Genomic DNA, 144,179 nt, shown 5'->3' with positions numbered 1-144,179 from the left:
TGCAATAAAAATGAAATACAAGGAAGAAGAGATTAATCCAAGCACACAGTTTTTGTTACTAGATTCCACAAACAAAAACGATTCTAAATGTTTCCAAAAGCTTATTCTCAATTTCTTGACTTCACCTTATATAGTAACAGTATGCAGTTTAGTAACTGCAACACGTGATACTCTGGACCCACTGCTGTGTAGTCCAAGTTTCAAAATTATTTCTTCCATTTTCCCACTATCTTAAAAGATTACGTTGTATCACACACACACACACACACACACACACACACACACACACACACACACAAAGCTGGGGTATTCTAATATTAGTTCCTGTTACATTTCCATAAGCAGTTAGTTTGATAGAATGAAAAGGATGCAGGCTGGCATTCAGGTAGGACTGTGAGAGGCAAACTTAGCCACTTAGGACGTGACATTTCTAGAGCTTACTCTTAATCAGTAACAAGACCACGTAAAGTATTATTTCTGTTATTTGGTGTTGATATTACGAATTCAGGTTTTAGTTAGATTGAATTATACTGTGCTAATATATTGGTTTGTTTCATTTAGAAATCAAGAAGTCGTTATAGAAATTTCTTTTGAAACATCGCCAAAGTCTTCTGCCCTGCAGTGGCTCACTCCTGAACAGACTTCCGGGAAGGAGCACCCATATCTCTTTAGCCAGTGCCAGGTAAAAAGAATTCAGAATGAGTATTATTCCCAGTTCGTGAAGTTGAATGAAGCAAAGTAGACAGTGGTCTTATGGACACAAGGGTTTTACCTAAGATAGCAATTTAATTAATCTTATATTATAAAAATAACATACTATTTTCATTTATATCTCTCACTATTAATGGATTCACATGTTACTTTAAAAAAAAAAAAAAGAAACATTGTTTAATTTGAAAACGGCTACCTAGATTGGACTCTCTGAGTCATATTTATATTGGTATCCCAGCACCTAGCCTAAAATGTGGCATGCAGTTTACACTTAATAAATGGTCATAAAATGAAAGGAAAACATTAATAAAACAAAATCTGTATTGATTACAAACATTGCTAACAATAGAGAAGTAGAAAGTGAAAGATCAGGTTTTCTAATTCTCTCCAGACATTACCCACCATTGAGGTTGGTGCACAACCCCTCCAGTTTCCTTACACATGCACAAAGTATACATTAAATGTACCTTTAAAACAATATGATTTAAACATCTGTTTAAAATCTGAGAGTAGAGACAATCTATCATAAAACTAATAAATATCAAACGCTGTTCTGAAAGGGGAAAAAAACACACCTAATTCTGGCAATAATCAAGTAGTTGACATTAAAGGAACTCACTTCATTAACTGTTTATTATATTTCCAAGCATCATGTGAGGTACTTCGCATGTTTTAATCCTAATATTCCTGTGTGATTCAAATTTCAGTGCAAGTCTATAAAAAGAAAAGCAATGTTGGCACATGTTTACTTTCTATTGCCAATTGAAATATCTTTTTAATCTAAGAAACCTTTAGATTTAATCTGAAAGATAGAATGCTCTAGGCAAGAATGTGCAAGCTGTGCACTGTCTTAGTAAAACCTGATTCTAAGTAATTCTTGTGGAATGTCCATAAATTGAAGTTGGCAGGAAATGCAAGATTCATGAACCATAAGAATGTAAATTTTGAATATTATTCCATTTCTTATTGGCAACAGTTTTTGAAAGAGATTTCAGTTAAACTCAGAAATTATTGCAGTTGATAGGAAGCATGTAAATATGATTTTGTTTGAGAAATTTGTTTACAATGGTCCTCTATGCATGTTTGCCTGGGTTTGGTCTTATCTAGTGAAATGCATATAAAAACCCCTTGGCACTGCCGAGCCATCTAACCAGAGGCCATGAAAGAACTCTAACAGCATGGTCTTGGAGCCTCATTTTGGGAGCGAGAACCAGGTGGTTCTTCTGATTTTACTCAATCCATCTAGAAGTCAGTTGGGACCTCATATCTTTGGAGTATCTACAAGATTTGAAGTGAAAAGGGCAGGAATATGGGGTTTAAGGAAGTCTGTGGTGACATGAAGTCTGTCTATGAATTATAACAATCGCAGAGAGAGAACATTAGGATCAGCATTCCTTTAGGCTTAGTAGACCCTCAATAAGGCGGGGTTGCTTTGCTCACCAGCAACAGATACAGACTTAGCTGTAAGCAGGCCAAGATCTAAAACCGTAGGTGCTCTGCCATCCTTCTCCACGGAACCCATGTTGATGACAGACTGATGTGGAAGCAAAGGAACACTTTACATATTTGATGAATGAACTTGCCTGCATAGTATTGAAAGATACTATTCCTCCTTTTCTGCCTAGTTTTTACCTTCAGGGTTTATTGCAAGATTGGAAATGTCAAGACTCCAGCAGCTTTTTCCAAGCTGTGTTTCTCAGAACACTGGCATCCCATGAGCTGTTACTCACCAGAGAAAAATGGGTTTCATGTTCAAATAAGTGTGAGATCAGGCTTCTTTGTTGTAGGTCTCCTCAGAGCCTTCGGGACACAATGTTCCTAGCCACTCCCCAAGATCCCATGTGTATTTTCTCACCAAATAGCCCTTCTTCCCTAACAGCTCCTTGCTGGGCACTATGTTACTCCGAGCACAGAGTAGGAAACACTGCGTAGCACTGCTTCATCTTCCAGCCTGAAATGCGATCTCTGAGCAGGCATTACAATGGAAACTCAGATTTTTTAAATGGGCAAATACATTTTCGCTACTTTAAAAGATCCCAAGAATTGTGAGATGTGTTTTTATCTTTAAAAAGAATGTGTTTAAGGACAATGCTGCAATTCTAATGATTTTGTTTTGTGTGTGTGTGTGTGTGTGTGTGTGTGTGTGTGTGTGTGTGTAGTGATTTGGTTTATGAGAAAGGGAAATAGCTGTTTATTTTTCTCTCTCCCCCTCCCAGGCCATCCACTGCCGAGCAATTCTTCCTTGCCAGGACACGCCTTCTGTGAAATTAACCTACAGTGCGGAGGTAAATACCACAAGTTATTCACTGAATCGAGTGATTCATCTAAGTAAATGTAATATAAATGATATGCAGAGAGAAGCATTGAATTTTTGTTTAATTAAATTCTGCCTGAAATATGTACAAAAGAGGCTGTGGATCTCATTTTGAATTTCTCTTTTAAAGGCAATTTTGAACATAAGTGTAAAAAAAAAAGAAAATGAGTACCATTCTGAATTTAAGAAGAATTCAGAATGCTGCACCTAAAAATAAGATTATGGGAACAATTTTTTTTTAATTAAAAAAAATAGACATTTGCAGAATTAAAAGTTCTATGAATGTACTCTATACCCATATAAACATCTAACAGGCATATATTACAAATTTGTCTATACATTTCCAACTTACTCTTATCATGGGTACTGCTAATTCTTTTAGGAAAAGATGGATTATAATTAATAAATAAATACTATCCCAGAGGCCAGACCTACTTAGACTAAGCCAATAGAATTGAGGACTAACTTGTGTTTATGGGGCTTTCTTGATTCCCAGATCATCCTACAACCAAACTACACCTAGTAGAGCACTATAGAAAACCACACTTGAAGGCAAAGAATCTTAGGTTCTGGACTCTTCTCCACCTCTTAATAACTGCATGACCTGGGGCACGTCTTATGACCTCACAGCCTCAGTTGTTTTATCTGTGCAACATCTCACTGTGTAAATGAAGGGAGGAAACAGAGCCACATTATTTTCTGAATGCTTTTAGTTCTAGGATCCATGGTGATTATAGCACTTGGTTCTGGAGCTTTAAGTACCAGACCATGCAAGAAGAATAGAGTCTAGCTCTTCCTAGAATGGGTGCTTGCTGGACCATTAATATTCAGAAAATAGTCCTGATTCTGGCACTCACTAGAAATAAAACTTTCAGAAGCACGGAGCTGGGGTGCACATTTAAGTGACCGTACGGTTTGCGCCAGAAGGATGTTTTCCATACAAATTCCCAGAGAAAATTACTTTATAGTTCTTGGCAATAACTTTCAGTTTCTCATATGATGTCCATCAAAAAGTTCTTCTGTTTGTTAACTCCACGTGTAAGTTTTAAATGTGCAATTGTTCAAAATTGTATTCTCTGTCCTAAAGTGAATGTAGGAGCTTTTGAACCCGTAGAGGGGATCGGGGGGGGGGGGGGGGGGGGGGGAGTGTTTACTGTCATTGCCAGGCATGGTACTGGTTCTTCAGTATATTATTTATAGGAGCAGTCCTATGAAGTATTAGCCTCATTTGATGGAGAAACTGAGACTCAGGGAGGTTATTTGCCCAAGTCCAGGCAGTTAGTAAGTGGCAGAGCTGGAATTTTAATTTAGTTCCTACCAAGTGTTCTTAATATGGATGGATGAATGGATAGATAGTTCACATTTGCTTTTAAAGAAGCCAGTTTTTGTGATACATGTACACAATGGGATACTATGCTGCTGTGAAAAGGAGGAATTCTTACCATTTGCAACAGCATGGATGGATCTGGAGAGCATTATGCTATTGATAAGTGAAATAAGCCAGTCAGTGAAAGATAAATACCACATGTTCTCACTCATTTATGGATAATAAAGAATATTACAAACTGTTGAACAAAAATAGACAGAGGCAAAGAAACATTGAACAGGCTGTCAAATTACAGTGGGAAGGGGAGGTTTGGGGGTGGTGGTAAGAGATCAACTGAAGGACTGTATGCATGCATATAAGCACAACCAACAGACGCAAGACCGCAAGACACTGGGGGCGGGGGTATGAGGGTAAATGGGGGTGGGATGGGTAGGGGAGGCGAGGCGGGAGGGGGAAGGAGACATATGTACTACTATTGGTAATACCTTAAACAACAAAATTAAATTAAAGAAGCTAGTTTTACATATTGCTAATTCTATTTACAAAGCTGATACGTATGAACTTATTGGGTCAGGGTCTATTTATTGTGTAGTCAGTCACAAAGTACTATCTGGGCGGGGAAAGGTTATGTTACATAAGTAGTTCAAGATACATAGAACCTTTTACTTAAAACTGGAAATGATTTTTCTTGTCCGTGAGGTGTCTGTCCCTAAAGAACTGGTAGCACTCATGAGTGCCATTCGGGAAGGAGAAGCGCCTGACCCAAAAGATCCGAGCAGGAAAATATACAGATTCAGCCAAAAAGTAAGTTCTTAGGGTCTGGATTTTCCTAGTAGTTGGGGTTGGACTATAAATAGTTCTTACCTATCCAGGGAGCAAAATTGCTTTTGAAATATTTCGGAATTTAGAAACCAGCTTATTTTTCCTTTTTTTGCTATTTCTTTTCCTTATGTGCTTTTAAAATATTGTGTTCTACTTAGAGTGAAATGTTGAAGAAAGAGGTTGCTAGATAGGCATAGTAGAGGGCATCCCAGATCCCATTTTTCCTCATCCCACTTAGCAGCAGGTTTCCTATTCCTTTACGTTATTATATTTCTCCTGCCCTGGTACCAGAGTGTGGTCCTTTAGTGTTTACAAATGGAAGAGCTGTTTTAGGTAAAAAAAAAAAAAAAAAAAAGCATTCTGTTAAAGTTGTTTAAAATTTCTATGTAGCTGGTAATTTGACTTGTACCTTTGACCTTGAGTGAATAGTGTATGTGTGTGTGTGCTTTTTTAGTCAACCTCCTTAACATAACATTTATTTGAGTCCTAGTGGACAATTTTGCTCCCGTCCCAGCTTCTGAGATTCCAAGCTCCCAAACCTTCAGCATCTTCTTACTGCTAGGTTATTTTGTTTTTCTCTTAAATTACACCAGGAGTGGTTTAGAAAAATGAGTTGTGTGTGTGTGTTTTTAATTAAATCAAGAAGAATAAAACTTAAAAGAAGGGTACAGTTGTCTTAGAGGTAAATTTTTGAGAAATGCTAAAAATACACCTTGTAATACTATGTGCAATCATGTTTTCACATTTCAGAAGCTTTCCTTTCTAATGGAATAAAAGAGAAATAGATGTTTTGAATGTTGTACATCACAATTTTGATCTCTTAAAAATAAGAACTATTTGAGAAGTACAAAGGGAAAGTAATCCATCCTACTGTTTGGACATTCAAAAGGAAATTCACTTACTTTTAAATACAAATTGTCTTACTTTGTAACATTTTCAAACACTAATTCAAGCATTTATTTTCCCCCTTTAGGTCCCGATTCCCTGCTACTTGATTGCTTTAGTTGTTGGAGCTTTAGAAAGCAGGTGAGCTTTTAGACAAATTTTGAAGTTTATAGAAAGACTGAACCTTAGACACCTTGAACATTTGTTTGGGATAACCTAGTAGGCCATTTGTGTGTTTTTCAAGATATCAAGCTGACAGTTCTAGAAACATTAAAATCTAATTATAAAATACTAGAAGCCCGGTGCATGGATTCCCTCAGCCTGGCCTGCACCCTCTCACAATCTGCGGCCCCTCAGGGGATGTCAGAGAGCCGGTTTCAGTCTGGTCCCCGCAGTCCAGGCCGGGGGACCCCACTGGTGCACAAATCCATGCACCGGGCCTCTAGTATGCATATAAAATCTTTGGTTAATCTCTTCCCACCCTCCCTCCTTCCCCCTTCCCTCTGAGATTCATCAGTCTGTTCCATGTTTCTATGCCTGTGTGTTGAGCATCTGCCCCCTGGTGGTCAGTGCATCATAGCTACCAGTTGAACAGTCACTTAGGCTTCTATATATAGAGAGAGAGATAACAAATTAATTTTTAAATTGCTAAACCTTAACCAGCCACTAACTGCTTGGATTCTCCAAGTATGATAGACTGAGCATGCACTTACCTGTAGTTAGAGGTCTGGATTCTAATGGAAGCTTGAACCAGTCACTTCTCATAGCCTCCTTGTTGTCATTGCAGTGATACCTCCCTTCCCTGCCTCATATGGGTGTTTATGTGAAACAAATGAGATAAAAGATGAGAAAGCACTTGGAAGTCTATAAATATTCAAGACATATAAGATATTTTATTAAATTTTTACCAATATGCAGAGTGCACTCCCTTATTTTTTTTTTGTTATTTCTAAATAACTAAAAAATAAGAATATCTTTAGTAACTACATTCCCTAAATTTCCAGAGATAAGGACATGATAGAGAAGTCAGGCAAACACAGATTCTGATCCTAGCTCCAGTACTTACTAGCTATGTTCGTGGGTTTCATATTTTTCATCTAAAAGCTAGAAATAATAATATGGACTTCAAAGATTTTTTGTGAGATTAACAGACCTAACCATTGGGAAGCCATTCACTAAATGATAATTATAATGACTGTCACAGTAGCTGACAGTTTAAAAGATCTTATTATGAGCCATCTCCAACGCATTATCCCACTGAATTCTCCCATCTCTGTAAAGTAGAGATGGTTATTTTCCCCCCATTTACCAGTGGCTGGTGAGTTTTAGTATTTGGCTTAGAGTCATATAGCAAGGACATGGCAGAACCAGGACCCAAATAGATCTAGGTTTCTGTGAGCTCACAACATAGACCTGCACTCTAGTGAGGCAACTGCTGACCACATGAGGTTTGAAATGTGCTGTACATGTGAAATACACACCGGATTTCTAAGGGCTTAGTATGAAAAGAAATGTAAAACACTTCACTACTCATTTTTTGATGTTGATCACAGGTTGGAATAATATTTTGGAAATATTGGATTAAACAAAAGATACTAAAATTATTTTTGTCTATTTAATTTTGCTTTTTTAAAAAAAGTGTGGCCACTGGACAATTTGAAATTTCAAATGTTGCTCACATTCGTAGTTTTCATTAAATTTATGTTGGATCACATTGGTTACCGTTGCTACTTATTCTACAGTCCAAACCTGGGTGTTGGTTTAGAAAAGCAAATTCTTGAGCCCTGTCCCAGACTTACTCCATCAGAAACTGTATTTTTACAAGGTCCCAGGTTATTTGTATGCATATGAATGTTTGAGAAGCACTGTCATAGAGTTTACTTCCTGTCTGGGCCAATACCAAGGCAGGTCTTATTGCTTGGAGTTTTGTGTTACATAACACTTTTTAGATGAAATAAATATTTGTGGGTTTAAGTTCTATATACGTGATATATAGTTTTGTTTGTTTCTTCCTTTATTGCAGTTTACAAAGGACATGGAATTTAACATCTTAGCCATTTTTAAGTGTACAGTCCAGGAGCAATAACTACATTCACATTGTTGTGAAATAAATCTCCAGCACATTGTCGTCTTGCAAAAACTGAAACTCTATACCCTTTAAACAGCAATTCTCCCTCTTCCTGGCTCCTAGTAACCACCATTCTACTTTCTGTTTCTATAAATTTGACGGCTTTAAATATCTCATAAGTGGAATCATAGAGTATTTGTCCTTTTGTAACTGGTTTATTCCCCTTAGCATAACATCCTCAGGATTCACCCATGTTGTGGTATGTCACAGGATTTCCTTCCTTTTCTGTTTGTTTCCTTTATAGAAGAGGGTTCAGCTTTAAGTGCACAACGAAGTTTACATCCACCCTTGTTCTGGAATAGTCTCTTAGTGAGCTGCAAGTGGGTTTCTGCAGCTGTGAGACTGAGGGAAACTAGATCCCACATGTCTTACCAGACGCCAGTAAACTAACCTGTGTGTGTGTGGGGGGGGGGGGGGGGGGGGGGGACTTTGTCTCAGTTTTCATTTGGCCCACACTGTGGCTCCTTAGAGAGCTGTATATTCATTGCTGCTCACACAACAGCAAGCTTGTGTCTCAGAGGACATTTAACCTCAGCCCTGACCTGAGCACATGTAGGATTTGTATACAGTGCTTTAAATCTCTGCTAGAGCCAGGTGCATAATTCGCCTTGCATTCCTTTTTAATAGGCTTTTTTAATTTTGCAGGCAGATTGGCCCGAGAACATTGGTATGGTCTGAGAAGGAGCAGGTGGAAAAGTCAGCTTATGAATTTTCTGAGGTTAGTCACCCTTTTTAACAATTGTGATAGACAGTCATTTTAAGATTTTGAGCATGAAAGTGTTAGGTTATGTAAAAGAATCAAATACATCCCATTTTATGTGAATTTGCATCTGCTACATTTTTTTGTATTGTTTTCATTTAAAATAAGCGTCATTAACTTGTAAGATTCATAGAATATATATTTTAAGAATTTATTATGCTAATGAAGACATACAAATATATATGCATTAATTTTGCAGACTGAATCTATGCTTAAAATTGCAGAAGATCTGGGAGGCCCCTACGTTTGGGGGCAGTATGACCTATTGGTCCTGCCACCATCCTTCCCTTATGGCGGCATGGAGAATCCTTGCCTCACTTTTGTAACTCCTACTCTGCTGGTAAGTGTACATATTTTTCATCTGAAATTGAGTTCTCCTCAAATATAAACCTGGGAAGGGAGAAACTTAGATTCCCAATAATGTTTTGAAAATTTTAAATTATATTCTAATTTTATTGTTTATAGTGGTTATCATCATCTCATTTTTCAAAAGAAAATAATTGGCCATTTGGGAGAAAGAAATATTTTGTGTAAGCTGTTTGGGATTTTAAGGGGTGGGGTGCTATATAACAGCAAACCATTGGTGAATTATGTATCCAAACAAGGAAACTATACTATTTACACTTGGCATATAGATGCTGGTATAAAACAAACAAACAAAGATAAAACCCTCACTTTATTTTCCTATAACCCAGTAAGTAGGATTGGCAACTATATAAGGAAAATAAAACACATCATAGGAGAGAGTATAATTTTTTAAAAACGAACTGTGGATAATAAAGAGGAAGAAGGTAAATAAGAGCACATATAAAAAATGGAAGTAGGAGAAATGCCTCCCAGAAGTTAATTAGAGATAAGAATACTGGTCCTGCTGATATTGGAAAATTTCTCTGGGATTAGGAAAGAATTATGCTGTTTTTTAGTTCTGCATTTTCTGTTTTATTTTCTAAACACATATCTGTTTTGAACTTTTAGGCATGCCATGCAGAAATACAGTGCCAGGGAGTTAATGCCAGAATAGTACATATTGATATAGGCTGTAATTTAATTATTGAACTACTAAGGTCATTTCCCTCTTTTTTAGGCTGGTGACAAGTCACTCTCCAATGTAAGTGAAACATTTCTTACCATTGTCTTATCCTCATAAAGTATTAAGTCAACTGAATTTAAAACTACTCACTGTATTGTTATGTTAAAGATATAGTTATAAAAGAAAACTTGAGGATTCTTATTGTAAAACATTACATTAACTATTATTAATAGTTAAATACATTAACCATTCTTAAATCCTTAACAGATTTAAGAAAATTTTATCATTTTATCTCTTCATATGTTCATTAAATATTTTTTAATGAAGTGATGTATCCATTTAATTTAATATTTTCTAAATGAGTTTTTGTTCCTAATTTGGCTAAATTATATTTTTTTATGAACTGAGTAATAACGTGAACCTCAGCTAAATCTTTAAAAAAATAACTTAGAATGTAAGAACTAGAATGTTTACATTTCCATAATGAGTTATTTTAGAATAAGGTAATCACTTTTACTACTAATTGCATCCATTGTTTCCTTTAGGTTATTGCACATGAAATATCTCATAGTTGGACAGGAAATCTAGTGACCAACAAAACTTGGGATCACTTTTGGTAAGATTTATTTTTTATTGGTTCTTCTAACTAATTTTTTCCCCCGCCTCCCACCACTCTGAATTGTTTCGTGTGTATATCTTGTTTGTCTTTGATATCACCTCTTTGGTACACAGATTTATTTTTAGAGGTAGAGGTATTCAGTGTATGCTTGTTATTTAGTTCCTGGGCTAGTCCCAGTTCAGGACACACAAAACCGGAACCATGGCCTGATTTTCCCTGATGCAGGGAGGCACCCCAGGCAGCCTCCTAGGCAGGAGCGGTCACGCTTTACAATTGCTTTACTTCGTAGAAAAGCCAAAAAGAAAGTACCTTGTTGATTGTAATGTCATTTCCTCTCAGCTGTGTATTTTTATTTTTATTTTTATATTTTAAAAATTATTTATTTTCAGGTTAAATGAAGGACACACTGTGTACTTGGAACGCCACATTTGCGGACGGTTGTTTGGTGAAAAGTTCAGACATTTTCACGCTCTGGGAGGATGGGGAGAGCTACAGAATTCGGTAAATGAGTCATACTTTTAAAAGCAGTCATCCAAAACTGTATAAGTGTTCAAAAACTTAGGTTTGAGAAGCACCTTCCCTAAGTAGCAACAAGAAAATCATTTTCACGGGGCAGTAAATCTAGCGGATGCTGGTATAATATTCGGTTGGATTCCGCCCTAAATGTGTTCATGACCAGTAGGACCTCATTGGGTCTTTGCAAGTAAAATAGTCAGTTACTGTGTTTGAATTTTACTTGGTATATTTTTCATCTTAAAGTGCTCTCTGCCGAAAGCTGGATTTGCTGGCAAGGCATTGAAACACTTTTCTAGTCTTTTACAAAGAATAAATGTTATTATGGGGCAAGAATACCATAATAATGGAACATTACATAAGTAGCCATTCCATTAATAGACTTCCAAAAGTTTATGCTAACATATCCTCCAGTTTCCAGTCTCTGAGTTGTGTATGTTTTAGACTCCGCTAAAATGTGCCCCTGAGGGAAGTCATACTTTAGTTTGTTTGCATGATGGAAACTCGTCTTCATATTTGAACATTTATCCAACTCTGTGACTTGCAGATAAAGACTTTTGGGGATACACATCCTTTCACCAAACTTGTGGTTGATCTGGCGAATGTAGACCCTGATGTCGCATATTCTTCAGTTCCCTACGAGAAGGGCTTTGCTTTACTCTTCTACCTTGAGCAACTTCTTGGAGGACCAGGCAAGTCATTGGCATTTTCTGGGGGGGAAATTTTTTTTTTTTTTGGGGGGGGGGGATAACATGAAGAACAAGGAAGAATTTTGAGCTGTTGTTTTTGTTCCATTTTATTCTTGCAGTTCCTTCTGTATGTAGTTGCTGAAGAAACCTGTATCATTTTCTAATGTTCCCTCTCTACTTAAAACTTTGGATCACCAAGTTCAAAATTGTGCTGCTTGACTTAAGAAAAGCACACACACCAACTCATCAGTATTTTATAAATTAGGAAATTATACATATTCATTGAAAAAAATGTGTGTGGTATAGAAGTATATAGCAGTAAAAAGTGAGAGTTGCTCAGTGACCCTTCCCACTCCCCAGGGATAACCACTATTAGTGGTTTGGTGTGGATGGCTGCAGATGCTTTTCGAACTGTAAATGAACAAATAGGCAGATAAATATATATCATTGTTTTGATTACAGAAAAGGAATCCTACTACATACTTATTCTACATTTAACATTTCACATATACCCTTCCATGTCAGAACATACAAATCTATCTTACACTTTTTAATGCCATCCTATGATTACATGGTATGGATGTGCTGAGTGGATGTAACCTTCCCCATTGCTGGGTGTGTAGGTATTCTCCTTTGCTGGAGGACTTTAAAAGCCCTTCCTCCTGTGGGCCCATTCCGCCCGTCCGATATTTCTCTCCTCATTGAGTCATTGCCTTTAGAACTAGTGCTGTGTATTACTTTTCGGTGTCTTCATTGTGTGATCCCTTTACCTATAATTAGGATTTCTCTTCTCCCTTCAATCAAGTTACATACGTTTTTCAAGTCCCAACTTAAGTCCTATCACCTTTTTTGAACACTCACTCTTCTCTAAATGTTCTCTGTGGTTAACAGTACAATGCCAAGCACCAGAAAGAAATGTTAAATAATTACCTTTCCATTAATAGACTTTTTTTTTTTTTTTTAACTCTTAGAGGTTTTCCTAGGATTTCTGAAGGCTTATGTTAAGAAATATTCCTACCAGAGCATTACCACTGATGACTGGAAGAACTTCCTGTATTGTCACTTTAAAGATAAGGTTGGCTTTTAAGAGTACTCTTCCTTTTTATGCCCAATATGTCTTTAATAGCTGTTTGCTAGGCTGGCTTGAATTATTTAATAGTAGTATTGGTCTAAGATTTAAGGCTCAATATTTTATTGTATTTTTTTTCTATTTAAAATGTAATCTAATGTGAAAAATTATCCTATTTCAGAGACATCTGTGACAGTGTTTTATAATTTTTTGTATGTACTTTTCATATTTATTTAGCAGAGCATGATTAACATGAATTTATTTTAGAAAAGAGACTAGGAAATTATCTTGACATGGCAGTATAAATTATAGATTTGAGTACCTGAAAGCCTGTTTTAGATTATTTAGATTTAGAAAAAGTTGTTCTGTAGAAAACTGGGTGTTCTTACTGTTCACAGGTTGATATTCTCAATCAAGTCGACTGGAACACCTGGCTCTACTCTCCTGGGCTACCTCCTGTGAAACCCACGTCAGTGCTCTCCCTGCTCACGGTTTCCTTCTCCTTCTCCCAAATCCCGAAGCTCCTCAAACTCTCTGAAAGGATTTCTCGTACCTCCCTTAAGCTGTTACTAGTTAGTTATGAGACCAGAGCTCTTAGGTGTTTGAACCTTAACCCTGAGGTCAAAAGAACAATCTCCGTGGTATTTAAATCAGTTCAATTAATTGCATGTAATTATTTAGTGCTTCCCTTTTGCACAAGGATAGTGATATATAAAGATATTGCCCTTTCCTTGGAAACATCTACAATAAGAAAAATGACCTAAGTATTACGTTAATCATGATAACAGTGTTATAAGTTATCATTTCCAGAGGAGGCAAATGAAGTTTCGCTAGGGAAAGTGTCTTGCCCAGGGTTACACAACAAATAAGAAATAGGAGTTGAGAGTCGAACCCTGGTTGTCTGTATCTCCTCCAATACAGAGACTTTTAAACTAAGTACCTTCCCCAATCAGGAATCCGAATCCTGGTCTGCCACGAGGATGCAAACTCGTGCATGTTCTAGCCAGGAATGCTGTTCCTGTTGTCTGGAGTACTCCGTACCCAGTTAATTCCAATCTCAGTGCGAGGATTTCTTGTGCTGCCTCTTCATAGCTGTTGACACAGTAGTAATTCCGCTTTACTTGTGTGATTATTAACATCTTTCTTCTTTACTGCATGGAAGCACCGTGAGAGCAGGGCTCATACATACCTGGTTTTGCTCACTACTTTTCATAGGACCTTGCCATAAGTAAGGTTGCTTCCCTCCTTGAGCTAATCCCTACCTAGTTCTTTTCATTACAACGAGAAGGAAATTTCAGGGCACCAAGAAACAGACCAGCCAAAAGTTTTTCCTGTCCTGTCTATTGGTGTGTGTTTTTCTTAAATCAGTGCTAAGTAATATTCTAGTTGAAGGTGATTTACTTGCCTGAGCAATCCAGGGTCTCTGATCCCATTTGGTCTTGAGGACAGACCAAAGGGTTTGCCTAAAGTCCACAGCCTGATTGCTTCTTGAAGATAAACTGGCAGCTGACTCAAAGGTCACTGCCTTCACCCTAGAACACAAACTCTCCTGAAGCAGAGTTCACCTTCTAATCAAAACTTACTTTACGTGGGTCCTAAGGCAGGTACCTCTCTGTTCTCTAATAGAAACATTTCACAGCAAGCAAGCATGACTTACAAAGAAGGCAATGTTTTGCAAGAATTTTGCACACATTAGACGTTCTCTTCCATTGTTGTAAAACATGACTTGTTTTCTAAGGTGAGAACATACAAATCTTAGTTGGAGCATGCTTGGTTTAAAGGTCAGAGTTTGCTATTTCCACCTCTTTCTGAAAAGAGAGAAATGAAATTATCATCACATGATTTCAGAGTCTCCCAAGGGTCTCTTGTGACAACCAGTATTTCCCCAATGATTAGAACAGTGTCTGTCACGTAAGTGCCTGCAGATTTATTGGATGGTTCGGTGGTTGGAACAAGAGAATGTAAGATCCATGAGAGCAAGGACTCTGTTGTTTGTCTGCTGTCTCAGTGCCCAGAACTGCTCCTGCCATACAGTAAAAACTCAGTATGCTCAGCTGAACCCCACCTCCTTCAGCATTTACCACCCAAGCTTATGGCAGTCTTGGCTGAGATGTTTTGGCCCTCTCTCCAAAGAGTAATCGGAGCTTCATGAATTTGTTGTCCACTTGGATTTCCGAGTTCCTGGATGACTCCAGTCATATTTAAGTCAGGCAGACGAGTTCCCGTTCCCAGCACCTTGGAGATCTTTGTCTTTATTTAAAAATAACTTTGAGATTTAAGTATGTTCTGTAACCTCAGAATTGCTTTTATGCAAAAGCATGTGCATTTTTCTCAATTTAATCTCTAATTTTTTTTATCTTTGCAGTTATGACATGACCCTGACAAATGCTTGTATTGCCTTAAGTCAAAGATGGATTACTGTGAGTAATACTGAGTGACTTTTGACTCCTAATTGAGTTGTACAAATATGTCTCTACACATGAAGGTGGTGGGTGAGGGGTTCTGATTTTTCTTCTTTTCAAGCTCTTAAAATAAGTATGCAAAAATATCTGTATTTTCTCATTTCCTCATAAATCATTTGTAAGCTCCTACTTCAAATATAGCCATTACACATACCAAGGAAAGCTAAAATGATCTTGGGTACTGTTTAGTGCCAACTGTTAGGGAAGAGTGGAGGCACTTATGGTCTGTTGATATCACTGTTCACATCTTCAAAACACCATAAAGAGCAGCTTCTTCATATATATACTGAAACTAACCCTTAGAGAAACCAGCGTGAATACAAATCTGGGATAATTCTTACAGAGGAGGAAAAATAATTTTTTCTCTTCCCTCTGAGTTCCCTGTAATAAAAGACAGATTAGCCGGGCCGGTGTGGCTCATAGGTTGAGTGTCGACCTATGAACCAGGAGGTCATGTTTTGATTCCTAGTCAGGGCACATGCCCGGGTTGTGGGCTTAATCCCCAGTGGGGGGAGTGCAGGGGGCAGCTGAACAATGATTCTCTCTCATTGATGTTTCTATCTCTCTCTCTCTGAAATCAATAAAAATATATATTTTTTAAAAAGACAGATTAACATGATTGGACAAAGGATGTCAAAAGTTTCCTCCACTCTTACTACTAACAGTCTAATTTTTAAAAATAATATAGACTTTAGAAGTCATAGTGATGTAATCTCAGAAATATTAAAATAGCTAAGGCTTTATTTTTTACAGTTTTATATATTCTTATATTTCTGTCTTTTTCTTAATTTTACTTCTATGTCAGAAAACTAATAACTATTAAATTTTGCAGAAAGGGAAATAACCAAGTAACATTTATTATAGGCCAAAGAAGATGATTTAAGTTCATTCACCTCAACAGACCTGAAAGATCTCTCTTCTCATCAGTTGAATGAATTTTTAGCACAGCTGCTGCAAAAAGTAAGTACCAGCTCAAAGCATTAGGAAGTAGAATGGGCATAAGGCACGGCATTTACATCGAACCCAGCCTGGGAGAAATGTTAAGGTGGAAACCAATAGAAAAAAATAATTTATAAAATTCATTCACTTACTCAAAAATATTTGTTGAATGCCTAGTATGTTTAGTATTGTGCTGAATATAAAAATACACATAAGAAATACACCATGTCCTCAAAAAGTTTATAATCTAGTAAGAAAGGTCACCCATGCAAAATTTAGCAATAAAAGGTGGTATATTTTATGTACCATTTGAAAAAAAGTTGATTAGGAAGAAGGGACTCCCAACTGGCATAATCAAGGAAGGATTTGGAGGAGTGGGGCTTGCTCTGAGCAGGGCAGTGTTAGCAGGGAGGGAAAAAGTCAAGGCCAAGGGGGCAGCAAGTGACGGAGCGTGCCCCGTGCTGCAGCAGTAAATCATCGCTCTGGTTAAGGAGTTAATGAAGGCAACACTAGGCAGGCTGGTGGGGTCTGATGGGGTAAGTCTTGAATGCTGACAAATTTAGATGTTATGCTAGACAGTAGGAAAGGATTTAACATGTTTAACGGGAGAGTCGTTTGATGCAGTGGTGGTTATGGAAATTACTCTGCTGGTGATGTGAAGGCTGGGTTGACATGAGGAACACCGGTGGTGGCGTTAGGTGGGAGGCTCGCAGGAGGACCGGGCGTGAGGGAGGGGCAGGTGGGAAGGGAAGGAACAGGACAGATGAGAGGGACATCACACAGGATGAAAGCACAGGGTTTTGTGACTGACCAGATTTGGAGGTTACCAGGGAAGAATCGATGCAGATTTGAAGGTTTCAAACCCAAGTAATTAAAGCAATATTTCACTGAGAGGAGATGCTACATTTTGAGAGGGAGGTAATGACTGGGTCTTTACTATTACATAAAGGGAGCTTTCAGGTCTAAGGACCTTGAGAGGGATGGAGGAGACTTTGAACAGGATTTCCTATGAAATGAGCAAAATGAGCAATGGGATTTCAAGGCAACAGGGACCTCAAAGAATCAGTCTTTAGTACATCAAGTCATCATGATTTCACAGATGTCTAAGTACCACTATGTGGCCTAGGACCAGGAAGAAGGAAAACGTGAGGGGATGACTGGGAAATCGGGACAGCAAACGTGGGGGAGAGTAGGGAGCCTAGGGGTGATATTCACTGGCTGAGCTTCCAGGGTGGCCTTGGAATTTAGTTGAGACTAAACAGTTCAGAAGGATCTAGAAGTCAGTAAGAGCAGAGATGATGGGTGAGTGTGGAGTGAGTTTTGTAAGAAGACGTCATGGCTGGAGAAGAGAATTACCATCTACCCAGTGGCACCTCGCACTCCACTTGTCCAAACTGAACTCTTCTTTTCGTCACGCAAACCCTTCCTGTTAGATGGGTTAAGATGAACACAGGAAGTTTAGGAACCCCTGAAATTGTATATAAAAGTTTGTATTTCTATGATAAATGTGGTGGTGTTTTGTTTTGTTTTATGTTTGTTTGGTGTTTTATTTTCCCACAAAGAAAGGGTCCAGTCCATCAGATTCTGAAAGGAGTCTGTAATATAAAAGTTTAAACACCGCTGTTTTTGTAGGGCTGTAGATAATTTAAAAGAGATTTCAGAGGAAATATGCAAAGATAAAACTGTGTGTGTGTGGGGGGGGAATTCATGAGGAAAAAAATTAAGAAACTGTGACTTAATCTGGAGAATGGAATAAATTTAAAATATATCAGGAAGAACTTGAAAGACTCTGGAAAGAATCTGCAAGTTAATATTTACAAGTACTAAAATAATCCTAATTTAGTTCTCTGTATACCTCACAAATTAAATTACTCCTTTGCTCCTGGTAGAATATCCTTATCCAGAATAAGTTTGCACAAAATTTATTTTTGTGTGCATTTGTTTCTTTTATTTTTACCTAACTTACTTTTATATTATAAAATATTTAGGATTTTAATCTGGCTAAGAATCTCTCTCCAGCTCCTTTCTTCCAAGGAATCCTGTTGAAATGATACTTTATATTTTTTTCATTTTGCTCTTAGGCACCTCTTCCATTGGGGCACATAAAGCGAATGCAAGAGGTGTACAACTTCAATGCCATTAACAATTCTGAAATACGATTCAGGTACATCATTTTAACTTGTCTCTGTGGAAGAAAGTAGAAAACTAGTTTTAAATGTGGAGAAAGGGAAAGCAGTCTTGAGACATCCTTGTTAGTTTTATTACTTCTATATAAATAATTACAGTGCTTTTTAAGGAATAGTTGCAATCTCTATAAGATGACAGTATTAATCTTTTTATTAGAATCTGATCAAAGCTTTTCTTGCCTTTAAAAAAGATTAGGTTTGAGGACTCAATGGTAAATAGGTGTTCTCCCACAACTCGCCAAAGTAACTCTGAAATGAGAATAGTTAGAAATCTCTGGTTCTATAATGTGGTTAAACTTTCTTAATTTAGATTTGTAGTGTGAGGCTTAAACCAAAGTTTAATTCCTTCAGAAATTGCATATATAAGGTACATGAGCACCTACTTACTCCAGACCTCTTAAAACAAATGATCTTTTAAAAAAACAAATTCCTCTTCCTTCTCTTCTCCAATTATTAAATTGTATATGTAAGTATTTGAGAGTCTCAGAATAAAGACATAAAGTGGTGTGCAGTGTAACCATAATAGGATTATTTATCATTACAAAAGTTATTTTCATATATACCTGTCACATCCTGCCTCTTCCTCCTCCTTTCCTACCCCATATCCACTAAAATTCCACTTTCAGATGGTTGCGACTCTGCATTCAATCGAAATGGGAGGAAGCAATTCCTTTGGCTCTAAAAATGGTGACTGAACAAGGAAGAATGAAGTTTACACGACCCTTATTCAAGTAAGAACCAAATCAAATTATGCTTTGAATTTATATAAGATTGGGGAAGGAAAAAAAAATTAAATCAATGTTTTTGTTGTTGCTAAAATACTTTGTAAAATGCAATCTAAAAATAATACATATTTATATTTGTTAAAGGATATGGAATTTTTGTATAGGAACTAATACTTCTAAATATTTAAAATTTGAGATAATTTCATTAACTTTTAAGAAGCATTATATATGATTTATCTCTTATAGGCCAAATGGGGTTAGACAGTGATGAAAAGTAAGTAAATCAAAGATAATCTTATAGATACAGAAAGATCTTTAAAAGCAAGTAGAAGATAACTAGTGAGTAGGCATAGTCAAGAAAAATGTCTGAAGATGCAATGAGCAAGTAAAGTCAATTTTTTTTTAATTCACATGCTGCAGTGAGGTAAAAGAGTAGTTGGTTAATAGAAAGGAATGCTTGACTGCAAGATACATTGAAAAATATATCAGTAAAGTTATTTTGACTATGGATTTGGCAGGAATTCTGAAAAAAAAAAAAAGATACCATGACAAATATTTATGATTACTTAAAATTTGCCAAAACAACAAAATAAATAATTAGCTATCATTCTTATTCTTCTCTCTCTCTCTCTCTCTTTTTTTTTTTTTTTTTTTTTTTTTGCAGGGACCTGGCTGCCTTTGACAAGTCCCGTGATCAAGCCATCCGTACCTACCAAGAGCACAAAGCAAGTATGCACCCTGTGACTGCCATGCTGGTGGGCAAGGATTTAAAAGTGGATTAAGGACCTGATGCTCATGTCAAGCGCTTCTCTTTTTTAAATCGAATTCATGAAGAAATATAAAACTCCAGCTCATAATGTAACTAAAAATGTTTTTATGTTTGGCTTTTTATTGTTTTGTCAGTGATTTTCATAAATAAAGCTGAGTTACCTTCTCCCTTACCCCCAAATTCCCAATGGCATGTTCTTCATAAAGTGAATTTTCTAAGAGTTTAATCTTTTGATTTATAAATGCAAAATTTTCAGTTTCATATTTCTTTTCTTCCAGTATGGTCACAATATGTGTGGACATATTTTCCTGTTAAATCTTAAGTTCTGTTAATTTGAATCTGCTGCATACCAATAATTCAGCAGGATTGGGGTTTTGCCTTTTAAGTAACTATAGCGTGAACACTCTGTGGGATTAGCTCATCACCCAGCTGGTGTATATACGATGAACTCCCTTATCAAAGTGTATCAACTCTAGGGGACCCCTCTGCTCCTCACGCCTAGGTCCCCTGCTGATCCACTGGACTCACCCTGCTCTCCTTCCTGTCCATTCCGGTCTGGTAACCACTCTGAACACCAGTACTTCCCATCAGTCGCTTGATGGTCTGTTCAACTTGCCTCGACTCTTTAGCGGTCAGCAAACATTCTTCATCCACATAGAGCATAGAGCACGCGGGAAGAAATGTTGAAAACAATACAACTTGATCCAAATAAGAGAGTAACAAAGTATGCTTGTGCATGCCATGTACTGCCCCAGGGTGCCTCAGCACACAGTTTGGGGATCGATTCGTTAGGATTCTTTGATTATAACTGACAGCAACCGAAATTACTACAAGTCAGAAAGGGAATAGAATAATTATTTTCAGGTAGAGGGAGGTTATCGGAACCTGTGGACAGAAGGAGCCTGGCACCCAGGACTGCAGGAGCCATCAATACTCTGGTCTCATTTCTGTTTCTCTAGTCCACATTGTGTAGTCTGGCTGCCCCAGCTTTCCTGTTGTAAATCTTACCATGTGGAGGCACTGCCTTGATTCCAAATTTCCAGAAGTGAGACTGACCCAGGTTGGGTCCACTCCTGGCCAAATAAACTCTAGCAAAGAGGAATGGTGTTTTTGAGTATAAATGTGGGTGGGGGTATATTATTGTTAAATACCCCCCCACAAGTGCTGATGTAGTGACACAAGTCACAGAACAGGAGCAAATACCCCGAAGGGGGGGCAGGTATCAGAGAGAGAGCCTGCCCATGCCTGTAAGCCTGAGTCTGCTGACTTCACTCTCCCTGGACATGGATGTACACTGCAGTTTCTCAAACTCTGTGTCAGGAATAGCAGGGCAGAGAGTTCAGCTCAGACCCCTGTCTATAATTGTGTTCTAAGTGATTAGACTTTGGTAAAGCCACACGATCCTTTTGAAGGCTGGCCCTCTAAACTAACCACATATTCTAAGCTAATGTCGCTTTTCAATAACATTGATGAGTGATACTAAAAGAATTGTGACAAGGGAAGCTGGAATGGTGCTATGAGGAAGGTAGAGGGCGCTAAAGACAAACGTCCAAACAGATTTACCTGGGGCCAGCTCAGTGGAGTCTATTCACCTCAACTAATAAGCATCTGTTCAGTGTCTTTGTGCCAGGATGTGTATACACATAATTTCCAGATGAACAAAGATAAGTAATTTCTATAAAATGCTAAAGAAGAGGTATGCTAAAGCAGCCCGGAGAAAGGGGTTTAGGGGATGCTTTCTGGAGAAAGGAAGCATAAATGAGTCTTAAGGAATAAGAAAGGTCTTATTGGAGGTGTGTTCCAGGTAGAGAGAGTTACGAGGGTATAGACTTATGGGTGTTTGGGTAGTGAATTTGGACAGAACCAGTGGAAATAGCTTATCTTTGCTCTACTGTGTCTGGGGCCTGAGCCTGGAGCCTGAGATCTCGGTGTAGTGCAGTTTGCTAGGAGCTGGTATCATCTGGAGCCTTAGTCCCTCACATGTTCCATGTCTGGCCTGGGGTTACTCAAAAGCTGGGCTCAGTTTGGGTTTTCTCTCAGCACAGACATATAAGTTGGACTTCCCAGTCTTCCTTATATGTCTGCATCCATCCCCAGAGAGTAAGCACCATCAAGGCAAAGAATATGTTGTACTTCATCCCCAGCACCCAGCACAGTGCTTGGGACATAACAGGCGTTCAAGAAATACTTACTGGAAGAGTGAATGGAAGGGAGCAGAAAGTTAAGCTACTTCATGTCAAAGGGCCTCCATTTTCTGAGAGGTAGGAGGTAAGGTCTTCCCCTGAGAATGAGGGGAGGTAGGTATTGAAAAGGTCCTTGAGGCTCTGGTGAATGTTTTGGGAAGTGGGCGGGCAAGCAGGAGGGCAGTGCCACCATCTGCACCGTCACAGGACTTTCTGTAGCAGAGCTTCTCCTGGGTGGACACAGTTTGTGTGGTGTCCCAGGAGTCCGGTTTCACTCAGAGTGTAGGCACAGGTTTAATGTTAAAAAGAAGTTTCAAAGTGTTGAAGAAGAAAGTGGTCCAGGTGGGCAACTAGGGGGCTGGCTTCCTAGGAAAGTAAGTGAAGAAGCAGGGAGGAGGTGGAGGGCAGAAGGTCAAGTCCTAAGGGCGGACATGACCGAAGTAAATTGGTGGGGGCAGAGGGGGCATTGCAAGGCTATAAGACTGTGGCCAGAGGTGGCCATTGGAATGGAAGATTATGTGTATCAAATTCACGAGATGACAAATTCAGAGTGCGGTTAGAACTCGGGTGGCTCAAGTCCAATTTCAATAAGGCTCAAGGCATGTCAGCTCTTTATTTGCATGCATCCCGGGAAGCTGCCGGAGAAAGAGATGCTGGTATGACTGATTTCTGTGAGCAACTGTGTCTCTAGTCCCAGCAGAAATCTGTTTTAACGGGAACAGACCTTTTAGGGTTCTTTTCTATTGTGTTCGTCAAATCTCTAGAAACTGGCTTACCACTAAAATGCTGCTCAACTAGTGCCCACTACTAGACTAGCCCACATTTCTTGGATCCCTGCCATGCTCTTCAGACTTTCTTGATACCAGTGGCAATGACTTGGGTGCAGGGAGCTTAACTGGATTGGGGATATTCATGTACAAAGATGAAAGAACACTATAAAACTAAATCAGTATAGAGGGCACGAAAGTCCAAATAATACTCACAAACACGCCGGTAGCATTTTCAGTGTACCAGGTGCAGCTCTAAGGGCTTTCCATACATGAACTCACTCAATCCTCTCACCAGACAGACCTCTGCAATTGATACTACCAATAATCTCCATTTTATAGATGAAGAAACTGAGGCCCGGAGAGGTCCAACGACTTGCCGGAGGTCACAGCTAGTAAAAGGCAGGCCCAGGGTTGGATCCCGGGCAGACAGGGCGAATCCTGCGGTGAAGCATTTATTCCCGTTCCCTTCCGAGGAGGAAACAGGCGAATTAAGAACTTACTGGCTGGAGGCTAACCAGCCGTGGAGCGGAGCTGGCGTGGCCTCCCATGGCTGGCTGGCAGAGCTGTTAACTTTCAAGCCCTGGCTCTTGGACCAGACAGTGACCTTTGAAAAGTTGTGAAAACGACCTCTGGCCTCCGCAGCCTCCCGCTGTGGAGGAGTGGCTTGGGAAAAACTGAGTGGCGAGAGAGTTCTTGCTCAACACCTGTTTGTGGAATAAACAAATGAGTGAGGATTGCCACACTTGCCGGTGTCGCACTTGGCCTGCAGGTTATTTCACCGTTGAGTAATCCCCAATCAAGACAGGGACATGGTGTTTATAAGTTGCTCCTGATGCACGAGAATGCAGACAGGAACCCGCGAGGGGAAGAGACCCGGAAGAGAACAGGGCTGCTAAGACCCCCAGGCCTTCCAGCCCTGAGGCTGCATCGCTGGTGTGTGTGTGTGTGTGTGTGTGTGTGTGTGTGTGTGTGTGTGTGTGTGTGTGCAGGCAGCTGGCCTGCCTGCATCCCCTCTGGGCCTCTAGCTCAGCTGCAAAAACCCACAGGGACACCGGGCCCCGGATAAATATTTGCCCAACACGTGCATGAGGGAAAGGCAAGGGAGGTGGCGTATTTTGAAAGTCCATCCTCGCCCTCCTCCACCCACACCTTGGCGGCCTCTGCTAGATAAAACTGCCCGCTCCTGGTGCCTGTCCCCAGTGACTGTCGCCTGCGGAGCAGCAGGACGGAGCAGCAGGTTGCAGTAGCCTCTGGGTGCTGCAGGAGCGGCGGGAGCCATGCCCCGGTACACGGTGCACGTGCGCGGCGAGTGGCTGGCCGTGCCCTGCAAGGACGGGCAGCTCACGGTGGGCTGGCTGGGCCGCGAGGCCGTGCGGAGGTACATGAAGAACAAGCCGGACAACGGGGGCTTCGCCTCGGTGGACGAGGTGCACTTCCTGATGCGCCGCTGCAAGGGCCTGGGCCTGCTGGACAACGACGACCCGCTTGAGGTGGCCCTGGAGGACAACGAGTTCGTGGAAGTGGGTGAGTGGCCCGAGGGCAGCGGCGCGAGTGGAGGCAGCACACGGCGTGGCTGAGTGTCACCTCCGGGGAGACTGGGCAGCCATCCATCCTCCCCGCCACCAGGAAAATGCATGCTGGCTGTGCGGCTGCTGCTAGGCCGCTGGGGGCCCCTGCTGAGACAGGGGGGTTCTATCCACCTTTTACCACGAGGCCACTGGCTCCCAGAGGAAGCCACTTGTCTAGGGTCAGTCAGGCTGCTAGTCAGAAGCCAGGAGTAGATATGAGCTCAGGACTGCAGGTCTGAATCCCTTCGCAGTAATTGAATTACTTTGTCATATATAACTTTTTAAAAAATATATATTTTTATTGATTTCAGATAAGGAGGGAGAGGGAGAGAGAGATAGAAACATGATGAGAGAGAATCATTGATTGGCTGCCTTCTGCATGTCCCTCTCCCCGCTGCCACCCCACTAGGGATGGAGCCCCAAACCCCTGGCCTATGTCCTGACAGGAAATTGAACTGTGGCCTTCTGATTCGTATGCTCAACCACTGAGCCACCAGGCGGGTATATATAGCTATTTTTAGAAACTTAATGGTGAAGATCCTTTAACCCTTCAATAGACTTTCACCAGATCAGAGGCCTGTGGCATAGGGTTGTTTAGATTTCAAGCAAAATAAAGTCGGGATGGGACAAAGGTGGGGGTTAGATCTTGAACTTTCATTTAAACTGGAGTCCACACCCAGCGCCTACCTCTCTGCCCTTTGCTCTTCGTCATTGTAAAGATGCTAAGCGCACGTGGAAGTATCTGAGGTCCTTTTAAAACAGCTATTTCGGTAGAATTCAAAGGCAGTCGAAGGGCCGGCCCTCCCTTGCTGTATCACCAAGGCCGAAAGTGGCTCTCCATTGTGATGGGTAAGAGGTCCTTCTCGTCTTCTTGTTTCAGTCATAGAAGGGGATGCCATGTCTCCTGACTTCATTCCATCGCAGCCAGAGGGAGTTTACCTGTATCCTTTCCTGCAGGCTCCGGGGCCTGCTCCGGAAGGGGGAGGGGGTATCCTCCCTCCAGGGACGGGCTGGGGCTGTGCCACACCCCCAGTGTTTTCCTTTACCTGGATTCAGGTACAGCAAATACCGAGAGCCTGAAAAGGTAAGCCACAAACCACTCTTTTTCTTTTTTTTTTTTTTTTAATACCTAGCTTTTACTTGAAACTACCAATTCTTTTATTTATTTATTTTTAATATATTTTAGTGATTTTTTTTTTTTTTTTTTTTTAACAGAGAGAAAGGGAGAGGGATAGAAAATTAGAAACATTGACAAAAGAGAAAAACATTAATCAGCTGCCTCCTGCACACTCCCCACTGGGTATGTGCCCACAACCAAGGTACATGCCCTTGACCGGAATCGAACCTGGGACCTTTCAGTCCGCAGACCGACTCTCTACCACTGAGCCAAACTGGTTAGGGCTAAGCCACTCTTTCTGTTAAGAAAATGAAGTCCCCTCATTCAAGGAGGGGGTTGGGGCCCAGCAAGAGTTATGAGCAAACACTACCAATTAGGACAGGACTTTGTCCAGCTCCGTGTTGTAGGAAAAAGCATTAGAAAGACAGTCCTTACGCAGCTAGGATCCTCTTAAGGTGTTTTTTATCGTAGCTCATTAATTGCAGTGATAAGATCTCTGAAGAGGCCAAGTTTGGTTCTGCCTGAGGCTTTCCTATCTCACGTTCGAGCAGCTAAGCTGTTCAGACTCACAGAGACCCCTTCCTTTGTGCAGTACATCAACTTAGATGGGGACAGCCTGACCACGGAGGACCTGGTCAACTTGGGCAAGGGGCGCTACAAGATAAAGGTAAGGGGGAGGGACGGCCATCCTCTGACCCCTTTTGCCACACTCGGACATCTTCCAACGGGCTCCTCTCCAACCAATGTTTCCCCAGCTCACCCCGACTGCGGAGAAGAAGGTGCAGAAATCCAGGGATGTCATAGACAGCATCATAAAAGAAAAAACGGGTATCTTTTCCCCTTTGTGTCATACAATCATTTTTATGGACTTAAAGTAGTATGTCCTGCATCTAATTGGAGGGTGTCTGTCTTTTTTTTTTTTTTTCCAGTTGTGTACGGCATTACGACAGGTTTTGGGAAGTTTGCCAGAACTGTGATTCCTATCAGTAAGCTAGAGTAAGTTTGGTTCCTGCTCACACACATCCACCATGCCACCTATCCCCATTTTTCAGATTCCTTTCAGCAAGGGAAATAACATTTGGCCCACGGCCCACTTTACAGATGAGGAGGAAGAGGATCAGGTTCATTTACACGTGTCCTGGTACTGCACATAGAGGCTCGCTGGCTTCTTCCACTGCCTCATGCCCTCACTGTCCCTCCAAAGATGCACCTGTCCTCCCTTCACTTCCCCAGACGAGGGGCCATTTTCATGACTATGACTTTACCTCCCAGAAAACCCCATCAACATGTTGGTGAACCTTCTCCTTCTGGAACATTTTATATCACTTTTCTAAAGTCAATATTGACATGTTTCCAAATATTCTCTAATAGGTTAGAATGGCTACACACAACTTTTGGTCATAGGAAAATCTCTCAATTCTATGTTTAGATCATTTCTAACTTTTTTGTTCTTAGAAACATGGCTAGAATGAACCAGCTAGTGCCTGGTCACGTCTTTAAGATACTCTAGAAATTTCTAGATCAGATTAGAACATGCACAGTAACAATAAGAGGATTTTTTCCCCCTTTCTCTTTCAGGGAGCTCCAGCTCAACCTAGTGCGCTCACATTCTGCAGGTAAATCATTCGAAACATTGGGTGCCTCCTAGATCTTATTCGGTTAGCTCCATGGTTGGCAAACTGTGGCTCCAGAGCCACATGTGGCTTTTTGGGCCCTTGAGTGTGGCTCTTCCACAAAATACCACTGCCTGGGAGAATCTATTTTGAAGAAATGGCGTTAGAAGAAGTTTAATTTTTAAAAATGTGGCTCTCAAAAGAAATTTCAATCATTGTACTGTTGGTATTTGGCTCTGTTGACTAATGGGTTTGCCAACCACTGGGTTAGCTGAATAAGGTATAGTGTGATGTATCCTGTAATAGCCACGAAGAGTCAATATATTCCAGGGACTGGGTGCTTCGGGGGAGGGAGGGAAGCAGAAAGCAGCAGACAAGACCATCTTCCAGCTGAATCTCAAAAAAGACATGGGCCACGTAGAGGGACAGGACTGAGACACGAGCATCTGTACAGGTACAGTGATGCCAAAAGAATGGTGCACTCAGGACACAAAATTAGGGCTGAAAGTCAGGGAATGAGTTGATCAGGATGAGGTGAGATTGCAAGGCAACGTGTGCTGAGGCGTCTGGACACTATTCTAAGGATGTTGGGTGGGGAGTGGGGGCTTGCTGAAGTGTTCCAAGAAGGGAAACGGAGAAGGCAGAAGTGGGGTTCCACCTTTTTCAGGTAGGTGAGACTTTAAAAAGCAAGAAAGTGAGGAGGGAGAGCAGTCCAATTCTGAGTTAAGAAGTGAAGAAAGATTTGAGAAATGGAGGCAGTCAGGCGGTGGAAGAGTTTTTGTTTTCTGATTGTTTTGTAGGTGTTGGGAAACCACTCATCCCTGAGAGATGCCGGATGCTCTTGGCTTTGAGGATCAATGTCTTAGCCAAAGGATACAGCGGCATTTCCCTAGAGACCCTCAAACAAGTTATCGAAGCATTTAATGGTAATGCAATGGCTCCCTGACTGACCCTCTATTACCCTCCATTCAGGCTGGGCATCTCCCATAAGGTAGATCTGGTGGCACTTCTGGGGCCTTAGAGTTCTGAAGATCTCCCAGGGTGAACTCTGATCTGGATGCTGGCCTGTGGGTGGCACTTCCATTATCCTATTGTCAGTATTTAACAATTAGTAAAAACACTGCTATTAGGTGTCCAAGTTTACTTAGAAACCTATTGGGGACTTCCTACAAAATAGTACATGTCCTTTTATACGTGGTAATGAAATGGCAGACTCTGAATCTGGTGCAAGTAGAGGTTATGTCGCCTATGACTTTACCTCCCAGAAAACTCTGTCAACGCTCTGGTGAACTTTCTTCTTCTGGAACATTTTATATCACTTTCCTAAAGTCAATATTGACATGTTTCCAAACATTCTCCAACAGGTTTGAATGGCCACACCAAAACAACTTTTGGTCATAGGAAAATCTCTTAATTCCATATTTAGATCATTTCTAACTTTTTAAAAATATATTTTATTGATTTATTTTACAGAGAGGAAGAGAGAGGGATAGAGAGTTAGAAACATCGATGAGAGTCATTGAATAGCTGCCTCTTGCATGCCCCAAACTGGGGATGTGCCCGCAACCAAGGTACATGCCCTTGACCAGAATCGAACCTGGGACCTTGCAGTCCACAGGCCGACGCTCTATCCACTGAGCCAAACCAGTTTCGGCCATTTCTAACTTTTTAAAAAATATATATATTTTATTGATTTTTACAGAGAGGAAGGGAGTAGGATAGAGAGTTAGAAACATCGATGAGAGAGAAACACTGATCAGCTGCCTCCTGCACACTCTCCACTGGGGATGTGCCCGCAACCAAGGCACATGCCTCTGATTAGGCCATTTCTAACTTTTTGTTCTTAGGAACAAGGCTATAATGAACCAGCTAGCTCCTGGTCACGTCTTTAAGATACATTGCTAGAATTCTAGAAATTTCTATATCCGATTAGAACATGCACAGTAACAATAAGTAAAGGAGCAGAGGATCAATCACATGAGGATACGGGTTCCATATCACCTCCCCCCCACAGAGCCTGATCTTGATTGTTTCTCTATAGACAGTGTTCCCACCCACCTTCACACAGTCTTGGCTAAAACCTATAATGTTTTCTGTTGTCCTTGAGTAATTGTCTTTCTCCATGCATCTGTACTATAATAGATCCTATTGGGGGAGGTGGGTCTCGCTGGCAAAGTGAGCTTGATGAGAAGGAAGTTGTCCTGGAGTAACTGCTGTCTACTCCCCCCCCAGCCTCCTGCCTGCCCTACGTTCCAGAGAAAGGAACCGTTGGTGCCAGTGGAGACCTTGCTCCACTCTCTCATCTTGCTCTTGGCCTAACTGGAGAAGGGAAGATGTGGTCTCCAAAGAGTGGCTGGGCTGACGCGAAATACGTAAGACTTTAACAACAGCATTCATCGGCACGATTTTCTCTGGGCTGGACACCAGGCGGCCAGCATGCTCTCTATCACTTAATCCTGACAGCATCTCAGTGAGGGGGCCACTGTTATCCCTATCTTATAGATGAGAAAACTGAGGCTTTCAAACTAGACAAGGCTCTCAGCTTCCATACCCAGCTGTCAGTCTCTGGCCTTGGTGATCACCTCAGTGAAAAGGTGCAGCTGCCAGTGTTGATCCCAGGAATTTCTTCTGCACCTAAAACACTTCAGGTGCCTATCTGGAGGTCAGATGTTGCCGTAGGTTTACTTAGTTGCTAGTCTCACAGGTACTAAACTATGCATCATAGCACTCAGTCTATGGCCCACCAGTGCACAAATCCATGCACTGGGCCTCTAGTCTTTTATAAGACAGACCTTTGGGCTGAAAGATCTTTTATTTGGTTCTTCATAAAATTAGTAATTATTACCCATTTTCATTTCTTAAATCATTCTTTAGGTCCTGGAAGCCCATGGATTGAAACCAATAGTCTTAAAGCCAAAAGAGGTAAGGGTGTTCAAGGGAAATTTGCACATGTCAGCAAGTCTTTATTTATACACTACGTTCAGTCTTAAGGCCAGTCTCACTGATTTATTAAAATAAACATGGCTCACATGTTTGTAGAATGTTGATCACTGAAAAAACAGCTCCTCCATCAGTATTTAAAAAATTCTTCATGCCATAAATGCTTAAGGGTTCTCTTACCTAAGAACTTAAACTTTAAATCAAGACCCCTAGGGATCCTTAAGAGAGACTTGAACCCAGCATCCATTAGGATACTTTAAGCCAAGAGTCTTGGACCAGAAATGTTTAGTGTATCTTGTCTACAATGATGATAAGTTAAAGAAGAAATGTAACATAATTAAGATTTTATATGCCTTCCACACTGGAGCTACTCTGTTGCCTTGAGAATGGGGATACTTAATAGCTGTTCTATTTGCCAGATTTATAGTAGTGATTTCATGTAGGATGGCACTTATTCCTCAAGTGCTTAAATAATCATTACTGGCCTGCACTTCAGAAGACATGAATAAATATCCCTTAACAGACTGACGGGCTAACTTTCCTCTCATGAGAGCAAAAGATACTAAATCAACTTGTATATAGGCTTGTTACAGAAATACAGTAGGAACTCTCTCTCCTCTGCCCCCAAAGGGTCTGGCGCTCATCAACGGGACACAGATGATCACCTCCCTGGGCTGTGAAGCTGTGGAGAGAGCCAGTGCTATTGCGAGGCAGGCTGACATAGTGGCAGCCTTGACCCTGGAAGTGCTGAAGGGCACCACCAGAGCCTTCGATACCGGTGAGCATGGTCCCTCTGCTTGACTGTTATTCAGTCAACCAGAGCTGGTGGGGTGGGCTGGTTGAGGTCTTTAGACATGTGAGTGGTGGGGGCGAGTGGTAAGGAAGAAAGAGAATACTCAAGAGCCTAGGGTGTGCCCAATACTGCTACAGTTTCTCCTCAATTCTGCCACACTCAACACGTGAAATGACCGCGGTTTATAAATAGACACTGACCCTGGGAGTTAAGTAACCTGCCCCAGATCACCTAGGTCTGACTCTCATCAAACTAAATGCTGTTTAGTTTGCAGAGTTTTATAACTGCAGTAGGATTGAGGTTGGTCCCCTGTAGAAAATTGGGGGCAGGGAAACTATAGAAGTGGTAGCTTACTTTGAAAGACTCTTTATTATTATTATATGTAGTATGACACTTCCTTAAATTAGACCACTATAGAACTCACTTCCATTATGAGCCTAAATCTTTTTAGGGTAGCCCAGCGTCTTGAGTTGAATTCCTAGTAGTTGAATTCTCAACACATAATTTGCACTTGGAGATTCCAAAGAATAAAGACAATAAGGAGCCCTAGCTGGTTTGGCTCAATGGATAGAGCATTGGTCTGTGGACTGAAGGGTCCCAGGTTTGATTCCAATCAAGGGCACATGCCTGGGTTGTGGGCTCGATCCCCAGCAAGGGGCGTGCAAGAGGCAGCTAATCAGTGATTTTCTCTCATCATGGATGTTTCTATCTCTCTCTACCTTTCCCTTCCTCTCTAAAATCAATAAAAAAATATTTTTTAAAAAAGGCAATAAGGAATATCTTGCTTTTGGAGATAAGTTTGTACTGCTCGGTGGTCGTTAGGATCGCTGGGCCTTTTGAGAGCTGTGTCAGCACTGTGGATGGTTCTGAGCATCCATGGTAGTTCGTTCTAATATAAGAGTTGCTCAAGCTTTTTCTCCTTCATCAATTCTAGACATTCATGCTGTTCGCCCTCATCCTGGGCAAATTGAAGTTGCTTTTCGGTTTCGGTCACTCTTGGACTCGGATCACCACCCATCAGAAATAGCAGGTCTGGGCATGTTTGTGTGAGTGAGCTTATTTGGTTTTGGGTTTTTTTTTGGGGGGGGGGGAGGAAATTGATAACATGTTCCCTGCCTTTCCCTCCTCCTTCCACAGAGAGCCACAGGTTTTGTGACCGCGTGCAGGACGCGTACACCTTGCGCTGCTGTCCACAGGTAAACCAGCAAACCAAAGTGCTCTCTCTCTCTCAGCGCAGGTGGGAAGAGAAAAAGAGGGAGGTGTGAGAAAATCATAGATTGGTCATTCAGAATCCAAATTTCTTTACAGCTTCTCTTAAAAACTTTGTAGATCATACTTCTATTTGTCCCATTATTGTCATTTCTATACCATGTGATAAGCTTTTGAATAGCTTTGCTCAACCTTGAAGGGAAGTCCAACAGGCGTCTTGCTGTGTTAGTTTAGTGCCCTCCTTTTCCAATTTCTCAGTGACAACATTATCTTAACCAGTTAGTGGAGTTTTGCTTGCTCTCCCTGTGATAGAACTAGGACCAGCCTGCCAGAGATGTTCACAGAAAAGCTTAATAAAAATTCAAGGGCCCATCCATAATATACCTTGGCTGCATTTAATAGGCAGACCTAAACTATGGCAAATAAATCTGTGAGGCTTAATTTTCAATAAAAAGTGCAGATGCCTTGGGTTAGCCTAAGGCATCCTGTATCAATTTTACAACTCATTTGCATATGGCAATTAGTTAAGTGAGAGATTAACGTAAGAATGCATCTCAAGAATGAAACAATACAGGGTGGGGCAAAAGTATGTTTATGGTTGTTCAATAACACCAGAATAAATGCAGTATTTCTCATAGTCACAACTCTACACTTTTGCCCCACCCTGTATTTCAGCTTGTATCAAATTCCAGTCCACAGTGTATAAAGAGTCCTCCTTAGAGGACTCACGTCCTTGTATTAAGCAAGTTCTATTCTAGCTGGTAGACTAAAAATGTCTATGGGGAAGAATTGCCAAATTAGGTCTGCTAAAGGAATACATCCCACTTCCAAACATCCTGCCAGTCTAACAGGAGTAACAGACTCTACGTGACAGGCAGTCTTCCATGTAGTAACTCATTTACTCTTCTATTTTAGGTCCATGGTGTGGCGAATGACACAATAGCGTTTGTGAAGAAACTAATTACCACAGAATTAAACAGCGCGACAGATAATCCTGTATCTTTTGACGTTTACTGAACTATAGTCAGAGAATTTCCGCTGGTAACTTTGAGATCTGAAGTGATCACTGTGCAGCAGCTCTGTCCTGCCTCCTCTCACTTCATTTCATAAACCGAGTACCTGAGGCTCGGAAGTTAAGGAACTTAGTCCAGATTAGAGCTGGGAAGTGGCAGAGGTAGTTCTCTGAACCTAATCTCAGGCTCAGTGTGGAACATGCCAAAGCTTCAAAACTGACTCATTAAAGATGAAATGGGGATGGGTTTCCAGCATTGGCTGAGAAGTTTTATGAAGACACTAGAGGCCCAGTGCACAAAATTTATGCGTGGGTAGGGTCCCTAGGCCTGTCCAGCCATCATGCTGATCTGGGCCTTCTGTCTGTCAGCTGGGGGCCTCCTTCCCTGGCTGCCAGCTGGGGCCTTCCTTCGTTTTATGCCACCCCCTGGTGGTCAGTGCACATCATAGGGAACAATCAAACTTCCAGTCTCCTGGTCTAACTCCTGAGGGGACACTTTGCATATTAGCCTTTATATATATATATATATATATATATATATATATATATATATATATATATATTCCCTAAAACCCACTGCTGGGATTGTTGGTAGAAGGATGAAGACCTACGTGCCAGGTGTGATTGTGGAGACCAGGGTATGTACACCTTCCTGGTTCCAATAATGCCATGATGCTTTAGACAGAAGCAACCTTTAACATTTACCAAAGTGTTGCTCAAAGAGGCATGGTTTTCCATATCCTGAGGTTTTATTTCTTACATGGACTTGACTCAAATTGGTGTTTTCTGTGTCTGTACAAAGAGTAAAAATACTTCCATTTCTCAAGGATGGGCCCCAACACTCTTTCCTGGTGTGGCTATCTCAGAACCATCTTGTTTCTGCCATGGAATGCGATCACTCAGGGGTCACACTGGCAAAGACTCCACAGCAACAATACTGCCTGTGAAGACCACCAAACCCTGCAGAAATCTGTTTTTCCTATCCCACATCTGCCTTAAGTCTCAGCCCTGCAGAGAGTGCTGGGTCAGCATCCTTGAAAGCAGCTCGCAGCCTGGGCTAGTAGATGGGTCCACAGTAGCTGTGTGAGGTTTCTCTGGAGAGCTTACTTCAGGATGTGGGTTTTGCGTCCTTTCAGATAGTTTCACAGTTAAACCCTCACAAAATAATCCTCAACTCACTAATCCACCTGTACATCATCCCATCTCCCAAAGGGAGTAGTTTTCCTGAACTCCAGGTAGTCTTATCTCATCTATCTGTCTTGTAAAGCAGAAGTACCCATTAGACACTTACATAATGTAGGTTGAAAGGGTAACTTAGACAATAAAAAAACACAAACCATTAAATTCTTGGAAATGAGACATGAAATAATTCTGTACTAAATTCTCCCTCCACCATTTGCCTCAGCAAAAATTTCAGCCAAAAGTCTTTTACTTAAAGCGTTTCAATCCCTGATGAATTTCCAATTGCCTAATCTTTGGGAGTTCTCCTGCAATACCTGAAAGAATGTTTTCCTAAGGTTTCCATTGCAAATGAAGAGCACCTATTACCTATTTGCTAGATAGGATGGGAGTTAACTTCTAATTGCTATTATCAAATAGCCAACCCACAAATTTGGAGCTAAAGAACAATAACACATGCTTACGTTCTAAGTGGTGCAGAGATCACTCGCTATAAGGATTCATAGAATGGAGAGAAGGCCAAGGCCTGTGGTTGGGATGGGTTCATGGAGAAGAGCAGGCGTGTGGTCTAATATGCTCATGGTTATAATACACAGAAAAGGGCAACTCCAGACTTGAGGAAGATCATGTAACACGTGCATCTCCAGCTCTTTGGAAGTCAGAACCCTTCTCACACAGAGTGAATCCCAAGTTGATATGATAGGTAGTGAATATTCTTTAGCCCAGTAGGCAAAAGTTAGCTCTTTGGGACCTGGAAGAAGGGTCTGTCACTGCCTTTGTCTGTTGGTTTAAGTCAAGTGCATGATGGAATGCAATGATCCCTGAGAATATGAATATTTGGTGGGTTCAAAGCTGCCTCAGACCTAAATGAGTTTACAATGACTTCTTGGCTGCCCTTTGCTGAGATACATATCACTGAGTTAGAGAGTTTGCTTGGAAGTTTTCTCCAAAATTAATTGTTCCAGACAATTTGGTGGTTGGACGTCAGCAATGTCTTCCATTCAGCAGGTTCTTCTATGGAGCACAAGCTCACAGAGCCCCTTGAAGAAATTGAATTTGCTTTCACACATGTATCTGGTCTCTGCTCTTAGTTTCGGGTTGTAAACTTTTCAAGAGCAACTACTACCCACCAGATTAGCACAGTTATTATGATGCCTGAGAATCTCTAATCTCAAGAGAAAACAGCGTTTTATGCCTTGTGTTTCTTTGGCCCTGACTTGGGTATACCCAATTCTTCTTCAAGATTATGTGTCTGTCCCTTTATGTCAACATCTGCTTGAGGACTCTCTCTCTGCACCCCACATTTTAGAAGGGCTGCCACCTCAATGTGTTCAAGCTTTAACCTATGTTGAAAGATGGTCTTTGCCAGCCGGGGAGAGACTATTTCTGGAGGAAACTTCCATGGTGAATACCCAGCCAAAGTAAGCTTTTTTTTTTTTTAGAATTGCTGCTGCCCCTGAAAGCATATTTCAATATAGGCTAACTGAACTGACACTCTTTCAGGCCCTGGACTTTTTGGCCATCGGTGTCCACGAACTTGCTGCAATTAGCGAAAGAAGAATTGAAAGGCTCTGTAACCCCTCCCTCAGTGAGCTGCCTGCCTTCCTAGTGAGTGAAGGCGGTCTGAATTCCGGATTCATGATAGCCCACTGCACAGCCGCAGCCCTAGGTAAGGACATTGCCCTTTGCCCAAGCCTGTCTGTTGAAGGGCCCCTCCATTTTACCTGAAAATACCAAACTTTATCATCAAATGAAATCTAACTTTCTCAACACCTCCATCTGCATCCTACCTCTCTTCATACAAACGCAGTAGGTTGCCTCTTTAATATTTTTTTGGAAAAAAAATATAATACAAAACCTAAACAATATTATACTGACACAATAATACACGAGTGAGACTGTAAACAATGAGGTTTGACTATCACATGAACTTCATTTTTGTAACTTTCCCCCCCAATCTCAATTTGAAGACTATCGGAAAGAAAAAGACAAAGACATTCATAGTTAATGGTGAAATGTGAAGTGATCTAAATAATTAAACTTTAGATACATTTCATTAGGTATACCAACCACTACACATGTGATTACAACATGCAACAAGGAAGTGCTAAGGGCTTCACTTGTAATAAGTTAAGTTTGAATTCTTTGGGACATACTTACATTTTTTTTATTTGAAATTTGATTGAATTGAGCATCCTGTATTTCTATCTGGCAAACCTGCCCAAAAGACAGGATAGCATAGCGGTTCATTAAGAGCATGGAGTCTGGGTTTGAATCTTAGCTCTACCATTTACAGTGTGACATGGAACAAGTCTCAGTCTTGTTGACCTCAGTTTACTCCTGTGTAAAATGGGCATGATGAATTTACCTAGTGGGGCTGTTTTGAAGATTACATAAATTAATGTAGGTAAAACCTTAGAATTCTCTATGCCTGGTGCTAAATAAATATAGCTGCTATTCTTCCTAATCCCTTCCTCACCTAAGCCTCACACTAAAACTCAACACAAAAAAAAACAACAAAGGGCCATTGAATTCATCTTCTCCTCTGTCTGACATCTTCTACTTGTTTACTTACCTGGGTATTAAAATATCCTTTCAAAGGGCAACGGTTTCTCATATTGACATGGTGCAGGGAGAGGTAGTTGATTTCTAGAGAATATCATGGACTTTTGGAATCCCCTTATGAATGTTCAGCTTCCCAAGCTGCCTAATGAAGTTGCTTAGCTTGCTTTCATTATGATGAACCTTCTTCTTTTTATGGCCCCTTGTACGTTATGTTTCTGAACAAGCCTCACCACAGCCTGCTGAACCATGTTTAGGGGTCTTGGGTTGCAGTGCTGGGACCTGAAAGTCCTGGGCAAACCCATTTATAGCTAGGTTACCTCAGGTAGGGTCCTTATAGCATGCAGAACAGTGACACTTCACTCAGAGCCACTCAGCATCAAAGAAATGTTATATTGCAAATCAACAAGCTTAACAGAAGACACCTTAGTGAGCCAATTAATTTGGAGTCTTTTATTACTCTAGCCCAGTGGTCTGCAAACTGCGGCTCTTTGGCCCCTTGAGTTTTTAGCAAAGGCCAGCTTAGGAGTATCCTGATTAAGTTAATAACAATGTACCTACCTATGTAGTTTAAGTTTAAAAAATTTGGCTCTCAAAAGAAATTTCAATCGTTGTACTGTTGATATTTGGCTCTGTTGGCCAAGGAGTTTGCCGACACTGCGACTGCGCTAGTGGGCTTAGAGGAATATTGCTTCTCAAATTCTGAGCAAAATATTGGAAGAAGCTTTCCCCTTTTATATTCTTCCAGTCTTTGGGGATATATAATATGGGATTATACTTCCAGACCTTTGCTTGTAACATGAGTTTGTAGCTTGAGTATAGTACATTTCAAATAACTGGAGCATGGGAATAGCCAGGGACTTCAGCGGAGCAGTTGGCAAGGTGAGACAGTCAAGCTTATTTTACCTATTATTAGACCAAGCATGTTTTACAGAAGCCAATAATAGCAGAATTAATTCATAGAACAAAGGACTGCCTGTGTCTAGTAGAAATTTTAAACAGCAGTTTTTACAAAATAGAGGTTACTATGTTTCAGAAAGCGGGGGGGGGGGGGGGGGGGGGGGGGGGGAAGAGAAGGTGAGGGATGACTCTGAATTTGACCTCTCTTGCTGGAGAGAAGGAATTCTGTAATCTAGGTCCTTGCTACTTAAAGTATCATCCTCAGACCAAAAGCAGAGCCATCGCCTGGGAGTTTGTGAGAACAATAGCATGTCAAGCCCCACCTGAAATGCAACATTTGCATTCTAATGAGATCCAGTGATTCAGATGCACCATAATCAATCTAGGTCAGTGTTTCCCAACCTTCTCTCATGATGAGAATCACCTGGTGGAGTTGTTAAAACACAGATTCCTGAATCCCAACTAAGAAGTGCTAAACTAGAATTTTTGGGAACATATAGGTAAAATTGTATACTTAACTAGTGCTCTAAGACAGATTTTATATACAGAGCACTAAGTTAGGTATGCAATTGTATACTTAACTAGTGCTCTAAGACAGATTTTATATACAGAGCACTAAGTTTAGAGCACTAAAATTGTATACTTAACTAGTGCTCTAAGACAGATTTTATATACAGAGCACTAAGTTAGGTATGCAATTTTACCTATATGTTCTCAAAAATTCTAGTTTAGCACTTCTTAGTTGGGATTCAGGAATCTGTGTTTTAACAACTCCACCAGGTGATTCTCATCATGAGAGAAGGTTGGGAAACACTGATCTAGGTCATCTCTGGGATCCCCTCACCTCCCTAAGATATCTCTGGCAGAGATCTAACCTCCTCTGGTCAAACTCCTCAGGGACCTGCAAGTGCTCACTCATCTCCCTGGCTTGCTAAATGCTTTCGCTGTTTTCACCTTGGCTTTGAAATATTAGGGTTCCCATCCAGGGTTAGAACTCCTGATAGCTTTAGAGGCGTTCTCACGTTAGGGAAAGCACAACATGTTTCCTTCCCCAAAGTAACTTTGGACCCTGTGGTGCTTGCATAACCACCAAGAGCTCCTGGAGAGGATGCCATGGAGCACTTTGGGAAAACATGTGTCATTGGGGCAGTTTTTCCTGCTCAAACATAATTAACTAGTGCTGACCTCTTGCAGTTTCTGAGAGCAAGGCTCTGTGCCACCCCTCGTCTGTGGACTCCCTCTCCACCAGCGCTGCCACGGAGGACCACGTCTCCATGGGAGGATGGGCAGCGAGGAAGGCCCTCAGGGTCATCGAGCACGTGGAACAAGGTAACCCCACCCAGGCCGGGACCCCGGGCCTCCCTGATAAATGAGTGACTCACCAGTGGTCCTCAAAGTGGGGTCCCCTCCAGCAGCATCAGCATGACCTGGATCTGGTTAGATTGGCAGATCTTCAAAGCCTCTCCCAGCCCTGCAGAAGGAGAAACTCTAGGCAGCAGGGCAGAGGAATCCGGAGGTAACCAGCCCTCCAGGTGATGCTCATCCTCGCTGGAGATTAAGAACCACTCTTGCTGCCTAAGCTGGTTCATCTGCTGGCTTTTCTTTAAAAAAAAAAAAAAAAAAAGAACAACAACAAGATTTTCAGAACATATTCAAAGTGTGGAGATTAGTACCATGAACTCATACACACCTCACTGATTCAACAGCACATTTGCTTTATTTTTTCTTTTCTCAAATTATTTTCAAACAAACCCATTATATAATTTTCTTCCTGCATACTTCGACTCTTAACTCTCCGTGCTTGCTTATCCACCAGAATGCCATCATCACAGCCCGTCTTAGTATCACCATTGAGTGCACATTCAAATTCTCCCAATTATCTCAGTGTCTGTACAGTGGGTTTGTTCAAATTAGGATACAAGGGCCACATTTTAGATTTGGGGGTCAAGTTTTTAAGCTACTTTTCATCCAGAACTGTCCCATCTCCCCCCCCCCTCCCCCCGCCCCCACTTCATTCCACTGACCAGCTTTTAAAAAAAAAAAAAAAATAGGTCAGCTTTCTGATAGAGACCGGGATTCTGCACTCACCTGTTAGCCTCCTTGTGGTATGCTCTCTGTCCCATGCATTTCCTGTACATGGCAGTTGACCCTAAAGGCTTGACAAACCTGAGAACCCACCTTTTTGGCAAAGATACTTCACAGGATGTTAGGCCCTCTGCTCCCTGACCTCTTAATTACTGCTTGTTTTTGTGTTGTTGTTGTTTTTTTAAAGAGAAATTGCCTTCCTTTAGGACTTAGGTTCTAAGATCCTGTTTTTGCAACTGTATTCGAAGCAGTTGGCTGATAAAAGAATATCACTATTTTAAGATAAATGTGAGAGTTAAATATTTTTTTTGTAACAGCTGTATTGAGGTATAATTTACAAATTCTCCCAATTATCTGTGTCTGTAGAGTGGATTGTTCAAATCAGGCCTCAATCACATCCCCAGATGGATCTAGAATACCTAGAAGTGTGTTTGGCATAGACATGGTGCTCGGATGTTTACATGACAATAAAATTAGCCGAAGAGGTCCAAATTACAGATCTAGCTCACCTGATGCAGTTCTAGACATTTATATCAGGTGCAGTTCACAAAAAGAATTGGCAGTTTGTATTTTCAAGCATGTTCACTGTCAGTTAAGTTTGCTTTGGTTTGGATATTAAATACCTACAAATCTTGGAACCCAGTGATGCCGGATATAAACTTGCAAGATAAGGATCTGGTTTATTGCATAAGGGGCACAGAAAGAGGAGGATTCTTCCTGGATTAAACCGTGAATGAGATATTCTTCCTCTCTGCCCACTTGGAAATTAGGGTCTAACTAGAGAGGCAGACATTGGACAGCAACTTGGCAACCCTGTGTAGCACTTTAACAAGATTCCGTCCAAATACTAGAGTCTGAAGGCATCTCAAAAGGAGTATTTAAGATGAGGACCTGAACAACAACTAGAGCTGGCAGAGTGGGAGGAGAAGAGCGATGGTAGTTTTGTAAGGAAAGGGGCGTGCACAAAATAAATCAATCTGAGATGCATGGAGATAAGAGTGCAAGACATCCAAGTCCCAATTTCTAGAATTTCAGTTGTAGTGGACTTGGGAGCTTTTGAGTTTGAAAGCTCAAAAGGGACATATAGGGTAGGGCCAAAGTAGGTTTACAGTTGGGAGTACACGAAACACGAAGTTTATTTTTGTATTATTATTGATTAACTAGAGGCACGGTGTACAAAATTTTTGCATGGGGGGAGAGTCCCTCAGCCCAGCCTGTACCCTCTTGTAATCCAGGACTGCTGGCTCCTAACCGCTTGCCTGCCTGGTTGTCCCTAACCACCTCTGCCTGCCAGCCTGATGACCCCTTACTGTTCTCCTGTTGGCCTGATCACCCCCAACTGCTCCCTTACTGGCCTGATCGCCCCCTAACTGCTGTCCCCTAACCGCCTCTATCTCGGCCCCTGCCGCTGTGGCTTTGTCCAGAAGGATGCCCAGAAGATGTCCAGTCTAATTAGCATATTACCCTTTTATTAGTCTAGATAATTGTATTAGTTTCCATACAAACAACTGTGGACTCAGTCCCAGGGCAACCAAAGACTCATTTGCTCCTTCACTGGAGCCTTCAGTCCTTGGATGAAGTTCTGTGTGCCAGGTATTTCAGGCCAAAGGGATCAGCAAGACTAACAACAAAAGGAAACTTGCACAAAGATGGAAATAGCACACAGATTTTCCCATCGCGATTAGAAGAAGGTGAGAAGGGGGCAACTGAGAATTTACCTGGACTCGTTCCCCCTTCTCACCATTAAAGATGCATCCAAGATGGGCATCCACTTCTATCATTGATAGCCCTCAAGCAGGAAGTCACTCCTTCCCCTTCTCATTTTAGTGCTGGCCATCGAGCTGCTGGCAGCCTGCCAGGGCATCGAGTTCCTCCGCCCCCTGAGGACAACCACCCCCCTGGAGAAGGTCTATGACCTGGTGCGCTCGGTTGTCAGGTAAAGTCTATCTTCATGGCAGTGACATGGTCTCAGAACCACGAGCCCTGGCTGTTTGGCTGATGACCGGGTTTGCTTCCTCTGCAGGCCCTGGATAAAAGATCGCTTCATGGCTCCGGACATCGAGGCAGCGCACAGACTGCTTGTCGACCAAAAGGCAAGCTGACTATTGGGCTTCTTTCTTGGTTTGGGGTCATTTCGGGAAAGTGAAGTGGAGTGGGTCCTGGAGAAACATTGTCTTATTCATTCGTTGTCTGGCTATTCCCTGTGGAGGAACAAAAGGGCACTTATGCAATTTGCAAGGCCACCAGAAGGTATTTGGTAAACTCTTAGGTGTCCCATGTGGCACCCAAACATTGAGGGTCAAAGGATTGGAAGCAGAAATAAATTTTAAACAGGAGCTTTGGAACAAGCGTTCGTGGGGAAAAAATGAGATGAAAGGTTCATGGATCCCCTTCACCAAGAATGTACTCTTTCATTCAAAAGTACTTTCTTTTTTTTTTTTTTAATATATTTTTTATTGATTTCAGAGAGGAAGTGGGGAGAGAGAGGGGGAGAGAAAGAGGGAGAGAGAAACATCAATGATGAGAATCATTAATCAGCTGCCTCCAGCACGCCCCCCACTGGGGACCAAGCCCGAAACCTGGGCACGTGCCCTTGACCAGAATCGAACCTGGGGCCCTTCAGTGCCCAGGCCAATGCTCTATCAACTGAGCCAAACCAGATAGGGCACTTTCTCTTTTTATGGTGTCCTCACCACCACCACCTGGTCTAGTGCCTGCACAGATCTGGAGAGAGGACAAAGCCCCAGGTTTCTGCTTCAAAGGGCTGTGAGTCTGTCTGGTGCTCTCGTGTGTCCCACCCATCATCCTGGTGACATGCAGTTCCTCTGGCTGCATTGACGATAGACTCCTCTGATAAAGACAGTTGCCTAACATGCTGACTCCTTTTTTTAAAATATGTTTTTTAAAGTTCTTTAAACCTTTTGTAGTAATTTGTGGGTATCCTGTTTCCTAGAATTGCTTGATTCCTCCTGAAATCCTTGCTCTGCTCTCAGGGAAGGATTTTCCTCTTTGGTCTTCATACATTTTCTGAGGTGATACAAAAGAAGGGGGTGGAGGGTGGGAAGGCCCCTTGGCTGTCAGCAGCAATCAGATAAAAAACAACAATAGCTATAAACCAAGAACAGGGCCTTCGTTTGAGAAGGTGTTGTGCTTGAAAGAGAACAGATTGCTAAGCCTGAGGCAGGGCTTCTCAAACTGCAGTGTGCCGTGGCTCTCCTGGAAATTTGATGAAAATGCAGATTTGGACACTGGATTTCATGTGGGGCTGACATTCCGACTTGTCCCCAGTGATGCTGATGCTGCTGGTCCAGGGGCCACTTTGAGGGTCTCAGAGGCGGAGCACCCGAGGCAGGGAAACACAGCAGATGAGGAAATCCACTGCCTTTTATCATTCGAGGTTTGCTCAAGAAAACACACGGTCAGACCCTGAGCAACTTTCCTCAGTTCTGTCCACACCGAAGTCTCTAGGTTTTGTTTGTCTTTTGGCTTGTTTGGCTTTAGAAGAGCAAGCAGCCGAAAGCCTTCAATGGCAACTTCAGAGGAGTTTTGGACCTTGGACTTTAAAAGCTTTGAATGCAACCAGAGACCAATCGACACTTGATTGTGTGTTAAATGCCTTATAATAAAAAGCAAGCAAACAGCTGCTACACGTTGGGTATAGATTAGGGGTGTCGAACTCAATCAGAGAAGGGGCCAAAATCTAAAATCCAGCCTAAATCGCGGGCCGAATGGTTTACTGGTCATAAACTGACAATGTCATAAACTGACAGCGGAGTGCAGTGATGACAGCGCGGTGCGGGCCACATTGCAAGGCCTGGCGGGCTGGATTTGGCCCGCGGGCCTTGTGTTTGACACATGTGGTATAGATAATGTTTTGTCTTCAGGTGAAGTTGACGTTTAATGGCTCGTGAAAGCAATGTTGTCAACATCTCGGTTTCGTTCTTGTATCTCAGGTGTGGGAAGTAGCTTCGCCATACATCGAAAAATACAGAATGGAGCATATCCCTGAATCGAGACCTCTTTCTCCGACGGCCTTTTCCCTGGAGTCTCTGCGCAGGAAATCCAGCACTGTCCCAGAGTCCACGGAGCTGTAAAGGGCTTTGGGGGGCAGGAGAGAAGAAGGGGGTGTAGATCAGATGGTGCTTAGTTTGACAGCGAGCAGCACTGTGCCGACAGAAAGGCCTGAGAACTCTGTTTAGGTAGATCAATTCCTTGTATAATTCAGTTCTTCTAAAACCTACTGTGGCTAGACTGGTGGCAGCAATACGGTTGCTAAATCTAGCACTGCATTCTTGTCGGTCTCGTCTGAGGTGCAGCCGGATGATAGGAGCTTTTTTTCTTTAATGCTATCTCACTCTTAAGCGTGAGAAGAGAACCCATGTTGCATGGGTCTTTTACTCTTAATATTAGAGCAGCTCACATCTTGACACAGACTGATGGCACGTTTCCAAAAGCATTAGACTTTGATAAATCTTTTTTGTTTGTGTTTGTTTGTGTGCTTTGACAAGTTCTCTACTAGTTAACTCTGGCTGATTGTACTATGTTATGACTAGTGTTTCTTCATACCTCTTCATAAACAACCCTTTTAAAATCATAATTCGTCTTTAAGTTGCTCTTTCTTCTACTAATGGGATCATAGTAAAGAATAGTCAATAGGCCAACAAGAGGTCTGTGTAAAGGAATTAAGGGATGAATATAAAGATGGCTATTGGAGTGTCTCTTACTGAACTGCATATTTCATATTTATCAATTATCACTACAAATATCAAAAAAAAACAACTCGATGCTTAAACTAGGGTTGGAGGGTAGTATGGTCACTTTTTTACTATATGTTAGCACTTAAGTCACATTCTTTATTTTTTATTTTATTTTTATTGAGTTTATTGGGATGACATTTATATAGGTTTCAGGTGTACAATTCTATAATACATCATCTGAATATTGCATTGTGTGTTCACCACCCCAAACCAAATCTCCTTCTCGATTCACGTTTTTATACTAACCCTGTGTTAAGCCTCCTCGTTTCACAGACAAGGAATCTGTTGTTCAAAAGTTAACCAACCCCTCGCTGTAATGGTAACCGTTCACGTAAGGCCCCATTGACAAAAATCAGATGGGGCCCTAGGATGTATTACCCAATATGTTTCTTCCCATAAAAGGATGTTCAAAAAGGGCCTTCTGGGAAGGCGAAAGTATAATTTCCCAGATAAAGGATGGGTTGGATGTCCTCTTGGCTTCTAAGATCTGTGACTTTGCACTCCTCTGTGCAAATGGGTGCAAAGAACTCCTAGTGCAGGAATCTGAAAAATGCAGCTGGTTAAGCAAGGACAGACACACTTGCCAGATTGCCAACCTGATTATAGACTAAAATGGGACCAACAACATATTTCACAATAGTTTTCACTCTAGATTGCAGCCTGTCCAGAGGAAAGGTGGAGACAGAAGTCAGAACTACTGCCTACAGCAATTCAGACAACAGAAAAGGCTGAGGAACCTGTTCTTGATGCTGTTCTTTGCTAAAATGTCAACACACACACACACACACACACACACACACACACACACACACACCATAACCCATTGATTCTTACCCAGGAGCAGTGACTGAACCAGCTGTCTGATGGCTGTTTTTCACACCTGTTTGGGGAGTGTTGGATCCCACAGGCTCCTAGGGTCCTTAGGGGCCCTTATTCTTTGAGTTTTTTAAAAAAAATTTTGAATTGATTTTTTTTTAGAGGGAGAAAGAAACATCCATGTGAGAGGGAACATCTATGGGCTGCCTCCTGCAAGCCCCCTACTAGAGATCAGGCCCATAACCCAGGTATGTGCCCAGGATTCAAACTGGCAGGCTTTCTGTGTACAAGATAAATCCCAACCAACTGAGCACACCGGCCAGGGCTGTCACTGAACTCTTTACACAGCTCTTTCAGTCACTGACGTCACATATCTTCAAGAGAATGGCAAGGTAAATATGGAATAAACTCATTGTCTCGTGTTATCACTGCATTCTTAGATTTTTTAAATAGTTTACCACCTCTTTGGGGAAAGGCTGGTCTACCTGCAGTTAATCAAGTTTCTGGCTGACACCGGTTTGGCTCAATGGCTAGAGCGTCAGCCTGCAGACTGAAAGGTCCCAGGTTCGATTCCAGTCAAGGGCATGTACCTTGGTTTCGGGCACATCCCCAGTAGGGGGTATGCAAGAGGGAGCTGATAGATTATTCTCTCTCATCGATGTTTCTAACTCTCTATCCCTCTCTCTTCCTCTCTGTAAAAAATCAATAAAATGTATTTTTTTTAAAAGTTTCTGAAAGGTGTAGTTGATGAATGTTTGCCCATGCAAAAGTATCTTTAGAAAATGTGATTGACTCAGTCTTTCTCTTTCCCATTGAGTAGCAGCAAAATAGAGGCAGTGTGATGTCCTCCCGGCAGGCTCACCTGGCTTCCTCACCTCTGACAGAGGGGAAACCTCAAAGTGCAAGGACTTTTCCAGCTTCTGCTGTTTCTGTTGGTCAGAGCAAGTCAAGGTCAAGTTGGGAGAGAAGTACTCAAGGTCATGGGCATATGATTTGGGGTCATTACTCTATGTATCTACCACATACATAAAATTCCATACATGACCTGAAATTTTTTGGGGGGTGGGGGAGGAAAAAAATATAATTTTCATACTACTTTAAACTTGTACCTCATTTCTAGATCTGATTATTGGATTATTATACTTTTATTAAGCCTTCTAATTACCTCATAAATCACATGATCACTGCATTTGGGGGATTACTTCTGTGGAAGGTACTTATTAAATTTAAACATTGACCACACACACACACACACACACACACACACACACACACCAACCTGCCTGACAAGTGTTGCTCAGTGGTTGAGCATCGACCTATGAACCAGGAGGTCACAGTTTGATTTTGATAAGAAAGAATCATTAATCAGCTGCCTCCTGCATGCCACAGTTTGATTTTGATTCCTGGTAAGAGCACATGCCCAGTTGTGGGCTCAATCCCCAATGTGGGGCGTGCAGGAGGCAGCCAATCAATGATTCTCTCTTATCATTGATGTTTCTATCTCTCCCTGAAACCAATAAAAAAAAAAAAAGTATTTTTAAAAAAACAATACACAAATCAACAACAACAAAAAGAGTTGGAGGAAATTCATTTCAGCTTAGGACATAGGCCTGGTTTGTCTCAAGGTATTCCCAATCTATTTGCTTAGTGATTAGTTCAAGAAAGGGCTGAGGTTGCAATTTGGGCCAATGAGATAGAAAAGAGTTTTGCTGGAGGCTTCAAGAATTTGTTTTCTTCCCTGAGAACCACCACAGCCACCCTTTCTCACCCTCCTGCTGGCTCTGAATGAGGAGGCATAGAGCACCCAGGCTGTGGGTAGCCATCCTGACTCAAGGGAGAAGATAGCCATAGGGTGACACCAACACCAGATGGCAGAGCAGACGGAAGGAAGGCATCTGGGTCTTCAGCATTATTGAGCTTCCAGATAAACCAGTCCTCAGCCTGTTCTTCCTGTGAAATTTCCAATGAACTTTCTCATTCCTTAGGCCAATTTTGGTCAGATTTTAGTACTTGTAGCAGTTAGCATTCCACCTCCCATGGCCACTGTTTGGGAGGTACTGTACCAGAGCCCTGGTGCGTCAATACAGCATGTGGCCCAATGTGGAGCCCAGAGTAGAGTGTTCACATCTCACTTTCCACCTGGACATCTAGCCCGGAAGGTCTCCTTCTCTCTCTGCTAAGAGGTTTGTTCAAAGTATCTTGCCAGAGTCCACTTGCACAACAAATATTTGCTTGCCAGCTATGTACTCTGAAGCCAGATTGTTCTTTCTACAACACTCTCGGCCTGGTCCTAACCTACTCAAAAATGTCCAGTGGCTTCCCCTGACTTTACGATAAAGTTCTGGCAAGTGAGCCTGACACCCAAAACCCTGTGAAAGCTGATCTCACCTAATAGTCTCAGCTAACTCCCTGAGGTCTCTACTGTAGGAGGACTTACCACCTGTCTTCTGAGCATTTCATGATGTTCCATCTTGGACGGTTCCCTCTCATCACAATCCTCCCAACCTCCAAAGCTTAGGGTGGCAGTCCCACCCCCATCCAATCTTGAAACTGTCTCTTTGCTTGGTTTTACTTTAACACTTAATTTCCCCATGAGCATCATCCTTTGACATCATATTCGAGGAACGCATATGTTCTTTCCTATTGATAGAATAACTGCCCACCTAGATTGGCCTGCTTAGTGTATTTTGACAAGTAATTTTTACTATGATGATCTGTATGCTTGCGTAGCCATTCCTTAGTTCATTTATTGAGCACCTGCTATGAACCAGTCCCCCATACTAGATCCTGAGGACACAAGGAGGTCCCTGCCCTCTACTAACTCACAATTTAAAGAGAACGACAGTTATTACAATAATATAAAGATTGTATTCGAGGGAAGGGAGCATGGTGGGGTGGGGGGTGACTAGTCCTGATTTCCCACCTAGAGAAGAGAGGAACAGCATTCTAGGCAGAGGGAACAGTGCTGCAAGGTAGATGGTGTTTGTGAGGAACAGGGTGGAAGTTTGTTTGGCTGGGGTCTTAGGCTGCAGCACTTCTCAGACTTCAATGGGCACACTAATCACCAGAGGCCTTCTGCAGGCCTGGGGTGGGGCTGATGTCCAGCATTTGTAGAGAGTTCCCTTGAGTTGCAAAGCCTGGGAGGACTAAGGCAGTTCCTGGTGAGTACCCTCTTCCGTTTTCCTTCAAAAAAGACATGAATGCTATTTGTTTCGAGTGAGTGTCTCCTAGAGGGAAATAGAGTTGTCTTGGGTTCCAGGGCAGACCTAATATTTAATATTGGCCTTTACATCGCTCTCGTACATCCCAAATTCCCACCATTGACTAGGTGGTCCCACATCCCCTCAAGACCCGTCTCCAAGCACAGGAGGGATAGTGCCAGAGATCCCGGGCTACTAGGTGATGACAGTGATGTATCCTGTGACCCTTAACATTCCCACAAGGGGGTAGTTTGATTTGATTTATACTGAATACAGTAAAATCCTCACTCATTCAGCCTCTATTAACCTGAAATGGGTGGCAATTTGGATAGTCATTGTTTATTTCTCAAATCATTTCTTTATAAATAGGATGGAGTTTTATAACACAGTTATGATCATAAAAATGATTAAAACATTTTTTAAATATTTCAACTAAATTTACATGAGGCAACTACAGGGTGTCCCAAAAACAATGCATACATACTTTAACAGTTCAATTTTGAAAATAAACTGTATTTTAATAAACACTGCCTTTATAATTATTCAAAGTGTTTGTGTACATTTTGGGGGGACACCCTACATTTATATATGTAAATAATCATCTATTCTTTATAAGTAATGCTGTAATTTGTTCATTTCCTGAAAAGCTCTATCAGACAAGGTGCTGATCTACCTCTGGGACTGACTATAAGGAAACAACAACAATAATCATGACAACACATATTTATTAAAGTTATGACATGGTTTCTCTACAATTATAATGTGAAGAATCAAAAACTTCAAAGAAATTTCAAAAAAATTACATTATTGGATTTTTGGTTAAAAAAAAGCATCCATTACAAGAAGGCCCCAGAACCTGTATGTAAAGTGATGAGCATTGAACTGTGCTGTGAAGTCTATTCTGAGCTAAGGTTGAAGGGAAACTAGAAATGGAAGGACACGCTCCCTCAGAGGACTCATGCATTTCATTTGATGAACATCTAGAAAGAACTAACCGGGTGGGGAAAGGAAAAACTATTTGCTATTCCAGAAGGCTGCATTTTAGCTTAATCTGGAGCATCTCACTTGGATTTCCTTCCATCCCCCAATTTTCACTAAATATTGTTGAAAACCGGAAACAAAATGGGAATTTCAAGCCACATCTACCTGATTGTCAATCTGCCTTTACCCACAAATGCGTTCTTGTGATCATTCATCATATTCATCTTCAGAATATTTATGACAAATATTTGTGAAATAACGTAATGTTTTGAGATTATAATCACAATTGGTTTACCTGTCTCTAAGTCCAGGTGCATATTAAATTAAAATAAGTTAATCCCTTGGGTTTTATGAGTGGATTAATAAAACAATGAAATACATTTAGGTTTAGGTGACATCATTTTGTGAACTACTAAGATATTTTAACTTCTAACATACTGTATTGATGCATTTTATACAATTAAAGTCTTCTCTTTCCTTTAAGATCTGTCATTTTTTATAGATGACTTTTCCTTTAGTTATAACATACTCTATTAATTCGTTATGGCCTCCAAACTGATAAATCAAATGCTCCCACCTAGAAAGAAATCAAACATTACTTCAATACATACAAGTAAAAATTATCACTATCCTTAAATGCTAATTTAAAAATTCATTCTCTAAAAATTTCTTTCTACCTATAGTTGATATTTGGACTTTAAAAAAATGGCATGTTACTAACTAGCCTATGATAAATCAAATAATGTTTAATAATACCATTTAAGTATTTGAACTTAAAATATTTGATTCAATTAAATAATGCACAAATGGTAACAACATCAACATTGTTGTTTTCAGTAGAGAGAGTGGCCATGGCTGGTGTGGCTCAACTGGTTGGAGTTTTGTCCTGTACACCAAAAGGTGGCTGGTTCAATTCCCAGTCAGGACACATACCCAGTTTGCAAGTTATGTACAGGAGGTGGCCAATCAATGCTTCTCTCTTTTTCTCTCATTCTCTTTCAAAAAAAATCAATGCTTCTCTCTCTTTCTCTCATTCTCTTTCAAAAAAAAAATAATAATAGTGAATTTTTTAAGAAAAGAAAATAAGAGTGGTGTATGACCACGGAGAGTAGAATTACAGAGCCACTCTCTTCTGTTGAAGGTGAGGTCCAAGAGCTGGGATAGGCTCACTAGAGTGAGGGACTGAAGATTTAGAACAAGAAGACTCACACTGTCACATGGGAGACCCAGATGGGAGACCCAGAGGTGAGTAGTAAGAAACCAGGGCAGGAACACCGATGTGAGGGCTTGGGATCCAGTAGGAATAAGAAGTGAGAGCAGTAACGATCAGAATCAGGGTGACAAGCTGACGTTGGGACCTGTGTGGCCCAGCGTAAGCAGGAGGTTACAGAAAAACAAAAACACATGCCAGAGGGCACAAGTCCAAAGTCCAGGTAGGAGAGGAGAAGCCTAGAGATCTAGGGAAGATAGAAGGTGGATGAAGAGACGGGAAAACAGAGTCTACCCTGAGGCTTAGGACTTGTAGAGAGACTTTGTTGTAAAAGGAGGAAGATAGACTGGACTGGGTAGCTTCCAAGCCAACATAGAGCCTGACACTAATTAGTGGGAAAGGGTTTTAAACCAGGTCTACCTCCCACAAAAGGCTTAAGACAGCTTAGCTGGGGACTCACCTGGATGCATTGATGATAATGAGATCTCCCTGTTTGCCAACTTCCAAAGATCCGTGTGTGTGAGATTTTCCCAGTGCATAAGCGGCATTGATGGTGGCTGCGGCCAAGGCCTCCGGCATGGACATTCTCATGTTTACACAGGCCAGATGCATGACCATGGGCTGAGACGGAAGAGGAAAGTGTCAGAGGAAAGTAGCAAGATGGGACATTTCTCAGCACAGCACAACAAATAATGGTGATTAAACATGTAGGTGGAAATAGCTTGATTGATAATGGGAACATTCAAACTTATACATAAAGGTTCTTATGCTTTAGAAAAAATTCCTTTATTATTGAGATTACCCCCAATTGTATTTAATATTTATTTACAACTTTCTCAGATCACTTAGTGTATAATATAAAGCTCCCTCCAGGCTTACTCACTAAAACTCCTTTGAACTTATCCTATTCTCTCCAAGGGAAAAATGGGCTATTATAAAGCCACAATGCCCAAGGCTATCAGAAAACTATGCAAACAGGACCTTTTCTCCTTCCTCTGTGCAGAAAAATCCAAATACACTACTATTTATTTTTTTCTTGTTACACAGAAAAGTTTTTTTCATGTTTGATACACTTTAAAATAAATATTTTTAAATCATTTATATGCTTGATAGAAGTTTGACATTCTGCTCTGAAAGGCATGTTAAAAATAATTACCATTGAAAAGCAATAGGCATTAGGGTTGAAGTCACTGCCCAAAGCAACTATTACTCCTTCATCTAACATCTTCCTGGCACGAGGTTGCTTCAGCCTAAGGGAGGGAGACAAAGAGGTCAGTGTCCAGAATGGGAGCTTTTGCGGAATAGATGTTCCAAATGGAAGGAGACTTAAGATATCCAACCCTCATTTCTTCTGGGAGAAGAAACAGAAACTCAAGGCTGAGTGCTTATTGATTGATATTTCATGACTGTAGTCTACATTAATGTATGTGTATAAGATCATAATAAGTTTCAGGAAAGCACTGATCAGGGATCAAACCTGCAACCTTTTGTTGTATGGGACAACACACCAAGCAACTGAGCCACCCAGCCAAGGCTTATGCAAATATTTTAACGTATAAAGCTTACTTCGTTTTTTGTTTTTTTTTCTAATTATAAAGGTAGTGCATACTGATTTTTCTTTAAATTAGAAACTCCAAAACTAGTTAAAAGAAAAGAAAAAGAGCCACCATCCCTAATCAGCCCACCACTGAAAGTCAATTTAGTTCTGAGCTCCTTCCTCAGAGTAATTCATTTCTGAACATCATTCCGGAATTGGCACCTTCCATGAGCTACGTTTTCTTGATCTGCATTATTAAGGGATTTGGAAGGGCAATGAGATGATAGGCATCTTGCAAGTCTGTGTCTTCACAACGTGTACTTGCAGCTCTTGTGTGGGCGTGAGGACGACCTCACCTGAGCATGTAGGCCGTGGTGGGCAGAAGGACTGCGGAGCACCCAGCCGTTGCCATGGCAGCAATGCCTTCATCGCTCACTTCTTCCAGGTGACTGATTGCCCGGGCTCCCAGTTCAGCCCCGAGCTAAGCAGAATGAACAGAGAGAAAAAGATTTAGCAGCAACAACAAATGAAGTGCCATAAAACTGCTTTTCCTGCCAAGATAAACAGCACTCCCTTATGAAGATTTCCTGTCAACTACCTCTCACAACCACAAGCCCCAAAATGGATAAAAGGTTTGTGATGGACATTCGTTTGAAAATTAGCTAGTGTGCTGCTTTAACAACTGTTTATCTACACAAATGCTTGCTGACATTTTTCAGACATTTGCTAAAAAAAGAAAAGGTTAATGGATCTTATGAATCAGAATAGAACACTGAGTAATATTGATAACAACATCTATTATAGCATCCTAAAATCACGATAAAAATGTATCTTGGAATACCACTGCTCTCAGTGAAAATCAGTTAAGAAAACAAACTTTAAAAATGCAAATCACCCAGAGAAAAGGAGCCATGGGTCAGACTGTTGGGCCTCAGAGGGAGGGAAGGGATAAAAGGGAGAGATCAACCAAAGGACTTATGTGCACACAAATGAGCCTAACCAGTGGTCAAGGACAATAGGGAGGTGGGGACATGAATAGGGGGGGATTGGAATGGGTGGTTGAGGACAAATATGTGATACCTTAATCAATAAAGAAATTAATTTAAAAAATGCAAATCATGTGTGTAATTTGAGAATGCTTCTTGAGCTTGAGTTCTCTCCAACAAAGTTTGGCTAGATTGTTAGAAAAAAACACACAAACAAACAAAAAAAAAACAAAACAAAACAAGAAGAGGCAATGCTATGAGGATCATGGAACCATTAACGAGGATTTTTTCTCAATTTTACAATTTTTTACATTTGAACACACACACACACACACACACACACACACACACACAATGCCCAGGGAGAAAGGTGGTATGTTAAGACATATTCCAAGGAGAGGAGAGGAGAGGAGACAATATTTGACATTACACTATAGCCCAGAGCGGCTGCAGTCCCCACACACCAGGGCAGGGAAGGCCCCTCAGCAGCAGCTGGCCCAGGTCTAAGAGCGTCCGGACCACAGGACAGACTATGCTCCCCCAGAAGAGTTCCCTTCTGACCTTGGAATCGACCTCACTTTTCCAAACTTGATTTGCTCATCCTGGGTACTGACCTCTATTGATTTAATTCACCTGTCACTCTCTACAGCCAAAAGTATCTTGTTGACCACCCCGTTCAGGTGTCATTTAACAAATATTCAACAACTGTTTACTTAGTAAAGGCCATGGGTGTGCCAGGCACTGCCTTAAGCTCCAGGGTCAGGGCTGTTTAAAACATGGGTGCAGTCCTCGGTGTTTGCAGTCCAGCAGGGATCGCAGAGGCAATTTTAACACTGTGGGGTAAGTACAGGAGGAGCTGTAACCCAACGCTGGAGAGCTTTGGGAAGGACCTCAGAGAAGCAAAGATGAAACATTGATGCCGAAACCGGTTTGGCTCAGTGGATAGAGCATCGGCCTGCGGACTGAAAGGTCCCAGGTTCGATTCTGGTCGAGGGCATGTACCTTGGTTGTGGGCACGTCCCCAATAGGGGGTGTGCAGGAGGCAGCTGATCGATGTTTCTCTCTCATGGATGTTTCTAGCTCTCTATCCCTCTCCCTTCCTCTCTGTAAAAAATCAATAAAATATATTTTAAAAAAGAAAAGAAGCATGAAATGGAGTTAGAATTAACGAGACAAAGGGGAGTTGGAGTTGGGATTAGAGAAACAATATGCGCAGAGGCTGGTAGTTTTATGCGGCTGATCCTAAGTAGACAGGATGAAGGTGGCGGAAAGTGAGAGGAGAGAGAAAGGAAGATAGAGTAATAAACTAGGGCTGGATCCTGGCAAGCCTACATATAGGGAGTTTGGAATTCGCCCTATGACCAATGGTAAGCCTTAGGTGGTTAACAGATTAAAGTGGAGGCAAGCTTAGAGGCAAGAGCAGTGGTTACAGGAATCCAGGTGAGAGCTGATGGTGGTTGGAGCCAGGTAGTGGGGTAAAGAGAGGGGGACCTACAGATATGCAGGAGGAAATTGGCAGGACTTGTTGGTTGGCTAAAATGTGGTAGATGAAGGGGACAGAAGCGTTAAGTGAGATTAGGTTTTTTATTTAGGCCACAGACAATGGTGTCCTCACTGGGGCAGGAAACACAGGGCACAATTTGGAAGTGATTTTAGAAGCTCAAGCAGGCCACGTGGCTAAGACACATGTGGGGTATCTACATCTGTATTTATACCCAAGAGCAGTTGTTCATTTAGCTCCTCACCCCACTCACAAGCTGTCTTATTCACTGATGAGATCTCTGTGCCTTCAATAGTGCCTGGCACACACTAGACACTCAAATATTTGTTGAAAGCGAAGGTAAATAAATCTTGGTAAGACCTATAGATTTAAGATCATGTCCTGGTTATTAATGGTGTGCTTCACTCACGTTCATCTGAAAGATGCCACGGAAAACCTTAGGAGCTGCATGTGAAATTAACAGACTCTGCTAGTATGGCTTTCTGTACCAACCAAAATAGGTTGTGGATTTAGTCAGTGAGATCACAAAGGTACTTCTTTCCTACTAACATCACCAGCAGGTGATAATAAAAGTAAATTACCAGGCTGGCCGAAGTGGCGTCGACCTGTGAACCAGGAGGTCACAGTTCAATTCCCATTCAGGGCACACGCCTGAGTTGCAGACTTGATCCCCAGTAAGGGGCATGTAGGAGGCAGCCAATCAATGGTTATCTCCCTCTCCCTTCCTCCCTGAAATTAAAGAACAAAAAAACAAACAAACAAACAAACAAACAAACAAAAAACCAGCAAAAAAGCAAATTTCTAATAGAGGTAAGGGATTCCAAGGCTCAGCCTGAGCTAGCTGTACGTTGTACAAACAAATTTCTGCACTTTCTATCTTTTCAGAAGGCCACTCCTGTCTTTGAACAAACCAGGTAAGTTTTCCATAACATGAGTGTTGACAAAGGAAAAACCAAAAGTCAGCTGTACCTCCGCAGCCTTCATTGGATGGAGTTCATCCCCGTGGAAGTTAATCTGTAACCCTATGTCCTTTCCACCTTGAAGAATCCTTCTGGTAGAATCTAGATCAAAGACACCCTTCTCACAGAACACATCTATGTTGTCAACGTGAATCTGCCCATTTCTGCCAAGCTCCTTCAGCTTTGGGAGGTGGTTATTGATGATGTCATCAGCAGCTTCAGTAGCAGTTTTTCCTCTGAGGAAAGAAAAGAACATTTCCATGGGCAAATATAGTTTTTAACTGAAAGAAGGGTTGGGTTTTTTTTTGTTTGTTTTTTTTAGGTTTTTTTTTTTTTTTTTTTTTTTTGGTGTTTGGGGAACCTGAGAAACTATAGGTAAATGACCTCAAGCCCCAGAAAAGTGCAGAAAGAATCAAAACTATTAACAATTGTGACATGCCTACAAAGCAGAGGTATTAATAAGACTTCTATATGCTCTGACCCTATTCACAGAGACTCTGACCCTATTCACAGAGACTCATCCATTCTGGCACACCAGTGTTGCCTTTGGGAATGCTGGCAAGGTCATCTGGCTGGAAAAAAACAGAATCTACGCCCTAACTGATTTGGCTCAGTGGATAGCATGTCAGCCTTTGGACTCAAGGGTCCCAGGTTTGATCCCAGTCAAGGGTATGTACCTTGGTTGCAGGGATGTGCAGGAGGAAGCTGGTTGATAATACTCTCTCATCAACATTTCTGACTCTCTATCCCTCTCCCTTCCTCTTTATAAAAAAAATTAATAAAATATATTAAAAACAACAACAACAAAAAACACACACAAAAGAATCTACTTGTCAAGGGCACCTAGAGGGCATCCTGGAGACTTCAGCAGTGGTTCTCAACCTGTGGGTTGCCTAAGACAATCGGAAAACACAGATATTTACATTATGATTCATTAACAGTAGCAAAATTACAGTTATGAAGTAGCAATAAAATAATTTTATGGTTGGGGGTCACCACAACATGAGGAAATTATTATATGGTCGTGGCATTAGAAAAGTTGAGAACCACTGATCTACACTATTTCTAAAAGCATCTGCCTAAGGCTTCCTGTCTCACCATCTGGGGACATGGGAGAAGAGGCTAGTAGAAGGCCCCAACATTCTCACTAAGATTCTGGGGTAGTTACATACTAGGAAGGGCTGGGCTTTTGAAGTCAAATACACACAGAGCTCTGCCACTTGCTGGCTATCTGACTATGTGGACATGCGATTTAGCTGTCCTTTGGCACACACTGAGCCTCGGGCTTTATCCCTCGCCATCGAGATGCAGACCTCTATGTAATTCGTTCCCGCTTTTTAATAATAAATGTCAGTCAATTTCTTTAGTTCCTCTGAAGATGGCACACACAAAATTATCATTAAAAAATGTTATGTTTTAGAGTTCTCAGAAACGAAATATATTTATAAAATACGTAAATTCTTTTTTCAAATAATTTTTTGCAAGCCTGTGACATTTATATATCTAAGTTGTCACAACCTAAACCTGCACTGAGACTGTGGAGTAGCTTGTGAATTTCCGAGTCCTGCCTTTCTTTGGGATCATTAGCTCTGGGACTGCCTTCCGGCCTGAAAATGCCAGGACACAGAAGATGCAGATGCAGCAGGAGACAGCCACCACATCTCTCTCTGTTAACCAACAGAGTTGTGAGCACCTCCTCTTCCTTCACCATCAGGGGGCTAGCCAAGTGATGGGTCTGGTGGGTAACGGGTCTAGGGGTTACCTCTCTAGAACCATGTGTGAGGTGACTGGCCATCAGAACCACACCACCTTCCCAAGGACGTCTACAGATCTCTCTGCAAGAGCTAAAGCTGTGAGCCGCCCTGGGGGAAAGCGGCTCCCTCAATGCCCGCCCAAGGTACACGCCGGTCCATCGGCTGCGGTTACTTTGGCACGGAGTGAGCCCCGCAGTACGTGGCCGAGATGCCGATGGGCATCTGCCGCCGGGCGCGCTCGATCACGCGGAGCATCTTGAGCTCGGTGTCCAGGTCGAGGCCGTAGCCACTCTTGCACTCCACCAGCGTGGTGCCCGCCCGCAGCATGGCCTGCAGCCGCTGCTGGAAGGAGCCCAGCAGCTCCTCCTCTGAGGCCTGGCGCGTGCGCTCCACCGTGAAGTTGATCCCTCCTCCGGCCTGGTGGATTTCCATGTACGTGGCTCCTGCCAACTGAAAACCAGCTCCCGGTTAGGCAGGGCACATGCAGGGAGTGGAGGGGGGGGGGGGGGGGGGAGGCGGTAATGATATTCAAAATGATTCACAGTCTGTATACCAGGGCGCTAGCCCAGTGGTCCGCAAACTCATTAGCCAACAGAGCCACATATCAACAGGACAACGATTGAAATTTCTTTTGAAAAGAAATTTCGAAAGCCGGCTTCTGCGCATGGGCCATGAAGTTTCAATCGCACTGTGCGTGCGGGCCCACAGGTGGTATTTTGTGGAAGAGCCACACTCAAGGGGCCAAAGAGCCACATGTGGCTCGAGAGCCGCCTTTTGCCGACCACTGCACTAGCGATCAGAAAAGAGGTGGGGGGCAGGGAAATACTGGGGTGGCAGAGATGCAAGATGTGGTGGAGACTTCTGGCCTCAGGGCAGTGGCAATTTACCACTGGGTACAAAAGTATTTCGGTATTTTAACAACCCAGTCTTCCCCAGTGTATACCAGTGAACTCTCCACCTACCCCTCAGCACCTTTAACAAAACAAAACAAAGCTAAGCTATTCCGGGGAGGGCCCCACTGCAATCATTCAGATCTCCACCAAAGAGACCTCAGCATTTGGCCACAAGAGTTTGGGACCTGACCTCTGTGGCTCAAGCAAATGAAGAGGCTCTTGGTGGGGTGCCACTGGGCTCCTGTGTCTCTGGGCCTGAGCAGGAGTGTGGTGCAAACCCAGCATGCCTGCCCGGGGTCTCTGCCATTTTCATCTGGGTTCTGCCATGGCCAGCTGGTGAACTCAACGGACACCCTTCCCTCTGTGGACCTCACTTTCCACATCTATACAATGGGAGAATTCTATTGCAAATCTCTAAGGTTGCTTTTTAGAAACCTGGCTCTGAAACTCTGTGATTTAATAAAGAAGTCTTAAAAGCAGCTCTAGTTTGTTGAGGAAGGTACTTAAAATCTGAGAATGTTTTCTTTCCCTAAATAATGTGATTTAGCTGTTAGCATACAGACTATCTTAGAAACAATGTGACAAAAAGGTATGGAGAAAACTCAAGTGTGTATTCCCAAAAGGAAAAAGCCAACCTGGAAAGGCTACATATTGTATGATTCCAACTATATGACATTCCGGAAAAAGCCAAAGTGTGGAGACAGTATAAGGATCAGTGGTTGCCAGGGGTGGGGGAAGAAAGGAATGGAGAGGCAGAGTGCAGAGGATTTTGAGGGCCGTGTAACCACTCTGTATGATCCTACAATGGTGGGTACATGTCCTTATACACTTGTCCAAACCCAAGGTAATGTAAATAAGGACTCTGCGTGATAATGGTGTGTCAATGTAGTTTCCATTGTAACAAATGTACCTCTCTGCTGGAGGATGTTGAAAATGGGGAAAGACTGGGGTGTTGGATGGAAGGTATGTGGGAAATTTCTGTAACTTCCACTCAGTCTTGTTGTGAACCTAAAACTGCTCTAAAAACTAAATTCTGCTAAAAACAAACAATGTAAAATTGGCTCCAACTAGTGATTTGAGGGTCTACATCTAATTAATGACTGATATTTTATGTTTCTTAATAAATCTAATTTTTCTTCTGGAAAAAATGAGAACAATATAAGACTTATTTTATTTTTGTTGTGAGCAGTATATTTTTCCTGGTTTGACCCTAATGAACGGTGATTTTCAAACTGTTTCCTGGAGCCTTTTCAAAGGCTCCCAGAACTGGTGGGATGGATTGGGAGAAGAAAAAGAGAGGAGAAATCAGTGAGTGAGGCAGCTCAGTGCTGTTAGAGCGAAGATCCTACAGTTAAACATTTTTGAAAACTATTATATTTAAAGGGACTGTTAGTCCTGTGCATAGAATAAAGATTTTGGACAGTTATAAACTAGTTAGTTTTGTTCTGATTCATTTTCCATAGTCCATGGCAGTAAAAATATCCTTAAAAAGACACATAAGCAAAGACACAATGTCAAATCTATGTGGCAAAGCCTGACAGCCCACGGACTCTTTAGAAAAGACTTGTCTGTGTTTGTTTGTGCTTCATTTTGATTTGCAGTCATTCATTGCAATTACCTTCATTGCAAACTCGTGAACTCTCTCACCAGCCCATACTGGATGTGTGTGTGCATCCACCAAACCTGTAATCAAAAATCAAATCATTTTTAAAGTTAAGAACTAGAAAGCCCTTAGACAGCAGGCCCAATACACATCTTGCCCTTTGGAAAGCATGAGGTGGTCAACCATCTTGGAGGGGGTAGAAGAGCAAGAATTTGACTATTAGAGGCCGGCTCTAACAGAGGAGGGTGACTCAACATAGTGAAAATATTCCTTAAAAAAAAAAAAAAGTACAGCTCCTTTTGCCCATTAAGCCCATGCTCACCAAGCGAGCTTTTGAAATAGGATGTCAACTCTGAGTTGAGCAAAACCAATGACCATATCACCAAGCTGATAATCTGGGTGTGAAAACAGAATCCCATACAATCCCTACTGTCAACCTTGAGAAAGAAAACTATGAAAGCAGAAAGATGGATCTTTCTTCAAGAAAGAAATATATTTTAATTAAAGAGAAACTATAAAGCAACCACGTGGAACTTTTGTTTACCATGGTACAATTCAGAAAAGTGTGTCTTCCCAGGTTATTTAAAATACCTCATGGATCAACTGGCTGATTAGTGGGTTCTGACTTGGAGTACAATCAAAAGTCCCTATTCAGATCACCTTCTGTTGTATTCTGTGCTTCCTCGTAAGGTTTCACCCTGATTTTATCTTCTGTCTCCCAAGAGCCAGAAGGTAGAAACTGTCAAATATACACAACACATACTTGGATAAATATTAGCCTCTGTATTTGCACAGAACTCAGAGTTTGTGAAAACTTGTTTCAAATCATTACACAAAGCCATAAAACATAGGTCATATAGGAGGAAATGGTAAATAAGCTGATTCTGTTGTCAATCACCAAAGATACATCTTTGGTAAAACCTCTAGGGGTTTTTCTATCTAGAAATGGGTCTTTTGTTTCACACTCTGTATTCGTTAAAGTATATTCTGGTAGTGGAGGTAGCAGTTTTCCTTATTTGCCCTCCCTATAAAACGCATTAATAAAATTCTTCTCACTGTTTTTTCTTTTTTAACCTAAACACAACACACCTGGTCTCTCTTCATTATCAGAGTGGGAAGAAGTGGAATGAATGGATGGGTCTGAGTTCCCAACTTGCCCTTTACCTGTTTAGCAATCAAGAGTAAGATATATCACCTCTAAACTTCAGTATTCTAATCTGTAACAAGCCGACAATGATCTTACCTTACAGGGCAGTAAATTGTAATTATTTTATTCTAATATCATTGTAAGACCTTCTTTAAAACAAGCTACCACTCTTCCTCTTGACTAACACTGCATTCGTGGTTTTACTGAAAAGAGGTTGATACCCGGCAGGATGCATTTCCCAGAACAGTCAATTCTTTCTTCAAACGTTGCTTCGGAAAACTGTTCTTGGATAACATCAGCAGGACCAATGGCTTTTATCAACCCATCCCTGAAGAAAAATCAAGGAATCATTACTACTGTTTGGGGAAACATTGTGGGAAATCTGACTTATGATTTAAAATATGTTATCGATGTCTCTTGGTGTCAGTCAACATTTACTGTATTTCTTTTTTGAAGTTCTGTCTTTGGAAAAGTGGCTCTAGCCACCTGTAAGGCAAAAGGTCAACTCCTGTGTAGCAGATAATGCTAGTTGTTCTCTGAGACCAATGTTCCCTTTTCTCAAGGTGCTAGATTCCTAAAGTTTAGCTGGACACATGATCACTCAGAGTAAAGATACATTTCCTGTCTCTTGACAACCTGGTGTGGCCATGTGACCAAGTTTAGCCAATAGGATGGCTTTCTCTTCCTCTTTCCTAATGGAAATAATAGACTCCAAGAGAGATGGCGCAGCCCTGTGGGATGATGGAGTGACTAGGAGCATAGGGGTCCTGCACAACGGAGCAAGATAGTGGGGCCTGAATACTCAGGACTCTGGATTGTGGCAGTCAGCTGGCCCTGGATCCTTACTTTTGTGCAGTTCCGTTAACTGATTTTAACAGATCTTGACAGTAACACTGGAAATGGTTGGATCCCTTTGTTAATTAAAAACACACAGTCCCTAAAAGTTGGACTCTGACACAGCTCAGCGAAGAGGTGGGACCGATGGCTCTTGCACAAGTCCTGCCACGTAGCTCTCCCATTCAAATTGGCATCCAGCCCCCATTCCCACCCCAGGCCCGCCCTCCCCAACTGGCTGTTCTGCTGTTACTCACTTCTAGCAGGAAGTGCAGGAGGTTTAAGGAAAATAATTAAAAATGCCCTCGATTTCTGGTGGCTGAACCTTAATTTCTATTACCCCAAACCATCACCATCTTTTTGGTGTAGTTTGTTGTAGTTCCCAAGCTTTAGTGCACAGAAGAAGGGGGTGGGAGAGGTGTTTATAAAAATTCAGGTCTGAGAACTCCACCCACAGAGATGCTGACTTAAAAGATCTGGGGATGAGGGGGGAAAAAAAAGGATCTGTGGATGAAGGTAGGGGGGAGGTGGCGGGTCTGAAATCCCTCTCTCTCTCTCTCTCTCTCTCTCTCTTCCTCTCTCTCTCTATCTCTATCTCTATCTCTATCTCTATCTCTATCTCTATCTCTATCTCTATCTCTATCTCTATCTCTATCTCTATCTCTATCTCTATCTCTCATCTCAAGCCATCTGACGCGGGTAGTCCCTTGACCACACCTCAAGAAGTACTGGGAAGAACCCCAACCCCTTCTGATCGTTGGACAATGATCTTTTACCCGCAGAGGCATTCCAGTGCCATGTGCAGCTTGAGTGAGTTTTTTCCCACCGAATGACAACCCGAGACCCTTATTTTTTACATGTTAGCAACAGGCTCCTAAAAGGCGGTCCAGCCCATGTCTCAGCGGAGGTTTTTTACCCGGTTTCCCTCCACAGCGCACACATTCTGGGAAAAGCGCCCCGCGGGGACCTGCCGGGCGGGCCCCTCCACCCCGCAGCCACTTACGTGCCCACCACCAGGCTGGCGCCCTCCAGCAGCGCCAGGCCGCGCGGCGCGCCCCGCGCCAGGCAGCGCTCCCCGCGCGCGCACACCAGCACCGCCTGCCGCGCGTTCTCCAGCAGGAGGCGGTGGTCGCCGGCCATGGCGCTGCGGCTCGCGAGCCGGTGTCCCCGGGCAGTGGCCGCGGAGGGACGGCGGAGGAGGGGACAGGCCCGCAGGCGGCGCCGGGGCCGGAGGGTGGACCGGGGGCGGGCGCTCGCTGCCCTTCCGGACCCAGGACGGAGGCGCGCTTCCCCCACGCCTCCAGACCTTGGCAATGGCAATGATGGCACCGAGGATCGGAATGCTGATCAATAATCAGTGTGATCGCCCCAGCCGGTGTGGTTCCGTGGAGAGGGACTCGGCCTGCGGACTGAAGGGTCCCAGGTTCCATTCCGGTCAAGGGCACGTGCCCAGGTGGCGGGCTGGATCCCCGGTAGGGGGCGTGCCATCGGCAGCTGATGAATGATTTTCTCGTTATTGATGTTTCTATCTTTCTCTCCTTCTCTCTTCCTCTCTGAAATCAATAAAAATAAATATATTTAAAAAAATAATCAATGTTGCCGAAACCGGTTTGGCTCAGTGGATGGAGCGTCGGCCTGCGGACTGGAAGATCCCAGGTTCGATTCCGGTCAAGGGCATGTACCTTGGTTGCGGGCACGTCCCCAGTAGGGGGTGTGCAAGAGGCAGCTGATCAATTATTCTCTCATTGATGTTTCTAACTCTCTATCCCTCTCCCTTCCTCTCTATAAAAAAAATCAATAAAATATATTTTAAAAAATAATTAATGCTATAATAAATTTTTTAAATATATTTTTTATTGATTTTTATACAGAGAGGAAGGGAGAGAGATAGAGAGTTAGAAACATCGATGAGAGAGAGTCATCGATCAGCTGCCTCTTGCACACCCCCTACTGGGGACATGCCCGCAACCAAGGTACATGCCCTTGACCGGAATCGAACCGGGACCCTTCAGTCCCCAAGCCGATGCTCTATCCACTGAGCCAAACCGGTCCCGGCATAATTTTTTTTTTTTTTTTTTTGGTCGTCTTGCCACGTGCCGGGTAAATGTGGTACAGATTATTTTCCCTACTTAACCAATAAATAAGCCGAAGGTCGGTCGCCTGGAGAGAGAAAGGTGGGCTGCGGGAAACCGCTGCCCGGGGGGCGGGGGGTGGGCAGCCCGAGGCGGAGAACCGCCCGCAGGGAAACCTGGGGGCGGGGAGGAGGGGCGCGGTGGGGGGTCGCGCGGCCGCGAAGCGCGAAACGGGTGGTGGCGGGTGCCAGGCTCCTTTCGGTTGGCCAGCTCCAGTCATGCGGTCCCCAGGTGAAGGGGGACCGGGATGAGGGAGGATAGAGTCTAGAGAGTCGATTGGCACCTCCGCCCACCTTCCCGAACTCCTTTCTAGAAGGACTGATTGAAAAGGCGACTGGATCCAAACCCCTTGAGGTGAGACGGCTGTCAGCTCTGTGCTCCCCGCACCCCTAACTGTATCTGGGCGGGCTAACCCCTCGGTTTGCACCCAAAGTTGGAGACAGAATCAAGTTTCTTTAAGGAAGATGGTCTGTAATTCTCTTCTATGTCTCAGAATTCCCACCTGTCAGTTGTGAAAAATAGGCGGGGTTTTGGTTTGGAGTTTCTTAATTACGTTACTTATGGATATTCTTTTAGTAGAAGATTGTCTTAGGTCTGCTAGACACTTTAAGTATGCAATAACATACCCTAAAAGCAGGCGGAGAGCTGTAAAAGCATGAACTATAAAAGTTCGTCAATTTAGTGCCACTTTAAAGCCATTTATAAACAAAGTACATAAGGCAAAAATTCTTTTAAATGAACACAATAAATAAGATTATATTGTACTTTAGCTTCATATTGTGTTTATAAGAGAGACCAGTCCAGTAGAAAAGAGAGAACAACAAAATGAAAAATAACTCAGTAGACAATGTAACAGAGACCCAAAAGGGGCAAAAAAAATTCATAGATCATTCATAATAGCTCAGACACAAACAGATATATGTGTCTATGCACATTTTTTATAAGAAAGATAGAATATATAGAGATAAATAGAGTAAAGTAGAAATAGTGGAAAAATAGAAACACAGAGACACTAATTCATAGAAAAATATTAACATTTTCTAGGATAAAATTTATGCTAAAGACTCAAATGTAACATTTTGCCATTATTAGAAATATTTGCAGATTTATGCAATTGTAAAGTGTGGAATGAAATCATAGAAGAATAGAAAACTTTGAGGTTCAATAAACTTGTCTTAATCCCATTTCTGTTTCTTATGAGCTATTTGACTTTGGAAAACTAATTTCGCTGAGCCTCAGTTTTCTCATCCATATCATGGGGATCATTGTTTCTACTTTATGGACTTGTTTGAGCTTTAAATACGATGGAATGTAAATCCCTTAGCCCAATGCCAATTTCTAAATAATAGCTATTATTATTTATTATTACTATTAGTATATTTTAATCCTTCCCTTTGTCTTCTGGTGAATTAAGTTAAAGATTAGATTTCAATAGTACTAGGACCTCTCCTGACTTCACAAAATGATACTTAAAGCTTACAAGTTCTTGGCAAGTCTAAGAACTTTTTTTTTTTTTTTTAAAGAGGATTTATATCTGTGGGTGAACTGCGGGCACCTGATTACAATCAAGATAAACAGTACGGCCTGATACGATCTTGCAAATAAGAGGTTTGCAGAAGCAAAAAGGAAGAGAGTGCATTGTCATTCTCCCTGGTCGCTGTTCAATAATCATAGAGGAAGGGCTAAGGTTCCTCCTTAGTAATAATCAATATCCCTTTAGCACCTCTTCATTTACAGAGTCCTTTTCACATCATCTCACTCACCTGGGCTGATTTCTTTTCCCCAATCTTCCTTCCACTTGACCTCCAGTTATTTTATTTTATTTATTTATTTATTTATTTATTTTTTTTTTTTCAGTTTGCAAAAGGGGCAGTCAGAAATGTCAATAGAAAAGTCCACACTACATAGCTAGCTTGACGTCAGCGGGGCCTTCAAGGTCACGCTGAAGGTAATTGCCTCATCCCTGTGTCCAGCTTCTGACCTAATCACAAAGGACAGTCACCTGTGGCTCCTGGCTCTCGGGTAAACAAATAAGTGCTAGGTCTGGTCTAATGAGAGGACACAGTTCACAGCTCCTTCTCCTAGTATTTGTCCAAGTGGGTGGGAAGGAGGTGGAATCAAATGGAAAGGTCTGAGAGAATCTGTCTAAATCTGTATTTGCATCTGGGAGATAAAATTCCTTAGCTCATATTGAAGGGATCTGGAAATTCATTTATTTATTTATTTATTCATTCATTTTTGAGTTTGTACAGTTGTTGAGAAATTCAAACTTCGTCGAATAATATCTGGTCGATATTGTTATTGTTCAATTTATGTAGTGTTGGTCTAGGTAGGATGTGGGTTCAGTCATTATAAAACCCCACTCCTCTTTCTCTGCTTCCCAGAAGCTTGAAATGATAAAGATCTGCACTAAGTTGGGTCCGACTCCCCAAATTTGCCTCGACATTGCAAGGACCCTGGTTTCAAGAACTTTACTGCAGGGTTTCTCACAAAAGCTGGTTGTCAGTTATCCCTCCTACTCGTTCCAAATGCTGTCAATTGTTCACAAAAAATGAGAAAGAGGACACACACCCAGATACCTACCTTGAAGACAGCATGAGCAATTACCGTATTTTTCGGACCATAAGACGCACTTTTTTCCCCCCAGAAGTGGGGGGGGGGAAAGTCCCTGCGTCTTATGGTCCAAATATAGCCTACACATATACTTTAAAAAAAAAAGTTTTTTTACTTGCCCGGCTCTGTGTGGTCTCTGTGTGCTTGCTGCAGCCACTGTCCATTCCTCCGTGCCCAGAGTGTCTGCCCCGCTCTGTAAACCCCGAGTGGTAGAGGAGTTCCCATGTATGGTAGTCAGCCTCCATGCCCTCGCTGCAGCCATATCTCCATGTCAGCCCAGGTGCGGTGTACGGTAACTGCGTAATCCAAACCGTAATCATCGCCTGTACCCCTTGCTGGCCCGTCCGTGCCCGGAAGAATGCCGCGTCTATTCCCCCAATCATTCCTCTCCGCCCTCTGTTGCCGTGCTTGACTACTGGGTAGGCGTACTGTAGATCTCAGCAGAACCTTTACCATAAATCTTCAACTTTATTCTAATTTATTACTGAAGTCTCTCGTTATTGTGTTTTACAGTACATTTTGTCTTTTGCTGACTGTATTTGTTAATAATGGTTCTAAATGGTTCTAAATGCTGCTGTTTACTTTACAGGGTTGATTACATGTGTTTATGACTGTGATGTTGGGTTGTAATGCACATAAAATATTTTAGGACACTATTTGTTTCAGAATCTTTTTTTCTTCATTTCCCTTCTCTAAAAACTGGTGCGTCTTATGGTCCGGTGTGTCTTATGGTCCGAAAAATACGGTACCTCCCTATCAGCCTACTGTGACTAAGCACTTTGCATATGTTATCTGTGTTTGAAAATTGCAACAAGCCTGTAGGAAAGTTGATAGAACCCATACTTGACAGAAGAACCTCAGGTGCGCTGAGTTCACTGGATAGGCCTGGAAAAACAAAGCCCTGATAAGAATCAAAGGCAGGATTCCACGCTGACCCCAAAGGCCAGGGTCTTCCACAGTGCCTGCAAGCAGCTCCCGTTAGGATGCCTGTCAAAAGACCCGACTCAGGGACCACATAGAATTGCATAATGTTAGAGGAATACAAAATTTTTAAAAAATCAACCAGCAAGATACTTGAGTGAAAGAACAGTGTATTTTACATTTAGGTCCCTTAGATGTCTAATAAACATCTCGGATTTAGCAAGTTCCAAACTGAAGCTTTGATTGTGCTTCTTTCCCCACAGCTTATCTGTCTCTGTTGGTGGCAACTCCATCCTTTCTTTGCTGGACTCTTTATCTCATACCTCACATCCAAACCATCAATCCAATTCCATAGGTCTAATTTCCAAATTTACCTAGAGTCTGACCACCTCTCACCACTTCCACTACTATCCTGAGACCTCATTATCTCTTGCCTTCCCTACTGGACTCCCATCTCCTTCTATAGTCTTCTCAGCTCAGCAGTCAGAGTGATTCATTTTACAATTCTCCTTTCCCTGAGTAAATGACCCTCAGGGCCGTTGTTATCTCTCTAATCTCATCTATCACTCCCCTTCCCTTACTGTGCCTACAGGACATTAGTGTCCTGGCTATTTCTCAGGCACACCAGGTACCTCCCCTCCTTAGCATGCTTCCTCCTTGGGTTACACTGACATGGCACCTGGTGCTGCCCAGGGGGTGGGGCATATGTTAACTCACCTAACAGTCCCAGCAGGTAGGTGCTATTCGCACCCTCCCTTTTGAAAGATGGGGAAATGAAGTGTGAGGATTAAGGAGCAGAATGAGCGTCCATGCTCTTAGCCACTAGCCTATGTCATGTCTGAAAGTGAAAGTGATGGTTTGCAACCACACAGCAGCACTTTATTTTATTTTATTTTAATTTTTGTAAAATATATTTTATTGATTTTTTACAGAGGAAGAGAGAGGGATAGAGAGTTGGAAACATCGATGAGAGAGAATCATCAATCAGCTGCCTCTTGCACACCCCCTACTGGGGATGTGCCCGCAACCGGGAACCCGGGACCTTTCAGTCCGCAGGCTGACGCTCTATCCACTGAGCCAAACCGGTTTCGGCAACACACGCACAGCAGCACTTTAAATCCCTGGTTGTTCTAAGCTCTTTATCTTCTTCAGCTGACGGAAGATGAATTTGAATATGTGTTTTAGATGTGAATTTTCAGTCATGTGCTATGGGGTTCAACATTTTTCCCTCTCTTTTGGCACTGAGCCATTGTGTAGTCACCATGCTATTTTTATTTTGCACAATAAAGACATTCACCAGCTTGGATTTTTGTTTCCCCCCTCCCCCCTCCCCCCCCCCCCCCGGTTGGTGCATCATATTGGTTTAGTTCAGAGCACTTTATAATCTCTTCCTAGGAATAGCTGATTCTCTTCTTCTCTCATATATTCGTCGTCAATCAGTTCCTTAACCAGTAGGGGGGTTAACACATATAAAAGTACAGAAATATAACAACTTTCAGAGACTCTTCATCCTATTTACATGTTCTATGAATTATTGGAGAGGTGGAATTAGAACAGATACAACTGCTATTAACAGTTGGCGAAGAGGAACGGGAATGTCCACTTTTTCTATCAGTGAAAAAGTGTCAGAACCCATGATGAGGTGTTTATTGCAGATAGACTTAATAAGTGGAACGGGAGTGGGGATGGGGAGGAGAGTGAATTCAGATGGACAGAAGGACTGAAGGAGCAAAAGGAGGACAAGAAAGAGGTGACAAAATCTAAGTGCAAAGTGGAAATTTAAGAAAATCTCCTACAAGACTCAACCTAACTGTAAGGTCCCAGCTGAGAGGTTTGCGACGCAGAAGCAAGACACGGAATCCAGGCCATTAAAAGGGGGGGAAGGTTTTAACCTGCGCTCCCAGGCGAAGCTGGCTGGTCTGAGGGTGGGCCAGGGAAGTTCGCGTCAAAAAGCGGCATAGGTACTTTTTCTATACAGCTGTTTAGGGAGGGGAGGGTGGAGGGCATGAGAGGTGTGCAATTCCTGCCTCGGGCCAGGGGTCTAGGAAGGCCCTAGGAAGGTGCCAGCTAGCCAGCTGTCTTTGTCACCATCCACCTTGCAGATGCTTGCATCGGCTCTGGTCTTCCCCCCTGCCTCGACCTAACACTAACAGTCAATCAATTTTTCACCAACTCTTTTTTCTTACATTGATATTTCCCTCTCTCTTCCACTCTCTCTAAAAATCAATGAAAAAATATCCTTGGGTGAGGGTTTAAAAAAGAATAAATAAATAACATTCCAATAAACACTATTGTACATACTTTTTTGCCCAGTGATCTGATTATTTTCTTGTGGTAAGTTCCTAGAAATGAAATTGCTCGGTCAAAGAGTTTGTGTATGCACTACTTTTAAAAGCCTATGCCTTGGCCAATGTTGCTCAATGGCTAGAGCATTGGCCCACACACTGAAGGGTCTCAAGTTTGATTCCTGGTCATGGGCACATACTTGCATTGTAGGTTCAGTGTGTGTGCCGGAGGCAACCAGTCCATGAGTCTCTCTCACAACGATGTTTCTCTTCCTCTCCTCCTCCCTCTCTTCCACTCTCTGAAAAATCCATGGAAAAAATATCCTCAGGGGAGGATTAAGCAGAAAATAAATAAATAAATAAATAAATAAATAAATAAATAAATGTGCTAAAGCCTATTTAGGAGTTACTGGCAGTTGAATTTAGAGACTTTATGCAAAGTTAATAGAATTTTTAAAATGCATTTTCTTTTCTTTTGGACAGGGCCAGGAGACAAAATGTCATACTTCTGGCCGATGACACTGACTTCTGAAGGTAAGGAAGAAATCCGTCCGTGAGTTCTCGCTTTGTGCCTAGCATGAGAAGTCTCCATAGCGGGCTGGGAGAGTAAGAAAAGGAGCGTACTACCCAGTCATCATCAGACACGGTCTCTACGCAAATAACTTAGGCACTACCTGCTGAGAAAGTTCTCTTCTACTTCTCAATTCTCAAAAGAAAACTCTTTCAATCCAAGGGGCATTCAACTGTTTTCAATTCTCTTGGGTATATATCTAGGAGGGGAATGGTTAGAGCATATGGCAGCTCTGTGTTCAAGTTTTTGGAGAACTGCCAACTGTTGCAGAGGATTCTGCACTCCTACCAACAGTGGATGGGGGTCCTGAGTCCGCCACATTCCTGCCAGCTCTCATTATCTTTGACTTTTTTTTTTAGGACTCTGGGCTAGCCTGAGGATTTCCCTAAGGGTATTGGATGTGTCTATTGTGGTGGAAATGGTGGTGTAAGGGTAATGGTGGGTGTATTTGTATGGATGGGAAGAATCAACATGATAATATCTCAAGATGTGTTCCCACTATCCTGGAATAGGCCCCCTTTATCTACTCACACAACAGACATAGTCTCAGGCCCCATGAATCTCTGAGCACTGTGCTCACTGCCCTGGGAAACAGATGGATGGGCGATGGTTCCTGCTCCCCACACCCAGGCCCCACTTCCAGGGGGGAGGTGACCAGCGGATCGGACCCTCCTCCCATGGGTCCCACTCTCTTCCCTGGTTGGTGGGAGCCAGATGGTTAGCAGAGGAGAGATGACAGAAATGTTTCCTTCTTTCTTTTGTAGTAGAGAAAATAAGCGATGATCCAATGAAAAAGGGAAAGCCATATAAGATCTTTTTCAGAGATCTTTTTCTTTTCAAAGAAAATGAAATAGAGGCCAGGAGGCAGGTAAGGTGTTATTAAGATCCCAACTGGGATTTGAAAAGGTAATGTTAGAAACATACCCTCTTTTCCATCCCTTTTATGAACTTTGCTGGGGTAAGCCAATGTGTCAGATGTTGACGGGTGTGCCACACAGTGCTGGGGGTTGGTGTGTGTACACACACACACACACACACACACACACACACACACACGATAGAACAGCATCCAGCCCATGGTGGGGACCTAATGATCACCCGCTGTGGTGGAAGACAGACACACCACGCCACTACAATTCACTGTGACAGGTATGGGTATACTCCCTTACTTCCTTGATTTTTAAAATTTATTTTAATTTTTTATAGAAAATCGTTGATCTGTCAATCATAACAGTTTGGTGTAATCCTTTTCTTTTTTTTTCTTTTTTTTTTTTTAAATCCTCACCTGAGGATACTTTTTCATTGATTTTTTAGAGAGAGTGAAAGAGAGGGGGAAAGACAGAGAGAAATAGCAATGCGAGAGAAACACATTGATTAATTGCCACCAGGTGATGCTACGAGTTTTCACTGTAGTAGTGGTCTGAACATCAGATTTATGACAAAGCCATAGTCTACAATTAAGCATGCTTTTTGACTTTTTTTTTTTTTAATCTTCATCGAGGATATTTTTAGAGAGAGTGGAAGAGAGAGGGAAAGACAGACAGAAATATCGATGTGAGAGAAAGACATCGATTGGTTGCCTCCTGCCCTGGGCCAGGGAGGAGCCTGCAACGGAGTTATGTGCCCTTGATCAGAATCAAACCCTGGACCCTTGGGTCTGTAGGCCAATGCTCTATTCACTGAGCTAACCCAGCTAGGGCACTTCCTTGATTTTAAGGGCCACATTTTTTTCACATTTTCTCATTCCTGAAATTGGGATCCAGCTTACATCGATGGGATGTCATGCATAGTTGGCAGTGCATATAAGAACAGTGCATCTTACAGTAAGTGGCATCTTAGGGTTGATGAAATACAGTAATAGAGGCATACAAAGGAAATCTAAAGAACATGGTTTTTGGAGAGAAGAGGGAGAGGTGGTGGTGGTGGTGGTGGTGGTGGTGGTGGTGGTGGTGGTGGTGGTGGTGTGTGTACGTGTGCATGCAAAGACTCCACTGAGGAGATAAACAGAAGCAGCTTTGTTAAGAGTAAGTCAAAACCTGCCACGCGGATGCAGATAAGAGCCTGTCTATGGGTGTACCAGGGAGTGGGGAAGAAAGACAAAGTAAGAGTGGAGAAGAGGGTGTCACTTTGGAATTATGTGGTGTGAAGCTGCCTCAGTGATGAGGCTCACTTTGCAGTGTGCCTTGCTGTTACTATCTCTGCTTACATCGCATGGTCCAGATTTCACAAGGTTTGCTTTGCTTCTTTTTGGAAATAAAGGGTGAGAGAAATACCCAGGAATACGCAATAATCAATCATCTGTAGGATGATGGTTTTGTGCACGTGTCCTATAGTTTGATTGAAAGTATCCAAAATTTAAAAAAAAAAAAAATTTCACAAAATTAGGAAGCTATTTTTTTTAATGCCTACTAGAGAGACATTAAAAAAGTAGCATGTTCAATCCCACAGAATCATTCCTTTCAAATCAGTGGAATTTTTAAGTCCCTGCATTTGGGGCCACACGAGATTGTCACCATGAGACCAGAGCAACGTTTTCCAGTTTCATATTTGACACACACACACACACACACACACACACACACATTTATCTTAGAGTAAAGGTTGAATGTTTTTGCATTTGTGCTCTGCCTTGTGTGAGAAGAACTGAAACCTAAACACAGTTTTTCAGAGATGAGCAAGGGGCTTGTTGCGAAGGATGTTTTTACAGATGGTCACTTTTAAGGCGATGTTGTTTTCGTGTGTCGGAACCCTTCTTACATTCCCCCACTCGGGCAGGAGAAAGTCCTGAACCGCGGCAGGAAGCTGCACCAAAAGTCGACGTTTTCGTCTCGGATGAAGAGTCGCTCCCACCTGAGCGAGATAGCCCACGCGGACGCAGCTGCTTCCTCGTTCGAAAAGTTTGGGCTGGATCCCACCCTTGTTCTCAGAATAACAGAAGGTGAGTCTGCCTGGCTGCCGGTTTAAAAAGCATAGTTCTGAACATTTCCCACTGATAGCAGACCTGGTGGCTTTCCTGAAGGCGAGAAACACAAAGGGTGCTGTCCCCTAATGTGGTGGTGGGGGTTGTGCATGAGGGTTGAGTTCGGAGGGGGGGGGGGGGGAAATCTATTTTAAATAAGAAAGCCTACTTTCCTAAGACACAGACTGTTACTCACTTTCACGGCTCTAAGGAAGGAAGTCCCTGCCAAAAGTCACAGAGTATTGAAGGTAATGGCTCTGGCTATTGAAATGCAGGTCTACTTCTACACCTAGAACCGAACTGAAGAGAAGTCCTTCTGAAGAGAAGTTTTGATGGTCTCTGGGCCATACAACGCACATATCCAGAACCAGTAAGCTAATGGAATTACATACTTGCCTCTTGTTGCAAAGACATAGCCTGTTTTAATGACCTATGCAGGCAACGAGCGAACATACTACAGGCTGTCGATTACTGTCTGTGAAAGGGAGCAGTCTGGGGATCAGAACATCATGGCCATTTCCTACCTTCGAGATCAAGAAGCGCCCACAAATGAGACAAAGCAGTTTGAAGCTTACAGGCCTAAAGTGAATAATACCAGGAAGACGGACTGATGAAATCTTCCTCCAAAATGAGTCTTATGCAAAATTTTTAAAAAATATATATTTTATTGATTTTTTACAGAGAGGAAGGGAGAGAGATAGAGAGCTAGAAACATCGACCAGCTGCCTCTTGCACACCCCCTACTAGGGATGTGCCCGCAACCAATGTACATGCCCTTGACCGGAATCGAACCTGGGACCTTTCAGTCCGCAGACCGACGCTCTACCACTGAGCCAAACCGGTTTTGGCCAAAATTTTTAATTTAAAAAGACAGAAAGGGAGGGAGGAAGGGAGGAAAGGAGGAAGGGATGGAGGGAGGGAGGGAGGGAGGGAGGAAGGAAGGAAGGAAGGAAGGAAGGAAGGAAGGAAGGAAGGAAGGAAGGAAGATCAAGTATTCAGGATTTGCTCTAATAACTTAAATATTTCTCTAGCTCACAAAAGTCCAGGCACTTTCTCAAATTATGAAAAAAAAAAAAAAAATTTTTTTTTCCAGAGAACAAGAAGACTGTTTAGGAAGGAACTTCGGGTTCAGTAATTAGTGTGGGAAAGGGAAGTATGTTAACTTACTTAGAGGCTCTCGGAGGTGCATGCTCTGCATTATTGTGTGGAAAGGCAGCAGACGAGGTCCGAGACAGGGCAGGTCTGGGTTCAGTCTGTGTCTCGTGTCTTCAGGTCCCCTCTGTCGCATGGTGAACCCTAAGGCATCGAGAGCATTTTAAAGGACACATGACATGTTTTAGAAAGCGTTCTGCGCCTGACGGCTCCCTGAAAACATACCCGCCGAGCTCGCAGCTCTGAGAGAGCAGCTGGGAGGTGTGGCGTTGCAGACGGCTCACGGAGCCACTGGCCACCGAAGGGTGAATGGGGCCAGGGAGGCTCTTAGAAAGGAGACAGTAGAACTGTTCGGTATTATCCAAGGCCACCTGGGCTCTGTCGGCAATGGGAATCTGGTTGTTAGTTTCTGCTGATTATACAGATAAGGTACTTGGGCATTTTTGTCTGAAATACAGTCCTCCTCAGCTGTGTAACCTCGGACAAGCACCTTCACATCTCTGAGCTTCAGGACCTCCCATTCAGGATGCGGAGAGGACCTTACCGGGGTTATTGTTGGGATTAAATAAAACGGTGACTTAAAGTGTCTAAGAAAATTCCTGAAATAATATGGACCCAAAATAATTGGTAGTCATTCTTATGAAATTCGTTTTTTTCAGAAACAGTACATAACGTACGCAATAATTTAACTACATAGCTTTTATTTGATACATCTTTGAGGGATAATGAGCTCAACCTAAGCCAATTTCAATTTTCTTTAAAGGTGCAGACGCAAAAAGGTCTCTCCATGAATTTATTAATGACCAGAGAGGCAGGTTTCTGCTCCAGGTAGTATGAGTACATTTTTCTCAACATAGTCAAAGAGAAGACTTCTTGCATAACATTGCCCAGTGTTCACCTCGCCCTTTGATTTTTCTGTCACCTGCCCAGACCTATTGCCCTTCCTCTCCCCTCCTGAGCCCACTTCAATCAGGCTTTGCCATCATCATCCCACCAAGACCACGTGTGTCATGGGTGCCAGTGCCAAATTTGAACTGTGGCCCATTGGATCGCTTCCTCTTTCTCGGAACACTTTCTTCAGCTGGTTCCCAGGACCCACTGTCTCTTGGTTCTCCCAGGTCACTGGCTGCTCACCCCTTCACAGTCTTCTTTCCTTGTTCCTCTCCGTCTTGACCTCCAAATGTTGGGATGGTCCGAGGCTCACTTCTCACGCTGAGCTCCATCTACCCTCCTCCAGGCCCACGTTTAAATTCCACTTCCATTAGCAACTTGCAAGGTGTTTCTCTAGCCTGACCCTCTTCCCTGGATTTCGGACTCGCAAATGCAATGGTTGTTCTTAATAGCTCCACTTAGATGCTCACCAGGCAGCTCAGACCTTCGTTTCTAAACTGTGCTACACCCTTTGCTATCCTTGAAAACCTGCGTCTCACGTGGTGCTTGCTCCCTGTCTTGGTAAATGGCTGATCCACCACCGCAGCTGCTCAGGCCCAATCTGGTGGCATTATCCTCCACTCCGCCTCCTTACAACCCATGCCCAAATACACTTCTAAATATTTACTTCTGAATGTATCCACGATCACGCCCCACTGCTGCCACTGTTGTCCGTATCACCGATGTCTCTTGCATAAATTCTTATAGATTCAAAGCACTGGTCTCCTGCTCCCCCCTCCCCCCCCGCCCTTGTGGTCAGTCTGTTCTCCACACAGAATAGCGTTAGAAGTCTATTCTCACCCACGCCCTCCTCTGCTGGGGACCACGAATGACGTATCAGGTGTCCAGCTCTCTCTGATCTCATTTCTGATCTCTCTTTTGTCCCCTCTGCTCCAGACACACAGCCTCCTTGCTGTTCCTGGGCCACATCACCCATGCTGTGGTCTCAGGGCCTTAGCACAGAGGCTCTTCCTTCTGGGAGAACATTCCTTCCTCCGGTGTCCGCATGATTTGTTCCTCCTTCCTTCCAGTGTCGGTTTAATTTTCACCAGATCAGGGAGGCTTTCCTCGACACCCCCCCCCCCCCCCATATCTACTGAAGTGTGTGCCCCACAAAAGCAATTTTGTCCATTGCTCTATTAACACCACTGAAAAAAAAGTCCTGGCACACAATAGTCACTCAATACTTGGTGAACAAAGTAATAAATGGAAAAAAATTATTTTATAAACATGGAGTATCTAATTATTGGTTGTGTTTCCTTAAAATTATTGTACTTATATGGTTTCAGTTCATTTCTATTATAATGTATGTGGCTTTGTTTATTTATAGTTTATTTCCCATGGATCCAACTTGATCCTTCCATTCTGTTCTTAAAAAATATAGAAGCGTGATGCCAAAGTTAGATCCGAGGATCTGAACGGGTCTCTTTGAGGTGGAGCGCTGTCACTCGGGCTGGCTTGGAGGAGCCTGATTCTCCCTCGGTACTTCCTGGGGGAGGAGCCTTTTAGGCTGCAGACAGCCGCGTTTCCAATGCTCAGAGGACATGGGAGGGACACTGTGGGTAACACCAGGTGGCCCTGCTCTTTGGAGCAGTCTGAGGCTATAATAGTTTTGATTTGTGAGGACCAGCCATTTTGGAGCAATATTGAGCCTCTTCATAAAAGTGAAAGATGGATTAGTCTCCTGCCTATGATCTCCCAAATAAAGGCCATCGCCCGCTCCCCCATGTGGGCATCCCGTCATTTCTAACCCCAAAGCCCCCATAGAATGCAAGTTACTTGCCCCTTTATAATGAGACTGTTGACGTGTGCCAGAAATGTGAATACTGTTCCCGACGCACTTCTGTTTCCCATGTCCCCAGTATGCTGTGCAAACCAAACAGAACACAATCACCAGGTATGATAAGCACATACTGATGAGGGAACGGCAAATCCTCAAAGCAGAAACAAAGCTCCAGGAAGACGCAATTGCCTTTGAAGAGTTCCTTCGAGAAAATGACCAGAGATCCATAGACGCCCTTAAAATGTTCGTGTTCTCGCTCTAGCCACACCGCCTTTTGCCCTCCTCTTTCCCCTTTCCCACTTCTCAGAACATAGCTCAGAACAAACTAACAGGTGTGTCCCTTTCCAGCGCAGCACAGGAAACCATCAACAAGCTCCAGATGACGGCGGAGCTCAAGAAGGCCACCATGGAGGTGCAGGCGGTGAAAAGGTGGGCTTTCTCTGACCCAGTGTGCACATCCCACCAGGTCCTGTCTGTGCCCCGAGGGACCTGGGTGGGAATAACTCTGACCAGTGATGATGTCACACACTTGACCGCATTTTTAGAATGAGGAATCTGTTCATTGAGGATCATTTCTGTCTGTGTCTCAGGAGAGTACAGTGAGGTCTGGTGGAAACCTTTCTCTAACTCAGGGGTCCTCAAACTTTTTAAAGTGGGGGCTAGATCACGGTCCCTCAGAGAGCTGGAGGGCCGGACTATATGAACTACTAATTCCTACTGTAACACCTCGGCTGCGCTCACTGCCCAAAAAACCTGGCGGGCCGGATCAGACTCCTCTGCGGGCCGCATGTGGCCCGCGGGCCGTAGTTTGAAGACCCCTGCTGATACAGAAGCCAAGAAAGTCTCTGGAAAGAAGAAAACCAATGTTGGGAGTACACAAATTTTATTTTCTAAGTGTCCCTTCTCTTTCATTCGAAGGTGCATTTCTCTGCATATTTTAACATCTCTGCAATGGGGATTCATTTTACAATGATCTTACAATTACAATTGGCGGTATTTTGTAAATTTAACTGCACATGTAGATGAACCTAGCACTGATGTTAAAAACCCAGATCATAGTGACAAAAAAAAAAAAAAAAAAAAAAAAAAAAAAAAAAGGAATTGAGATAAAATTATAACACCACCTGACACACTCTCAGTATTTAGTTTTTTTTTTCCAACCTGGATGCTTTCTTCCATGGTCACCTGGATCTCATTTTAAATATCTAAAGAAGCTTTCTTCTGTCATCACCCTTGGGCAGTAATGCCAATGATTCGAGAGACTCTGTAGTCTTGGAATCAAAGCATGCTAGAACTTTTTTCTTCCGGAGAATGGTTAGCACTGCTCGAAAACCAAGTCCTAGACTTAAACTTCTTCCCCTGGCTTTTTGGGAAGAAGGACTACAGCTTGTCTAAAATGCAGCAGATGACCCGGGGGGCAGCTTCTTTGGAACCAGTTGTTCCTAACAAAATGTGTGTTTCAAACACATTCTGGCCACAGTAGCCCGTCTATGTTAGGAGCTAGCTGATGGCGCTTCCAAGAGGGAGAATTCCCTTCTCTCCTTTGTTCTATTTACAGAACTAGAGTAGCTGCCTGTAATTGAATAAAGTTCTGTATTTATGCACAATGGACTTTCTGAACAAAAGTGCAGATGGTTTTCGAGTCTTATCACCTCAGCAATGTGCAGAAGCTAGCTGGTAACAGAGCCAGGGATGCAAGTGCCTGCACTCTGTTCCTTCTCTCTTCATGGGCCACGGTGACCCTCTCCCGCAGGGAGGGCTGGGAGTCTGTTTACAACAGGAAAGAGGCTGGCTCTTAAGCTTTTGCTTGGAAGGAGGGCAATTCTAGTCAAAATTAGCTCTGTTCTTTAAAAAAAAAAAATATATACACACATATATAGATATAGATATAGATATAGATATAGATATAGATAGATATAGTATTTTTATTTATTTCAGAGAGGAAGGGAGAAGGGAGAGAAAGGAAGAGAGAGAGTTAGAAACATGGCTGCCACCTGCACACCTCCTACTGAGGACCGAGCCCGCAACCCAGGCATGTGCCCCAAGCGGGAATCGAACCTTGACCTCCTGGTTCATAGGTAGATGCTCAACCATTGAGCCATGCTGCTGCGCTAGCTCTGTTTTTTGTTGCACATCTGGGAGGCTAAGTGGTGGTATAATGAGGGACTACCACCGTCTTGTGACTGGTGATCCATGAGCTTCTTTAGATATTTAACATAAATCAAGTAAGATACACTTGACTATAGAAGAAAATATCCAGGGTTGTTTGTGTGTGTGTGTGTGTGTGTGTGTGTGTGTGTGTGTGTGTGTGTGTTTGTTTTTAAGATTTTTTTAGAGAGAGAGGAAGGGAGAGGGAGAAAGAGAAATATCTATCTGAAAGTAAATCATCGATTGGCTGCCTCCTGCATGCCCCCGAGTGGGACTGAGCCTACAACCCAAGTCATGTGCCCTGACTGGGAATTGAACCAGCAACCTTTTGGTGCATGGATTGATGCTCAACCAACTGAGCTACACCGGCCAGGGTGAAAACATCCAGGTTTGACTCTTGAATATCACTCACACACCAGGGCTTTAGGATGGTACTGACCCAAAGAAGTACTGACGATGAAGATACTGATATAGGAGTAATATTGATAAGGGTGTTGAATATTGAAGAGTGTGTGTGTGAATAAGGAAGGCTCAGAAGGATAAGGGTGGAGCTCACTTTTCTGAGGGCCTTCATTGTTATTTTAAACACTAGAGGCCCGATGCACAAAATTCATGCACAGGATCAGGCCTAAGCTGGCAGTCAGACATCCCTCTCGCAGTCCAGAGCTCTCACAGTCCAGGACCCCTCACTCCTTACCTTCTGCCTGCAGCAGAAACAGGGAGAGGCTCCCGCCACCATTGTTGTGCTCACCTGCCATGAACTCGGCTTCTGTCTGAGTGGCGCTCCCCCTGTGGGAGCGCACTGACCAATAGGGGGCAGCTCCTGCATTGAGTTTCTGCCCCATGTTGGTCAGTGCACATCCTAGCAACCAGTCGTTCCACAGTTCAATGGATTTGCATATTAGGGTTTTATTATATAGGATTCCTTTTGTGTCCATGTTGAAATCAGATTATGGGAAAGCCATGTGAGGCTGGGAAAAGGCTTTCAGTCCAGGTTTGAATGCTGGGCTTTACGATTTACCAGGCAGATGACTTTGTAAGTCAGTCTTTCTTCTTTCAAAAGATAGGAATGACACTAACTATTTTAAAGTGCTATACTGAGAATGAAATTGTATCTGTAGCATCTCCTGAGTATCGCCCATACATAGTAGGTACTCAATGAGTGTTAGTGTCCTTTCTTCTCCTCACACAAGTACCATCTTTTGCTACCTTCTAATGTCTCCCTATGTCTAACATGTAATTCATTTCCCTCGGGGGGGGGGGGGGTGGTGGAATAAGTAGAGTCAAACTATCATCAGTCTACCCTACCTGTGCATACCCTGGTGCTTCTATTATTCAAATAAATTTCCTACTGGTTATTTCTTCTTATATTTTATTGATGCTTCTATTTTCATAGCCATACTTAGAATTTTTGTTAAGTAAATACATAATCAAGAGAATGAATTTTGTAAAACCTTTTCATAAAAAGTGAACATGCTTTCACACAGGTATATCTAATTATATTTTCATTTCCTTTGAGTAGTGAAATATCAAAAACAGAATTCCTCCTTAGAGAGTACATTAAATATGGATTTTTTCTGATGAAATTGTCTCCAAAACATTGGCAAATCAGGCAAGCGCTGAGAAGGGCAAAGCTGTCAAAAAGCAGAGACAAAATAGAGGAGAGTCTTTCCACAATATTAACAAGTGAGTCACATTCTTCATTTCAATTTCGGTAAATGTCCCTAATTCTAAAATGTTTAGTTTCGATGTTTATTTGCTGATTATTAATAGTCAGAATTTCTATTTCAAGCACAACCTGAACAAGGATTCTCACTGTCTCTGTTATAATATATTATTAATTTGGAAACTCAGATTAATTTCAGATATAAAGCAGTAAAAATATATACATTGAGCCATAGAAAGTATATTATTTACAGATGATATGATAGCATACCTAGAAACTCGCATCCATAAAAACCTTAAAAAACTATTTGAGCCCTTGCTGGCTTAGCTCCATGGATACAGCATCGGCCTGCGGACTGAAGGGTCCCAGGTTTGATTCCAGCCAAGGGCACGTGCCTGCGTTGCAGGCTCGATCCCCAGTAGGGGTCATGCAGGAGGCAGCTGGTCAATGATTCTCATCATTGATGTTTCTATCTCTCCTTACTCCCTTCCTCTCTGAAAGCAATAAAGATTTCTGTCAAGGGCATGTACTTGGTTGTGGGCACATCCCCAGTAGGGGGTATGTATGCAAGAGGCAGCTAATCGATGATTCTCTCTCATCGATGTTTCTAACTCTCTCCATCCCTCTCTCTTCCTCTCTGTAAAAATTAATAAAATATTTTTTAAAAAAGAAATATATTAAAAAAAGCACACAATGATTTGAGTAAATGGAGACATAGTCAATTATATTTATTAATCTAAATAAAGCAATGAGTCCAGAGCAGTGAACGGCTCACACGGAGATTTTAGAGGTTATAACCTACTGATGCAGGAGATAGAGCCCTCCTCGTGCCCTAGAGGAGGTCTGCCTGCTCCAGAGACCAGTCCTTGCTGTCTACATCCTAAGTTTATTGGATACGATGTCCCCTTCTTATATCTCTGTCCCTGGAAGCTTTTACAATGATGCTACTTTCACTCGAAGACAAAGTTCTAATTTTCAGAAGTGGGTCATCCCTCTTTCTTTTCCATTTCTAGAATTCAGGAAAATAGACTACAGCGAGAGCTCCAAGAAGATATCGGTTTCAGGAGAACATCCACGGAGAAAAAGTAGCCAAGGTATCACGAGAGATCTGAGACTTCACTCACAAAAGTAAGACCAGAGAAGGTGCCCATCTCCCAGTGGAGATCAAGGACCTGTAAGCTCACCTGGAAAAGAGAGGGCAGAAAAGTGAGACCTGCCGTGGTTTCAAGACAGAATAGCAGAAAGAGCCGCTGGAAGTCCTAAGAGTGTTGGTGTAAGAAAAGATGGTCTGGGGACACCCGGGTGGCACTGGATGAAAAGACCTGAGATCACTTTGCCCACTGCTCAGTTCCAAATCAGAATCGGGTGTGGACATGATGTGAGGGGACCAAGTGCATGTAGACATGGGGGAACACGTGCATGTAGACGTGGGGGGAACACGTGCATGTAGACGTGGGGGGAACAAGTGCATGTAGACGTGGGGAGAACATGTGCATGTAGACATAGGGGAACACATGCATGTAGACATGGGGGAACACGTGCATGTAGACGTGGGGGGAACATGTGCATGTAGACTTGGGGGGAACACGTGCATGTAGATGTGGGGGGAACAGGTGCATGTAGATGTGGGGGGAACAGGTGCGCAGGTGACTTGAATGTGTCGATGGTAGGTTTCTCCACCACATGTAACAATTGAAGTGTCCATCATTTTTTCCCTTCAATTAAAAAAAAAACAACCCTGTGATTAGAAACATATATAATTAGGTAACAATAGAACCATGGCTCTTATTTCACAATTTATGTCCCTGATTTATGACACGTATCGTTTTGGGCAAATGCCCTCCGGCCCCTACCAGTGTGCCTTTGATTTTATTCTTATGCTTGGAATCCAATTTCCATAGAATAAAAGAGCTTCATTTTCTATTATTATAATTCTAATATAAATATATTTTTTAAGTAATGGGAATATCAGTGCAGAATAATGAGTATCTTACACCCAGTAACAAAAATTAATTTCTAATTATATGTTATTTCTTTTCCCCTCCACCATCACCAATGATATGGACTTCGCTTGGACATTGTGAGCAGAAAAACAACTCAGCAAGTACTCTTCCACCCTAGAGGACGACGAGCCAGCCTTATCAGAGTACAATACTTGCTTGATGACCTCTCTTGGGAACAATGTTTTTCACCAAATATCTCTCTTAGCCTTTTCTTTATCACACTGCCACATAGCCACACCCATCCTAACAGATATTGGAGTTTGTGGTTGCCATTTCTGTGTGCTCCTGAGGTGACTGAGTTCTCATAGGCCTCCCTGCATTCCCTGAGAAGTGCCTGCAGCTGCTGTTTGCAGAAACTGCCTGTCCCCTGCACCTTGGGTCTTTGTCTCTCAGAGTCTCCTGCCCAACTATTCATTAGGTTACTCTGCTGGCCTCTGTGTTTGCAATTCACCACGTCATTCAGAAAGGAGGTAGTAGGAACATACAACATTGTTGTTTGTTTCAACCCTGGCTACCCCAAGGGAGCTTTAAGAAAATATAATTGATGCCCAGGTTGGGTACCCCAGCCCCAAGGAAAGGATCTGGGCCAGTACCACAGCATCCATGACAGTCATACATGACAAAAGTCAACGCAGTACTGTGCTCTGAATTTCAGGGGCACTATGGCATTTAGCAATCACCTTTGTTTTTAATTGAATGTTTATTTTGAGGTAATTATAGATTTACAAGTGATTATAAGAAACTAGAGGCCCGTGCATGAAATTTGTGCACGGGGGAGGGTGTCCCTCAGCCTAGCCTGCACCCTCTCCAATCTGGGAACCTTTGACGGTTGTCTGACTCACAATCCAGGACTGCTGCCTCCCAACTGCTTGCCTGCTTGCCTGATTGCCCCTAACTGCTTCTGCCTGCCAGCCTGATTGACACCTAACTGCTCCCCTGCAGGCCTGGTCGCCCCCAACTGCCCTCCCCTGCTGGCCCGATTGCCCCTAACTGCCCTTCGTTGTAAGCCTGGTCACCCCTAACTGCTCTCCCCTGCAGGCTTGATCGCCCCCAACTGCCCTCCCTTTCAGACCTGGTTCCTCCTAACTTCCCTCCCCTGCTGGCCATCTTGTGGCATCCATCTTGTGTCCACATGGGGGCAGCCATCTTGTGTGTTGGAGTGACGGTCAATTTGCATATTACTCTTTGACTAGATAGTTTTAGATAGGATAGAGGCCTGGTACATGGGTGGGAGGCAGCTGGTTTGCCCTGAATGGTGTCCCGGATCAGGGTGGAGGTTCCCTTGGGGCATGGGGCAGCCTGGATGAGGGGTCTATGGTGGTTTGCAGGCATGCCCCCCCCCCCCCCCCCCCCCCCCCCCCGGTGACCCAAGTGAAGGCTCTGGTATCTGGGATTTACTTATCTTCTATAATTGAAACTGTAGCCTTGAGCAGAGCCAAGCCTTCTGTTTGCTCCATGGCTGCAGCCATTTTTGTTGGGATTTATTTATCTTCTATAATTGAAACTTTGTAGTCTTGAGTGGAGGCCTGGGCCTGCCAGGGTGTGCAGAAAGCTTGGCTTCCTCCATTGCCTGGGAAACCCAAGCCTCCTGCTCACTCAGTGGCTGCAGCCATCTTGGTTAGATTAATTTGTATACTCGCTCCTGATTGGCTGGTGGGTGTAGCTTGTGGGTATGGCGGAGTGATGGTTAATTTGCATATTATTCTTTTATTAGATAGGATAATGTAGAAAAACCCTATGTCCTCTTTACCCAGATCCCCTCAATGGTGACATCTTGTAGAAGTGTAGAACAATATCAGAACCAGGATATTGCCATCAATATAGTCAATGTATTTGAGACAATCAAATACAGAACATACCCAAAAGGATTCTTCATGTTGCCTCTTTATAATCGCATTCACTTCCCCTTCTCCACCTCCCCTAGTCCCTGGCAACCACTAAAGTGTTCTATATTTCTATGATTTTTATTATTTTAAGAATGTTATATAAATGGAATCACACACTATGTAACCTTTTGGGATTGGATGTCTTACTAAGCATAATTCTCTGAGGATTGATCCAAACTGTCGGGTATATCAATAATTGGTTCTTTTTTTTTTTTTTTTTTTTTTTTTGCTGAGTAGTATGGACACACTACAATTTAATTATTCACTCACTGGAGAACATCTAGATTGGTTCCAATTTGGGGCTATAATGAATAAAATTACTGTAAATGTATTTATACAACTTTTTGTGTAACATAGTTCATTTCTCTAGGATAAATGCCTATAATACAATTGATAGTTGATACAGGTTTAGTTTTTAAAGAAACTGCCAAATTGTTTCCCAGAGTGTCTGTACCATTTTACATTCCCACCAGCAATGTATTAGGGATCCAGTTTCTTTATATCATCATCAGTATTTGGTATTTTCACTGTTTTCTTGCTTTAACTATTTTGATAGATGTGTATAACTTACTGTGCTTTTGATTTGCATTTCCCTAGTAGCTGATGGTGTTGAACACCTTTTCATTAGCTTGTTTGCATCTTTATATCCTCTTAGGTGAAATGTCCATTCATGTCTTTTGCTCGTTTTCCAACTGGATTAACTGTTGGGTTTTGAGAATTCTTTACATATTTAGATACTAGTACTTTGTGATTTTGTGGTTTGCAAATATTTTCTCTCAGTCTGTAAACTGTCCTTTCATCCTTTCTATTCTTGGTTTCTATGATTTCATTCTTTCATTTATCTCCCTCCCCCAACCCATTGACTCACTTTCTCCATCATCACTGCCCTCTACTTGAAAGTTCCTACTTTTTAAATATTTCAATCATTTTCAATACATCCTTCTTAAAGAATTTCTCCAGAGTCACATAATTATTCTTTGATGATATAAATTATCACCCGGAGCCAACATTTTCTCATTGGAAGATGTTTTTAAAAATAAAATCTGCTTTTAAAAAGCAAATATGGTATCACTCAGGGTTACAAGCTTGGTTTTGAAGACTAAGGCACTTTCCATTTTCCAAGAAGACTGAGTTAAAGTGGACAAAATTGATGTGGCAATGTAGGTTGTCATGTGTCTCAGAGAAAATTACCTGACTTTATGGATGCACCTCAAATAATTGGTGCCATCTGGTATAGCTCTTCCTGGTGGACTCATTGTTGGCATACGTCACCCTTGTCTGGGTGAATCTAGTTTTCTTTGACATACTCATGGAATCCATTGCTTCCTGAGATACGCAGTTCCCTAAAAGGCTAAGCAGCCTATTGAGAAAACAATTAGGTTTCAGGTTCCAAAGAAAATTTAGAAGTGAAAGCAAACCTGTTGACAGAAAATTACTCAAAAATCAAGCATCTTATTTTTTTCTTTTCTTTTACAGAGAATCTATAAGTTCAGAAGAAGACACTTTGGAGTGCTTGATAGATGATGAAATAGAATATGAAGTGGTAACCAGATTATATTTCTTGATTTAAATACTGTGTTTGGTAAAATATGCATTTCTTCTTTTGAAATTAAAATTTCCTATTCCAACTATTCCGTAACTTTCCAGAGGAAAAATATGATTTTGATACTGTTCCTCAGTTGTATATATAGTTCATCTTTGTCATGAGACATTTTATAAAAAATAAATGCTAAAGTAGGTAATAATTTGGGAGACATATTACCTACATTTTTCTTCTAAAAGAAATAGCCACTTTCTGGCTGCGTATTATTTCACTAGAGGTCCAATGCATGAAATTCATGCGTGGGTACGGTCCCTAGACCTGGCCTGTGATCAGGGCCATCTTCCTCAGCTGCCAGCAGCCACTGCCACCTACTCCTGGTTTCCCGTTCACCATTGAGGCATCGGAGTCTGATGGCCAGGTGGAAGGACCAAGAAGTGGTCAGTGTGCCTCATAGCGACTGGTCGAGTGGTCATTCTGGTTGTTCCACCATTCTGTCGATCTGCATGTTACTCTTTTATATATACTAGAGGCCTGGTGCATGAAATTCATGCATGGCGGGGGGGGGGGGAGAGACACGGGGGTGGTGTTCCTCAGCCCAGTCTTCACCCTCTCCAATCTGGGACATCCCTCTCACAATCCAGGACTGATGGCTCCCAACTGCTCACCTGCCTGCCTTCCTGATTACCCCTAACTTCTTCTGTCTGCCAGCCTGATCACCCCCTAATCATTCCTGTGCCAGCCTGATCAATGCCTAACTGATCTCCTATCGGCCCAATTGCCCCTAACTGCCCTTCCCTGCCAGCCTGGTCACCCCTAACTGTCCTCCCCTGCAGACCTGGTCACCCCAAACTGTCCTTTCCTACAGGCCTGGTCCTCCCAACTTCCCTTCTCTGCAGGCCTTGTCACCCCCAAACTTCCCTCCCTTGCAGGCCTGGTCCCTTCTAACTGCTTTCCTCTGCTGGCCTGATTGCCCACAACTGCCCTTCCCTACCAACCATCTTGTGTGTTGGATTGATGGTCAATTTGCATATTACTCTTTTATTAGGATAGATTAGGGCTTGAGATATATTGAGGAACTAAACTGCAAGATAAATTGACCTTCAACAAAATAGCTCTTCATGGCTACAAGATTGACTCTGAGCTAACTCCGCCCTAAATATGATAAGAAACTCTAAAGGAACACAAAACACTTTATTTTTTAAAATATATTTTTATTGATTTCAGAGAGGAAGGGAGAGGGAGCTAGAAACATCAATGAAGAGAGAATTACTGATCAGCTGCCCCCACTGGAGATTGAGTCCGCCTCCCGGGCATTTGCCCTTGACTGGAATCAAACCTGGGCCCTTCAGACACTGTCTGCTGAGTCAAACCAGCTGGACCAAAAAACACTTTAAAACACCACCCATTATTATATAAAACACACCTTATCCAAGGCATCTTTTTTTTTTTATGACGGTAAAAAAAATATATATATATATATATACTATCATAACTATTTTTAAGTGTATGGCAGTGTTAACTATATGCAAACTATTGTGCAATAGATCCCTATAACTTTTCATATTGCAACACTGGAACTCTACACCCATTGAACAATTCCTCTAACCCTCTCCCTCTAGCTCCTGGTTACCACTGTTCTAAGAGTTTTATTACTTTAGATAACGCATGAAGTGGAATCATGCGGTATTTGTCCTTTTGTGAATGGTTTCACTTCTTAGCATATTTTCTATGTTCATCCATGTTGTAGCATGCTACAGGATTTCTGTCCTTTTATGGTTAGCATTCCATTGTATGGATATACCACATTTTCTTTATCCATCCATTCATTGATAGACATTTAGGTTGTTTTTACCCCCTGGCTATAGGAAATGTGATTAATATGGGTGTATAAAAATTAAACTTACTTAAAATAATGCCTACTTAAACATAAAATTTTGGAAAATGTAAAATAATTAAAACTAGGGGAAAAAATGGCCTTCATGCAGCCCCCATCTTTATCTTCCTTCTACTTCTCCCCCCTTGCCTTTCCCTAGACCCCTTTCCCTTTTCCTGCCCTGCTTCTCCTGCTTCATCCTTGCTTCTTTCTCTTTTCCTCTCCCACTTATTCCACTTTCCCAATACCTTTCATCTCTCCTGCCACCTCCAATGCCCCTTCCTGAGGCCAGCACTCCCGTGGAAAGAGGCTCCTTTGCCATCTCCACCCATGTCTCCCTCACAGTCAGCCTGTATTCCAGAAAGCATTTTTCTAGATAAGTCATGTGTACCTAGGCAGCATGGTGTTAAGTGAATTATATTCTTCATTATTGATTCATTAGGAGCCAGAGATTTATTTCAAAGAACCAGAAGAGCTACTTCAAGTCCTCACGGAGCTGGAGGAGCAGAATCTGACCTTGGTACAGTATTCCCAAGATGTAGATGAAAACCTTGAAGAAATGAATAAAAGAGAAAAATTTATGCAGGATAAAGTGTAAGTCATTGAAAACAAGTAGATTTACCCTATTGCGCGAATTCTAACCAGAGACAGAGTCCAACTTATTCACGAGGGGTCCTTCCTAGTGGTCTCTCTGGATTTAAGATGAAATATTTATGAACGATATTTCCATTGCAGTGTATGAAGAGTTGAAGCTATATTTTCACAGAATAGACTAGCTTTAGTTTCATTTTAGACCCTACTTCCTTTCACAGGTCAAAATATTTTCCCAACTAGCAATAATAAAAGATTCAAAAGAACGGAAGTGTCACTTACTGCCTTAATTTTAGTTCACACCCATTTCTCCCTATCATCTGGCTAATCAAACCATGCTTTGGGAGATAGTGCTAACAAATGCATTTCCCTTGGCTGCGACTCTCCTCGGCAAAACAGCTTCTTTGGTGACTTAAATATTGTATCTTTTTGTAATGTGCATATCAATGTATCAGGGCTATGGTAAAAGGGACTTCTGTCAGGGGAAGGAGGCTGAGTTGATGACTCATGACACCCCTTCCTATTGTAAAATTTTATATGATTACCATTTTGGTAAACAGCTCTGAGTCGCAGAGAACAGATCTTTATACCTACCTATTGTAAAACTGTGTAGAAGCTTCTTCAGAACAGTCCTCTGGGCTGGAAGGTAGCAATCTTCTTAAATGCCCAACTACATTGAACTTTGGAACAGATGAACTTGTTCAGAAGTTATGAACCTAAAAAATCATGCTCTCACAGCCACCTGTTACCACTAATGTATCCTTTTAATCCATGTCTCCTCTCTGTCCTCACAGCTATGGTGCCCCCATCTACGACAATATGATGGGGGGGAGGGGAGGGGACAGGTGGGCATGGTTGGGCAGGAAAAGGGGATCCATGTCCGAATCCATCTCCAGATCTCTGTCGGAATGTCTAGGAGAGGGAGTCAGGAGTCTATTTGGAACCCTGGTTTGGGAACGCAGACAAGATCTCACCACAACTTGAGTTCCCGACACCTTGGCTTTGCTGCTCTCTACTGGGGGAGGGAGGGAAGGCAGCAGAGGGGAAGAAAAGGCTTCCCAATGAGGGTTCAAAGCAGCCCCTGTGCATTTGTCCCATTTTAACCCGAGAAGTTGCATGTATGTTGGCAATGTCTTCAAATATAAACTCAGATTTGGCTGGCTACACATAGGCTGATAACACATGATCTGGAAGAGTATTGACACTCCTGGGTGATGTTTTATTGCACCAAACCACCTATTACAGACAAGCCTCTTTTGTCATAGAAATTCAAACATCGAGTTCCTTTTGGAGCAGAAGGAAGTGCTGAAAGAGAACTGCATGAGAGAAGAGGAAAAAGCAGCAGAACTGGAGTTAAGGTCCAGGCTATTTAGTTTTGGAGAATTTAATTCAGATGCCCAGGTAAGCATTCTTTGCCTATAGTAATCTTAAGTTTGGCTCATGATAAGAATTTGCACTTACCTCAGCACTAAGCACTGGAATGGGAGATAGAAAAGTAAACCACAAGTGTCAGGTTGATGACAAAGGCAGAAAATAACCTTGCCAATATGGAACAGTCCACTTACAGAGTAGACACAAAGGATTCAAACTGGCATTGGGGTTCTATTAAAATGCTGCTCTAATTATGACCAAGTATGATGTTGAGATTTTCCCCCATAAAGACATTTCTTTTAGGCAGAGTGTATGCTAGTACAGATGAAGTAGCTCACTGCCTGTGATCATTTTGGTAGAAACCTGAGTAAATAATTGACAAAGGAAGGACTGAATCAACACAATGGAATATCTGACCAACACTGAGCTTATAATAAATTTTGCCCACCCGTAAGGCTTGTGTATAGTCATTATGGGAGGACCTGTAACACAGGCTAATGTGCTCATTTGCTTACATGTTAGTTTCTCCCAGCAGGATGCAAACCCCTCGAGGGCAGGGATTTCTTACCCTTCTTCACTAAGTTTAGTGTCCCTAAAAGAGGTGCTCAATAAATGTTTGTTGAATGAATGATTAGGTTAGTTTCTAGACCCACAACTCCAACTTGCATTGGTTTTTCTTGTAAAAATCGTAAGGATAAAAATTCATGCTAATATGTTATGTTAAGATCACATTTGTTTCAAGCAAAAGTAGATTCAGGGGAACTGTATCAGTAGATGATTGTTCTTCCTACCCGTCGGTAGGCAGGGTTACCAAAAGTACCCATCCTTCCTCCCCCCACACACACTTCCTTTGGCCTTCTGATTTACATATTCCCTCCAGATTGGCTGGTGGGCATAGTGGAGTGATGGTCAATTTGCATGTTCCTCTTTTAGGAGGGGCTATGGTCAGGTTGCACACTGTTAGAACAAGAAATGTGGTTCCTCAATGCTGGTTTTTAAACCATTTAAAAAAAATTGTGATAAAATACACATAACATAAAATTTACCATTTATCCATTTTAAGTGTTATGATTCAGTATTGAATATATTCACACTATTGTGGAACCTTCACCACAATTGATAGAATTTTTCATCATCCCAAATAGAAACTCTGAACAGTGTATTTCCCCATTCCTCCATCTTCCCAGCCTACTTTCTTCCTCTAGAAATTCACCTACTTGAAATCACACAATATTTGTCCTTTTATGTCACTTAGCATGTTTTCAAGGTTCATCCGTGTTATAGTGTGCATCAGAATTCCTTTGATGGCTGAAAAATATCCTATTGTATTTATTTACCACGTTATTTACCCATTCATCTGTTGTTGGTCAATTTGCATGTTTCTCTTTTATTAGTGTAGATCAGTGGTCGGCAAGCTCAACAGAGCCAAATATTAACAGTACAATGATTGAAATTTCTTTTGAGAGTCAATTTAAAAAATATATATTTTATTGATTTTTTACAGAGAGGAAGAGAGGGGGACAGAGTTAGAAACATCGATGAGAGAGAAAAATCGATCAGCTGCCTCTTGCACACCCCCTACTGGGGATGTGCCCGCAACCAAGGTACTTGCCCTTGACCTGGGATCCTTGACTCCGCAGGCCAACGCTCTATCCACTGAGCCAAACTGGCTTCAGCGAGAACCATTTTTTTTTTTTTTTATCAATCTTTATTGTTCATATTATTACAGATTCCTCATTTCTTCCCCCTTCCACCAGGTTCCTCCCCCCCCTCCACCCCCTCCCCATCCCCCATTGTCCTCATCCATAGGTGCAGTTTATGTTCAATCTCTTCCTCCCTCCCTCCCTTTCCCCGATAGTAAATCCCTTTTCAGATAGTAAGTCAGGAGAACCATTTTTTTTTTAAACCTAAACTTCTAACTACCATTTCTTCAAAATACACTTGTCCAGGGTGTCCTATTTTGAAGAAGAGCCACACTCAAGGGGCCAAAGGGCTGCATGTGGCTCGTGAGCTGCAGTTTGCCGACCACTGGTTTAGATAAACAGTTGCACCTAATTTTGATAGTCACAAAATTATCAGTTACTTTGGCGCTATGGTCAATTATGATCTATAAAATCAATTTTATTCTTTCCAAAATTTCTACGCTTCTAACTGTACTTAATCCCCTAAAAACACTTTTCACTAATTCAATATATTACTTCGATAGTACAATTTTAAATTCAGGCATAGATTTACATATATGTATTTTATTGATTTTTTACAGAGAGGAAGAGAGAGGGATAGAGAGCTAGAAACATCGATGAGAGAGAAACATCGATCAGCTGCCTCTTGCACGCCCCTTACTGGGGATGTGCCTGCAACCAAGGTACATGCCCTTGACCGGAATCGAACCTGGGACCTTTCGGTCTGCAGGCCGATGCTCTATCCACTGAGCCAAACCGGTTTCGGCTAAATTCAGGCATAGATTTAATGTAATATTCAAACGTGCACAAATCATAAGTATAACTCTCAAAGAATTTCCTCAAAGTAAGCACAGCCCTGTACCACTCCCTAGATCAGGGAATACATCATGGTCAGCACTCCCAGAAGCTGCTTTCCATCCCTTGAAGGTGACCACTGTCCTCACTTCTCCCACCACCAATTAGACTTTATGCTTTTGAACTTGAGATAGATGGAATCGTGTAATATGTCTGGCTTGCCTGGCTTCTTTCTCTCAACATTACGTTTGAGATTCATCCATTTTGTATAGCAGCTGTTGGCTCATTTTCATTGGACCTGAAATGGAATGTAAGCTATTCCATCGTTTAATTTGCAGAATGTAGTCACCTCTGGTTTAATTTTCCTTTCAACAGGAAAATACAATTGGGAGAGTTGTTTACATTAAGCACACAGTAGAATGAGACATGGATAAGAATTACAGAATCCTTGAGTTGGAAAGGAACTTTGAATGACATCTAGACATCTCCCCATTCCTATCCAATTTTGATAACAATGACTCCTTCTATTTATTGCTCTGGTCAGATCACTTCCCATTTCCTTTGGAAGGCATCCGAAGTTCTTATCCTGGTAATCTTCTACCACCCTGCCCCACTGAACCTCAGGAAGCAGGCACACAAGCTCTGGGGTGGGCCTGCCACCTCGTGGCAGCTCCAGGGGTTGGCCTGACATTTGGCTTCTTTGCCAAGAGTAGGCCTGCCATCTTAAACTTCCTTTTTTTTTGCCCTGTGCTCATTAGAGCCAGGCCCTCAATCTCTTTTTCATGAGCATTTTCTTTAACCTCATCCCCTGATTCTATTTCTCACTCTGTTCTAACCTTAAGAAAACCTCTCTCCTTGACTTTCCCTCTTATTTGACAGGAAGAACTTAAAAAATAAACACACACACAAAGGCTACTGCCCATCCACTGCTAAAACGCTTAAGTGTTCAAGAAGACTCCTTTAGAATTTTCCATCAATTAACCATTCTCACGTTAAAGTTGATTTTTCTCAGAACTAATGTTCAATGTATTTTTGAAATGACTCACATTGCAACAATATTGTTTTTTCATATCCAATGTACACATCAGTCCTTTGATGGGTTACTTTACCTTTGATTTTTCTGTGTTTCTAAAGAAATGTGCTGTTAATACAAATGGGAAATACAATAGTTGTTATTTAGAAAGGGAGAGAAAAAAATAAGCTGAATGGCAAATAGGACTTTTGCCTTTTACTTTTTATATCATTTCATACTTCCCTGTGTTCTTTAAAAAAGCATATTTTAATATAAATAGGAAATAGAAAAAAAAATTGGGGGAAAATGGGGGCTTTCTGGTAAATAGAATCATTGGAAAGGTGCTTAAAGTAGGAGGTGGGAGAAACAAGCTGTTGGAAGTCACCTCCTGGTAATAGATCTTGACTTGTAATTGTTGGTGGCACTGTAAGGAGTCCCATGACTCCAGGAGCCACATCTGTCTTGAGTGTTATTTTTCCTCCTTGGCTTCACGGTGATTCTCATCTTCTTGAGCAGAAGCAGGCATTCGGGCAGACTGCTATGTGGAGACAGCTTAACCTTGCCCAGCAGTTTATTGAGACCCTCTTAGCTGCGAATACCGGGTCCCCAGAAGAGAAAGAGGATGAAAATTATCTCTCGGGCCCGAAAAACATCCCGAAACAAGTTTCCTACAAGCTCGAGCATATCAACTACGTGTTAAAACGGAGGAGTAGCCAGGTACAGGGATCAGCAAGGTTTGGCCTGCGCCTCTGTTTAGACTAGAATACTGCAACGACTTCCCAGTGGAGAGAGTGAAATTTAAACCTCCCCAAAGGCTTTTGTAGGCCAGCCAGGGAATCCGTTTTCTTGTAACTGTTCTTTTCCTCTGAGAGAAGGCATTCATTTATTCAGCAAACATTTAGTAAAGTGCATAGTTATGTGCAAGGTGCTATTGTAGGTATAAGTGTCAACCTAAGAAATAGCTCCTGCCCTCCAGGTGCTTACAGCCTAGAAAGGGAGATAAGGCATACATGCAAATAACTACTACGGCAGGATGATTATAGTTCTAGCAATTAAGACCAGAGGTTGGCAAACTGCGGCTCGCGAGCCACAAGCAGGCTCTTTGGCCCCTCGAGTGTGGCTCTTCCTCAAAATACCATGGCCTGGGAGAGTCTATTTTGAAGAAGTGGCAGTTAGAAGAAGTTTAAGTTTAAAAAATGTAGCTCTCAAAAGAAATTTCAATCGTTGTACTGTTGATATTTGGCTCTGTTGATTAATGAGTTCACCAACCAGAGAATTAGATTAACAAATGCAAAAAAGGGGGCTCATCTGCAGTGCTGCGAGGAAATGCATTGTCGTGGCAACACAGGATTTTAAATGTGTATGTCACCTCTACTTGAATGCCCAGGGAATCAGATATACAAAAAATCACAATTTTAATTACTTTTATGCATAGAATAAAATATTTTTAAAGAAAATAATCCAAGATGTTACTGTAGCAATGATCTGACTACAAATTGTTATAAATATCATTGCTGCATTTTCTCACTCTTCGAAGTCACACTGAAGTTTTTCTTTTAACCAAGGAAACATTTAGTATTACATAAAAGCCTTCTCATTATAATATTATAAAACAGAACTTTACATTTATTGAACAAGCAAATAGTGATGTGATGTTGTTTTCTACTTTCCTTTCCTTCTCAATCCCAGGAAAAACTGATAGACTCTCTTAGTAGAAAAATTAATCAAGTATACAAATTCTGTATCGGAGATAGTGAGGTTAGCAGCCTCAACCCAATCCAAAAGCTGATAAAAGTAGAGTCTCGACTGGTGGAACTGAGTGATCTCATTGATTCCATTCCGAAAGAAAATGTGGACGCAATTGAGAGGACAAAACAAAAAGAACGACGGCAAAAGTACGTCTTATATAAATGTAGTGAATGACTTTATGAGTAGTTGTTTTAGCTTGGATTCCACATTTAGCAAATCTCTATTATATGGCAAAGATAACCACATAGAGACACAGTGGGAGGAACCAAACCTAGCCCTGCCCTCCTCATAGAGCTATTTCTTAGTGGGAAGACACATTCACCAACTATTATCCTATATAATAAAAGGATAATATGCAAATTGACAGAACGACTGGTTGCTATGACACACACTGACCACGAGGGGGCAAGCACTCAACGCAGAAGCTGTCTCCTGGTGGTCAGTGCGCTCCCACAGGGTGGCATCCTGCTCAGCCACAAGCTGGGCTGATGGCTGGTGAGTGCAGCGGCAGTGGTGGGAGCCTCTCCTGCCTCCGTGGGCCTAAGCCATCAGTCGGACATCCTCAAGGGCTCCCGGATTGCTAAAGGGTGCAGGCCGGGCTGAGGGAACCTTCCCTGAGTGCATGCATGTTGTACACTGGGCCTCTAGTTATGAAATAAATGTGCCATTACCAATGGAACATGAGCACTGAGAAGGAACCAGATGACCAGAAAGTTCATCAGATGCAACTTTCAGTTTATCTGTTAAAATAGCAGTAATGACTTGTAGGGTTGTTGTGAGGATTAAATTAAATGATCTGTATAAAAGCAATAAAGCAATAAGGATTAGCCATTATTATTAGATATTTTGTTACTGCTTACTCTATTACTGGTGGATGTGGGATACTGCTTCCCACAGATAAAAATGAAATCCAGAATAGATTAATGTGATATTAAGACATCAAATATAAGGCAAATGTTTAAAAATTATAAGATAAAGATTACTCCTTCCAATTACATGACCTATAATTAATTACACTAATAACTAATAACACTTGTATCTTTTTTTTTTTTTAACATGTATTTTTATCTCAGAGAGGAATGGGGAAGGAGATAGAAACATCAATCACGAGAATCATTAATTGGGTACCTCCTGCATGCCCCCTACTGGGGATCTAGCCCACAACCTGGGCATGTGCCCTTGACTAGAATCGAACCTGGGGCCCTTCAGTCTGCAGGCCAATGCTCTATCCATTGAGCCAAAACAGCTAGGGTCTCTTATATCTTTTTTTCCCCCCAGCAAAAATAGTCATCCAAGGATAATTACAACTTATTTTCAGCAGTGATACATAAATCTAATTCCAATTATTTATTGTTCTTATCAAGAGAATTTTAGTTTATTTTCCCCATGGTTTGGAGGCACTTAACATAATATCTGGTATAAAAATATTTAATAAATATTAACTCTTAAAATTAAATGTTTCCACAAAATAGCTCTCACTTATTGAGTGCCTATTCTGCATTAGGCATTGGAGTAGAAAGATCGTCTTAGGTCAGTAGTCGGCAAACTCATTAGTCAACAGAGCCAAATAACAGTACAACGATTGAAATTTCTTTTGAGAGCTACATTTTTTAAACTTAAACTTCTTCTAACTGCCACTTCTTCAAAACAGACTCACCCAGGCCATGGTATTTTGAGGAAGAGCCACACTCAAGGGGCCAAAGAGCCGCATGTCGCTCTCGAGGCATGGGGAGCTGCGGTTTGCCGACTACTGGTCTAGATCAGGGGTCTTCAAACTACGGCCCGCGGGCCACATGCAGCCCCCAGGGGAGTCTGATCCTGCCCGCCAGGATTTTTGGGCAGTGAGCGCAGCCAAGGTGTTACAGTAGGAATTAGTAGTTCATATAGTCCGGCCCTCCAGCTCTCTGAGGGACTGTGATCTGGCCCCCACTTTAAAAAGTTTGAGGACCCCTGGTCTAGATCATCTAATTTTATCATCACAGCCCTAAAAAAAAAAAAAAAAAGACAAATTGTATTTGTTGGTCTTAATTTGAGAATATCAGTCAAAAAGATTAACTGGAAAATGCACTTTTGTGGTAATTCACTTAACTACATCCTTGTGACTAGTGTACTTTTCTGAATATTTCAAATAAGGGAGGGGTGGATAACTGGAAGTTAATTGAAGTGACCGTTGTACAGATTAACTGTGACGTGCTGAAATTGAGTGATGAGAAGTCCTTATTGAGGTGCTTATTTAGACTCAAGAGGGGATAGATTTTTACTTCTTCCAAAATAGTGGCATGCAATTTCTCCTCATCTCATCAGAAATCAGATGTGTTATTGAGATTTCACCTGAATATTCAAAAGCCATGGTTATGGGTGAAGATGAATTACTTCCATTTAACCTTAATGGAAATAATATTCAGATGGGTCATTTAAATATTTAGAACATTTTCCCCTCTTGACAGGCTTCGTGAAGAGAAAATGAGAGAAAAACAGAAACACCAAGAAGAAAGGCTAAGAGCTGCTCTGGAAAGAGCAGTAGCACAACCAAAGAAAAAGGTTTGTGTTTTGCTATTAATAGGTCCAGCCGCATCAAAGTGTGAGTGCTTCTGGGTATAAAAACAAAATATCTAATTCACCGAATTTATCCAGGTTAAACTTCAGTAGTCTTTTATGCTCAGCTTCAATTGCTCTCTCTCTGGTTCCTTGTTACTTTTAGAATAAGTCAAATTAGGCCTACTTTTTAGTAAAAGAAACCTGCCCCTTCCTCTCTTTCTTTCCTTCCAGGTATACGAAACCAGAAAAATTTAAAAACTAATTTTTTGAATAGGTAGTACAGACATATGATTCAAAGTTCAAAAAAATACAAAGGAGTATTCAGTGAAAGTTGTCATCCTTAGTTCCTCCTACCTCAGAGATAAGCATTGCTAACAGTTTCATATGCATCCTTCTGGAAATATCCTATGTATTTGTGTCAATTCTTAATGATAGCTGAGAACCTTGTTTCTTTCTTTCTTTTTTTTTAATAAATATATTTGATTGATTTTTTACAGAGAGGGAGAGGGATAGAAACATCAATGAGAGAGAAACATCCATCAGCTGCCTCTTGCACACCCCGTACTGGAGATGTGCCCACAACCAAGGCACATGCCCTTGACCAGAATCGAACCTGGGACCTTTCAGTCCGCAGGCAGACCGCTCTATCTACTGAGCCAAACCGGTTTCGGCAGAACCTTGTTTCTTCCACTTAACAATGGAAATAGTGAACCCAGAGAATCCTAGCTAAGAGTAATATGCAAATTGACCATCACTCCAACACACAAGCTGGCTGCTCCCATGTGGTCAGATAGCTGCCCCCATGTGGACACAAGGTGGCTGCCACAAGATGGCTAGCAGGGGAGGGTAGTTGGGAGGGACCAGGCCTGCAAGGGAGGGCATTTGGGAGCAATCGGGCCAGCAGGGAGGGCAGTTAGGGGGGGGGACCAGGCTGCCAGGGGAGAGCAATTGGGAGCAACCAGCTTATAGGAGAGGGCAGTTAGGGGCAACCAGCTCAGCAGGAGAGGGCAGTTGGGATATATGGTGATTGTATGGTGATTGTAAATATGTGTATCAAAAGGTTATGATTACCTTATTTTGTTTAAATAAGCATTTAATCTTAAAGAGTCTGTACCTCTCTAGTTCAGGTGTTCTTTGAACACTTGACTTGTCCTCTTCCTCCCAAAAGAGAATCAATCACTCATTATTTTCCCACATGTATGTGTACACTCCACTAAACCCACAAAATTGAAATGATTATTTATAAATATATCCTTTCTTCGACCATGCATGAATTTTATGACTTCTCTGTATCTCCACTGCCTAGCACACAGTGGATACTCAACAAATGTTTATTAACAGACTAAAAATGAGAATGAAAACTAAAACTGGAAAACAGAAAATAAAAATGGTGATCTGATAAATAGACATGTATGAAAACCTGTGATAGAAGTTCTTACCTAGTTGGGATACTTCATCAATGGAAATTTTCTGATAGTATTAATAACAAAAGTAACCAAAGGAGATCACCAATAGTCAAAAAAATCCGATTTTAGGAAGGAATTCAGGGGTTCTGTTCCCCTAAGGCAGTGGTTCTCATGCCCTTGCCTGGGAATCAAATCCAAGACCCTTTGGTCTGTGGCCAAAGGCTCTAATCATTGAGCCAAACTGGACAGGCAATTTTTTTTTACATCTTGTATGACTGTGGTATATTGTAACAATTGCTCAACCAGTATTGATAAAATGCCCTGTTTATAATGGCATTGATTTGTTTTATCGATAATGTGGGTTTTGGCAGATTTTTTTTTTTAATATATTTTATTGATTTTGTACAGAGAGGAAGGGAGAGAGATAAGAGAGCTAGAAACATCGATGAGAGAGAGTCATCGATCAGCTGCCTCTTGCACACCCCTACTGGGGATATGCCCGCAACCAAGGCACATGCCCCTACCGGCATCGAACCCTGGTCCCCTCAGTCCCCAAGCCGACGCTCTATCCATTGAGCCAAACCGGTTTCGGTGGTTTTGTTTGTTTTTATTTTTGCAACCATTCTAATGCAATGACCCTTTAATACAGTTCCTCATATTGTGGTGACCCCCAACCATAAAATTATTTTCATTGCTACTTCGTAACTGTAATTTTGCTACTGTTAATGAATTGTAATGTAAATATCTGTAGTTTTCCGATGGTCTTAGGCTCTACAGCAGCAGTGACCCTTATGGTTGGGGGTCACTACAACATGAGGAACTGTATTAAAGGGTCGCGGCAGTAGAAAGGTTGAGAATCACTGCTCTAAGAGCATTTTTGTTGCTATAATAATGGGGAGGAACTCTACTATTATTTAGTTCACTGGGGCCTGTAATGTCAAACATTCTGCAATGCAAGGGCCAGTCTCACATAGGGATAGTGGGCCTCCCCCTCCCCCTTTAAATACATTTTATTGATTTACAGAGAGAGGGATAGAGTTAGAAACATCGAGAGAACCATCAATCAGCTGCCTCTTGCACACCCCCTACTGGGGATGTGCCCGCAACCAAGGTACATGCCCTTGGCTGGAATTGAACCTGGGACCTTTCGGTTCCCAGGCCGACACTCTATCCACTGAACCAAACCGGTTTCGGCAATAGTGCCCCTTTTGAGACACAATGGAGATGCCCCATCAAATCTCAAGTCCAATATTATATCATAGTTTTGTTATCCATTTGATAAAAATTCAGCTGTCAAAGCAAAACAAAAATGTTTACAGAGGAAAGACTAAAGATGATATAATTGAGTGTAGGCCCCAGAGAAAATGAATAGGTGTGAAACTGAGGATTTCCCTAAGCCTATCCCAGTGGGAACACCTCCAACACCCATCAGGATTACTGATGTTTAAAATCAACCCCTATGTAATTGACTACTTACCACATTAAGCTGTATTATTCCTTGGAAAATCAAGTTAATATTAGTATTTTACTTATAGTATTTCAACAGAAAAAGATTATTCTAAAGAATATTATTATTTCTTTCATTTCAGCTGGGAAGAAGACTTGTCTGTCGTTCAAAACCTATAACTGGTAACAAACGTCAACTACGTTTAGTCAGAGATACAAGAGCAAAATCAATAGAAGAAGAGTATTTTTTCACTTGAATTAGAAAGCAGTAAGGCCAAAGTGTTTTAAGCATATTTTAAAGATTCTGGTTTACAGTAACCAAAATATTCTCCCCCATATGCTTGCCTAATCAATGTGATGAAGACATGCCCCTGTCCCAAAGGTTATAGGATTGGAAATGGGGAGTTACTTTCTTTTGTTGAAGGCTTTTTATTATCTATTGCCTACGTATTATTCTAAATATTATACACCTATACTTTGATTTGTCTGAGTTGGGGATACACATCCGAAGTTATTTTATTGATGTAACTATCCGAGTAATGATCATTAAACTGCAATAGTGGCATCCTCTGACAAAATAAGACTTTGAGGTTATGTCTCAGAACATAACTGTGACTGGTTTTTAATTCGTATTAAGTACTGTTCAGAAAATTAATCCTCTTAAATGAACAAACCTATCTTCAACCTAAATGTTAGTTCATAATTTCTGTTGTGCTGTATATCCACAATCATTTTAATTTTAATTGATGTTTCATTTTAGCTATATGTGTATACTGTTTAAGTGTACACTGTTATTTATCTATTACTAAGTAAAATAATATATATTAACGCTAAGAAAATAGTTCACTGTATACATGTAAAAAATGGCTCAAAAAAACTTTAAAAGAAGCAATTGCATTTGAAAGGTCTCAGTTAATATATAATTACAAGAAAAGGGCTGAAATTCACCTTCATAAACGTTTATAAAGCATATAAGTAATTCTCCCTTTTAGAAAAAAATAACAACACTGGACTTACGAAAGAAAACCAACTTGAATGAAACTGAGTAGCCTTTAAAGCCTTTCTTCTGTAAATAATTTTTCAACATTGAGTTTTGCATGTAAATGTCTGAATATATTTAAAATGAATAGTTCACAAGTCAAGTTGAAAAAACAAATTTTTATTGTCTAGAAATATATATAAAAAAAATTTTCCAACAAAAGATGCTATTCTCTCATTTCTCCATCTTCTTCCTCTTCTTCAACACCCCTGATATAAAGGACATTATTACATCTGTAAACAGAAACACAGTCCATTTTGTTGTTCCAACTGGAAACCATGTAATATCTGATTTACAATTACTAGATATTTTTCATTACAAAAATACTGAATGCTAAATTTATAACGTAGCATTTTTTCCTTTCTCTTTTTAAAGTTTTACCACTGATTTTTTTACAAAACAAATGGCACTTATTTTCTCACCATGTGATTGTTATAAAATTATATCTTTATGCTCTTCCAAAGGGAATGACTAGAATTTGATGGTGTAAAGTTAGTTCTAGAAAATGAGTATAACTAAAAATCCTAGCAGCAGCCAGACCCAACTAAAATTAAAAAATCAAACTTTTAATTAAAACCACTAAAAAAAGTTACAGCTTAAAATAGAAAGTCTAATATTAGTACTAGAAAAATCTTAAGGACGAATAGCTTCAAAATACTTAAATCTTTGACTAGTTTAACAATTTCATACTCTAGAAGTCTAGTTGTAGAATAATATGGTAAATTAATAGTGATTTTAAAAAGTAATTCTGAAACTGAGGCACTAAATTAGTTTTTTAAAATAGGTTATTTCTAACGTTCACCAAGTAATTCCTTACATATACTACTACTGTTTTGTTACCTTATTAAAACTTCACCCAGGTGTCCAGACAAGGCTCCATCTATGTATTCTTCTGTGTTTGCAAGCTTTAAAAAAAAGAAAATATATTAATAGTATAGAAGGAAAATAGTTAAGACACACCTAATACTGGTGAGACAACTTATTAACCAAGACCTTTTTATATCAACTCATATTTATCTATAATTAATATTAGTCTTCTATTACTATTGTAGTATTTATGGTTTCATATAAATATTTGGTAAAGTTTACACTAATGTATGTACAATATGTAGTAAAAATTGTTTCAACATAGTTTTGTTTTTTGTTTTTTTTAAATCTCACAGTTGTACAGTATTTCTTTCTAGTAGACATTAGAATTAACATGTCAAGGAAGGAAATCTCCCAAATTATGAATACCGGTAAGTTGACTAAAGTTTTCCAAAGCAGAAATTAACTTCTCTTGGAATAATAACTTTATAGTGTAGTATCGTATTGAGGAATCCAATGGACCTACAAAAGTTATGGCTAAAATACTTTCATATTAGTCATCAATCAAACCAAACACTTAACGAGTTTAAAATTAATTGCTAATAAACAGGAAAACATGTTCTTAAAAGGAGGTTAAACAACAGAGTAACCTTATAAGCTTCCAGTTATAAAGGTCTCACTAGGATATAATCTATAGCACAGGGAATATAGTCAATATCACAATAACTTTGTACAGAGACAGATGCTTACTAGATTCCTCATGATCACTCTGCAAGGTGTATATACATGCACATTCTATATAATAAAAAGGTAACTTGCAAATTGACCATCACTTCAACACACAAGATGGCCACCCCCATGTGGACACAAGATGGCTGCCATGTTATGGCTAGCAGGGGAGGGCAATTATGGGCGATCAGGACTGAAGGGGAGGGCAGTAAGTGGTGACCGGGCTAGCAGAGGAGGGCAGTTGGGGGTGACCAGGCCTGCAAGGGAAGGTAGTTGGGGACAACCAGGCCAGCAGGGAGGGGCAGTAAGGGTGACCAGGTCTACAGGGAGGGCAGCTAGGGGCAACCAAGAGGCGGGCCTGGCCTTGCTGTGTGCTTGCCACCCCGGCAGGGCTGAGGGGACTGAACACTGCCATCTTGTGGCTATGGGTGCTACTATCTTTGAGGGCGTGGCAGTCAATTAGTATATTCCCTTATTGGCTATGAGCACTGCCATCTTTGAGACCATATGAGTCAATTAGCATATTCTCCATTTATTAAATAGGAATATACACACACACACAAACACACATCCTATCTAATAAGAGTAACATGTAAATTGACTATCACACACACAAGCTGCTGCCCCCATATGGTCAAAGATGGCCGCTCCATGTGGACACAAGATGTCTGGCAGGAAGGGCAGTTGTGGGTGACCAGGATAGCAGGAGAGGGCAGTTGGGAGGGACCAAGCCTGCAGGGGAGGAGAGCTAGGGGCAACCAGGCCTGCAGGGGAGGGAAATTGGGGGTGACCAGCCCGGCAGAGGAGGGCAGCTAGGGATGACCAGGCTGGCAAGGGAGGGCAATTAGGGGTTACCAGGCCAGCAGGTGAGGGCAATTAGGGGTTACCAGGCCTGCAGGGGAGAGCAGTTAGGAGGACCAGGCTGGCAGTTTGGTGTAGATCAGGGTGGCAGGGGAGTGGTTAGGGGGTTATCAAGCTGGAAAGCAGAAGCAGTTAGGGGCAATCAGGAAGGCAGGTGAGTGGTTGGAAGTCAGCAGTCCTGGATTGTGAGAGGGATGTCCAAGTTTAAGCGGGCATTTGGACATCCCTTGAAAGCTTAAAGGGTCTCAAATTGGAGAATCTGCCCCCGGTGGTCGGTGTGTGTCACAGCGACTGTTCGAATGGAAGCAATTAGTATATTAGGCATATATGTAATTCCATAACATAAAATTCACTCTTAAAGTATACAAGTCAGTGGTTTTACCTATATTCATAAAACTGTATGTATAACCATCACCATTAAGTATGGAACATTTTCAGCACAAAAGATATGCTCTTTAGATTTTTTATGGCCTTGGTAAATGATTACTGTTTAGGGAGTTTTCCAGGCCAAACAATGCTCTATATTAGGGGTGTCGAACTCAATCAGAGAAGGGGCCAAAATCTAAAATCCAGCCTAAATCGCGGGCCGAATGGTTTACTGAACAGTCATAAACTGACAATGTCATAAACTGACAGCGGAGTGCAGTGATGACAGCGCGGTGCGGGCCACATTGCAAGGCCTGGCGGGCTGGATTTGGCCCGCGGGCCTTGTGTTTGACACATGTGCTCTATATAAATTATGGGGACATGAGCATCTTTTGTTCAGGTAGAAAATAATATGGCTGTTCCTCAAGAAATTAAACCAAGAATTACTGTATGATTCAGCAATTACATTTCTGATATATATAACTAAAAATAGAAACTGAAGCAGATATTTGTATAGCCGTGTTCACTGCAACAGTCATACTAGTCAAAATGGGGAAGTAATCCAAATGACCAATAGAAGAATGGATTAAAATGCAGAGTATACATATAATGAAATATTACTTCCATAAAAAGAAATTCTGAAATATGCTACACCGTGAATGAGCTTTAAAAATATGCTATAAGTCAAAAGGACAAATATTGTAGGATTCCATTTATATGAGGTATCGTTAATAGAGAGAAAAAAGAATAGTATTTACCAAGGGACTAGAGACAACAGAAATGGGGAATTATTGTATTTCTTAATGGGTCTGGAATTTCACTTTGGGATTGAGTTATACACTCGCAAATGGTGAAAGTGGCACATTTTATCACAATTTTTAAAAAGTTCACAGAAATATTCACAGAAACTAGTGTAACAGACATGCAGTCAATTGATCAATTTATTTGGCTAATGTCATTTCCTTCAAGAAATTCTTTTAGGGAATTACTCTGATGTTATGCTTTCAGCATTCAGAATTTGCCCTAACTGGTTTGCCCAGTGGATAGAGCATCAGCCTGTGGACTGAAGGGTCCCAGGTTCGATCAGTAAAGGGCACATGCCAGGGTTGTGTGCTCGATCCCCAGAAGGGGCATGCAGGAGGCAGCCAATCAATGATTCTCTCATCATTGATGTTTCCATCTCTCTCCTCCTCTTCCCTTCCTCTCTGAAATAAAAAAATATGTTTTTAAAAAGTAAGAATTTCACTTGAAAAATTTTTTGCAGAGTTAAGTGCAGAGAGAAGGTGTTTTTTTCCCCCTGCAAATTTGTATTTTCCCCTTCTGGCAACAGGAATCAAATGTTCGAGCTCTTCTTACTTTTAAAAACTTAGGGTCAAATCTGTGGCTGTATTTTGGTTTAACATGTCTCATTCGCAGCTTATCACATCCTCCCTGATCTTGACTTTTCCCTCCGAATTTTTGCGTTACCAATTTAATTAACTGCATTCTCATAAGTCACACTAAACCTTAGAGGAGTAAGGTGAAGAAAGAGAGATGCTATTTAATGATTTTTATAATTCTTTAGCTTACCTGCATGTTCATATAGCCATCTACAGATACCAGGTAGCCTTTGTACTCCATTCCCCACTTAAGTTTCACCATCACTGGCTTTCCTGTTAATCCATTGAGGAAAGGTTTGGGATTGAGGGGCAAACTCTGCACAAAGAACAAAAAAAGAACTCAATTATTTTCCAGAGCTCCGTGCCCACCACCTACTCTGTTACCGAATCAACCATGTTTATGGTATCACTTTTATTTGTTCACGACCACCAAAAATATTTAAATACCCAGGTAGCCAATTTCCTCTTCAACCATCAAAATGTATACAAATATTATTTCCTGAATAGCTATTAAACATCACTTACTGTTCCAGGTTACAAAGAGACAAAGACAGTTAAAAAAAAAAAATGCAGGTGACAGTCCCTGTCCTCCAGATGCTCACAGTGGGAGGAAGAGCAAAACACATACAAATAAACTACTGCAAGGTTGTAAGAGGAGATATGCTATGGACAAGGGTACCAACCCCATCCGGTGTTAAGAGAGAGGGGAAGGTTGCCTGAAATAAGCAATGCTTCCATTTTAAAGGATGAGATAAATTCCCAGGGGGAAAACAGCTGTCGTAGGCAGAGGAGACCACCTATTGAACAGGAGGGAAGAATGAAGCAACAAACAATTCAGTCCTGTCAGACTCCCAGTATGCGACTCCAGGGCGAAGCAGAGGCACCTGACAGTCTTTTGCTTGAATTGTAGAAACGAGGACTGGGTCTCACTTGACTTCAGTGCCTCTTAACGTTTATTCAGCAAAGCAGTAGTATCCCTAGTAATCACACACTTTTTTCCTTCATCTGCTCACCCATCAGCCCAAAGCAGCAAGAAGCTTAGCGACTAAACTACCCTTTTAAAAAAGAACATTCAGAGTTATCTTAGGGCAGGGGACTGCTGCAATAAATTCCCAATGAGTCTCCGGTTTTCACTCTTGTCTTCCTTCAACTTATTGTCCACACAGCAACTGTTATTTTTTTTATATCATATTTCTGCTTAAAACGCTTTCATGGCTGCCCACTGCAGCTGGGAGTAGAATCCAGACGTCCTAATGTGGCCTGAGAGGTCTTGCCTGAGGCTAAAACGCATAACCACTATTCATGCAAGAAACTGTGGTTTCTGTGCATTCCTCCAAGGGGCCGGTGCCTTATGTCGGGGCCTCAGGGCCCAACAATGCTCATGTTTCCTGAGATTGGAACCCTCTCCCTCCAGCTCTTTTAGGGGCTGGGTTTCCTATCATTCAGGTTTCAGGTTAAAATCCCTCCCCTCCCAGGGATGCTACCCCTGGCCACTCTTCTTAGGTACCTACCATCGAGTCCCCTCCCGGCAACCTGTTTGCTTCCTCCTCAGCACTGATTATTCGTAATTATATATCTCTGTTGTTATTTGATTCATGTCTGTCTCCCAATCCCGAGAGGAATTAACCCAGACAGAGTTCGGCATCCGTAAGTACTTTTCACCTTATAGTCCTACTGCCTAGCACAGCATCTGGCAGGTAGCATGCACTCGGTAAAATATTTGTTCAACGAACACACGAATGCTCCAAAGCCTGGGCTCGTGTTCAGAGCGCGGCGGCGCGGCGTCTCCCACCATGAATGGGAGCGGGCTTTCATTTCAAAGTGGGCCGTGAGAACCCTCTTCGTCCTCACCTGGACCGTGCGGTCCAGGCCAGCAAGGATGCCTCAGGCTCAGATTCAGAACGAGGCCGGGAGGAAGGGCGCAGGGGGGCACTCCCGGGCGGCGGAGGGGGCGCGCGCCTCGGGCCCCGCCGCACCAAGAAAGGGCTGCCGGCCGCCTGCGCGGCGCCTCGCGCGGATGAATGGGAAAAGGCGCGAACCAACCACCCGGCCCGGCGGCGCCGGGCACCCGCGCGCTCCCTCCGTCTCTCTCCGGAGACTCCATCCTTCCTCTCCCTCCTTACCATCGCGACCACGAGCAAATGCTGCAGGCTACTCGCCGCCGACCCGGCTCTAGTCCGTCCCTTAGCCTGGAGCGCGCCTACCCGAGCTCCGACCACGAGAAATGGCCGCCCAAAAGCAGCGTGACCTTTCACCTCCGCCTGCTGCTCTGCCGCTCCTCTGATTGGACGCAAAGAGGTACGTGCTGATTGGAGGAGAGGGTGAGCAGGGTATCCTAGCAACCAGCGATGCCGCGCGCGTCGGATCCTTCCGCGCCGGCCTTTGGGGTGCCTTCGCCATGCGAGACTGCCACGATCGTGAGGCCGGCGGGGTTTCTGGTCCGCTCGCCAGCCTCGAGGTGCCGTGCACCCCAGGGGTGCGCCCGAGACTTCTCGCCAACCTGGCTGGCGGAGGTTCCCTTTTGTCCCTTTGCGCCCGAAGAACGAGCTCGGGGCTCTCGAGTTTCTTCCTCGCTTTCCTTCAGGTTCTGTGATTTGGGGGCTCCTCTGCCATCGTCCCCCTTTCTCCCTGACTGTTCACCATTCTGTAATGCTCATTTCGACCCCCGTAAAAAAAAAAAAAAAAAAAAAAAAAAAAAAAAAAAAAAAAAAAAAAAAAAAAAGTGGGAGAAGCAAGACCAAGGGAAGTGAAACGCACCCAGGAAAGTCAAGTACAGAGTATATTTCAGATGAGGTCCTATCGGGTCTAGAAATAGGGTGCGGTGGACCCCCTGTCCATCTGTTTGTTTGTTTTTTTGCATTGCCAGCAGAAGCCTGGTGCGGCCTTTTTTGGTGTAGAATATTTATAAATCAAGGACGTGGGGGATCTTTACACTATTATCCTTGAGCGTGTAATGGAGTCATTGGTCAGAATTTCGCTTGTTTTTCCCCAGTTCAGACTTTCAGCTCGCTCAGATCTGAAATGCCTAATGCAGTTCTTGGAGAATACACACCTTTTAGTAGTACTGCTTTTGGTTTTGTTCTTGCAGCACTAAGGAGATGAACTTGGGCTTTCAGTTTAAATGCTATGTATTGAGGCCTTGCGGAGAAGTGGGGAAGACGGAGGCAGCCTGAACTAGATTCATCGCCTGAGGACAGGGACGGGCAGTTTCTTAACTTCCTCCTAAGGCTGTGTTTCCACAGCTGTGCGTGGCTTGATGGACTAGCCACAGCTTCGTGGGGATTAAATAATTAATGAGAAGAGGTTAGGACTGTGGTTGGCCATGTAAGGGTAACTATAATTTTAATGTCCCTGCAGATGTTGGAGAATGCTGACAAAATACAGCATTTTTTGGTATAGTTTATGCCAAAGAGTTGGAATTATTTACCCCAAAGTTCAGTGGGTTTTTCCCCTTAGTTCCAGAATCATTTAAATAGATAGTTAGCTTTTGTACAGACTTGGCGCTCCTCCCATGTGCCAGGCTCCTTCACAATTGTTATAATGGAAATTCTACTACACAGACCTAGTTAGTAGTTACAGCCCCATTTCTGAGATGAGAAAGAAGCTGAGCAGGTAACTTGTGCAGGGCCAAGCTGGGTTTCAACCTGGAAATTCTTTACTTTTTCTACTTTATGAAGCTCACTTTCAAAAGCTCAATATATACTTTAGAAGTCTTATTTAGAACTTTTTTTAAAAAATCATTGAATTTATTGGGGTGACATTGGTTAATAAAATTATATAGGTTTCAATTGCTCTATAATACATCATCTGTGTATTCACCACCCCAAGTCAAGTCTCCTTATGTCACCATTTATCCCCCCCTTTACTCCTTTCTACCTCTCCCACTCCCTTTCCTCTGGTAATCACCATACTGTTGTCTGTGTCTATAAGGGTGTTGTTATTTTTTTATTTTTTTTGGGGGGGGGTGATTGTTTGTTTGCTTAATCCCTTTACCTTTTATACCCAGTCCTCTAATCCCCCTCCCCTCTGACAGTTGTCAGTCTGCTCTCTGTATCGATGAGTCTGTTTCTATTTTGTTAGTTTGTTTTGTTCATTAGATTTCACATATAAGTGAAGTCACATGGTACTTGTAGAAGACTTACTTTTTAGATATACTTTAGGAGACTTATTTTTTAGTTGTTATTTCAGTGAAGGGAAACAAAACATTACTGTAATCTATATTAAAATAGTTGTGTTTAAAGTTGGTTTTTCTCCTTATGTTAAATATTAATCTCATGTGGATCCTAAAGCAAATGAAATCTGAAACATTATTGGAGGCAAAAAAAATAACAAAACTGAGATGTCCTACTTCAGGCACATAACGAAAGGCAGGGTTCTTCAGAAAAGACAATAATGCTGGGAAAAATAGAAGGCAGCAAGAAAAGAAGAAGACCAAATATAAGATGGGTTGACTCCATAAAAGATGCCAGAGCTGAGTGGTTATTGAGGAGAGGACATCATGGAATGGCCAAGAGTCATAGGTTTATTCACACTAAGTCCTAGCAATGATCAGGCTATGCTAATTGTAGCTGCTGCAATTCTGAAAACAAAACATTTTAAACATTACACTTGGTACTATATAATTGGTCAAGTCCCTAGACCTCTCCAGGCCTTACTTTTGCACTAGTCAAATTAAGGGATTGAAACAGATTATTTTAAGGGCCTTTCTAGCTTCAATATACTATTACCTGAGGCCCAATGCATGAAATTCGTGCACGGGGCTCAGCCCCCACTGCCACCATGGCTTCATTAAGAAGGATGTCCCAAAGCATATTATACTTTTATTATTATAGATTCTCTGATTTTTTATTTTAATATATTTTATTTATTTTTTTCAGAGAGGAAGGGAGAGGGATAGAGGGTTAGAAATATTGATCAGCTGCCTCCTGCATACCCCCTACTGGGGAAGTGCCCACAACCAAGGTACATGCCCTTGACTGGAATCGAACCTGGGGTCCTTCAGTCTGCAGGCGAAAGCTCTATCCACTGAGCCAAACCAGTTAGGGCTCTTTGATATTTGCAATTAATAACTGGAAAAAAATATTAAAATAAAGAATATCACTTCCATTGTAACTATGCTTTGAATTATAGATTAGTTATAATTATCAATTAGTTACTTTTCAGTTTGGACAACAATAAGTTTCTTGTAGATTAAACCTTCCAGTTTTCCATGTATGTTGAGAACACTAGGCAGTAAAATATAATTATTTTAAAAACATACAGTGTAAAGTGAGATTTTGCAGTGATGTTGTTAACACCTGTAGCTTGATTCTCAAAGTACAGTAGAGCAATTAAAAATGTGATAAATTAAGAAGGAACACTAGCCGGAACCAGTTTGGCTCAATGGATAGAGCGTCGGCTTGGGGACTGAAGGGTCCCGGGTTCGATTCCGGTCAAGGGCATGTACCTTGGTTGCGGGCATATCCCCAGTAGGGGGTGTGCAAGAGGCAGCTGATCGATGACTCTCTCTCATCGATGTTTCTAACCCTCTATCTCTCTCCCTTTCTCTCTGTATAAAAATCAACAAAATATATTTAAAAAAAAAAAAAAAGAAGGAAAACTAAAACAGGTTCTGTTTCTGCCTGATTATAGATAATAGGTTAGGTTATATTGTGACTGAAAAGATAATTTATCAGCAGAAATACTTATATTCATATTATAATTCATTTATTAATAATTATTTAGACTCAATAAAATTTTTTCTTCCCCTATATGTGCATATTATGTTTGGGGAAATGTCTAGACTGCTCTTGGAACTATATAATAATATAATCCTATCTAATAAAAGAGTAATATGCAAATTAACCATAACTCTGCTATACCCACAAGCCAATCAGGAGCAAATATGCAAATTAACCCCAACCAAGATGGCTGTGGCCATTTAGAGAGCAGGAGGGAGGCTTGGGTTTCCCTGGTGATAGAGGAAGCCAAGCTTTCCACACACCCTGCCGGCCCTGGCCTCTGCTTAAGGCTACGAAGTTTCAATTATAGAAGATACATCAATCCCAACAGAAATGGCTGCTGCCATGGAGCAAGCAGGAGACTTAGCTTTGCTTCAGGCTACAAAATTTCATTTGTAGAAGATAAATAAATTCCAAATACCAGGGCCTCTGCTTGGGTAGCGGGGGCGGGGGGGGGGGGGGGGAAGGAGGAGCAGGGGAAGGGGCGGCGGTGGCGCATGTGGCCCGCCTGCAAACCACCACAAGCCCATTGCCCAGGCCGCCCCATGCCCCAAGGGAACCCCCACCATGATCTGGGACACCCTTCAGGGCAAACCAGCCGGCCCCCACCTGTGCACCAGGTCTCTATCCTATCTAATAAAAGAGTAATATACAGCTTGACCATCACTCCAACATACAAGATGGCTGCCCCCATGTGATGAAAGATCCTGCCCCCATATGGACACAAGTTGGCCATCACAAGATGGGGTCGATCAAGCCTGCAGGGGAAGACAGTTAGGGGTGACCAGGCTAGCAGAGGAGGGAAGTTGGGGGCAACCAGGCCTGCAGGGAAGGGCAGTTAGTGGGGACCAGGACTGCAGGGGAGGGCAGGTAAGGGCAAACAGGCTGGCAGGGGAGCAGTTAGGCATCAATCAGGCTGGCAGAGGAGCTAGGTGGTGATCAGGCTGGCAGGCAGAAGTGGTTAGGGGAAATCAGGAAGGCAGGCAGATGAGCACTTGGAAGCGAGCAATCCTGGATTGTGAAAGGGATGTCTCAGATTGGTGAGGGTGCAGGCTGGGCTGAGGGATACCCCTCCCCCATGCATGAATTTTGTGCACGGGGCCTCAAGGAAGAAGAAGAAGAAGAAGAAGAAGAAGAAGAAGAAGAAGAAGAAGAAGAAGAAGAAGAAGAAGAAGAAGAAGAAAGAAGGAGGAGGAGGAGGAGGAGGAGGGGAAGGAGAAAGAAGAAGAGGAGGAATGCGGCGGCCAGCAGCAGCAGTAGCACCATAATGGTTGCCTTTTATTGAGCACTTATGTGCCAGTACTTTACATAAATTATCTCATTTAATCCTTATAGCAATGTTGTGAAGTAGGTATTATTAGCTAGAGTTGCTAAGTAACTTGCTCAAAGTCCCACAAGGAATATACCTTTAAGTCAGAATCTCTCTTTCTCCAAACTTTGCTCCTTGAGCTCTTCTAATCCAAACTGTAAGAACCTCAGGGAAAACAAACAAAGCATCTTAATTCCACACATAGTTCATAGCTTATGTAAGATAGTGGCATTCCTATATTGCAGACTGAGTGTGAATTATTTTGAGACATGACCTTCTGTGTAGTATCGGATTCATCTGTCAGTCTCTGAATCAGGCTTTGGTGAGTGGTCAAAATTAAGATCACTCATATCAGAATGTCTGCTATGCTCTATTTCATTCTCTGTCTATAAGTAGAGGACACATAAACAGCTAGCTCCTGGGAGTTTAGAGGAAGACTTAGCTCCTTACAAACCTACCACCTCTTTTATTTTTATTTAAATATGTTTTTATTGAGTTTTAAAGAGAGAGGAAGGGAGAGCAATAGAGCGATAAAAACACCAATGAGAGAGAAACATCCTCCTGCATGACCCCCTACTGGGGATTGAGCCTGCAACCCAAGCATGTGCCTTAAACTGTTAACCTGGGTCAAGGCTCAACTACTGAACCACACAGGCCTGGCACTACTTCCTCTTTTGAATAGTAGTCCTTCATAGGCTTGCTTAAATAGACCTTTTCCTATGACCTCTCCACCCCACCCCAGCCCCCAACTCCCCTGGGAAAGTTACTTAAATTCTCTGATTTTAGACCCTTTATCTATAAAATGGGGATAATATTAATAATATTTTCCCTTGGATCACTCAAAAATGCTTCATTAGAACTAACTAGGCATTTTTTGTTTGATTTGTAAAGCCTTTGCAAGATAGATTGAATTCTTTGCCTAAAATACCTATCAACTTTTAGAGGAACTGAGCCTGTATTATATTTTCAAAGACTTTTGTCTTCAGGATATCTCCAGTCCTAAAAACAGCTGCCTATCAAGTTATTGACACTAACAACTCATGTAAGAACATGATCTTAATGAGACCTGTTTCCATGCATTCACTACCCACTATAAGCCAGTTAATTTCACATAAAGAAAACCTCCAATCTATAATTATAGCCTTTACTTTTCATTCCAACCATCTAGACACCTGCCTTTTCTATATCTCTTTTCAATGGAAATATATATTCATTAGTATTTTCTTGGTCTCTTGCTCTTCCTCCTCTACCTTGTCAGTTAGTCTTTGCACAAATAAACCTGCTAGCTATATTCAGATAGCAAATGAACAGAATTCATTTTCCCCCCAAATGAGTCTGGTGGATCTATTTGGAATGCATTAGGCTCTTTATTAATGAAGATGAAATTTTGGAGGCAAAAAAAAGATGTAAGATTTGCTCTAAGACTAGGAAATGTTTTCTGAAGTTAAGTTTAGGAGCTGTAAGATAGGGGATTTTTATTTGATTTTGTTGTAGGCAATTCTGACGGCTAAAAAAGAATACAGATGTTAAATTAACAAAGGCTAATTTTGGACAGAGGATGTAAGAATGATTGTTTTCTTTTTGTATTCTTCCACACTTAAAACATTTCCCCCTGGGAAAGAAACCCCAAATTCTCCTCTTTGAAAATGTCAGAAACCATTTACCTAAAATATGATTTTATCACCTTAGTACAGTGGTTCTCAAATTTTAATGCTGCTCATTAAATCATCTGAGAACATTCTTTTTAATGCCATGCCTGAAACCAAATACAGAGATTAAATTTTAATTGTTTTGAGGTGGGACTTCAGCATTATTATTGTTTAAAAGTGCCCTACGTATTTCTACTTTGTAGCCTGGTGTGAAAGTCAGTGAGCAATGTGCTGCTTATCTAAATATCTACCCAATCTCTTAGTAGGTTCCTTGGGAAAGAAACTGATTTCAATACTTCATTTTATTCCTTATGGAACATTTGATTTGTATTTGTTGTTTTATTGAAGGTAAAAAGGAAAATAAGAAAGAAGGTGACCTTTGATCTGAATTTTGTAATTCAATGTTATAATTGTGATTAAACAGAGACACAATTAGTTTATTTTAGTCTCAGTGCCATACATTTACTTTACTATCAGCCTTAAGCTAAATCTCAATGCCTGTCTCTGCTAGAGTAATTAGAAATTTTGTATCCATGACTGGAAAAATAACAGAATGTGTTCTGAGACCCTTGTCAGTCTGTTTAATGAATGTCTGATTGTCCATGTGCCAAGGGGATCTGCTGCCCTCTGGAGGATATAGTGCTATTACAGATGAAAACAGCATTTCTTTATGTATATGCTAGAGGCCCAGTGCACAATATTTGTGCACTGGGGCACGGGGGGCGGAAAGGGTCCCTCAGCCTGGCCTGCACCCTCTTGCAGTCCAGGACCTCTTGGGGGATGTCTAACTGCCAGCTTAGGCCTGCTCCCCTAAGCCGGCAGTCTGACATCCCCAGAGGGATCCTTAGCACTGCCTTTGAGGCAGGAGAGGCTCCTGCCACCACTGCTGTGCTCGCCAGCCATCAGCCCAGTTTCTGGCTGAGTGGTGCTGCTCCTGTGGGAGCGCACTGACCACCAGAGGGCAGCTCCAGCATTGAATTTCTGTCCCCTGTTGGTCAGTGTGTGTCTCATAGCGACTGCTCATTCCACCGTTCGGTTGATTTTGCATATTAGGGTTTTATTATATAGGATTCCAAAGCAGTTATGAAACAAAAAGATTCTATAGTCAGATTTTTTTTGGAAAATGCAACACTATCTCTATGTAAAGAAGTCACAATGCAAATTAGCAAAATAAAAACTGAGCCTGGCCAGCATGGCTCAGTGGTTGAGTGTTGACCTATGAATCAGGAGGTCACAGTTTGATTTCACATGCCTGGGTTGTGGGCTCAATCCCCAGTGTGGGGAGTGTAGGAGGCAATCAATCAATGATTCTCATCATTGATGTTTCTCTTTCTCCCTCCCTTCCCTTCCTCTCTGAAATTAATAAAAAAAAAAATTAAAAAATATATTTTTAAAAACCTGAGAAGTTCTATAATAAAGAAATTTGTTTCTCAAACAAATTGCATCATTTTCTCTACCACCTAAGTCCTGTTAATATTTAGGAAATTAATATTATACACATAATATTTTGTATTAATAATATAAAGTAACACTTTGGATTTGGAGAAAATAAAGGAGAAAAAAATGAAAAATTTCAGTAAGCTAGAAAGGAACAGTTTATAAAGTAGATGCATTAAAATGAAAAGGTTCCACATCTGTGGAGTGACATTTTGAATGGAGATGTATAATTAGATGTGGCAGTGTGATGTACCATGCAATAATATTCATGTTTATCATTCTTCTTAGTTTTTATCCTAATGAAGCATTTGAAGTGTTTGTGTGGTTTGGGTAACAAATGGAATTGTGACTCGTGCTTTATAACATATGAAGTTGATTTCATTTACTGTCAAATGTACCATGAAGCACATTAGACCAAAAATGTATGGATAGCAAGAGGCCAGGCATAATGGGGTTCCACCAAGAAGTTCAGTTGGTGCAGGTGTGGACCCCTTGTATGCAGTATATGGCTGTATTTTCCTCAGGCTCAGAAGATAACAAATTTAGTCGGAATAAAACATTTTCAGTGAAAAGGCTTTGTGTTATCAGAGAGAGAGAAAATAGCAGCTGAATAGCTGCCTGTTGTGCACCTTGTTCATCCGAGGGCCAGACTGCAAATACAACTAAACTGCAGAACATTCACCTGGAATTACCAGCTGAGGTCCAGCTAAGGTGCAGACTTATATCTAGAAAGGACAGAAAATACCTGGAGACTGATACACACTGAGCATAACATAATAATAAACCAGATGGTTACTTCTGAGGAGAAAAAGATGGAAATCAGGAAAGAGTCCACAGGGCATGCAAATGTGCCTATTAGGTTTAATTTTATTTATTTATTTATTTTTAAATATATTTTATTGATTTTTTACAGAGAGGAAGAGAGAGAGATAGAGAGCTAGAAACGTCGATGAGAGAGGAACATCGACCAGTTGCCTCTCGCACACCCCCTACCGGGGATGTGCCCGCAACCAAGGGACATGCCCTTGACCGGAATCGAACCCGGGACCTTTCAGTCCGCAGACCGACGCTCTACCACTGAGCCAAACCAGTTTTGGCTATTAGGTTTAATTTTAAACTACCTGAAGCAAATATAGCAAAACATTAAGATTTTCCCAAAGTGGGTGATAGATGCATGAATGTGTGTTACTTTGTTCTCTGTACTTCTATATTTTATTTTTTTTAAAGAAAGAACAAAGTTATTATCATTTAAATTCAGGTTATTTTAAAATATTAGAAAATAACGAAGCAAAACTATGCTTCTAAGAGGAGGTCAAACCAAGTTTAACATTTTTTCCAAAGAAGTTAGCTACCCAGGGTCCTGACACATGTTTCACTGCCACTTAACCAACACTAGATGTCGCTTTACTACATCTAGTTGAAATTAGATGAACTTGAGCATGTTTTATACTTTTTTCCTCTAGAATCTAGATGATATAGAGAATGAGGAAAAATGATAGAGCTCTCTGCTATATATCCATCCTGAAAGGTGAAGGGAATGACTGTTTTGGTTCATTGTTTTAGCCACATTTACTGTACATAATAGGACTGTAAACTGCTATTGTTAGCTGAACAAAGAACACAAGAGACTAACTAAAGAAATGTTTAATATCACCAAAATGTATAAACTTACATTCGGAACATTTTTTTCTTTCGGTGACAGCTAGGTCTTTGAAGGGTTTGCCAGGGAAAGGCTGTGACTCTAATCTCAAAACTGAATTTGTGGTCAACAGGGAGGGGGCAACATTTCAGTTTCTTTAATCCAAAATTGTATCGTCGGTTATTGGCACACTGGGTCTCTCATGAACAAGGACTTGAATCAATAATCGCTACCCTTCCGGGGGATTAGCACCTTTGATAATCATGAAAACCATGGACTTTTCTGGGCACTTTTATATACTAGTAAACACATAAGAATCGTTACACGCAGTTTCTGCAAATTTGTAGGCTCCATAAAGCTCATGCATGGACTCCAGGTTGGGATCCTGCCTGAAATAGGTGCTTCCCCCAAGCTTCTTAAACTCTGCTTTCAACCTGGCATTAACCAGGATGTGCAGCTGAGGCCTGCACATGATTACAGCCAAATAATTTAACATGTGAATGAATGGTATGGAAACTAACCCTGAAAATTCAGGTATTAACCAAATGTGGGGAATATCTACTATATATGGCTTAGAGATACCAATCAAAGTATTTATGTATTTTTTTCTATCAGGATATTGAGAAAAGAAAAGGTGCAATAACCTCTCCCCGCCCCTCTTTTTTTTTTTGCTAAAATATTTATTTGGAAGCTTATTCTTCCCTGGGGAGCAAACTACACCCCAGAAATAGTTCCACAAATTAAAAATATTTTCTTCTGCCTAATTGTCTGTCTTCATTTTATACATCATAACTGAAAAGAAATTTAAAAAAATTTAAAAATATTATATTTTATTGATTTTTTACAGAGAGGAAGGGAGGGGGATAGAGAGTCAGAAACATCAATGAGAGAGAAACATTGATTGGTTTCCTCCTGCACACCTCCCACTGGGGATGTGCCCCCAACCAAGGTACATGCCATTGACCAGAATCGAACCTGGGACCCCTGAGTCCACAGGCTGATGCTTTATCCACTGAGCCAAACCGGCTAGGGTGAACTTTTAAAATTTTATTATTGGTTTCCTTGTATCATAAATATTTAAAAAGTAATCTTTAGCCCAAACTAGATGATAGTGGTTGATTTTATGAATACAAGTTAATGAAATTTTACTACATAGTGTAAAGATACTTAAATAGTCGAAGTCAAATAAGCTTGGCGGAACCGGTTTGGCTCAGTGGATAGAAGGTCAGCCTGCGGACTGAAAGGTCCCAGGTTCGATTCAGGTCTAGGGCATGTACCTTGGTTGCAGGCACATCCCCAGTAGGGGGTGTGCAAGAGGCAGCTGATCAATGATTCTCTCTCATAGATGTTTCTAACTCTTTATCTCTCTCTCTCTTCCTCTCTGTTAAAAAAACAATATATATTTTTAAAAAATCAAATAAGTTTGCCCAGCTGGCATGGCTCAGTGGTTGAGCGTCCACCTATGAACCAGGAGGTCACGGTTCAATACCCGGTCAAGGCACATACCCGGGTTGCGCCCCAGTGTGGGGTGTGCAGGAGGCAGCCCTCCCTCTCCCTTCCTCTCTGAAATCAATAAACAAATATATTATATTTTAAAAAACCTAATAAGCTTGAAACCTCCTTATCTCCTTTGTTCCAGAGTCTTTCATTACTCAAAAGACCTCCTTTTTACAGGGACTCTCAGTTCTTTATAGTCACATTATTAATCTACTGAAATCAGGTGGTAAATGACAAGCAGAATTCTTATCATGACAACCCTTTTATTTAAGCTACTTAGGCCATAGTTACAATAGATGGGTCAATTTTTTAAAATTGTGTATAGTTTTGCTCTATAGAGATTACGTTAATGCCTCAAGAATGGTACCAAATGGTGCCAGAGTTTATTTTTCTCCCACTATGCAACTGAATTATACATAATAGGCCATGGTAAAGTAAACCAAGAGTATTTGAGAGTCCTGATCTGGTGCAGTGACCATATATAGACCTAGCTGGTTATACATTGTGAAATTACTTGTGAAAAATGGAACTTGCTGTCAGAGGACAGACTCTGTCTTGGGTTCTAATTATTCGACAACCAAAACTTCCACTATCCTTTCTAATAAATCTAGAAGAACATATGGACTTTATCATAGATTGAAAGGGCTCCATGTAGCTATTTTATTGGAGCAATTAAAGAAAAACTCAGAGTTCTCTTTTCTTAAAACAAAGAGCCTGAGTACAGATCCTTCTTTGTAACTGATAATGTCCCTAGGATGTTTTTATAAACAAAATGATCAGTATAAATATTTTAACTGTATAGAGAAAATTTTATATTTCACAACAAAATATGTAATCATTTATCCAACAAAATCTTTAAATTTTCAATTATTGATTTAACTATTTCTCTTTGCCCTTGTGAGAATTCAGAAACATCTGACTTCTCTTTATAAAGAACTATTTTGTTCAGTGCTTAATTGATGACCAGCTTTTTCCTTAGAGAAGAGTCATCCTATATGAATCATGGCAGGCTTAATCAATAGACACCTATTTCCAGTTCTATAGCCAAGCTCTTACAATAGTATTTGATCATCATGCCAATTTATGATTCTGTAATAAAAATATTTTGTTTTTATATGTTAATATCACATGCTGAATTTAAGTGTTTATTTTACTTTAACTCTTTACACTTTAAAAATTATTAGTCTTTTTTTTTTTTAAGTGTAGAATTTCTCATCTTGGGGAGAAGTTTAGTGAGGACTGCTTCGAGTTAGCATTAGGCCCAGGGGTTCCTGAAAGCTGGCTCCACTTCCTTATGCTTCTCCTGGAAAAATAGACCTGATAGCTCAAATTATTATTATCTTCTTTTATTAAGATATTAAGATATCTTCTTATCTTATTAAGTTGGAAGCATATTCTTATGATCTTTTCTCCTTCTTTGTAACAAAATAAAAGTAATTGGGTCAGATAGAAATCCAATATAGTATTTTTTGGCAAAACAGAAAATATGTTAAACTTCTTCTGATTAAATCCCACTTATACTCCTCAACCCACAAAGAATATTAAGTGTCATTAGAGCAGGAACCTGCCTGTTGTTTTCTTTGAAACACACACACACACACACACACACACACACACACACACCTATATTAATATATTTTATTGATTTTTTTTTTTTACAGAGAGGAAGGGAGAGAGATAGAGAGAAATATCGATAAAAGAGAAACATTGATAAGCCTCTTGCACACTCCCCGCTGGGTACGTGCCCACAACCAACATACATGCTCTTGACTGGAATCAAACCTGGGACCCTTGAGTCCGCAGGCCGATGCTCTATCCACTGAGCCAAACTGGTCAGGGCTAAAATATATTTTTTATTGATTTTAGAGAGGAATGGAGAAGGAGAGAGAAATAGAGAAACATCAATAATGAGAGAACATCATTGGTTGGCTGCCTCCTGCAAGGCCCCCTACTAGAGATTGAGCCCCTAACCCGGGCATGTGCTGGGAACCAAATGGTGACTGACCTCCTGGTTCATAGGGTGACAATCACTTAGCCACACCTGTCTGTTTAATAAGGCACAGAATCCCCAGTGCCTGAAACAATGCCTGGCACACAGAGGGAACTCAGTCAATGTTGGCTGAATGACTGAGTGAGTAAATCCAATATTTAGCATCATGTGAATCAGGCTTTGGGATTAGAAGCCTATCTTAGTCCTTGAGTCTCCATTCTTCAAGTAGCATTGTGATTTTTAAAGATTACCAAGAAGAATTCTTAGTTATAAACATTCTCCAAATTCACAAAGAAAATTCTACCTCTGAAGTGATCCCATGGCCTTTAGTACTTAGTGTAGTTTAATATTTTATAGTATCCTGCGTCACTAGGTTGTTTAAAGACTTTTACAAGTGAATAGATCAACTACATAATTTTTACCTACAGTATCACTAAATTTTTTGAATTAGATTAACTTTATATATTTAAAGGTAATTTTTAAAAAACTCATAGACACAACTGGTTTTAATATTAAACAAGTACTAAATAACTATACTTTGTGACTGTTTTAACTCACTATACTCAAATCCTTAGAGTTCCACAGTGTTCTCTGCTTGAAGCTTGAATCTTTATGAGGCAAATTTATACCACAAATAATGCTGAAATGTAAGAAAAGTTTTAGAAGGTTTTTTGACCTCATGTTTAGACATTTGAGCTGGCCAACAGTGGAGAGGCCATCTATTCTGGGAAAGGGTGAACACCACCAGGTCAGAGCATGAACTTGGCGGCTATTGTGTGAGTGAGTATCTTGGATCAGCTATTCACCAGCTCTGTGATCTGAGGCAAAGTACTTATCCTCTCCTTACCTCATTCTGTCATCTGTAAAGTGGGGATGATGAGCATACCTCTGTCATAGGGTTGTTGTGAGACCCCGAGTTAGTATCTGTGAATGGTATCTGGAGCATAATATGTGTTTTGCTAAACAAACAAGAAACATAATAGTAGATGTTAAATGCTGCCATCCACAGGTCTTATAAAACCTTCACTCAAGGCTTTGGACAGTGTCTTCCCTGCCCCTCTTTAGTATCCAAATCTTATCATCTTTAGCTTTTTCCTCCACCACCTCCTCCTCTCTCACCTCCTCCTCATCTTCCTTATTCTTCTTGGCATTTCAGTCTCTAGTGTGTTATATTGCTTTATATTATTCTTTCATTGCTTCACGTGCAATTATTGTATTCCCAATATGATTGTAAGCCTCTTGAGAATAGCTTGATGCTTATGTTTTCCTGAACATGTTAATACTTACTGAATGAATAAATGGAAGGGGGGGGGGAGAGTAAATTTGGAATAAACTCTTTAGTTATAATTAAATGCAAATAAAATGGATTGTATATTCCATCTTTAGACCATTGATGAGCAGTCCTTATTCATAAAGAAATTTTGGTTCATAACCCACTCCCTCCATCTTCACTTTTTTTTTTTTTTTTTTGGTCTGATCCACTGTTGGTGAAATATTTGTAGAGTAGCTGGTTCCCCTTCATTCCTTCTCTTCTGAAATGTGTGGTAAAGTAAAAATGCCTAGAGCAATAATTTGTGGATAAAAAAACAGCTGCACATGAAAAATAATTGATGTGGTTTTAAAATTACTTTGAGATAGAAATTAAAATGCCTTTTCAACTTACGTTCTAAAAAGAGAGCTAAAGCTAATTCCTTGTAAATCATGAAATGGAAGCAAGAGGAGGAACAAATTTTTGGATAGTCAATTGATTTTAAATATGTAGGTTTTTAAAAAGTTGTATATATTATTAAAAATATTCAGTTTTCTGAGAGGACTTAGCTGTAATTAAATAAAAGTCTTATCTATACCCTTAGTACTGTGAGTGTAATGTTTTCCATAATTATAAATAAGAAAGCTGATCCCCTTGACTTCTTTATAAATTAATTTTAAATGACTTGTAGTTTAGTTCTTTATTTTCTATTATACTTCTGACATTTTCTAAGGAGTGACCCAAATGGCAAACATTGTTTATTCACATTATTTTCTAAGAGGAGATTATCACAGTTATGCTACCCTTATACTTACCTGGTGTGCAGGTATGTAAAATGATATGTAAATGATATCAGACATTGGGACAAGATTCAAAAATTGACAAATAGTATTATATCAACATGATACAGACAATATTTTATTGAATTTTAAAAACTGGATCTACATAGACCCATTGTTTCTAAACTTATAAAAATACTTACATATTATTTACTTTCTCTTTTATCTAAAAAAAATTCTTAGCTCTAGAAGATATGTTTGTAAAAGAATTTGAATTCCCTGGTTTTCTTTATATAGAGAATGTCTGAATAATGTTAAAAACCCAATATTTTCCAATAGAGGAAAATTAACTGGGAATTTTTTTTAAAGGCTTAGTCACTATTCTTTAAATTGCAGTATCTCTTAGCTATTCATGCAGGAAGTGTAAAAATTAAGCAGCATTTAAATATCTGCTTGATTTGAGCTTGTTGTTAATTTTTATACTTCATAAATAGAAGTTAAGCATAAAGATACAAAGTATGTACATGTGTTTTATTTAATCTTTGAGCCCTATGACATTTAGCATGTCTGTATAAAAATATAAAATATTCTAAATATTTGTTACATTTACTATTTTCTAACAGTTTGCTTTGTCAAAGAATTTGCTATAAAATTATATAAACACTAGTGTCCTTGTTTAATTAGAAAAAATATTTTAGTATCGCTATTCACCCTTTCTCTATAATAGAAGTGTCAACCAAATTCATGATTGACAATGACATATCAAAACACACGCATGCTATTGGCACCAGGAAGAGCTTTATATGTAGCACACATGTGCAAGACAACTTAGCGTTTTATAGACATAGAATAAGTTTGCTTAATTAGACTTGCTTTCTGATTGAGCTAAACTTTTTCCAGCCCAGTGAAGCACCCCAAGTTATCTATCAGGTAATTGTCAGCAACACAGCAGTAAATACCAACATGAAGCAGATTATTATTGTAGATCATGCAGAGAGATCAAAAGGTAAAATATTTAACTATGGCAGTGTTTGACTATATTCTGTGCAGTGAAAAAACCTGAAATCATTTTCAAGTTCCACTATTTCTTACTTTTCAGTCCAGTCAAGTTTCTAAACTTTCTCAATCTCCGTATTCTGGTTAATGAAAAGAAAATAGGATTCTACCTAGTCTCCTATCTACCTACTCCAGGATTTCTGTGAAAATGCAGAGTGTTGGCTTGTCAGGACCAGGTCCACGGTGCCATTCCTTTTTAAGTGGCCAGTGTGCGTCATAGCTACCCCTCGAATGGTCAGACAGACACTTAGCCTTTTATATATATAGGTTGTAATTTAAACCTATGCATGGGGTTTGGAAAAAATGACAGGCTAAGACAAAAAAAAATGGCAACTAAGTATCTGAGGATTAAAATAGAATTAAACCAATAATTTGAATGTACTAAAAGTAAGCAGATAGTTTAAAGGCCTAAATTTGAACCACATATTATATATATTTTAGGTATTTAGAGTAGTAAATTTGAATGTTTCCTTATGCATGCTTTAATAATGGCAAAATATATCTTTTAAATGATATGGGGAAAGTATAAAAGAACAATGCACATAGATGCATACTGTGTGCGAGACATTATTTCTAGAACTTTATATGTAATGACTAATTTAATTTGCATAACAAATCTATGAAACAGTTACTATTACTATCTCAATTTACAGATGAGGAAACTGAGGCAGGCAAAGGGTAGATAATTTGTCCAAAGTCACTCTAAGTGAATAAAAGATCTAGGATTCTAAACTAGACTTAGAATGACAGAATCTGAACTTTAACCATTTCACCATCTGCCTTTGCAGCATGATCAACAATCTTTTAATTCACTTTTGTTAAAATGTGAATGTCTGGTTATATGTTATATTTAATTAGATAGGATATATCCAAACAACTTGTGCAGAGTTTTCAAAAATATGAGTACATGCCATTGAGGGAGGGAATCCAAATCACATCCTTAGGCTACGAAAACTGAAGACACATCATGATACTGAAAATTTTTTTAAGCTAATTAGCAAAAGAAAAAAATTCCACTGCATCTGATAGAAAAAAGATAAATACTTCAGTTTTATTAAGTGCTTATATGCCAAGCATTATTCTAAGTGCTTTCACTTATTTAATTCTATTAAAACTTAAGATGCATGTATAATAATTATTACTGTCATTTTATGAATGAGGTTAATTGTGAGGTAATGCTCACTGTTTTCTCTCATCTCTATTCTTTATCCTTGGAGATTTATGGATCTCTGATGTTTTGTTGTTTTATATGAGTGGGTAACTTGGAAACTTTTAGGTGCCTTTTTATGGTAAGAAAGGTTAGATCTTTGGTAGAGTTGAAAGGTAATTGCTAATTAATGACAGAATGGGGTAAAGAAGGGGGGGGGGCAGACTTTAAGACATTTTGCTTTCTACCTGCCATGTAACTACTGCATAATCTAGTTTAGTAGAATGCGGTCCAATTTTTCAAATCCTGGCTCTGGCTCTTAAGTGATTTTGGGCAAGATGCTGAACCTCCAAAGACAGTGCTCTTGAATGGATTAGAGGGAAACATCCCTGCCCTACAGCGTAGGAGTGGAAGGGGGTGAGGGCAAAGAGAGGAGAGAACTATGTGAAAAGGGAACGAAAGAGGAAGGACGTTATAATAAAGTATTTAAACATGTTTCCTCCTATTCTCATTCAACATTTTCCATTACATATTTGATATTTTCTATTTGTTTAAAGATGAAATCTGATTTCTGTCAGCTTCCTCTTAGTCATATGAGAACTTTTTAGAAAAAAATGTGCTTGGAGGAGAACTGGCCTACCAGGCCCACCCAAACTGTTACAGTGAGATCGCTTTGCAGCGCTTATTCTCAGTCTGTTTGCCAAATTTCGTGATGTGTCACCAATGCTGCCTGTGGACCACACCCACAAAAACAACTCAGAAACAGATTTTCCTTAACCACATGTGACATTGGTGTATTGGGGTATTTTTTAAGTAGGTCACATAGTTATTTAACTGATCATTCTTCCTCCACTTCTCCCCCAGAAAATATTTAACAGGTTTATTTATAATTGTTATAACGTTGAACTGCTGAAACTTGTTCACTGAAACATTTTGACTTGCATGATGCTTTATGTCCCTGCATGATTTCAAAAATTCATCACATAAATGAAAAGGAAAACACTGCCAATACCTGATTTCTGGCCCCTGTTTTCCACTTGCAATCACATATTTAGGTATCTTTTGACCCCATTAAGGGAGGGAATCCAATGTTTAGGACTACTGATAATAATAAGAAGAGACATTTCTTTTAAAAGAATGAAATGTTTCCCATCATAAGCATGGTCTCCCCACATGTGGCATACTAGCTGGATGTCTTTTGGTGTAATTATTACACCTTTGGCATGGTCAGTACACGTTTGTGTCTTCAAAATGGCCAACCAGACAGGCCTCACTGGCCTTCTGAAAAGCACCAGTAGTGGCCCTCTGGAAGTACAGGTCTGATGTAAAGTCCTGAGCAATTTCTCACACCAGACGCTGGAAGGGAAGTTTGTGAATCAGAAGTTCAGTGGACTTCTGATAACTTCTAATTTCACAAAGTGCCATGATATCAGGCTTCTAACGATGAGGTTTCCTCACCCCTCCAGTAGAGGGCGCACTTTTTTGAGCAGCTTTGGTAGTCAGTTGCTTCCTTGGTGGTCTACCAGGAAGTCAGCTTTGTATGTGTGTGACATGGTGTAAGGAGACCTCATTTACCTGCCTTCTCCTTCAACTGGAGCTCAGTGAGCTAGAGAAGGTATGGTGGTGGCTGCAAACACCTCCTCTATTTTCAATAAATAGTTTTTGAGAACTTATTCTGCGCTGGGCACTGGTGATATAAAGATAAATTCACCACAGTTGTAGTCCCTGGCCACCTCATAGTAGCAGCAAACCTAATATGTCTTATACATTGTCGTGCTCTAGATGTGCCACTACAAGGATGAATTGCTATAGTCTTTGCCCTATCTCTATATATAAAAGCCTGAGCAACCAAATGACTGGTCAACCAATTGATATGATGCGCACTGACCATCAGAAGACAGACCCTCAATGCACAGGATCAGGCTCCCTCCTGTCTGGATTAGGCCGGCAGGGTTTGTGCCAACACTGGCTATCTAAGATCCCCTGAGGAGTCCAAGATTGAGAAAGGGCTCAGGCCAGGACCCCACTACTTGCTTGAGAGAGACCCCAGAGTCCTAATTAGACAGAAAAGTGAAATACATAGGCAAGCAAATTATGTACCTAATACCTGGTACGGTACTCACAAAAACAGTGAATGATGTGCACAAAAAAGCAACCTATGTGTTTGAGAGTACTGGAAACATTGTAGGAAAAAATAAAGACCACTTCATTGAAGTGTTAGGTAGTCTCATAGTGATCTCATTACTTTTGAAAGTAATTTATTTTTTAACTTTTTTTCTGGAAACCATGAGTATTAAGAAATAATATGAATGAAAAGAAAAACACAATTTCTCAGTAGGAAATTGATTTCATAACCAATAGTTAATTTCATAAAAATACATCATTGGAAATTAAAAAAAATGAACTTAAAACATAGGCTTAGTGTATAAAGAGCAATTCAACTAGTGGGAAAGGTAAAGCAATGGGAAATGATTAAAAATAGAATGAGTCTAGCATTATTTCAGATTGCTCAGATAATACAAAACAGTGCTGGGTAAAAAAAACCCCAAAAACTTTTAAATGTTTTGTTTACATCACAAAATAAATCACCAGTCTTCCAATATTGTGACTATTCAAATGGTACTAAATGCTTTGGCTGGTGTAATTTGCAGAGAAAGACAAATAAAAGTTATAAGAATGAGAAAAGAAGAAACAAACTGTATGTGTATGAATATGATGTGATTTTTTTATGCAGAAAAAATCAAGACTACAAATTATTAAAATAAGAATTTAGTAAGGTTGTTAAACATAACATCACTATACAAAAATATCAATTGTGTTCCAGTATATCAACAAAGTCTTAGAAATATTTTTTAAAAGATACCATTTATAAAAATAACCATTAAAAAAAGCATCTAGGAATAAGTCTAATAAAATATTGGCAAGATTTTATGAAGAAAATAAAACTATTAAAATACTTTAAAAAGTACCTAAATAAATGAAGAGTTATACCATGTTCATAAAAATATAAACTCGATTCCCTAATGATGTAAATACTCCTAAAATCAATGATAAATGTAATACAGCTCCAACCCAACCCAGCATAGTAGATGTGAGTAGGGGAATAGAATGGAATTGCTGGTATTTGAAGTGAATCTGGAATTCCTTAGGAAGTCTAGAATAATGAATGATACCTGTGATAAAGAAAAAATCCCTGTAAATTCTGCTATCAAAGAATGAATACTCAGATATATACTGCATCTGAAAAGCTGTCTTATTTACCAAGAATACTTATGTTAATATTAGAAAATTAAGAATGTGATTTCTGGGCAAAGGAATTGCTGTCTCAGTTGCAAGACGACATTTTTCATCTATGACTCAGAAGGAAGGTCTGGAATACCTGCCCAGCACCTGAGATAGACTCTAGGTTTCCAGATCTAGAGAGGAGAATGTTGTAGCAAGTGCACCCTGCCACACATGAGAGCATCCAAAGCATCCAGAGGTATCGGAATGACTATACCTCACCCAAAGGCCTCTTGTTAAACTGTAACAGACATGCCACCTGTTCCTTCAGAGGCCAATAAGTGATCTTTGAACAGGGCTGGAGAGTTAAAAAGTAAACCTATGCTTCACGTTTTTGTATTGTTATAACTAAAATACAACAGCTGACTTGATGTAAGTATGTAGTCAATGTTTGCTTGTAAGATTAACTTAGTATTTGCATTTTAAAGGAAGAACACTAAAAATAAATAAAGCAAGAACAAATTTGTTATGGAAAAGATTTTCCAAATAGTCTGATTGCTTTGAAGCAGCTCTTGAAACTACAACTCTATTAATCAGCTAAACTTGCTATAGCACAGTTCCTTTTCCAACTCTATAACTGTGCGTTTATGGTGTTTACAATGGAAAAAGGGTCAGTTCAAAACACAAGAATATAGATGCTCTTTTTAAGAGTTATATTATTGCTTGGCCAGCCTGGCTCAGTGGTTGAGCATCAATCTATGAACCAGGAGGTCACCATTTGATTCCCAGTCAGGGTACATGCCCGGTTTGTGGGCTTAATACCCAGTATGGGGCATGCAGGAGACAGCTAATCAATGATGCTCTCTCTGACATTTATGTTTCTATCTCTTTCTCCCTCTTCCTTCCTCTCTAAAATCAATTAAAAAAAAAATATTGGTTTAAAAGAGTTATTTTTTCATTAAAAGTTTTGAATTCTCAAGACAGATAAAGATTAAATCCCTATTCAAATAGCTTTTCTTTTTTTCTCAATAGGTATGAAAGCATCTTTTAGAATATGGAAACACCTCAGACTAGTGACGTGATTAGTGTTTCCTTTTAACATTTTCTTCTGTGTTTCTGGTTCACCTTCTCACCCAGCTTTTCCTCTCATACATCCTCCTCATTGTTAGAAAGAGGTACTAGACAAAAACTAAAAACTCACTGGAAAGCATGCATGGAAGTCTGTTTCCTATAAGCTTTAAGCATTATTTAGTTTTTGTATGCTTTTCTGTTCATTGTTTTTTCACTAGTTGCTAAAAGTGAATATAGTTTGAAAAGAATGAAAACAGTAAGGATATAAGTGACTTGAACAAATCATTCAATTTGATCAAGTGGACATTTATAGAATATTCCACCCAACAATAGAGGAATACACATTCTTCTCAAACTCACATGAAATATACACCAAGACAGACCATATTCTGGGCCATAAAACATATCTTAATATGTTTAAAAAAAATAGGAATTATAAGAGGTATGTTCTCAGACCAAAATGGATAAAACTAAAAATAAATAACAAAAATAGCTTTATTTCCCCAAATATCTGGAAGTAAACAACATACATCTGAATAACGCATATACCAAAGAGAAAATCTCAAGAGAAATTTGAAAATATTTTTGAATTAAAGAAAAATAAAAGTGCAACTTAACAAAATTTGTGGGGTAGATACAACAAAATCAATTTGCTTAAAGAGAAATTTATAGCATTAAATGGGTATGTTAGAAAAGAAAAATCTTATAAAAAATAAGCACATTAGGATAATTCATTCAGTTGTATATAGGCAGAGTTTTTATTTCTATTTAGGACTCTATTTACTTACCCTTTGGATTATATACATATTCAAAATATTTGTTTACTGATTACAGAATATTTTTAGTCTGTAAAGGGGCAATTATAAATATCCTTTTATATAGCACCAAAAAGAGGAGGTGGGGGGATTAGTCAAAGTAAGTGTGTTTGACTCTTTTTGTGTATTTAAAAGTGCAGTATCCAACACCACACCAGTGAGACTGACAAAGAATTCAGAGCTATTGCTTTTAGCTACTTATTTATCTCAAGTCTGTAGGTTTTGGTTTTTGTTTTCAGAGTTTTAAGAAATAATAACCTGTACCTCCTCTTTTCCCCTATTGGCTAGGTGGGAAGTCAGAGAATATGATAATTCCACAGAGCAAACTTCCTATAGGGTCATTAGTAGGTTTAAAAATCTCTTGCTGCTTCAGAATTCTTTTTAATATACATTTTAATATTGCTTTAAAAGTGTTAATATAGTTCTATATGTTTTCATAACCAAAAAGAGTTTTGTCCATAAGGAGTATCATTTATTTTAACAATAATTCATCATTTTTAAAGGAGATTCCTTCTTCTCAGTTTAAAATACAGCTTAGATTTCACCAAAAAAGTGCTTAGACTTCTTTGCATTCACTTTTGTATTAACTTTGGCTTTAAGTTTTTATGCCTTAAGTTTAGTAGGGAATAATTCTATGAGTAAATAGCATTTATAAGTAGAGAAGGTTTATGGTAGAACATTGTAGGTATTATTTTGAATTTTGCAGGAACATAAATGAATTTATTTTGATTGTAACTTTGCATGGCTTTGGCCTTCCAATTTCTTTTATCATTCATTTATAGTTTTCAAAATGTATTAATACTCTGAAACTGTAACCTTGAGCTCTGATAATGGTATTATGGTTGGACATTGCTTACTGAGGTTCTTTTGATGTTCCTGGTAACTGAATCTCTCTTCTAAAAGGAGCTCCATCCTACTGAACTTAGGGTTAAAGCAAATTGTGACAGAGATTTGCACTCTAAATTGCATTGTAACCTTGTGAGATTTGAAATAAAAATGTTCAGAAAAGTGCTTGTGTTTGAAATTGCAGCACAAATTTATGATTAGATAACATCGAGTGAATTAAGACCTATAGGAAAACATCAAACTAGAAGCATATCTAGCTTAATTAGCAGCACAAATATTGTCCTATATTATTTATCTTGAAATCCAACTTATAGCAAAAGTGGGTTTTTTAATCAAATTGTTGCTTTAAAAGAAAATGGGATTTTAAAAGTTGGTTTTATGATTTTTGGAGAACAGCTTCTTTGATTTTAAGCTAAAGAGCCAAACAATTGAATAGAGCCTCTGTGCTCTCGATTGATGACCTGAGAGTCTAACTAGGAACAGAGAAGGTTCAATCTCAACTCAGTCACTAAGCTAACTAGCTATAGAATCTTGAACAGATCAGGGCCTATGGGATAATAGGTTTCAAATGTATAATCTCAGTGAACCTCAGTTTTCTTACTTCAGAAAAGGAGTTTGGTTTAAATAACTTTCAAAGTCTTTCCTCTGCTTTTCCCATGCCTAATAAAAATATTTTATCATGATAATTACAAATTAGGTAAAGTTATAATATTGATGGTAAATGTTATTAAAATCATTCACTTCTCTTGGAGATTTCATTTCTGCTTGTTGTTTCAACTGTACTTTATCTAAGTGATTCAGAAATCTGTATCTAGAGACCTGACTGCTCTGCTAAGCTCTAAATCCAGGTCAACTGTCTGCTGGACAGAACTGGCCTTCCATTCCCTCTGATCAACCTGTTCAAAATGGAATCGGCCATCTCTATCAACCCAACTCCCAAACCAACTAAATTTTCTAATTTTCCTATTCATTAAAAAAGAAACTTTCTTTCAACTAACCAGATTCAGAGCTGCCAAGTAATTCCTAACTTCTTCCTATTTTCTATCAATTCCCATGATCTATTACAAAGTTCTATCAATTCATTCTTTATTTGTTTGTTTTTTTCTTCAGTCCCTCTCTCTGTTTCCATTTCCCTATTGTCACCTTGGTTTAGACCCAGATCTTATAGAGTAACCCTCAACTCTCCTTCTAAATCCTCTCTTTTTAATCTATCTTATGCTATTTCTAGATAGTGATGGATATAATCATGTAATTGTCCAACACAAATCAGGCATACTCACCAGAGTCTTTACCTTTTTAATCCTAATCTACTTTTTACTCTCCATTTCCCATTGATCCCACAAATTCACTCTTCCAGAGGCACTTAGTGTACTCACAGCTGAGCACTTATGTGACCATTACCAGCAAGGTTCACCCACACTGGTCACCACATCTATTCACACCAATTCAATTGTGAGGGCCCAGCTAAGTCCATATCCTTCATGTAGCATTTTAAAAAATATATACTCTAATTGATTTCAGAGTGGAAGGGAGAGGGAGAGAGATAAAAACATCAATGATGAGAGAGAATCATTGATTGGCTGCCTCCTGCACGTCCCACACTGGGGATCAAGCCCACAACCAGAGCATGTGCCCTGACCGGGAATCACGACCTCCTGGTTTATAGGTCGTTGTTCAACCTTTGAACCAGGCTAGCTGGACCCATGTATTTAGCATTTTTAATCTCCTGAGCCACAGAGTTCTACCTGTCCCTAATCACTTACTTTGGGTATTGCTTTATCATATATTACCATGAATTGTTTTATTTTTAAAATACAAAGGTAAAAAAAATGTAATCATAATAATTAGTATTGCTGAATGTTTAGAAGGCAAAAAAAAATCACCTTTAATATTTCATATAGTCCATGTATTTTTTTTCATATGTATGTTTCCCATAGTTATAATTAAAGCATAAACACAATTTTGCTTACTCTTTTTCCCCTCATTTATTTTTTTATTTTTATTTTTTTAAAATATATATTTTATTGATTTTTTACAGAGAGGAAGAGAGAGGGATAGAGAGTAAGAAACATCAATGAGAATCATCAATCAGCTGCCTCTTGCACACCCCCTACTGGGGATGTGCCCACAACCAAGGTACATGCCCTTGACCGGAATCGAACCTGGGACCTTTCAGTCCGCAGGCTGATGCTCTATCCACTAAGCCAAACTGGTTCCGGCTCTTTTCCCCCTCATTTAATAAATAAGAAAAAAAAAAAACTATAAATGAAGTAATCCATGGGAGGATAGAGAACTAACCCTGTTGATAGAAGAGTGAGTAAGAAAGAGAGGTGTCATAGCAGAGATTGTCTGAACTAAATTTCCAAGGACCTGCCAGATCTGTTTTTGCAGAAGTTTGGAAAGTGCTACTCTCTTTGTGTTGATCCAGTATATGGATAGCAGAGTTAGCTGGAAGGAGGACTTGATAGTGGAGTTAGCTGGAAGGAGGAGAAAAGAAGAGGCAAAGGGAGAGTGTGTGCAGAAGCAAGAGGCATGAAGTGCTGTTACGTATCTCAGAGACTGCAGGTCTCAGAGACTGTGGGTGGAGCTAGAGAGCCTGTGGAGGGAACTAGTACATCATGGAAGGTTTGGGTGCCAAGCCAAGCAGAATGACTTCCACCCATCATGACAGGAAACAGCAGAATATGTTAACAGAAAGCGCTTGGGCCAAATACATTGCTGAAATTGCTGACTTTTGATGACATACACAGTTAGTTTCTACTCAACATTAATCTCCTTTTTCTTTCTAATAGAATCTTGATTATTAAAAGGTAGCAATGTTCCCAATTAAAATAATCACCTCCTTAAGGCTTCCTCATGGTCTGGAGCGGCTACATAACCAGTTCTAGACCATTAGATATAAACATGTGGGTGAGGCAGCTGGAAAAGCTTTTTAAGACTTAACTGGCATTTATCCTCTTTCTGTCTCTCTTTTTCCATTACTCTTGCCTAAAATGGGGACACAAATCCTGGAGGTGGAGCAGGCATCTTGTGACCCTGAGGAAGAAAACCACAGAAGTCATGATGCCATCTCTGAGAGGCTGCAGATGTACTGGACTGTACCTCCTGACTTCCTACCATGTGAAGAAATCAATCTCATTTCGTTAACCTACTGAGTTGGGTTGCTGCAATTGAATGCAACCCTATTTAATATAAAGTTACATCCATTTCTTAGAGATTTGTAATTAACTTAGCATATTTAAGATCTGAGAAATCCTATTTAACCTAATGTTAAGGCTATTTGAATACAAAACTCTTTTCCCTCAGAAGACAGTGTATCTCACTGAATAGGAGTGTTTTTGCAGAAGTTTGGAAAATGCTACTCTCTTTGTGTTGATCCAGTAGATGGATAGTAGTCACATTCTGTAAGATAGAAGCTAGAAGAGGAGTAATGTGTTAGGAGAGAAAGATAATGTGTTGAATTTGAAGCTTTCAAATTAGACATACAGTTGACAATTGGATAAACAGTCCTGAAACTCCTGAGTGAGATTTGAGGTAAGCAAGGTGGGTGATAGTTAAACCTATGGCTCCATGGGTTACACTGTGATTGTGAAACTAGACAACATTCTAGTAGTAGTTTTACCCATGAGAAAATTGGAAGTGGAGTTTTGAATGCTTTCTTTAACTGCCTTGTATGCCACCTCTCTGTAAAGAGGAAATGGGAAGAATATTCCACTTAAAGTACACTAGAGTTCAAATCATGTCTCATCCATTTACTTAACTGTGTGACCTTGGCTCAGATATCTAACTGTTCAAGGGGTTGACAACCTAACCTTAAAGAGTTGTGAAAATTACAAAGAACTCAATATTGTGCCTATTGGATGATAGCTGATCCATCAGTGCCAATTTTCCTCTCCCTCTGGCTAGAGAAAATTTGTTGTGCTGCTTCATACTTATATCTCCTGTATAATGCCTGTTATAAATGTATAGCAGCACTTAAAATTAAGCTAGGATAACAATTTAGTGTCTATCTATTAAATATCTACACTAATAAAAGAGAAATATGCAAATTGACCATCGCTTTGTGACGCCCACCAGTCAATCAGGAGTGAGTGTGCAAATTAACCCAACAAATATGGAGGCGGCCCCGCCCCACAGTTGCAGGTGTGGAGCAGCTGTGGAGCAGCCGTGGGGGGAAGGGGAGAATGCCTGCTATGAGGGGGAGGGTGGGGAGCGGAGGGAGCTATAGAAGCAGTGCTCTGGCCAGAGTGAAGACTGAAGACAAAAGGCCAGAGTGAAAGCCTGGGTCCTGGGTGCCAGAGAAAAACTGGTGCCAGCAGCCAGGGGAAGGCCTATTGCAGGAATCTTGTGCAGTGGGCCTCTAGTCTACATATAACTGGAGGTGAAATTTCAGGGCAGATAAACATGATTTTACTTACAGGTGGAATATAAAATCAAACAAATAAACAAAACAGAAATAGATTCATAGATAGAGAGAACAAACTGCTGATGCCAAAGGGGAAGAGAATGGGGGAATGGTGAAAAGGTAAAGGGGATTAACAGGTATAAACTTCCAGTTATAAAATAAATAATGGGGATATAGTCAATAATATCATGATTTTTTTTACAGTGGCAGATGATTACTAGACTTATTATAGTATATATACATAAACACACACACACACACACACACACACACACACACACACACACATATATATATATACTTATCATAGTATATACATGTTAGACTCCATAACGTATATAAATGTTGAATCAGTATGTTTTATACCTAAAACTAATATAATATTGTATGTCAACTATAATTTAAAAAGAAATAAACAAAATATTTAAAAAATAAAAATAAAATTAGGAAACATCACACACAAAAAATATCCCAGGGCAGGTCAAAAGAGATTGTATGTATATGATAGATTTTTATTTTACTATTTTATGTATTTAACAAAACTTAAAGTGCTTCCTGTTTGTCTTGCTCTTTTCTTTTTTTAAAAAAAATATATGTTTTTATTGATTTCAGAGAAAGGAATCAGAAAGGAGACAGAAACACCAATGATGAGAGAGAATCATGGATCAGCTGCCTCCTGCACACCCCCTACTGGGGATGGAGCTCGCAACCTAGGCATGTGCCCTGACCAAAAATTGAACCCGTGACCTCCTGGTTCATAGGTCAATATTCAACCACTGAGCCACACCAGTTAGGCTTGTTTTGTTCTTTTCTACCACTTCATAAATATTAACTATTTAATATTCATAATAACATTACTAATTAGGTACTATTATTATTCCTATATGACAGATGAGACAATGGCTGCACCAAGAGGTTAAACAATTTGCCCACAGACACACACAGTTAATAGGTGGCAGAGCCAGGATTCAAACCTGGGAAGTCATACCTCATAGTCCTCCTAAATACTATCCTACTATATAAAAAGGTATCCTATATAATAAAAGGTAATATTCAAATTGACCCTAACAGCAGAATAACCAAAAAGACCACTCGACCAGTCACTATGAGGTGCATTGACCACCTCTCAGCCCCTTTCCTCAGCTGGCAGGCTCTGATCACCCAATGGAAACGGGGAACTGGGGGTGGGTGGCACTGGGGGGGGGGGGGGGGGCTGGCTGCAGGCAGTCAGGGGAGATGGCTCTGATCACAGACCATGCCTAGGTACTGTACCTGCACACAAATTTTGTGCACCAGGCCTCTAATCCTATCTAATAAAAAAGAAACATGAAAATTTACTGTACCTCCACTACACCCATAAGCCATGCCCACAAGCCAATCAGGAGCAGGTATGCAAATTAACCCAACAAATACGGTGGAAGCCACAGAGCTGAAGCCAGCTGGAGGCTTGGGTTGCCCTTGGTGATGGAGGAAGCCAAGCTTCCTACCTGCCCTGACCTGCCCTGGCCTCCACTCAAGGCTATAAAGTTTCAATTATAGAAGATAAGTAAATCCCAGACACCAGGGCTGCACTTGGATCACTGGGGGGGGGGGGGGGGGGGGGGGGGGGCGCGTGGCTGGCCTGAAAACCACCACAGGCTCCTTGGCCACACCTCCTCATGCCCCAAGGGAACCCCCACCCTGATCCAGGGCAAACCAGACAGCCCCCATCTGTGCACCAGACCTCTATCTTCTCTATCCTATCTAATAAAAGAATAATATGCAAATTGACCATCATTCCAACACACAAGATGGCTGCCCCCATTTGGTCAAAGATGGCTGCCTTCATATGGACACAAGATGGCCACCACAAGATGGCCAGCAGGGGTGGGTAGTTGGGGTGATCAAGCCTGCAGGGAAGGGACCCTTGGAGGGGACCCAAGCCTTCAGGGAAGAGCAGTTAGGGGTGACCAGGCCTGCAGGGGAGGGCAGTTAGGGGTGATCAGGTTTGCAGGGGAGGGCAGTTAGGGGCAATCAAGCTGGCAGGGGAGCAGTAAGGCATCAATCAGGCTGGCAGAGGATTGGTTAGTGGGTGATCAGGCTGACAGGCAGACGCAGTTAGGGGCAATCAGGAAGTCAGGCAGATGAGCAGTTGGGAGCCAGCTGTCCTGGATTGTGAGAGGGATGTCTGACTGCCAGTTAGGATTGGGCCTAAACGGGCAGTCGGACATCCATCGAGGGGGTTCCAGATTGGCGAGGGTGCAGGCTGGGCTGAGGGACACATCCCCTCCCTCTATGCACAAATTTCATGCACCAGGCCTCTAGTAAGTAAATAAAAGGAATCACCCATATTGCTTACTGTTCTTTCATCCTCATGAGGCCTCTGGTAATTGTTTATCCATGGCCCTACATTTTAAAGAAGTGGTAATTTGACTCTAAGCATCTTTTCTTACATGTCATAAATAGCAATATATATATAGAAAGTTTTAGCTAACATCTATTGAGAGGTGTTTAAAATTTGTGCCAATACAGTGCTGTCCAGAGTAGCTGCTATCTCTGTAATAACCACAGAACTGATCTTTTTTTTTTTTTTAACTTCCTAGTCTCCATATAATTAATCTAAACATGAGAGAGCATTCGTGCAATTTTTTTTTTTTTTTTTTTTTTTTTAAAGAAAAGTACTGCTTACCTTTCAGAAAGAGCACAAGTATTTTCAAAAGCTCTCACTCCCTAGGAACGAGCAGCTGTAGCCAGGAAGCACATAAAATAAGAAACAGTGCCAGTGGCAGAAGACTAAAGTTAAAGCTTAAGGAAATTCCCAAGATGCTTCTAAAGGGCATTTGAAGGACATAAACCAGATAGAAAACAATATATAAGATTATTTCAATAGAAACAACTCTCCGTTTCATTTTCTCCCAATAGTCTTCTAGTTCAAAGAGATATAAGGTTGTATTAATGGGAAATTGATGGATAAGCAATGGTTGTTTTTGTTGTTGTTTTAAAATCTGGAAACACATGTCCTGTCTCCAATGTATACTTATTGGATGATAAGTTTGGCACTTACATCTTTCATATTATTTTCTTCCTTTTTAAATGAGCACAACTATTTCTGTCCCTTCCCATACATTGATGCTGTGAAGATAAATGAAATAGTTTATAGTTCCATGGAAGAGAGATACTATGTTTATTAAAAAACACTATTTCAAAGTCCTTCCTTTCCTTGGAAATGTGTAGTAATACTTGTGTATACAATATTGTTGAAGTGCCAAATTTTCTATAGAAGTGAACTTTTTTTCTCCAGAAAATTGATACTTATTCCATTCAGGACTAACAATTTCTTTTTTAAATGAAACCATTTTTTCCCTTCAAATTTTACAATTTGATTTTGTTGATTTGTCTTCTTTAAATTTGTATTTATTGAATGCTTACTACCTGAAATGTATTTTATAGAACTCTTTCCTTCTGGTTAAACAAAGTATTTTTATTTTATTAATGATCTTTAAGACATCAATATATGAAAAGGGGATTTTTGTTTGCTTCATCACAAAGCTGCTAATGCATTTTAAGGCTACAGCAATAGAAGTCCTAAACTTAAGTTAAGGGAACTACTATTTCTGTTTTATTCTACATGGAGCCAGACAAATATAAAGTTGAGTGTTCCAGATGCACAGTATAAAAGCAACATTGAAAAACTGTAGTATATCTGAAGGAGATGATTAAGATGGTGAAAGATGGTGATCATGCTATATGGATGATTCAACAAACACTTGGAAAAAGAGACTAATTAAGAGGAGTAATAAAACTTGATTTCAGCCCTGGTTGGGTGGCACAGTTGGTTGAAGCATTGTCCCATATGCCAAAAGGCTGTGGGTTTGATTCCCAGTCAGGGCACATTCCTAGGTTGCAAATTTGATCCCCAGTTGGAGCCCATATAGGAGGCAACTGATTAATGCTTCTCTCTCACATTGATATTTCTCTCTATCTCCCTCTGTCTCCATCTCCCTTCCTCTCTCTCTGAAATCAATAAAAACATATCTTTGGTGAGAATAAAAAAACTAATAACAAAACTTGACTTCAAATCTTTAAAAATATGCAGCATTATACATGGTAACCAAGACATGGAAACAACTTCAGTGTCCTTCAATGGATAATTGGATAAAGAAGATATATGTAGCCCTAGCTGGTTTGGCTCAGTGGATAGAGTCTTGGCCTATGGACTGAATCCCTGGCTTAATTCCAGTCAAGGGCACATGCCCAGGTTGTGGGCTTAATCTTCTGTAGGGGGCATGTAGGAGGCAGCTGATCAATGATTCTCTCTCATCATTCTTGTTTCTATCACTCTCTCCCTCTCCCTTCCTCTCTGAAATCAATGAAAATATATTTAAAAGTAGAAGATATATACATATAATGGAATATTACTTATCCATAAAAAAAGAGTAGAAAGCTGCCATTTGTGACAACTTTTTCTGAGTATATCTAGCTAAGTGAAATGTCAAATGGAAAAGGACAGGAACCATATGATTTCACTCATGTGTGGGATATAATACAGAAAGCAACAAATGAATAAACAAAACAAACTAAAAAACACAGACAACAGAAGGGTGGTTATCAGAGGGGAAAGGGTTATGGAGAGTATGGAGAGGGTAAAGAAAGTCAAATATACTGGTGATGAAAGGAGACTAGACTTTGGATGACAATCACACAATACAATATAAAGATGATGTACTATAGAGCGGTACATATGAAACTTACATAATGTATTAACCAATGCCACCCCAATAAATTTAACTTTTAAAACCACCTTTGAATACCTATTAAGAAATCGTACCTATTCTGTATAGTTGCAAACAACTAAACTGTAAACAAAGGTAGAATTTTAAGAAAAGAGATGTCACAGTTAAATAAGAACAGTACTAAAATGAAAAGGGCTGCTTTTTGAGGCTTTCATTTACTGAAATTTCTAGAACAGAAACAGCATGACCACTGGACAGAGATTTTGTGCAGAGAGTTCCTGATAGGGTAAGAAGTTGGACTCAAGGATCCCCAACTTCTTACCCGATGGTCCATTAGGAACATCACACAGTGCACCAAGTTACTGTATAACAGAGTGATACCTTAACAGCCTTTTGTGCTTTGCCTCTGCACTGCAAGGCCTCAGACTGCTGTGGGTTTTTGTTTTTATTTTTTTTGTCCCTATGGCTACTTTTTATAGTTCTCCCATTCTCCATATTACCAAGTTATTTCAACTCATTTCTTGTTTTAATGACATCCCGCTCCATTCTAATTTGCTATTTCTAACTAGAGGCCCAGTGCACGAATTCATGCACAGGTGAGGTCTCTCAGGGGCCAGCTGTAGGAGGTTGGCTGTGGGAGTGCCCTGACCACCAGGGGTCAGTGTGTGTCATAGCGACTGGTCAGCCAGTTGTTTTGGTCGTAACAGTTACTTAGGCTTTGATAGGTAGGTAGGTAGATAGATAGATAGATAGATATGCTGTGGCCTAGGAAAACAGCATAACCAAACTTATTAACATTGTAAAAATAATTTAAGTGAAGTCCTAAAGAGCTCTCCCATAATAAGATTTTTGCTACATCAACATTTTACCATTTATTTTAGTTCTTAAAGGACCTTTTAGCTTTCTTCCAAGTTCTCAGGAGTATTCTAGGTTAATTTGATAATTACACAGCATTCTGGAAACTTGATATTGAACTTGCATACGTTTGTTTCAAAAACACAATCATAGGCATTGATATACTTGTCACTGAGTAAGATTTTCCTTATGTAGGTAAAATTTTCCTAGATAGCTTCTTCAAAATTACTAGTAAAAGAAAATATATCTAAGTTAGAATTAGATTAAATTTGAATTTAGAACTAAACTAGAATACCTAACCAAATAAAATTGATTAGAAATTGGTTAGAATGCTAATCACTTTTCTCTCCTGAGCTGTTTTATATATAAAGTATTGTTGTAAAGGTACAGATTAATTTAGAATATGGAGCATCATTCTGATTTCACTGTTGTTTTTTTCTTAATCTGTCAAAAACATTTAATGAAAACTTATTATATATCCAGCAGGTGTTCTCCATTAATAACAATGAAGAATATAAGAAAAATAATGCTTTGTTTAGACTAAGTATAGAAGACTGGCTTACCATTGAGGAGCTTACTGTCTTGTTTAAGGATACAAGAACCAGTAATAGTGTGATCAGGAGACATACACAGTGGTGCGCAAAGTAGGTTTACAGTTCTGATTACATGAAACAGGTTATTCTTGTATTATTATTGTATTATTTGTCTTCTTATTATTTCATACACTTAATCATAACCTGCATGTCCTTTTCCATATGAATAACTGTAAACCTACTTTTGCCCAACCTTGTATTAGTGAGGCAGGATTGATGCAGATAGTAAATGGTTTTGAAACTTGCAGTGAGAGGTAGAGTTTTGCTTTAATATACTACTATATGTTATTAGCTCACAAATTAATAAGTGTGCATTTTCTTTTTTAAAAATTTGCTTTGGGTATTAGGTAATATTGGTGCTAAGAGCTTTCAACTGTTATAATTCCTATCATTTATTTGATAAAAAGAATAATTTGGAGAGGTGTTTTAGTAGCTTCATTGGGAGCATATTTATTAAAAAATGAAGAAAGTCCCAATATTGCCAATATTTGAAAACTCAAAGGTTTTATTTTCTAAAGTGTTATATGAATTGCCATCTCATATTATTTGCCACTTTCCAGTGTTGTCCATAAGATTACATTAAAATCTCCCAAATAGGTGATGCTGATCTCACCCCAGATCCTCCTGGGAGATATTTTCTCATGTAGTCCCAGCTGAATCATCAATAACATCTACATGTGCCCCAAAGCTCTGCATTGTCCTCATCAGTAACACACAGAACTGAATGGTATCTGTAAAGCAGTTAATTTTCTGGAAAATATTCAAAGGCACAAAATGAACAGTGCAATCAAATTGCTTTCTACTTAACTTTGTCAATTTCCCTAGAAGTGTACATCGAACAATGTTTTCATAGAACTTGCAAAAGTCGTAGACTCAAGTTTTATTTATTCTCTTTATAAACAGCAGCCTTGAGCGATTCTCTCCACAATTCGTTACTTGTGGTTGCTACTAAAATGTTCCCCATAACATTCCACATCATTATTGTTTCTCAGCACAACACACTCTATAGAGTGAAAGTGCTTGGGAGGACCAAGGACGTGCTCTTTGTCATGCCCCTGTCGCTAGACAACGATGTTCTTAAACTGCCCAGGGGCAGTCCGGTGACCCCTGAGTTTGAATTAGGGGATACCTTTTACATCAAAATGGATACACCTAGCGTAAAGTAAGTATTGATTGTTCAGCCGAGACGTCCTCCCGGCCCCCCAAAGGCGGGAGAGAAGCAGGGAATGCCACTTAGCCGTCTGTCCGTGCGCTCTCTGACGCCCGTGACCCTGGCTGGGCTGGGGTGAGGGGTGGGGTGGAGGGAAGTCCTTTCAGGGGTCCCGAGACTCCCAGAAAAGGAGCGACGGGGATGCAGGGGGAGAGAGGGAGGAGGGCTTGTTTTGCCCGGGGATGTGGGAAGTAGGCGCTAGCCTGTTTCGCGGTTTTTTAAGCCCCTTGGCATGCCCTGACCTGATCCGGAGAGTCAACTGCTCTCTGGAATGTTCCGGGAGAAGGTGGGAGACTGCTTCCCAGAGGAGGCCTGTGGGTGCTGCAGGGCATCAGGGGGGTCACGCAGGGAGGTGAAGGGCAAGCGCCGGGAGGGGCGCGAAGGAAGCTGGGGGCCGAGATGCCGAGCGCGCGTGGGGGGCTGAGGCGGGCGGGACAAGCTGGCAGCGAGGCGAGGAGGGCGGCTGGCTGAACCCAGAAGGGATCCCTCCCGGGGCAGACAGACGGCGGTGGCGACCGGGCCGCGCGGGCTGCACCACCCCGGCGGCTGTCAAGCGCGCGCGGGAGCTGGGGGGGGGGGGGGGCGGGCGGGCGGGCGGGAGGAGGAAGGGGTGGAGGTGCGAGGGGAGGAGGGCTGGCACCGGAGCGCCGCGGTGTCGGTGCAATAAAAATGCATCCCATGGAAC

At 41.0% G+C, this 144,179-nt stretch overlaps 6 protein-coding genes across 7 annotated transcripts in view; 4 read left to right on the top strand and 2 right to left on the bottom strand.

Annotated features, from left to right (window-relative positions):
- Positions 1–20,120, top strand: part of LTA4H (leukotriene A4 hydrolase) — a 27,798-nt gene extending 7,678 nt beyond the window's left edge. The window contains exons 3-19 of the mRNA XM_084879075.1: positions 562–682; positions 2,928–2,996; positions 5,052–5,156; positions 6,148–6,200; positions 8,833–8,905; positions 9,147–9,287; positions 10,032–10,055; positions 10,523–10,593; positions 10,986–11,097; positions 11,657–11,801; positions 12,770–12,873; positions 13,266–13,336; positions 15,233–15,287; positions 16,194–16,289; positions 18,350–18,432; positions 19,081–19,185; positions 19,844–20,120. Coding sequence (XP_084735201.1) covers positions 562–682; positions 2,928–2,996; positions 5,052–5,156; positions 6,148–6,200; positions 8,833–8,905; positions 9,147–9,287; positions 10,032–10,055; positions 10,523–10,593; positions 10,986–11,097; positions 11,657–11,801; positions 12,770–12,873; positions 13,266–13,336; positions 15,233–15,287; positions 16,194–16,289; positions 18,350–18,432; positions 19,081–19,185; positions 19,844–19,961 — 1,546 coding nt within the window. The 3' untranslated portion in view covers positions 19,962–20,120. The remainder of the gene's footprint in view (positions 1–561; positions 683–2,927; positions 2,997–5,051; positions 5,157–6,147; positions 6,201–8,832; positions 8,906–9,146; positions 9,288–10,031; positions 10,056–10,522; positions 10,594–10,985; positions 11,098–11,656; positions 11,802–12,769; positions 12,874–13,265; positions 13,337–15,232; positions 15,288–16,193; positions 16,290–18,349; positions 18,433–19,080; positions 19,186–19,843) is intronic.
- A 3,703-nt stretch (positions 20,121–23,823) lies between these two features.
- HAL (histidine ammonia-lyase) lies at positions 23,824–44,476 on the top strand. Its single transcript, XM_084878478.1, has 21 exons — positions 23,824–23,846; positions 23,891–24,425; positions 25,350–25,410; positions 25,526–25,553; positions 26,179–26,253; positions 26,342–26,414; positions 26,516–26,582; positions 27,165–27,202; positions 28,000–28,125; positions 29,432–29,571; positions 30,074–30,121; positions 30,770–30,917; positions 31,867–31,962; positions 32,070–32,128; positions 33,057–33,137; positions 35,688–35,753; positions 35,836–36,001; positions 38,989–39,123; positions 41,707–41,815; positions 41,903–41,972; positions 43,833–44,476. The coding sequence occupies exons 2-21, from the start codon at positions 24,179–24,181 to the stop codon at positions 43,971–43,973; spliced, it is 1,974 nt and encodes a 657-aa protein (XP_084734604.1). The 5' UTR covers positions 23,824–23,846; positions 23,891–24,178; the 3' UTR covers positions 43,974–44,476.
- Positions 44,477–49,360: 4,884 nt separating this feature from the next.
- Positions 49,361–63,293, bottom strand: AMDHD1 (amidohydrolase domain containing 1). Its single transcript, XM_084878108.1, has 9 exons — positions 63,061–63,293; positions 61,445–61,551; positions 60,092–60,156; positions 57,753–58,030; positions 55,837–56,062; positions 52,737–52,861; positions 52,000–52,093; positions 51,304–51,464; positions 49,361–50,210 (listed from the first exon to the last, which is right to left on the bottom strand). The coding sequence occupies exons 1-9, from the start codon at positions 63,195–63,197 to the stop codon at positions 50,123–50,125; spliced, it is 1,281 nt and encodes a 426-aa protein (XP_084734234.1). The 5' UTR covers positions 63,198–63,293; the 3' UTR covers positions 49,361–50,122.
- A 7,230-nt stretch (positions 63,294–70,523) lies between these two features.
- On the top strand, positions 70,524–101,875 carry CCDC38 (coiled-coil domain containing 38; the record flags this gene model as incomplete). Its single annotated transcript, XM_084876228.1, has 14 exons — positions 70,524–70,542; positions 71,344–71,447; positions 73,355–73,517; positions 75,454–75,518; positions 77,483–77,646; positions 77,752–77,832; positions 81,074–81,237; positions 82,231–82,345; positions 86,583–86,649; positions 88,965–89,116; positions 90,379–90,514; positions 95,663–95,868; positions 98,170–98,263; positions 101,256–101,875. The coding sequence occupies 14 exons, from the start codon at positions 70,524–70,526 to the stop codon at positions 101,367–101,369; spliced, it is 1,644 nt and encodes a 547-aa protein (XP_084732354.1). The 3' UTR covers positions 101,370–101,875.
- Positions 101,876–102,250: 375 nt separating this feature from the next.
- Positions 102,251–108,658, bottom strand: SNRPF (small nuclear ribonucleoprotein polypeptide F). The gene is made up of 4 exons (XM_084878497.1): positions 108,417–108,658; positions 106,484–106,609; positions 102,992–103,056; positions 102,251–102,384 (listed from the first exon to the last, which is right to left on the bottom strand). The coding sequence occupies exons 1-4, from the start codon at positions 108,417–108,419 to the stop codon at positions 102,318–102,320; spliced, it is 261 nt and encodes an 86-aa protein (XP_084734623.1). The 5' UTR covers positions 108,420–108,658; the 3' UTR covers positions 102,251–102,317.
- A 35,458-nt stretch (positions 108,659–144,116) lies between these two features.
- The window catches only part of NTN4 (netrin 4), a 104,999-nt gene continuing 104,936 nt past the window's right edge, over positions 144,117–144,179 (top strand). Inside the window, exon 1 of one of the 2 annotated variants that reach the window (XM_084878481.1) lies at positions 144,117–144,179. This exon is cut by the window's right edge and continues 501 nt beyond it. The gene's annotated coding sequence lies outside the window, so the exon portion shown is untranslated. The other variant, XM_084878480.1, reaches the window with a different exon arrangement.

This window comes from Pipistrellus hanaki (genome assembly GCF_964339955.1).
Source record: "Pipistrellus hanaki genome assembly, chromosome: 3".
Classification (NCBI taxonomy): Eukaryota; Metazoa; Chordata; class Mammalia; order Chiroptera; family Vespertilionidae; genus Pipistrellus; species Pipistrellus hanaki.
The sequence above is the reverse complement of the archived record's forward strand: the minus strand, read 5'-3'. Positions and strand labels throughout refer to the sequence as shown.

Bases quoted from the DNA above. Each gene is read 5' to 3' on its own strand.
- HAL (XM_084878478.1), top strand. From the start codon at position 24,179: ATGCCCCGGTACACGGTGCACGTGCGCGGCGAGTGGCTGGCCGTGCCC. The intron at 28,126-29,431 runs GTAATGCAATGG...CTCCCCCCCCAG, and splicing joins AGTTATCGAAGCATTTAATG to CCTCCTGCCTGCCCTACGTT. The intron at 41,816-41,902 runs GTAAAGTCTATC...CTTCCTCTGCAG, and splicing joins CTGGTGCGCTCGGTTGTCAG to GCCCTGGATAAAAGATCGCT.
- SNRPF (XM_084878497.1), bottom strand. The intron at 103,057-106,483 runs GTAAGCTAAAGA...TTTTTTTTAAAG, and splicing joins ATGGCTATATGAACATGCAG to CTTGCAAACACAGAAGAATA. The intron at 102,385-102,991 runs GTAACAAAACAG...TTCTGTTTACAG, and splicing joins CTGGGTGAAGTTTTAATAAG to ATGTAATAATGTCCTTTATA.
- AMDHD1 (XM_084878108.1), bottom strand. From the start codon at position 63,197: ATGGCCGGCGACCACCGCCTCCTGCTGGAGAACGCGCGGCAGGCGGTG. The intron at 58,031-60,091 runs GTAATTGCAATG...GCTGGTTTTCAG, and splicing joins TTCACGAGTTTGCAATGAAG to TTGGCAGGAGCCACGTACAT. The intron at 56,063-57,752 runs GTAACCGCAGCC...TTCTTTCCTCAG, and splicing joins GGGGCTCACTCCGTGCCAAA to AGGAAAAACTGCTACTGAAG.